Here is a 144179-nt window from a genome sequence, read left to right as displayed (position 1 = left end):
TAGTTCAGATAGCATTAACTTAGTGACTCGACAGATGCATCGAGTCTTCTGTCACCAAAGAACACGTCAAGAGATTTGAAACAACTGCTTATACCAGTCTGATTGAATGTCCTCTTTTTGCAGTGAAGGTCAAATCTCCAATCAAAAGAATAGCCTTCCACTCCATACGACCAATAAGTGAATTGTTTTCCCTTTACACTTAATCATTCAGTGCAAATCAACAGCAGCAGATTTGCCACAAATGTGAATCTGGTCAGGCTGCAATTAAATTGGGGGTTGATCTATACAAGAGTCTTCAGTTCAGGGCTCAGGTGGGGCATTGGAAGAGATGTACATCATTGAAAGAAGGAGAGGAGATTTAAACAGGAAAAAATATGAACTGACACAAAAGTTTTTTTAAAAATTTCAATATAATCTTTCCTTCCTACAGGAAAACATCAAGCATGATTGAATCAATATAGGTGGAGGATGGATATGGTTTCACATATACACTTTGATTACATAAGTTAATTGGAATAACAATACTTGCATTTGATATGTTGAATCGTCTTGAAGCATTTCACAGAATGAGTTGTTTAATTAGTACGTAGGTAAATGTAGTAGCAAAATCTGTACCAGCAATATCCCACAAATAGAGCTAAAGAATGATCTATTTGAGTTTTGCAGAACATTTAAATAAGGAGGAATATTTGTGTGGAGACCTGCTTTTCTTCTAAATGGTGCATTGGGATCTGTATCATCCATTGACAGGCAGACAGTATCTCAATTAAAAGCCTCATCCGAAAGACGGCAGCTCCCACAATGCAGGGCTAACCTCAATTTCGGTACTGCACTGCAGTATTGGCCTGGATTATAAACAACATGAGGAGAGTTTTACCAACTGAGCCAGAAATGATGAGAAGCTAAGTTTAAGGAAGAATTTGCTTCAATTTTTGCATTCCTCCAGCAAAATAATATGAAGATAATTGTACTCAGAGCCAACTATTACCTGGGAAATCTTACCTGTGAATTTATAGATGCAATCGTAAAGAAATAATTTCATGAGGAAACAGTGCAATTTGGAAAATAAATCCATTTCAGAATATATAGTCTTTTTTTGTCATATTATATTCATGCATTTCTTGCAAAATGAGGTGGTAGCAAAGGCCAGATAAATGATTGTGGGAGGCCTGCCATTACTAATGACTCTTCAATGATCCTATTACTGTTCTCCTGCTACTCTAATTTCATTTTATCAGACCTAATCATCCAAAGTGAAAGGTTAACTGTTTGCATGTCCCAGGCCGCTCTTACCCTGTCCACAGCCTGCAATTCTATCCCATAATTACAGTCTGCTTCGGCTATGTGAAAACGCTAATGCTCCGTCCAACCATATTTATTAATCAGATCTGTTTATTGTGAAGAATTAAATGGCAAATGCTGTATATTCTAGCAATTGATAAAATATGCAGCATAGACACTCAACAAGCAGTCTGAGTGAATGAGCTGCTAATCACACGTCACAAATTTTGGACAATTTTGTGGTAAGTGAGTAGACACTGATTACTTGCTTCGCTTTTTAAAAAAAAATATTTTGCAGTGTTTATTATTGGGATTTTTATTTTCTGTTGTGCTACTTGTGAAAGACGCATACTTTACATTTGGCAGAAAGGGCAACTTGCGTGGACTCTTATTGAATTTCATCGAGTAATGTAGTTTGAGTCAGGCTGTGGAATTAAAAGAAATCCTGGGGCTCTTGGTATGCAGTTTAGCTTGAGGTTATTTTCATGCTACAATATAGAAAAGATTAGTAAAACCTAGCTATTGTGCATTTATCTTAAAGCTGCAGTGCTCACAGGTGTTGCAAAAAAAAAATGCCATGGCATCCAGGTAGGAGCTAAAAATTGTTTTTCAAACATTGTTTTCCTCAGGCAATCTGTTATGAGAATATTCATGTGTTTGTGCTAGGGTTACATTTCTGAAGGTCTGGTTTGTGTATTGATGATTCTGACCTTTGCTCTTCACCTTGGGTGCAAACCAATCCTAGTTTCCAGAACCTAAAAAGGCAAAGATCAAATATCAGCAGCAGAAACAGCTCTAACTCTAGCCTGCATTTTAATGTAAGTCGACAAAAGCTATTTAGGATAGGATACGACAAATAAATGTGCTTAATATCCAATCTGAGCTCTAAATACTACTTTGAATTTACAGCAACAAATGCCCAGTTGAACAGATTTATTTATACTGCAATTACCTAGCGTAATATCCATATTTCATGGCAAGGTCTTAGCACTGAAAGAAAGCAGCACTGAGAACAAATGGTTCACAGTGATGCATCTGCGATCAGTCTACAAATTAGTTTTGTATTCCATCTAATTTGTGGAATCACAATTACCTGATGTATAGTATAAACAGAAAATATAGAGTGGAGTTGTGAGATGCGATATATATCTTACCGATTGCATTACGTATTACAGTATTTAGGTCAGCTCACTGACCACAGCTCTTCAACATTTATTCTCTGCTTATTCTACAAAACCAAACCAAGCAGTTTTTTCTGCTTTTCCATTGTTATTTGTAAATATGCCCTCTTTATCTATATGGATTGAAGATTTAGAGAGTGTTTGTTGATCTATTTAAGAAATGGTATAAACTGCATTTTACGTGAGGATAAGATCCATTTGTGGCAAAATTCTAAAGAACTGTATTGAAACAGATTGTTTGTAGATTGAAGCCATTGGATTCTCTGCACTCTGCATTGCAAAACAAATCTAGACAATTGTAAACTCTTCAGTTTTATTGGCATTTATGGTACTATAAACAGCTGCAGTGCCTCTGTAAGGGTCATTTAGCATTATAAACAATTTCCAATATCTAAACAGCTTGCTGGGGTCAAAGCTGAATACTTTTGATAGTGATTAGGGCATGATCGACAAAAAGGTAAAGAACTGAAAAACAAATCCTTTGCTTATTTATGTAATCAACCTTGCAGCTTAGAGTGGGTTACAGTGGAAAATTATGTTCCATATATTCAATGTGCTGATCTTGAAATATTAGAAATGTTGACAGACTCGTAACTATTGTCTAAATGTGGGCGATTTTAAAATAACACATTAGGCCCTAAATTACTCACTGAATATTACTTCTGTAAAGTAAGGTGGCTGTCATCATTTGGCAGAGTTAAAGGAAAAGCAAGTGTTTATTGCACACCCTATATTCCTGTGATGTTTTTGCATCTATTTTTTGGAGATATTGTGAACAACTGCAAGCAACTAAAACGGTTTTAGTTTCTAACTGGTTTAGGGTAAGTTCTTTCCATGTTCTGTTCTGTACACTTAAAAAGAGCAGTTTACTATTTAAGCACTGAAATGTCACAGTTTACCATTTTAGCACTAAACATTATACACAGCTGATTAATTCTGCCCAAACAAGCTTGCAAATAATTCATAGTTTGAAATTAACATCATAATAATAGTAATAATCCTTGCATTTAATATTAGTGCCTTTCAGATTGGGAAGACCTTCCAAAGTGCTTCTCAGGATTTAGTGTAATATGTAGTGACTGTATTTTGCACACAGCAGTGTCCCGCAAACAGCCATGATATTTGAATTTTATCTGGGGGATTATTGGCCATGAATTCAGAACACTGCTGGATTTTTGAGCAGTGCCATAGGATCTTTAACATCCACCAGAATAGGCAGACAAGACATGAGTTTATTTTTTCATCTGAAAGACAGCATCTCCAATATTGCAGCATATTCCAGATTTGCACTGGAGTCCAGCCTTATGTGAGTTCAAAGTCACAGTGAGAGGCATCAAACCCACAACCTTCCGAGGTGAGTCTGAGCCAGACTCACAACCATATTTGTCTTATTGCAATGGAAGCAGGGGTTCCGTAACCTTACAGTTATTCTAAAAGGTTTGGTATTTAGTTTTCAGCTTCTGGTAACCATGGAAACACATTTAGCGATGTGCCAAGCTGTTTAAAGTTTGGAATAGAAAGCATTTAGCAAGGCAGTAGTTCTGTAAACCAACTTTGTTCAAGAGGTTTCATGAAGAATAAACAAGCTACTCAATATTTGACCCTGTGCTTTATCGAATATCGTGCTTGAATATTTGATGCATTATTAACTTGTTCACTTACTTCTATAAATGACTTGTACTGTTGCTTGTGGGGAAGCTGTATTGTGGCCGATTCCTCTCATTTGAGCTGTGTAATTTGTACTCAGGTAACCTTGTTGCATGTGGACGCAACCTTGGCATCATTTTGTTACATGATAGGCAAAATGCATTGCCTTCCACATATTGATTCATTCCCATATACTCAAGTAGTTAGCAACTAAGTGCAATATATTCACGTCTGTATTTTCAATCGAAGAAATAATTGGATTGAAATGTATTGTAGTATATTTGATTGGTATAAGGTTTGTAATTTATTCTTTCTAAGTAAACTGCTGCCCCAGTTAATTGCTGGTTTAATGCAAAATAAATAGGTTTAGCAACTGTTACATTGTGGGATTAAACCCAATGTGGTGGAACCACCTAATATGGATGGGCAGAACAACAATACATTCAATACATTGTTTTTCACAACATGCTATTATGGAATGACAATTGCAGCATTACACTGACACCATAACTATTGAGATTAAAACTATACAACAAACTCAATGATTCACATTCTTGTAGCTTATTGGTTAGCGCACTTGCCTTGCTAGAGAGAAGACTTTGTTTCCCGGGTGAGGCAAAACCTTAGGCAAGTTTCCTTACTCCACACGTCTCTGTTTACTGAGCAGTAAGTAGGAATCCGATTGCTAGTTGATTGGCCGAGGGTAAAAATCCCTTTTAAAAAAATTCATCGAATCTACGACTGTTTGTGGGACACTGCTATACACAATTGGCTGGCATGTTTCACCCACAAAATATACAGTCAATTCACTTTATAGTATACTCTGTGAAGCACTTTGACATATCTCAACGATGTGACAAGGCGTTATATCAAATGAAAGGATTATTATTAGTACACCTACACAACCTTACAGTAAATGTTATGATGTACTTGATTCTTACCACCATTTACAGTCCTCTTTTACCCACCCATCTCCCTCTTTTCTGACTCAACCCCAGACACTATGGTCTTATACAGGAGCTTCTGTTCACCTTATAAAAACTCATGATATAAAGCTTTCTTATCTGAAAACTAGATACACATCATTTTAAATAAAAATAAATTCAAGTCAGATTATTTTTCACTAGCTGGCGATTTTTTTTGGTATTGCAAAAATATAATCAGTATTTGAAAATTCCACTGTAATGAAACAGTAATTGGAAATTTGAAGAGCTTCTCTGGAAATTAAAGACAAGATGTAGCACTGATCTATTGTCATTGTAATTAATTTAATCATTAGTTTTGAAACTTACCTCCAGCATAATCTTCTTTAATAAATCTCCTTCTTCATAAATGCAAATAGAAAATCTTCTGGGACTTAGCTGTGAGAAGAGCAGATAGCCCATTTGCACATTGAAGTGATAATGAAGCATTTTAACAGGTAAACTCCCAACAATAGAGCAATTGTAGATGCACTGACATGAACAAAGCTTTGAAAAAGAAACCACTGCAATGTCTGGGCCAAATGCTCTATTCGAAGAATGCACACTATTTTCTTTGGCAATGTGTGTACTATATAATGGATGATTTTGTGTTGAAATCTGAAGGAACAAGCTGTTGTTGACACTGCTGGTATTGAATCCTGTGGCTTGGAATATGCTCAGAAGTGTAACGGTTGATGTTGTAATGCTGGCAGTACAATGCAATTCATAAGGTTCTGCTTCCTTCGTATCATATTACCTTTCAACACTTTGCCTGCTCACACATGAGAATACTGCAAGTCATGCAGAAAAAAACTATTGGAGTTTAGAAAAAGGAGTGTTCAAGTCTAAGAAAGTTGAATCCATAAACTGATGAGTATCATTAGTTAGTGCCACACAATATATTAATAATGATCATGACAAATCAGTAACACCATAGATAGCTGATTTTTTTTGACATTTTGATAATTGATTCTGGGGTTTGCATGCAACAAAAGTTCAGACAATTTTGCAATTGAATTTGAAGCGCTGTGGAGCAAGAAAGTCTGGCCCTGCAAGAATCAGTGTAAATGATAACCACGAAAGCCAAGTATAATGTGCATCAGGGAGAAAAAAAACAGCTGATTTCTTTCCTCAAGATATAGTGTTAAAGTCAGAACCTAGGTGAAGGATCAGAGCTATAGTGCATTTGAGCCAACCGCTGAGGTTGAAAAGAGTAGCAGAGAAAACAAGATAAGTTGTGGTGAATCTTGGATCTTAAAGGCATATTGCTTCCAGGACTCAGACAAGATGAAGGCGTGTATGGATTTTCCACAGGCACTGGATGGAATTAGATAACAGTGTGGTGGGAATGCAAGAAGGAGAATGTAGGCTATTGCTTTTGGAACACAGGAGGAATTAGGAAAATAAACTTTGGTTGGGTAATCACCACAGAAGTTGTAATAAAATGGAGAAACTTGTGAAAGATTGCAGTATTGGAGAGAGAAGGCAAGTGAGGGCTACATGAGAGCAAAGGGTCAGCTTTAAAATATTGAACTTTTTCTGCTGTTGTGTCCAGAAGTGCAAGAAAGATGCAAAAGAGCTTGCCCAGATACAGAGCAGAATTCAAGCCTTAGCAAGCTTTATTGAGAGTTAATAGTTGTTGTAGGATTGTTAAAAGAAGCAACAAGCTTGTTTTATGAGTGGAGTCATCAAAATTAAGACAAAGCTGTGAGTAAACTGTAAGACATGAAGTAATTGTCTCTGATGAGTTGAAGACAGCAAGATTAATATTGGACTTCTTAGCATTCTTGGTAATGGATTGTCCAGAAACTGAGGAATAAACCCAAGAGAAGAATTGTTCTGATGTCACTCAGGTACTGGACTGAAATTCTAAATCCTGAAGCTAGAATCCAATGTCTGATCAATGAAACCACCAATTCTCTGGACCATGGAAAGAATATCTTGTCAATTCATCCCATTCAGGGAAGCAAGGTTTCTATTTTTTCTTATGGCGAATGTATTGGTTGCTGAATATAGTTCTTTATGTCAAGAAAAGATTAGACTTGTTGCATATTGATTAGAAAAAAATCAACTCGCCTTTTCCTTCATTCCTGATGTCAACTTGGATGTCTGACACATGCAGAAACCTATTACATTAAGAGTATCCAAACCAAATTATTGAGAGTTGGTCTGTTGGTCCCTAATATGCCAACCACCTGTATATTATGGGTCCCTATATAGCTTGGAGATACTGTGCACTCACAGGATAGTAAAAGTGTGGACCACTTCCTACACTGAATGGGCCAATTCCTATGTATAACACACAGATGCAGAAGGCTTCCCTACATGAGCAACTTCTCAGCAACCACTGGAAATGCTCACAAAGGCTGACCAGCTGGCTCTCTGCAGCAGCAGTCTCTGCGATCTGAAGATGCAGACTATTATAATATGGGGTCTTATTTTATAGACCCCCCAAAACACCACTATAACAGGGTCCAACTGTATGTGTAAAGATGTGAGGGTTGGGTACGGTTGCCTTTAAATGTTAACATAGTTAACATATGCGGCAATGGGTAACACCAATTCGTTTTTGAGAGTGCTTAAAATGCAAAGTCACAGGATATTCTATGAATTTATTCATTAAGCAGGTGGCTCCTGGTAAAACATTAAGGGACTTCTTTGAAGAAATTTCATACTGCTGACTTAACCGTTATTTTATCTGCGAATTGCTATTTTTGATTTTCACAGGTGTGAAAATATCAATTCTGCATGTATTGAAATGATAAATTTTGCAGATTCATGCCTCTGCAGAATCTGTAAGGCTAGTGAGCTTAGTATTGTACCATAGACTGAAACACACTAGCAATGTTGGGTAGATAACCACACACTCTGTACAGACAGGAGAAAGATTAGAAATGCATGTGGGCTTCTCTGAGGGCTTAATGAGTTTATCCAGTAAGTAGTTGAGCCATACAGATTGAGACAGTCCCAGGTTACATTCCGACTCTGCACTGAGCTGATTTCTCCCTACAGGACAGAGTGTTGAAGTACAAAGCTGGATGAAGGGACAAAATTCAGTGCAACACAGCATAAAGGCTGAAAAGAGCAGCAGAGAAAATAAGGGAAATCAAGAAGAGGTTAGGTGACACCAAGCTTGAGCTTAAAAACTATTGCTTACAGGAAGAAGGGAAGACTAAAGGGTGTAAGGAGTTCCTTAGCAGTGGAGATACAATTGCCTTCAGTGCCCCTGTGTTAGGGAGGTGAAATTGAGTCGTGATTGCTATCCAGTGAACTCTACTGGGTGCAAGTGCGCAGAGGCAGAATAGCAACTTCCGATCATGTCTAAACTCTAAGAGGACTTAAGAGGTTTTAGACAGGATCGGAAGCTGCTAATTTTCCACCTTTGTGGTGAAATATCCTGCCGATACTCAATGTCAAGGCTCATACATGCCAAATGGTCAGTTGGACAAAGTATGAGAAAGTATCTAATTTGCCCAGAGAACTCTAGTCAAAGGAAAATAGTCAAACATCTTGAGGAGAGAATTATTTGGAAAGAAAAGAATTCTGTCAATCTAGTTGCAACTTGACACACAATCGGGTGGCAATATTGCATCAAATTTATATTTAGCCAAGTAAACTTGAGGAAATCGATTGGTTTTTCTCCCACACTGATCAGAAAGCAGCTGTGCAACTTCTGAATATAGTAATTCAGCTCTACCACAAATCGAGTGAAGACCAGCCTGCTTATCTTAACATGCATCCTGGCGTTACAAATTTAAAAGCAACTTTCAAGTGCTGTAGAAAATGTATCTGATTTTACCCAGCTTCCCTGATCCCAAAGCAAGTGGACCAAAGCACTTTCTTTTCCTCTGCCAAAAGCCAGGAGCTGTGGGGCTCATCTGATGAGGGTTACTTATCAAAGCGTCACAAGCACTCATGTGTCAAGCTTAAATTATACAAAGCATTAATTAACAGGAGATTTAATCTTACAAACACATTGATGGATCTCCTTGGACTGATTTCAAAACAGTCACAAAGGACCAAAGTAAATGCATCCTGAGTTATCTCACTCTCAGCAGCTTTGCAAAGCAGTTCCTCTCTTCGTAGCTAGCAGCAAAGTTAAACGGTTACTTCCCTGCTGCAGTATTAGCTTCTCTCACTCGCAAACTCCCAAAAGATTTAAACTGCCATCTCCCTAAATAGCACCATATCTTCTGCCATTCCCCAGCAACCCAGAAAGGACTGCTATGCTGAAGCCTCCTCAGGATTGCTAAAATACCCAAGAGACATGATCAAAAAAAAACTTGCACATTTTTTGAAGTGATTACTGCTGTTAGTGGCAGCTCCTGATCTTAGCAGTGAACGGAATGGAGTTGGAGCAATACCCAGTGGTTGGGGTCACTTGAAGAAACATTTCCATTACCGATTTGTAAAGATGTCACCAAAAAATGGGCAATATAAGCCATCCCATAAGGCATCCCATAATAGAAGAATGAAAGGAAATGGATTCAACATAAGTGCAGGGAGAACCACTGATAGAATGGCTAAGGTATCATGTGAGAAGAAAATTGGTAGTTTGGTTGTTTGGAAGGAAATCACACATTGCTAAAAACACATTTGATTTTACAGCATAGTTAATGATAATTGATCCTTATCGCTGTATGACTCACAGCAAATTCATATTTCGTGGGAATATGTGGGATGTATCTGGCAAAGCATGACTGTAATAGAGCAGGAATTACTAAAGCCCACTTCAATGCCACTTTTATAAGCCGCCTGTTCAGCATCCTCTCAGACATTGGAGATAGCGATCACTGTATTATTCAGATCACTAATGATTGGTTTAATTGACACTTCAGCCCTGTGCACCAACCATTTTACCAGGATTGAGTTGTATGTGAAAATGTAGCATGTGAAAATGTCTGGGTAATTAATAGAAATGTTCTCAGAAGGACAATAGTAAGAAAGGATTTGTATTATGTCAACGTGCCTCAAAGCGCTTCAAAACCATCAGTCGTGTGTGAGTGCGTGTGTGTTTTAAGCCAAACACAACAGCAATTTTGCGTACAGGAATGTCCCACAAACAAAGGTCCCTCATCAATGACAGAAGCTCCTGTAAAGGTGCCAGAGATCACATCCTTCAGATGAGGCATTAAACCTAAATCCATCTGCTTGTCCTCAGATGGAGATTAAAGATCCCACAACATTTATTCAAAAAGGTAAGAGAGTTTATTCCAATGTCCTGGCCAAACAATCTACCAGATGAATCAGTTATTCACCACATAGCTTTTGTGCAAAATGGGTGCCGTGTTCACCAAAAACAGTCACTACACGTGTGAATAATTACTGCACCATGCTTGCTTGCTTGTTTACTTGCTTTGTTGCTTTCTTTTTGTGCATTCTTTTCTTTATGTTTTTTTCTTTCATTTTCCTTTCTTTATTTCATTCTTTCTTTCTATGATCATCATCAGCATAATATTCAGTTCAACTGTTAAAATAGATCTTTTCTACGCATTATTTCTGAATTATCTGGCAGCAAAAAACAAATGTAGACTATAGACTTTGAGTCCTGGTTTAGGATGGTGTAAACCTTTATTCTGCCTGTAAACTCTATGATTTATTTATTATTCTCTTATTATATTATTTTTTCTTCACTACCCGCCCTGGAGGATACTCTGTACCATCCATTCTTCCCTAGTCAGGGAAGATGCATTAACTGATCTATGGATATCTCTAAGACAGGACAATGCAATCTATGGTCGCCTTGCAGGAAGCCTGGACTCCAGAGCTCCTACGGTGATTTATTTTAGCATTGAATCCATGCAGAGCATAATAAAATACCATTCAAACCATGGGATACAAGTATCATAAGGTCTGAATATTATATATTGTAGCATTAATATAATTTCATTTTATCATATAAAACTGGCAGCTTTATGCACCACACTTCGTTCTAATTATTCACTTCTGAAATGCACCTCTTTACAATGATGACTTCATTTAGAGGTGGTTTATGTTGCACTATAAGATATAACATTTCTAATATTAAAAATAAATGAACCACCGCTGCTGTTTTAATTCACATACACTGATCACAGTCTCGTCGTGTGCTTTATTTTTCTCAATTTGTTTTGTTTTTGGGAGTTTCTCCATTTTTCACTTATGCATCTTTGAAATGGCTGATGCAATGTAACAAATGTACTTTCTATTTGCTGGGAGCAATCTGAATGTAGCTGAGTCATAATACAGTATATTGCTTTCTGAAACATAGATACTTTACTGAAAGGAAGCTACTGTTCTTAGCGGAGAGGGCACATCTTGCAAGGATTTGCAGTGTTTTCCAGCTACTCCTTTGTGAAAAAGTATACCTTTAAAATGATATGTGACATAATCTGTGGGGAGGGGCACTGCATCACAAATCATGTACTGCCACTTGCTAATGTTAGAGAAAAAAATCTCCACATACAATGACTTGTTTTGGAAAATTATTCAAAGGGTTTACGTGTTCAATCCAAACACTTGAATATAGAGACCGGCTGGTTACTTTGTCCGCAATCAACCCTGTTAGACCTTTGCGTATAAGGTAGAAATTACCATGTTTTTTAATTTATTTCAGGGGGGAAGCTTTTAAATGAAAACAGATAAAACTGCAGAAAGATAATTGCTTTGAAGTATAACTCCTAACATTGTGCAGAGAATACGAGTGAAATAAACGTTTTTGCCTAAATGAAATAACTTGAATCATTGTACCTCTTTAACCCTCTAAAATCCGAACGCCAGTTACACTGAATTCTCCTCCACATATCATCTCAGAAGAATTTTAATTCTGATTGCTGTGAAGTCTTTGCAAAATGTTTTCATCTGCAACTTAATCAGACCTCACTGTTCATGTATGTTCTGATTCAGTTGTTAAAAGTCATTAATTAAAACAATTATATCGCAAAAATGACGTAAGGAGAGATATTGGCAAATGCCCTGAATGTAACCTGTTCAAATCTGAACACAAGTTGTGGCATGAACTACAATAACAACATCTTGCATTTATATTATGCCCTTCATGTAAGGATAACATTTCAGAGCACTATACGTTCAGTGCCAGAGTTGGTCACCTAGCTGGGGAGAAGGGGAGGTGACCATAATAAGAATAATAAGACTTGCATTTGATACAGAGCCTTATCTTGTCTTCGACACGTCTCAACCCGCTGCACAGAATATACTGTAAAGTGAATTGTCTGAGTTTTTTGTGGACAAAATTCAGCTGCCAATTGTGCACAGCAATGTCCCACAAACAGGGTTCCTTATTCCACCCAACTACATACATTTTTGCTAGATTAATAGTGATGGAATTATAATATAATTAGAATATAATACAATGCTCATATGCTGCAATAAAACAAATCTGTTTTCAACATTTAAAATTGTCCTTAACTTGTTCAGTTATTTGACTCTCGAGAATCCAATTCCATATCAAATACTCAAATAAAAAACTGGATTTGATTTTCATCCTGACCCATTTTCTTAACAGAGACAGTTAACAGGTAATTACTTAAATGAACAAAACACTGTATCTAATTATATTTATGTAATGATACTTTATCAGCAAGATTTGAGAACACATTTGAAAACTCTACAGCGTGTTCAGATTATGGCGTTTCCAAAATCACAATCTTTGTAATTCCTGTAATTGTTTCAGTCCAGAGTAAAGCAACAATGTTCAGGATTGATAAATAAATTGTTTGCTACTTTGAGTGGTGGTGCCACTATCTTAGATTGTTTACCATTTTAATTTATTTGGTTACAACTCTTGCCCTCGTATATCCTCCACTGTAGTCCTTGAGTAATTCTGCATTGTCAGAGGTTTCGTCCTTTGGAAGGTTCCTTCTGCCTGGTCAGGTAGGCATTCAAGATCCCTTGGCAGAATTCAAAAAGAGAATGGAGTTTCTCCCAGTCTCTTGGCCAACAATCCCCCATTCACTTCATGGTTGATTATAGGACATTGCTGTGGGCAGATTGGCAGCTGTGTTTGTCTACAAAACACAGCCAATACACTTTATAATAAATCCAGTGAAGCTCTTTGAGACATTCTCGACAATGTGATAATACAAAATTACATTTTTATGGCGGCTTTCACATCGGGCGGACGTCCCAAGGCGCTGGACAGTCAGGGATTTGGACCCGAGTGAGCAGGGGTGGGGTGGGTTGAGATAAGGGAGGGTGGATGATAAGGCCCTATATCAAATGCAAGAATTATATTACATTTACAAAATCAGCCATTCTCCTATATTCAGCTTTGTTCACCAATATCACAAGAGAGATTTAGACAAAAAGGCTCTTTGGCCCATTTGTTCTGATCCTTTCAGAAAACCTATACTATTACATTTCTAAATAATAAGTTTCGCTGATGAAAATTCAACTCAACCACCCTGTAATAAATAGCTACTTTAATAAAATCAATCCTGATCATAGGCAAAGCCACTTTTAATTCTTTGCTGTGATTAAATAACAAACTACTTGTGAAAAACATATTTGAGCTTGAAAAGTCCAGGCAATTTCACTTTCATCCATCGGACAGGATAATGCCATACTGAACTATTAGCATTTGAAGCATGAGAGTACATCAGTGTCACAAAGGATTGTGACAAGAAGTGCTCAATAATCATATCCTTTGTTTAACGCCATTTTACGATTTAAAATTATTCCCCAAATTACTCGCTCTTTGAAAATGAAAGGGAAATGTGAAAATAAAGGGAAATGCGAGACGCAAAACTGATATTATATACAATATAAAATGGTTCCTTTGATGCTAAAATAAATCTTAGGCAGAATTTTAGCATCATCAGTATTGTAATATTGGCATGATGCTGATAGAGGCTGATTCTGCCCAAGTTATTTTAGAATAGTTATTTTATTTGACAATACCCTGCAGTAGTTACCATCAACTAGTGAAAGGTGTAAATTCTGATCAAAATTGACTTCTGCCTTTGTTGTGCCATGCACAAAAGAGTAAAAGGTAAAAGGTGTTTCCAGGTTGGTTTCCTCCCTGAAATTGTGGAGGCCTGTAGCTCAGTGGTTAGAGCACTCGCTTTGCAAGCGAGAGACCTGAGTTCAATTCCAGGCAGGGCAAAACCTTGGGCAAGTTTCCTTACTCCACACAGAGCCTAATAATAATCCCTCCAAAACCAAAAACAATAATAAATTGATCATTTTCAATCTACGACTGTTTGTGGGACATTGCTGTGCCCAATTGGCTGCCGCGTTCGCCCACAAATATACAGTCAATTCACTTTACAGTGTGTTCTGTGAAGCGCTTTGGGACGTCCTCCCGATGTGAAAAGCGCTATATCAAATGCAAGGATTATTTTTATTATTATAAATTAATAATATTTCCTAGTATTTGATATAGAGCATTGTCTCATAGTGCTTTATGTGATTTTATTGTTAAGTGTAGTTGCTGTGTACTTGTACACAAAGTGGCAGTCAATTTTGCACACAGCAATGTTCAAAAATAGATTTTTATTATGTTTCATTGTGCCCTGTTATAATTCCATCACTATTAATCTTGCAAAAATATATGTAGTTAGTTGAATAAGGAACCCTGTATGTTTGCATTTTATTCCAAACACAGACACATCCAATTGTCTGGCCATGAAGTAAATGAACATAATTATCTGAGGGAGTGTTGGCCAAGACCGGAAGAAATTCCCTTCTCTTTCGAACATCTTTAACACTTACTTGACAAGACAAACAAAAACAAGACTTTGGATTAACGCCTCATCCAAAGGACTGCATCTCTAACAAAGCAGCATTCCTCCAACATTGCATTGGTGTGCCAGTGGAGACTTACGTTTAAAATCCTGACGTTGGTCTTAAATTATAACCTTCTGTCTCAGAGGCGAGAGTGCTACCACTACCAGTTTATACACTGTAAATACATTCCCCAGAGAATAAAAATCAAAAGAATGACCTTCAACAGTGCTGACCATAGCCTCAATCAAATTTCCATTCCAAATGAAATTAGAATCAGTATAGATATTAGATTGATGTCTTCACTATACTGTGCCATTAAAAATATGATCTTACTAGTACTGGCAGGAGAAGACTTGTGCAACAATGACTTTTTAATAACATTGGGTCAGCTTCACTTGATGTAATGCAGTTTGCTATCGACAGAGACTGGGCAGTAATACACACCGACGCTACACATGTTGCAAACTGCCAACTTTTGGGTCCCCTGTCATGTTGTCACAAAATGTGCTGAGGCAGCACAGCAACAACAAATTAACTAATGCTTGTTGTTTTCGTGCATACTCACAGCTATCTTCCACAAGTGACCTGAATTTCCCCCATCTGTCTGCAGTACCTTCTTCCCCCACATTAACTGTTGATTAAGCTTATCTTCAAGTTCCCCATTGCTTTTTATAGCTTTTCCCACATTTTTTAAAATGAATTAAAGGGCCAAGACCAGTAGTGTAGGAAAGTAAAATAAGAATTGTCTTGGCACATATTTAGATACCTTATTACTCTAACTACTTTGACTGTAGGAGATGTGGAAGATCACATTTATTCTTTGCTGTCAAGATTAAGATGACACAGTTTTCACCCTCCACAATTTGCCCCACGTTTGAGGCAATGGGCTTGGCCTCAATGTTTACATAGGATGTAAAATTCTCATTGCCTGGAACAATCATGACCATCAGATTGTCCCTGCTTGCTCTCAGGCCTGTACCGGACATGGGTGTGTACATGTGATTTTGTTTTAAAAAATCAAAATAGATCTAAAATAATTTGTGACTGTTCTATGTCCCGTTTGGCCCTTTTCCTTGAATCTATTTGCCGACATCATCAAAGAGAGTCCCAGTAAGACTGTGATTAATTATGAGCCATACGTGAAATACTTGCGGGGGGGAAGAGGAAAATTCCCCTGACCCACAGGATCGCACATATAATTAATCAAGTGGCAGCTGCCATTGATCTGAACCTGGCAGTCTGCTGAGATAGATCATTAAAGGATCTGGTATATCCTCCTGTGTTATGGAATGCTTCTCTGTCTTACAATGGGACTAAAGCTGCTCAGAAATTACATCTGTGGCTCAGCATTGCCATTATGCACTCTTGTCAACTGACAGGAAGATTTTTGCAGAAAGCTTCCAATGTCTCAAGTTTATCTGCTATGAGCAAAGATGAATTAATAAATGAATAGCTTACTCCTTGAGGAACAGGAGTTAATAACATGCTTGGATTCTCATTTTTCATTTGGATTCACCTTCACCCCCCACTCCCTCCCCTATCCGAACAGATGTTGTAATATTAGAATCTCTTTTTAAATGCTCATATGAAACAAAATGTCACAAATTGAGAGATTTTTAATTATTTCCAAGTGCTTTAACACCACACTGTCAAGATTCATTGAGGCAATTGGTGGGTGAAAGCTCAGTAACGGAGATTTTGCCTGGTAATGTTTCTTGAGTTCAAAAGTGGGATCAGAGTTTAATTAACGCAAAGGTGCAAGAAGCTTCTTTATCAATCTGCCTCTTAACTCCAGAGACTCAGTGTTCATATCTTTCAAATTACAGTAACCATAGCATTTTAATATACCCAGGAGATTTATTCTGCTTCTGTGGGAAAGATTCATCTTTTCATGGGAGCATTGTCTTCCCTGGACTAACAACAGAAGCTAACAACAATTGCATTTGTACAGCACCCCTCATGCAGGCTGCTTTCCCAGTGGCGGAGCCTAATGTAAACTGGGGGGGGAGGGGAGGTGAACGTGGGCACGGTTGAAGAGGAAGGTCGGAGGGATAGAGGATGTTGAAAGGGAGCAGTTTATCAGGAAAACTAAGGTCACATCAAAGAAAAGTGCAGAACTTCTTCAAGGTAGGCATTCCTGGAAGAGAAAGTGGCAGTGAATTAAACAATAAACAAAGCAGGTCCTTGAAGAAACTCTTCTCTTCGACGTGACTTTCATTTTCCTTATAAACTGCTCCCTTCCAACATCCCCCAGTTCTGACAAAAGGGCATTGTCCTGAAATGTTAACTCACTTTCTTCTCTCCATACATGCTGCCTGACCTGATGAGCGTTCCCAATCACTTCTATTTCTATTTCAGATTACCAGCATCTGCAGTATGTTGCCTTTTGTTTACCCTGGATTGATTTGTTAAAACCGTATGGCTTCAAAGAGAAGTCTGTTGGTAAAAGAATTTTCAGCATGAAAACTCTGTTCTTTAGTTCTTGTAATACAATACAACACAAAATTACATCTGTATAGCACCTTTCACATTGGGAGGACATCCAAGCCTCTGATAATGGTATCTGTTTACAGCAGTGGATACAGGACTCGGTGAATAAATGCTGGGCATTTTCACATTTCATAAGATATACATACTTGAGTGGTGGAAATGGCACCATAAATCCAAGCTGCGTATCTACAGCACCTTCCTTAAGCATGGTTCCAGGGCTGCGCTCCTGGAACAAAAAGATTGAGTCTCTCTACCTGCTTCATCTGCAAAGGACCGAGAAAACATCAATACTTTGGACTGAACACATTTCTTCAATTATCTGCAAATACAAGTATCCAATTGCTAGGGATAACAATTTGTAAACAGTCACGAAAGATTGCAAGCGTGATAGGCTCTGTTGCCATTTGTGCTTATGTTTGATTATTTTCATGTTTGTTTTACAGTCATATTTATACTGGTAGATAAACTGAATTTGTTTTAGCCTGCAAAACTATGGTAATATTTTCTGCTTTTCAAAATAAAGATCAGTGTTGCTGCAGAACTTGATCCAATACACTAGTAGCATCAATCTACACAAAGTGTTAATTGTTCTATCCAGTACCAACGATAATAATAATAATCCTTGCATTTGAAATAGCGCCTTATCATGTTTTTGAGACGTCTCAAAGCACTTCACAGAGTATACTGTAAAGTGAATTGACTGTATATTTTGTGGGCAAAACAAGAATGAGGTATCTGCTGAAAAGGTAAGGTACAATTTCCATTTTGTTGCATAACAGGTACCAAAATAGGAATCATTGTAAGTGAGCTCAAAACTAACAGCATTGTTTAATGATAGTAAAAGCTTTGATATCAAACCTACACACACATATTCTATAAGACATTGAGTGAGCTGCATTACTCATTCATTGCCAGTGCCAAAATGAATACTGTGGCAGTCTATTTGATGGAGAGACATAAATATAAATCTCAATATTTATACTTTTTTATTCTGGGCTCTGTGAAAGCATTGCACCCACAGAACTGATACATATTTGGCCATCCTTTCCCTTTCACTCTCTCTGGTTTTCTCTATTTGCACTGAAAGTATAACATACAGCTCAAACGTGGTTGCAGACTTGTATCCCACAGCGGAGACAAATTCTTACCTACATGGCTGAGACAATACACTACACCAGTGCCAAGGTGATTCTGTAAGTGCTAATAGGCTGAAATGTATCCGAAGGCACATTTCCAGTAGGTAGAAATGCAAGTATCTGATGCAACGCAAGGCAAGTTGTCTAGATTCAGCGCCTTGGGACATCCTCCCGACGTGAAAGGCGCTCAATAAATGGAATCTTGTTGTTGTTGTAGATTCCCCTGACGCATTCAAAATGCTTGAGTATTAATCCTGAGTGTAGTCACCAGATACCACAAGATTATTTGACCAATGGGTCAGATTATGTCACCGATTCTGTGATCCAGTTTATAATTATTATAAACAAAAGAGCCAGGCTGACAGACCCTGAAGACCAGATATCTGTTAGTTTGTTGATAACGCATAATGTCCAGGTTCTATCTCACGTTTCACATTGATAAAGGAGGCAGATTCACCAAGCAACTGATTTGCAACACTGCACCTACTGTAGAAATACACTTGGTGCAAATTGACTAATCCCCAATGCTGCATTAAGCAAGAACTTTTAAGGGATCATTTCAAATGTTAAAAATGTTAGGAAGTAAAAGGGACTCAACACAGGTTATTAGAGCTCTGTGTATATTTAGTTGAGTGTGAACAAATCTCTTCTCAGGCCAGGAACCTTGAAGTATGAATCAGGCTTCCCACTACAAGTCACTTTTCTGCTGGAAGCTATGAAAGAAAACTTAATTTCTGCGCAGAAGAGTTCTTGAGACAGAAACTTGTGATCCGCAGCAGCTCAGCATTCTATAACAATCTACAACAGCTGGACTGCAAACCAGTGGTGAAGCTTCACTCACAGCTGCTTGCCTGTGAAATGCTGTGTGTTTGTCTGTCGCTTGTAGGCAGAAGTTCAAACACAAAGTTAATCATCATTTTAATATCCGCTATCTAATTTTCTGTCTGCACTTAATAATCGTGGGCATATTACTGATAACTATTGCACACAAGCATAATCTCTTCGGCATCTGAAAATCAGCTCATGAGTCTTTTTATTCTTCAAAGGTCACTTGCGGAGCTTTTGTACGTGCACCTGAACCCATGGACTGCAGTATTGCAGAGACGTCATGAAGCTGCTGAGACTAATCAGTTTTAAAATTAAGGATTCAAATAGACATCGATCCCAATTTGAACCTGGAAATTGGAATGCACCTGCCATCCACTAAACTATTGCTAATCTCTTAATTGTCACTTGACAAACAAGAAAATGACAGCAGGGTTCAGGTGTTGGTAATGATCCATAAATGGTGCAACTGGTGTCATCCTTCACATGTGAATTTCTCTTTACAAAGGTGGGTTATATCATATATATTCTTATAGAGGTGGTCAACACCCGAGGAAGAGAAGCATGCAAATCTGGACAGCCTTTCAGGATCAAATACACAGAAGGTAAGGGGTGCTTGGTCATTGAGACAAATGTTGCAATACCTGTTTGATGCACTAACAACAGCAACAATTTACATGTACAACTGCAATGATCTATTTATTTTGTGCTGGTTATGTATAAATTACGTTGAAAGATGTTACTCTCACAGCCTACACTCTCGCTGTATTGAGACTCTTGTTGCCCAGGGTTAGGCACAACCTGGACTTGTATGTTTGACTAGACTTTTAACCATCCAGCTTCTATGAATCCAGCAATTGTAGGTAACAGCTCTTATTAAGAAAACAGGTCACTGGATCTACTTTCTCAGCACGACAGAGCAGTAGTGATAAACAGTCAAGTGTGAGATTTTCCAAATTCCAGGTTTTCCTCTTGTTCAGATAGCTCAAGTTCAAATCCCAGCTTTGAGTAGACATCAAAAGTCAGGGACCTTCAATAGGCAAATTTCACCATTATGTGTCCAGACTTCAAGATGGTTTCTTCCACAGTACTGAAACACTTCATATTACAGGGAAGTAGAACTGGCCTGATTGATGTCCTTCAACAAACAAGCACAGCACTTATCGGCTTATCATGGTATGATTCTGGTAGATAACAGGAAATATTGATCATGTAAAAACATCACTAAAATACATTAGAGTACATTAGAATATACAGCACAGAAACAGGCCATTATAATTTTTTTATTAAAATAACTTGTGGTTTAACTACCTTTCAGCACAGACTACCAGCATTTGGTATATTCAATAAAATGTATAGAAGGGAATGTTCCAATTTGAAAATATTTGGCTCCAAGCTCAACCAGCCGCAGAACAGTATTGTACTCAATTCGCTTTGTGAGCAAACTTTTAGAATTGAGTTAACTGGTAAACTAAATCGCTAGTAACAAGAAACTATTTGTTTTTTGTTACTAGTGAGTTAGCCTTGAGACATCTTCCTGATGTGAAAAGCGCTAAAGAAATTTTCTTTAAAAAACAAATTGAGCTTTGTTAAAGCCTTGTTGTAGTCCATTAAGGATGAATGCAACCAATTATATCCAGGTGAAAAGGCAAATTACTGTTGAGTTATTCACTTCACTTTTTCCCGAGGATGAAAGGGTCACAGGTGATTGGGAACATTTTGCAAAAAGAAATCAAATTAAGATGTTTAATTAACAATAACTGTTCCTGTACAGCACCATCTTGGTCGCTTGGTGTTCTATTTTACTTTTTATCTTTCTTTGCAAGGTCATTTTCATCCTACTTCTACACTTCAAATGTTTCAACTTTCCTGAGTTCCTCCCTTGAAAATTTTTTATTAAAATGAGAACGTTCTGGGAAAATGAACCCAATGATGTACGGAAGCCTCTGGTGATTTCTAAATTAGTTAGATTTGGAAAGGTGGCTGAAAATAGTACATATGTCCATGTGCTTCTCATTTTCAGTGTGTATTGGGACTTGGGATGTGGCTGTTCAAGGCAGACAGCGAATGATGCCTACATTTTGTGTTGCAATCTCACAGACATTATGGGTCACAATGTGAGATATTCTTAATGCATTCCATAACTGTTCAGGTGAAGAACTCCCTTCAGCCCATTTGATCTCATTGCAACCACTGTTCTCATTACATCATCAATACAATAATACATTTATAGCACCTTTTATGTCAGGAGGATGTCCCAAGGCACTTAAGGATAATGGCTCGGCACCCAAGCAGGGTTTGGGGTTGAGAGGAGAAAGATGATCAAAACGATCAAAGAAGCTGTTCTTTGACCTCGAGCTATTGCTTAAATGTGTGAAAGGGGGGATATCAAATGTCCCAGAAATTTTCATTATGATAACCTGTTCCAGTCATTAATTGCCCTCTGTCTAAAGAAACACAGCCTAGAATTGCTCTTTACAACCCTGCACCCTCATGTTCTGCTACCTTGTCGCATCTGAAAGTCTTACTTACAATAATGAATGTGTTGAGGACTACTATTAGTTTGTGCTCCTTAACTAAAGCCTACAAAAATTCACAGTCTCTACACGTTACATTAAGTCCCGTGAAGTTTTCTGAGATGTCCTCCCAATGTGAAAGGCAATATATCAAATGCAAGGATTGCTATGACTACACAAGGCTTCCTCATTGGAAAAAACTGGAAGATTGTAATGGAGCTGTGATATATTTTGCATGAAGACTGAACCACTGACAATCACTCTGATATTCAGCTCCAACTCTACAGACAGCTACATTTCTGGCACATTGATATCCCACTTTTCACTTCCTCTGACTCCCCATCCCCCTCACTTTCACATCAAAGCCTTCAATTACACAGGAATCCCAGAGACACAGGAGATAATGGGGCCTGTTCTTTGACAACTGTTAAAGGACCTACATGTAATGAGTTTCAGCATCCATCAGCGCATTAGTATTTTTACGCCAAAAAGTGAGCACACAATGTAATAAAAAAAACTTTCAATTCACTGAAAATGGAGATGAAAACAATGGAATGTTGCACGGATTAATCTGATAAATCATTCATCTAGCCTGAGTCCATTTACTCCAAAAAAAGTCATACATCATTTAACAATTAAAATGTCTGGGATATTTTCAGCAAATATAACTGTGCCCAGGAATCTCCATCTGGTGTATGATGGTATCATTCCTTCGTAATTTATTATGTGCTCTGGCAATCACACTACCGCCTGTGTTGTATGTTTTAATAAGAGTTTAATTGCATAGATAAGGATATGCACCTGCACATGTATTATTAATTAGATGGCAATGATACATTTTTCAAAATCACCTGTGAAAGTATTGAAATTTGTACAGATAAATTTGTTATTTGTTCTTTTGAGCACAATACTGAATTTTCTGCCATATACGGCTTTTTTAATCTTCCGATATAATCAAGCATGTCGCTAATTAGCATCTGCCCCCAAAATAGACTTTAGAAATATTAGTTTGCACCAGACAGTTGTTGACGCTTAAGCACTTTGAGACATCCCTCTGTGAAAAGCCCTATATAAAGGTAAATTGTTGTTGTTATAATTTGATCCAGCAGTAGTCTAAGCTTTTTGTTCGCAGGACTAACACTGCAGCATCATTTTGAGCCTTTTATGGAGCGCCCCTTATGATCTTTTTATGTGAATTCTTATTTGGGCATTCTTAACACGCAATGTTTCAGACTCCTGTATTTGCTGCAATGGGAATGTCAGTATATTCTTGGATTAAAAGATCTGCAAATATCTCATAAACTAGTGGAACATGCTCAAAGGATTTAATGGCCTCTTCCTATTACTCTACCTCACCTCACCACTAAAGTAAAGTGCTATGTTTATGGAAACTACCCTTTCTATTGTGCCAGTCCCCATTTGCGACAAAAATTTGAGCAAGAGAAAAGACACTCAGTTGACACTGGCTCAAATTCAATGTGGCAGTTCATGACAAGTTAGCTAATTGGCTTGGAAACTTGTACAGCAATAGGAAGCAGAAGGTGATAAGTTAAATGAGCACTGGAGAGAGGAAAAAGAGGACAAAAGTAGGATGTGATGAGTGGAGTTCAGCAAGCATCTGTTCTGGATTCCCTATATTTATAAATGATACGGGAAGAGAAATGGTGGCAGGAAATTTGTGATCAGATAAAGAGCATTTGATAAGACTCACGCGAACTGGGCCGATTTGTGAATGGGATAAAGGAATGGTGAGCAGAATGTAATGGAAATGAATGGACAGCTTTGGTCAGACTGAGATCAGGCACAACTCGCTGGGACTACAATTGTCACCTCGTTCCCTGGGCCTTAGGGGAGAAGTGACACTAAAAGTAATTCACAGGCAGACTGGAAAATAAACTCTTCAAATAACTCAATTTATAATTGTGAGGCTACTATGAACAAAGATGATTATCCTGTCGTGGTCAAATGTTAACAGAATGGTTCTAGTAACAAACTGATTTAACAGCAATCTCCGCACCCCAGGTTCCAAGCTCAACTGGGCTTTTTTTTTTGCTGTTTAAAATATATATTTATTTATAAGTATAATATTTAAGCGCTATATCAAATGCAAGGATTATTATTATTATTATTATTGGTACACCAGAAATCCAAAACAATCATACAGCATCTTCTGCTACAATTTTTCCCTTTCTCCTGATACAAAAGAACATTCTGTTGTTTACGGTACATTCCTTCACCGCACATAGGTTGTGCCATGTGTTTTGGGACGCTCCCTTTAAAACAGTCGGGAATCACCCCCGTGTACACCACATCCACGAGTGCGCCTGCGCACACCCTGATAAAGCGCACTTACCACTTTCAGAAGGCGCCCCAATTTGCACCGTACACGCACATTTTTCCCATACATACCAAGCTCAACTGGGAACTTTTACTTGTTGAGATCAACTTGCAACATATACCAGGGCTTGAACCTATAACACTTATGGACTCTAAAGCTTCGCTCCTTTTACCTCATGATGCATTTTATCTTTTGAGCCCCATTTGTTTTTGACATTCAGGTGTTCCATTGACACCACCTCATACTTGCTGCTATATGAAGCAGGCATTGACTACATGTGGGAAACTGAAATCCAATCATTTCTTCAACAGCACAAACTCTCCGACCCTACTACCTTCAAGAAGGGGAAAATGCAATAGTGGTTGTACATCGATAGTGGTGCAGACACATTGTACAAAGTTACAAATCCACCTAAAAAATATCACCAATAAAGCCCATTGCATTTTCAATATGCTGTTTCTAATGCAAGTTTCCAAATGAAAGTAAAAAAGATTCATGCTGACTCCTGCAGGGAACCTAATGTCATGTTGATTTCTTAATAGCATGCCTGAAATATATTTATCGTATTACAATTTTATTATTCTGCTGTTGTTTCAGGGTTACCTCTATTTTCCACCTGTCTGTTGATTACAGGAACTGATGCTGCCATAAAAATCAGTATTCCTAATGGCAAAACCATGCCTTTAGGCACATCTTACTCATTACAGCTGAGCAACATTTGCAATTTTTTGTTTGCAGTATCCAATATTCTGATTTTTTTTGTTCCAGCGTAATTTACCTGAGAGGTCACAGATTATGATAGGATCTGCTGATTTATGTTCCATTTCTGATGGAAGTAAATAGAAACTGGACTCTTATTGGTACATGTACCATACACATGTGAGCTAGAATTCTGCTTGTCAGAATAACTCACCGAATCAAATGTTCCAGTTGCATTTCTCAGGCTGGCAGGCCTTGTAGTATTTATCAGGAGTGCAATGAATATCGATTTTGCCCAATGTTTGGACAAGCCTGCTCTGTTTTCCTTCAAGAATTGTACTGTTTTTATATAAACTTTGCAACCTGAATGATAGCTTTGTGAAAGACCTTAAACCTGTGTGCAAAAGGCATCAAATAAAAATGTTTTGCATATATTTCTGGGTGATCTTTTTGATAACAGCAAATGCAGGCCAGATTTGAATCGGTACATTTACTTCATGGATGTAAATTAGAATTGTGCTTGTTTTTGTCAAAAGAATTGTCCAGGCTCATTTTTGCTTTCTTGCAGGAGATATGTATCAGCTATTTATACCAGTCTAATGTACATTTCCTGCTTCACAACACCAGTCAAGCCAAAGGGTAATAATGGGAGATTTTCCCTGAATGCCAATCAGTCATTAGCTCCTCATGACATTTGTGTTTGACCATTTGTGATTGTGGTGTGATGTTTCAACAAATATAAAGGTGTAGCAGAAGTTTAAACTGAATACAGTTTCCTGAAGATCAATGAGCATTTTTTTCATTTATACCAACAGGAGGTAAACTAGCTGCTATGTTTGCCCATGAAATACATATTCAATCCACTTTCTAGTTTATCTTGTGAAGTGCTTTGAGACGGCTCAATGCCATTGATAAGGTGCAATATCAAATGCAAGGATTATCATTATTATTATATTAGTGATGCACAGTAATGGATGCAGTATAGGAGATCCTTAACTCCTGTACTCGACTTGTGATTGGTTACAAAAAACTAAAGCACAAAAGAAAATTCCTCTTTCATTTTGCCCCATTTATTGATCAGTATCATTAGAGAGGAGAACTGCTCTTAAGATATTTTAGAGGCCAAGTGAGGAAAATGCTTCAGCACAATGTTGACTGCTGTATTCTGCAAATAATAATAATGCTTACATTTGCTACAGTGCCTTATTACGTCTTCGAGGCATCCCAAAATGCTTCACAGAATATGCTGTAAAGTGAATTGACTGTATATTTTGTGGGAGAAATGCGGCAGTCAATTGTGCACATCAATGTCCCACAAACAGTTGTGGATTGCATGACAATTTTTTTTTATTTTTTGAAGGAATTGTTACCCCTGGAAAAGTGATCCGCCAATTGACTGAAACGGTTCCTACTTACTTGTAGAGTTTCCTTACTCTACAAACAGAGGTGTGTAGAGTAAGGAAACTTGCCCAACATTTTGCCCTGACGGGAATCACTATACTTCACAAACTCTAAAGCATTTTGCCACATTACAAGGTTACAGGCACTACATCTTATGCAAAGCTTATTTAGTGTTATCTGCACATCTAGATCATTTGATGGTAAAATAACGTTATGCTAATGACAATTTCCCAAACCACACCAAGTGTAAAATGAAGGATTACTTGGAAAATTAATTACTTCCAACTTCAATCCTGAAAAACAATGATGTTTATTGTGAATATTACAATTCAATAAAATACAAGAATGAAAGGGTAATACATTGAGCCTCTTTGCTAAATGGAGTGGAGCTTGGTAGTTGAGCTTTTTAATAATTGCTTTTATATTCCAATTCAAAGCACATAGCAAATTTGATGTAAAGTCTGGGCCAGAACTACAATATATGAAGCAATGCCAACAAGTTGGGAACACAGAACTTCTCTTTCAATTTCACAAAATACTATGTGCCAGAAGAGGGGATTGGTGTAATCAAGATCTACATCATGTGGAACAATAGTTTGGTCACGCATAATATGAAATATCAATATCTCAGCAAACATTCATATTGATAGCTAACAAATAGTCACAATTCATAAAAGAAAGTTAATTTCCCGCATGAGAGCTTCTTAAGTTTGCATTTTATAGAGCCCCATTCCATACCCTTACTGAGCCTATCCAGTGGGATATTGCACCATTATTTTTTGTTGGTGCACATTTTACAGAAGATAGCTAAGTTGGTAGACTCCAATTATTAGGTGTCAGCCTGATTCAGTTGGTAATGCTCTTGCCTATGAGTCAGAAGGTTTGGAGTCCAAACCCCATGTTGGAACTTTAAGATCATAGGCCCGACTCTGGCATATCAATGCAATGCTGAGGAAATGCGACATTATCAGAGGTTCTGTCCTTTGAATGAGATGTTAAACCAAGATCCATCTGCAGGTGAACATTAAAGATCCCATAGTGCTATTTAACAACAGCAAATTGCATTTATACAGCACCACTTTTGTTGTGCGGATGCCCAAGGCCCTGGACAGTCCATGGCTTGCACCCAAGCTGGGGGTGGACCCAAGAGAGCTGGCAGGCAAGGGGTGAGGGTAAGAAGACTACCAAAGGTACGGTCAAAGAGGAAGGTCTTGTGATGGACTGTGAAGAATAGAACGGGTGAGGCAAAGGGACTCGAATAGAGTTCTGCGTGGGGCCAGAAAGTCTGAAGGCTCAAATGTCGATGGTGGTGCAGGCAGGGTGGGGGATGTGGAACAGGCTAGTTCCTCCCAAGTGGAGGGAGCAGGCAGGTTGAGAGGGTTTTAGCAGTTCACAGAGATAGGGTGAGACCAGATGATAGAGTGCTTTAAAAGTGAGGGCATGGATCTTGACCTGGATCATCTGGGGGATGGGGGGGGTTAGTGAAGCCGGGCGAGGATAGAGATGATAGGCTTGTGGAGCCTGGTTTTGAAGAGGATACATGCTGCAGATAATCTGCATCTTGTGGAGGGAAAAAGTTGGGACGTCTGGTGAGCAGGGAGTTAGCCTGGATGTGATTAAAAACATAGATCAGGGTTTCAGCAGCCCAAGGGGAGAGGTAGTGGCAGAAGCGGGTAATGTTGCGAAGGTGGGGGAAGTTTGAACTGGTTAAGGCATGGAAGTTTAAAGGACAGTTGAGAATCAAACAACACACTGAGGTTACGAACTGGCTCTGTGAGGTGAAGAGTACATCCATGTATAGTCACACTGTCAGTGTCTGAGAAGTGAGTTTTTCCTGATATCCTGACCAACAATCCCCCAGATGAAATGGAGCCTTGACCTGATTGCTCATGGAGCATTGCTGTGCACAAATTAGCTGCCATGTTTGCTTACAAAATAGTCATTACACTTTACAGTAAAATCCTGTGAACTTTTACTGTGAAGGATTATTATTGGATTATTTTATTCCATAAAACTCAACAGGTCCTGTGTCCCGTTTATCCTTCGGTTTTATTCAATATGCTTGCTGCTTTTGTTGAAATGCTGCATAATACAGGGCTCTGCTCCCTGACCTTTTTGGAGGACCTCAGGCGGGCTCCACTGGCTCCAAGTGATTCCTGGCGTTAGACATACCTATTGGGGATGCTGGTGTTAGTTCTATCTTATTGTATTACAGAATTCAGAATACAGAACATAATTGTGTTGCACTAGGGAATCAGTCGTATATTGTGTGCCCTGAACGTACTGTACATTGGCAGGGAGATGTCAGCTTTGGCAGCAGGCATAAGATCTGAATGCAAACGGATGCCCGACAGGGAATGAATTCTCAATGGAAGTTTATGTTATACGTCAGAGAGATTGGTGTCGTTTTGACTCTCACTATGGAATAAATACACCGCGTCAGCTTGCCAAAGTCTGGAGGAAAGTTTGAAAGAACATTCTTTTAGAGATGGCATTTTTAAGCATAGCAAAGCAGGTCTATGGTCAGTAATTGCTCTACTGTCTCTTCCACCTCTGTGGCCGCTTCTTTGAAACACTAGATGAAGCACATAATGTAATTTTGCTCAGGGTACATTCCTTCTTGCAGAAGAAGACCTTAGATCATTTGCTTTTAAGTACAATATAGAGTGATTTTTCTCTGTGGGCTATCTCCCACATACACTTGAGTGGGTAATTCATTGGTGTAGACTGACTGAAGCAAATAAGATAATACAAATGAAAACTACAGAAAGAATGTGGAATAGTTTAAAAGCACGATGCAAACACTTCTATTTTTGCCTTCCCTGGCATCTCTCCATCTGACAAATAGTATCAATGACTCTTTGGATGACTATTCTCCTTCTATTCTGCATCAAAGAGAGTTGAGGAAGAATTTTGTTTTGCTTATCATTATTTGTCCATTTAATATCGAAAGTCATTTGTCATACAGAAATCTAGACATTGCTGGGCTAAAGTGTGTTAGGATAGACTTACCACTTAAATGTTTTGAAAGTAAGTCATTCATTTATGTCTATTCCCTTTGAAGTTTCATCTGTAATTCTAACTTAAGATCATAAATGCAAGTCTTATTTACTTCCAGATTGTAGTCCCTTATCTTTTTGTGATTCCACTGATCACTCTTTCAGTTCTGTTGACTAAAAAGGTTGATTTTTCACATGGACTTGGCACATAAAGGCACACATTTTCCAAATAATGCAGAGCACAAAATACTTTGAAGATAATAACCAAAGAAAAGACTAAGTTCCAGTTCACACCCTACACTGCAGACCCAATACATTGTTTCATCAACTAGATTTTTCTCTGACACGAAATGAGCACAAAGCATGACATTCACGTAGCTCTCAGTTCAACTATATTTAAAAAAAAGGAATAATCTCACCAGCTTTCAAGATGATACTGAAATTCATTTGTACATTTCAAAGAATTGACTTGGATCCATGAAACCAAAATAAGAAAAAAGTCTCCAGAATCTTTTGTTGAGCTCTGTTGTTTTTCAGCCTATCTCTGGGAAGACCTTCCAGCGTTTTCTGTATGATCTTAAATTTTAACATAAGATGGTCTTAAAGGCTGACTAGGTAGAATTATGAGTACAAGAACATTCTTGCATTCAAACCCAACCTCCTTCAATTCATAAGTATTTTCTCCCCAATTCCTACACCCTCGCACCACAGAAAATAATCTGTTCTTCCTAGCTTTCATCCTTCCCATATGTTTCAATACAAGTAGATATGCACCCATGCATTTTTTTGGCAGAGTTGATCAATGCATCAAACTTGATTTTGTTAGGAATGTGGCTCACATCAACTATTCTATGGGAAGTAACACTTCTTCAAACCATTGGTCTACCTTAACCCTTGGTTCCATATACTGTGTTAGAATAAAGGTTCAAACTACTTTGTTTAGCTTCCATAGCTACCTTAACTGTCTTGCTGAAAGTTTTATGCCTGTGAAGTTATTCACACTGAAACACTCACATTGTCTTGAGATACTATGCATCCAATATCATTCCACTGAACACCTTGGGATGAAATTTGAAAACTTCATAATGTATTTGATGTGCTAATTATTACATTAAACACATTATAAAATGTCATCAATTTCAACCCATTGATCCATGATAATTTTTTCTTAGTCTTTTGAGATTTCTTCCTAATTATTGTTCTCTTCCCAGTAAGCTGCTCTCCTTCTACCACTTAAGTTGTGTTTTTTATTTTAATACTTCAAACTTTACTACCAGGGTGGTAGAGACAGCTTCTTGTCTATTAGCCTTTAGAATGTGAGCACCTCCAGGGAATCTCGAGCTCCTCGAGATAGCAATTTCTTGTGTTTTCAGTTCACAAATCTGGAATGAATCAAATCCTAATACTACAGTGATACAGCCATTCAGGTGTAAGCAGTAATTTTTTTTATTGCAATACTATTATTAAAATGAACTACGGCCCGAATTCTAAATAGCAAATCTTGATGGGGCCAAACACAGTGTTCGTTAATTATTTGCTGGGCACAATTAAATTATAGTTTCATTCATTCTATGGTGTTCCTCAAGGAACGGCAGTAATGAAGGAAGTAAATTTCTTTAACAAGCCAGTGCTTTAAGCTCTGAGACGCCATCTGGGGTGAAGGGCACTATATAAATGCAAGTTGTTGTTGCTTGTCCACTACTTTTGCTCACTAATACACAGTCACTACACCAACAGTAGTTACTCCAAAGACATTTTGACATTGCAGGTGCTTTATCATACAAGGATTATTCACTTACAAAAACTTTTACACTTGACAGTAAATCTTGTGGCACGATTTGACATGATTTACCCAAGTGAAAGGGTGCTATATCAAATGCATGGATGATCATCATTACTTAATACATTTTTTAAATGTTTTAAACTAAATAATTCAGATGATGATAATATTGCGAGTACATTAAAGGCCATTCCAAATGCACAAATTGCTCCAACCTTTGCACCTTGGGTGATGACTCATCTGGGCCAAAACCTCATGTCACCAGCTGCCTTCTGGTACTTCACTCAAGTGGCCTGTTCATTATGGATGAGCCTGAACAGTGAGTGTTGACCAGCTTTCTGATCATGGAGGATACACACTGGTGCACGACACAACCACAACAATCAATTCATTTCCAGCAGCAACACACCGGGGGGGCAAAACTCAGCTGCATATCGCAATTCACACCAGTGCACATTGGAATAGAATTTAACGGGGATTATTCAATATACCGTCACTGAAAACTTCATAATTCCATTGAGATAGAACAATGGCATTTAAAATTACTCTAGCGGGCCAACTGCCACATAACCATCTTTAAAGTGCCCACATCCTAAACCACATTTTCTGCAGGAAATCCCTTTGTACATCAACTAAAGTTGTGAGACCTTGGTTGGGAGATTTGGAATTTTGTAATCAAAAAGCAGAAGCCACAATTACTATGAACACACCTAGTTTGGAAATGTTGCAAATTAGTCCGCATTGTCTGTAGCTTTCAAAATATCTGCAGGAAGCACCACGATTTATAATTTGGAGGCAATTGTTTAAGTTAATACAAAGCCGATCCATTATGTTTCAACTTCCATTTCGAAGGCTCCATCACAGCACTGGGAGTACCACAACAAGTAACGTTCAAGGGATCAAAATAAACACTGTATAAAGATGTCAGAAAATATATTGTGTAGATATGGTTCAGGTGGTTTCTTTCACAATGCTGCTAAATCTCTGTTAAAACTGCAACCATCTCTGCAGTCCACCCGTTCAGGTGCCCACAGATTCATGTCCCAAGGCTGCCTGTCGCTCAAGTCTATCAGCCTCATTTGAGTGAGTTTTGTCAGTTCGGTGGCAGAATACTAGATAGAGCACCGGGTAGAGGTGAGGTGTTTCTTCTCTGGGGAGGGGAAACAAATGTGACTTGCTGAGCTGGAAATCTCTACTCCTGCATGCCAATCACAGAGAAGCATTGATGGAACAACCCATGGGCTTGATGATCCCAACCGTCTTGGTTGAGGAAAGTTACACAGCAGTGATTCGCCTGCGAGTGAGAAAGAAATGAGAGAGAGAAGGGGGGGGGAAAAATCTACCTTCTGAGATGCAAATTCACAGTCTCAGGAATCCGAATAATATGTAGTACAAATTTAGTGATTTAAAAAAATATTACATTTGCACAATTAGCTACTTAAAAAGAAAATGCATTTAGCACTTTTGAACTTCTTTTTAAAAGGATTTGATATCTGGGGCAGCTGAAAGTGTTACTGACCTTTTGCAATGCGTATTACACCGATATTAAATCCATATTTTATTAATGTCCGCAGTTCCAATCTATTAGCAAAGTAGATTAAGCACTGTGAGAATAGACGATTTGTAATCATTTCAAAATTAACCTTTGGATTCTCAAGAGCAGTTCTAATTCAAGAGCCCTCCAGTTCAGACCCATTAATCAACAATTGAAAAAGTGGTGAACTACAGATGAGGTGCATGTTTATTCCTGTGTTGCTTGTATTGTATCATTTCTGTAATGACTAAAATGAGGTAAATGTTATTAAAACTGATTATAGTTAAATTGGGATCACTGATGGCCTGGTCTGGCAAGTTTATGCAGTGAGAAGTTGAATATGTTGTCCAAACTTAAGAAGTTCCAAAAGTCTTTGATTCGCAGGCAGTAGTGATAATAATAATCATCATCATCCTTGCATTTGAGTTAGAACCTTATCACATCTTTGAGATGTCTCAAAGCACTTCACAGAATATACTGTAAAGTAAATTGACTGTATATTTTGTGGGTGAAACACGGCAACCAATTGCACACAGCAGTGTCCCACAAACAATCGTGGATTGAGTGACTAAATTTTGAAAAAATGTTCTAAAGGGATTATTACCCTGGAAAAGCAATCCGCCAATTGACTAACAACCAGGTTCCTACGTCCTGCCAGGTAAACAGAGGCATGTGGAGTAAGGAAACTTGCCTACCGTTTTGCCCTGCCTGGGAATCAAATCCAGTCTTCCCACTTGTGAGGTGACGACAATAACTACCAAGCTTCAGGACTCTGCACTGCTTTTAGGCTGTACTGATGATGTGAGCTAAGCATCCATTCAGCAAGACTTGCTTCTGCAAGGGGAAAATGAGGGAGTGTGTAACTGAGTGGCCTTAAGCTGATGACTGGTGAGGACAGGATCAGGGTCAGCTGTAATGCATTTCATGATCTCAGCTGGGGTAGAAAGCAATGCAGATGGTTGCCATGCACTTGGGTAATCGGTACATATGGAACTGAACCATGGTAGAAGGACAAAAAGATTCTTCAAGAATGGCAGGGATGGAATGAAAGGGAGGAGGGAGAGTGAAAGGGGGAAAAGATAACAGATGCAGTGGTAGGATTTTTGGTCCATATGTTGGCTATTGCATTGGCTCTGAGGGTTTCTTGCCTTTGTTGATGGAAGCCAATTTAAATTGTGTCATCAATGTCCAAAAGAAAATTGTGCACCTCTTTTATGCTGTAATGATGATGTGAGGTAAGCATTCTTTTAGCAAGACTTGCTTCTGGAAAGGGAAATTGAGGGAGTACGTCAGTGAGTGGGCTTCAGCTCTTGTGCTGATGACGGGTGAGGACAGGATTGGGATAAGCTGCAATGCATTTCGTGAGCGAATAGCCTGCTGACAATCACTGCCAAGTCTCAGAAATGAATAAAGAAGATGATAAAGCAGGTAGAGAAGAAACTGTTCAGTACTAGGAAAGGATAAAATAAAGTGAAATTGTTCATTCATAGCACTGGGGAAAAAAAATGTTGTTTATTTAACGGGTGAGTCTAACCATTTGGATGAAGTAGAGGGTGGGGCGGTTCTATGACATAGTATTACACTTTGGCCACTGGGCAGGATGCTAACAATAAAACATAGATATAAAAACTTTTTTTAAAATAATAAAATACATTTCAAGAGGACACCAGGATGGTAATGAGCAGTTGAACTAAGTTACCAGAATTGGTAATGGAGACCAGGACACTGAACTCCAAGAATCAGCTTCCTGCTGGTCTGCTAAGAGTAAATTTGAAAATATCCAAACCTATCTTGTGACTGTGAGTTTAGAGACAGTGGAAGCAGGTTAATATGGATAACTTTGCCTTGATGGCTCATCTCTCCCACACAACCCCTCAACATTATACACAGATAAATATGGTCAAATAAATTATACCTTCAAACCAGATCTGGGTCCCAGGTTCCTTTAACCAGGATCTACCCTCAAACCTGATGTTCTCACATTGATCTGACAACCATCCCAAGCACTGAATTTATCTTTAGAACTTGTAGAATGAACAATTTAATGAGCATTAAAATTGTGTGGAAATATTCCTATTGATTTGTAACATTGAAATAAGAGTGTGGAACTGCAGAGGTGTCTTTCATATGGTTAATGCTCTTTGGATAAATGCAAGAAACTTTTTAAAGTCAGTCTTATGGCTTGACAGTACAAAGATCTTTACCTTGTTCTTTTATGCCAATAACGGAGATTATATGAATTATGAGATCTTTATGGATAGAGTAACATTTGCCAAGAACTAGTGTAGTGTTGCATTCATTTGCAAACTTTTGGATGATTCATCAAAACAAGATACTCACTCCAGCCAAATCTCTCCATTAATTTCAGTTTGCATCTGGTGTCCTGCTGAAATTAAGGTCAGTGGAAATGCTCTTGTGTAACAGTAGCTGGCTAGTACAGGAAGAAAATGTTATAGCCTCACCTTTTCCACTTGGCAGTTCCTCGTGACATATATATATATAATTAAAACTAACAATAGCTTATATGGCAGATGAACAAGCTCATTTCAAGATTTCCAGCTGAATTTAAAATGTACAACTACGTAGTCATAGTAGCTACCAAACAATCATGTTCCAAGCAAATGAATAAACTTTGGCATTGTGCCAAACCACAGCATAATAAATTTATTGCACAACTATTTCATGTACGTATCATGTTCAATCTTTTGTCTCTGCCAGCTTTTTTTTCCCCCCTGTTACATTGGAGTGTTAAAAACTTTTTGGTGAAGAAATGTCTTTCGAGCTATGCAAGAAATCTTGGCATTTTCTGTGAGTGGGTGATGAATGCACCAATAAAAACATGAATCTTTTCTATTTTGTTGAATTACAATACATCGCAGACATTTTCCAAGTAAAAGAATAAATGTAATGGCAGTATTTGTACATGCTTTTACAGAGAGAAGAGTTTTCCAAATTCAGACCCATGTGAAATTTATATTCTACGTTAACAAGGAATTCATAGTGCTCTGAGCTGTTTTATTCAATGAACTCGCATAACAATCAGGAATACCTATTGCAGGTGTTATCTTATTTTGCAAGAAGAATAAAGTATTTATTATGGCAGTCATTTTTTAAAATTTGCTAAGTTTCCTATATCTTACACTCAAATATGGTTTGAGGTATGGTATGGGAAGTGGTTCAAATTGAGCCAAACACTGAAAGAGTTCTGTACATTTGAATCATTCTGTTGACACAGAATTTTACAGAATTTAGATCTACAGGTTCGATGACAGAAGATCGCACATGAGAGTGACAGTTTTTCCTGTGGATTGTTTTATGCCTCAAATTGTTTGCTATATGCTATGTTAATATGTTCCAAAGATATCTAATGTAGTTTAATTCTCCACTGATCTCCAGTCTCTTGGTTTCTTTTAGATCTGTGGTTTTAATCAATAATCTGGTATAACTGACACAGTATAAAGATAAACAAAAACTCTATTTTAAGAATGGGCCAGGCTGGTAACACAGGCATGACATTTAGACAGCACCTTAGATTATATCTCACGGTTTCTCCTCATGTATTCTGTTTATCACACGTCAAGTAATTATAATTAAAAGGCTAAAATGTTAACAAAGAGTGATATAATCTGGTCTTTCCCCAATAAGTTGACAATTGGCAGCTTTCAAAGTTGTTCAGTTTATTAAAATTACTGTAAAATGCAAATGCTCTTAAGATTAATTCACATCTGGTATAGTTCTAACATAGCTTTGTTCTTAAAAATATTCTTAAAGTGTTTACAAGTATTTAATATATAGAAAAATAAATGGTGGAGGGAGTACGATGAACCTATAACGTCAAGGGTTTAGATCAGAAATAAGCAAACGTTTGATCCAGAAGGCTTTGAACACACTTAACGAAAGAAAAAAAGATAATTTGTTTTACTTGTCTCTTTAGTGTTTCTTTTTGTAGAAGTGTCAGGGTGAAAATTGTTACCAGGGTGAAAAATATGATATTTTTAAATAGATTCAATAAGCCGTTTGGTAATGCATTGTCTCTATTAGAACCACCAAATTTTTTATCCTGTATTCTTTTATCAGTGCTGAGTATCATGCATGAATTTCTGTATTACAGGGCAGGACAAAGGCTTCGTTTTGACACCAGACCCACCAGACAAATGGGTTAACTGAAAGGAAGCAAGGGTTTCACTGTGAAGCCATACAATATTTACAGAGGTATAGAATTGCTGCATACAGTACATTGTAATATTATACAAGTGCTGGATAATTTTGTTCAGTTAATTGAACAAGACAAACTTAGACAAGGCTGTGTCAGTAACTCCCCAGTAATTCAGTCTGTTCATCGTGGAACTGAACTATGCAGTTTTGGTGGGACAGGTGTTAATTCCGAGTCTGTGAGCCATTATAGAGTGAGCCCTGCTAGAAAAGGTCTTTATGTGGACATTAGATGAGGGACATATGCAGCAATTGTAACCCTACAGTTGGTCTGTTAGCTGCTGCTAGGCTTACATATAGAGAATGACTACTGTTGGTGAGGTACTTGAGGCTAGAAACATCCCTCAGTATGAGTCACTACAGTGGAGTCCTGTAGCTCAGTGGTTAGAGCACTCGCTTTGCAAGCGAGAGACCCGAGTTCAATTCCAGGCAGAGGGCGAAACCTTGGGCAAGTTTCCTTACTCCACACGCCTTATAATAATCCCTCCAAAAACCAAAAACAATAATAAATTGGTCATTTTCAATCTACGACTGTTTGTGGGACATTGCTGTGCGCAATTGGCTGCCGCGTTCGCCCACAAATATACAGTCAATTCACTTTGCAGTGTGTTCTGTGAAGCGCTTTGGGATGTCCTCCCGACGTGCTGTATCAAATGCAAGGATTATTATTACTAGAGAAACCAAGAAATTTACAGTGTATTTTTTTTAAAAAAGTTATTTAAACTGAGAAACATAGTGCCAAGCTGTGATCTATAGCAGTACAAGACTTGCCATGCTCAATGGTTCATCTTTAGTGCAATCATAGGAGTTGAAAACAGATCTGTTTTTCACACAAAATTATTAATTTTTTTTGCTCTCGCTTAAATCTCATTGTAGCAATATAGCACTATATGGGGCTATTGTGGACACCTATAAAGAAAAACAAGCACCAGCAATAATCACTGACAGAAACCAACTTTGTTTAACATATGGGTGTTGCTTCCGTATACCCATCTAGAACAATCATAAGTGCACGAGAGAATGCAAGTCCTCACTCTTTTTAAACAACTTGATGCATTTGGCTTACTTGACTTGTAAAGATGCAGCAATTTCAGTGTATGAGAAAGGAAGCTGATCAAATTGAAAATGACAGCAGTGCAGTTTCTGTGATATATGCCATCTGTTCAAATGTGCCAATATTGCTGAAGTAAGTATAATGTATTCCTTTTGAGTTACAAATATAGATGCATAATCTGTTAAATAAAGATAATAAATGTTCAGTTGTTTGTGATTGAGTATCCAAACTACAGCAGAAAGCTCCTTGATCATTACTCCACCGATACCAATATTCAAACCATATCTCGGGTGCAGGTTTTTTCATCAAAATGTCTGTTAATATTAAACTGGTTGCTGTGTTTTTATTTACGAGAGTTGTGCCAGATTCTGGGAAGATTCTGGCAGATTACACTTTTACTGACACTGCATGTGTGTGTGCATCTGAGTGTGAGTATAGGTGGGTAAGTTGCTTTCAACTGGATGTACTACATTGTTAATGCCAGTAATTTTATCTTTCTACCACGAGACTTTCTTGCCAGCACAACAACCATGTTATTTATAAACTGCCGCACAAACATATTAAACATTAATATCCTGTTGTCATGCACTGTGCTGCTGTTTATTTTATGCATGGGACTGAGATACAATGTTCTATTAAGGGAATGACTTGCTATGTACTGGTTTATCTCTCGGTTCCTATCTTCTTTTTATTTGTTAGACTATCAGTTTTGTCACGTCCCAAAACATTTTTCTCAGTATTAATTTTTCAACTGTTGATCTGAGAAATGCAGCATATTCCGCTTCCTTCTTAACAACTACAGTACTGTTTGCTACTCAAACTGGGAACTAAGATGCAATGAAACTCCTCTCCGTAATTGCCTATTTTAGGGCAGAGGGTATCATGACGCCTAAATTCAGAATATTGCCTAACCTTTTGTTCATTAACTCATGTCAGTTTATTTCTGTGGAACTTAACAGTTTAATTTCACACTGTTTATACATAATATACTCATGCAAAAATGACATTCACAGTACCTGAACATGCACTGAATTCTCTACTGCTGCACTGTGAGCAACAAAGGTCCCATAAAGGTGATAATGGATCTTTTGTAATTTTACTGACCATGATAAACGACCATAACGTATTCTCTGTGGGATTAAAAATGACTGATTTAGTAATGTGAGTTTCCAGTGGAAAAATCCTATTGTAAGTTTACACAACAAGGTCAGTAAATTTATACGTTCCTTCCTTTTGCTTTCAATTCATGTTCCCAAATATTTAATATTGTATGGCTTGTTTTGAAAGAGTTAAAAAATACAACATCAACAGCTTTTGTTGGGAGTCTTTTCCACATATCCACTCCTCTCTGGGGCAGCACTTCTAATCTCTAGTTCCACTTGAGGCGTGTTAATTATCAATCTGTGTTTTCTACTTCTGCTCACTGTTTAAATCAAATAGTCTACAACATCAATGCCTTTCAGCATTTGTTAGATGTGCATCATGTAGCCCTCAATCTTCTTTTCTCTAATTAAGACAATTTTTACAAATTATGTTAAAGATAGTCCCTACGCTTTTCCTCATCAACATGTCAATGCATGACTAATGAATGAAATATTACAATGCTAGTATGTTACTGGATTTACTTCACTTGTAAAAACACTATTGAATTAATTTGCTTTTGAAATATGAGCCTTTATTACTCGTGAAATGAACACTGTGACTGGTGGAGTATCCTCCTATTTATTCTATGGCTCTTTGTGTTAAATGCACAGCTCCATAGGGTAATAATTTATAGCAGTAAAAATAAACCACTTGACAGTTACCACAATCTTATTTTGACTGCACAAGTCATGTATGAAAATATTTAAAGTGACCCCAATGAAGAATATCGCATGATGTGAGAATAAAATTAATGATTTTTTTATGGGTTCTTAATTGAAAGCCCAAATGTGAAAGTGATATTCACAGTACTGACATTCAGGGATTGGTGCATGACAGACCCAAACATCATGAGAAATATGTTTCCCAGTGATGTTGACTGCTCAGTGGGTACAATACAATCTATGCAGCATCTTGCACATTGGGAGGCCATCTCAAAGTGCATTTCAATACATTTAAACATAAATGCACCACTTAAACCATATAATTCAGGAAGGCAACATGAGATTCCAATTTACAACTCAAGTTGCCTTCAATCAGGTTTCCTGATCCCAATCCAGAGATATGTTCTTCAGAGTGCATGCTGTGGACATTGAGCAAGGAGCAAGGTTCAGTCTGATTCTGAAGCTGCCAATCCTCTCCTCCCCCCCCACCCACCACCCCAGCTAACATACATTCTCTCGATGAAGAACAGCCAATTGGGCAAGTGTCTGGAAAGCTGTTGATCAATGAAGAATCATTCTATAGCATGAGTTGTTGATTTTAAGGAAGAAAGGAAGGGAAAAAGGAGACCATGTATTCTGTTATCCATTCAAGGAAAATAGTAGGTAAACCTATTACTATTCAATACAGTATTTACTGTACTGAGCTAGGATTGTTGGGCACCATATAAATACAATAATCTTTCCATTTTGCAGCAGCTTATTGTATTTGGAGACATCTCCAAGCTGTTCGCAGAATACACTGTAAAATTGTTCGACTGTATTTTGTGAATGAAACGCGGTGGCCAGATGTGCCCACCAATGTCCTACAAACATCCATGGAGTGAGTGACCAATTTTATTTTGGGGGATTTGTGGGCCAGGACATCGGGAAGACCTCCTTCTCCTTTCGAATAGTGTCAAGTCCACCTAAACAGGCAGATGGGACCTGGGTGGGGCTTGAACCAACAACCTCTGTATCAGAGGTGAGAATGCTACCAGTAAGCCAGGCTGACACACATACCATCTTTGTCGTAATGCCACACTTTCAGTTGTCTTTCCCCTTCCTACCTGGTGCCCAGCAGGCAATGTCGAACTTGTCAGATGTCCTCCTGACACGAAAGAACTAGGAATGTAAATTGTATCATATTCTATTGCACTTTTGGGCTTGTGTAAAGAGCTGATTAACCCTATATAGTGATCCTGCTGGAACTCCACTTGAACCATGTGTCTTGAAATTAGCGACTTTTCCAAAGAGTTGGCTAACCTCAAGGTGTTAAGAAATAGCATACACATTAGCAGCATCCTGTGGCAGTACAAGGGAGAAATCAATGGCAATTTGCTTCTGTCAATGTGTTGGCAGATGGTAGACAGAAAGGATGGCACTATAATGAGGTAAATAACCTAGCAGAAAATCAGTTCCACTGCTTGTTTTGGTGTTGTGTGAGGGTTGTGGTGCAAAGCTGGTACAAAATATTGTAGTGTGACTATCTCACTTAAAAAGGTAGTTAAGCAACTCATAGGGCAAATCTTGAGTAATGTCTGTAACATACAAATTAAATTGGGGGTATGCATAAGATAGACATTATTTCAGAATTTGTCCTATCAACGTTCTAATGAAAGAAAAGACTTCGTGGTTAACTCCACACCACTTTCATATGACAAATTACATTATTTCCTATATAGTCATACATTCTTGTAATGTTGCAATTCAGTGACACAGATATAATAATAATCCTTACATTTAATATAGAGCCTTATCACCTCTTTGAGTCATCTCAAAATATGTCAGAGAATATAGTGTAAAATGAATTGACTGTATATTTTAAAATACCAAATCGCCTTCTTCAGTGCTTAAATTTCTAGGATTCTATGATAAATCAACGTGATCCACATCACCGGTAATTGTTTTTCTTAGAGAATTATTTCTGAGCCTAATTTTCTACTTATGTCACAATACGTTCAAATTATTGAATGTTAAGCACACTTATTGCTGTTGTGAGCCGTCATGTGGTGAAGTAGCCACGTCTGGTATGGAGTGATCACTTCATTCATGCGGGCAAATTGGTACAGCTACATTGATTTTGTAGGTAAAAAGGATCAGAAGTTGATGGTAAGAAGCATCCGCAATCTGTTATAAGGAGTAAACGGGGAGTCATGATGTATCGAAATGGGCAGGAGTGTCTTTCATCAGTTATTATGCGTTTGATCTTGAGAGGTGAACCTTCAGTACAGATGTGGGAACAAGCCAATTACTTCAGAAATTACAGAACCTGTTCTGCCTCATTTTCAAAATACTTGAACAAGGACATTGGTAAAAGCCTACTCATGCATTTCACAGTGACAGTGAAAGAAATAATATGGATGAGAGAAATGGACACTGATTTGCCCAATTTTTCACTGCACTCCCAATTATTCTTGTACGAACAAAAACTTCTACTCAAGAGACTTTACCAAATTCTAAGACCCAGCCCTCACAAACTCACCAATGCAATAATATTTTCTCTTCAATAACGTAGAAAGTCAAATTGGTTCAGAAGGCAGGAGACATTTAAAATAAAGGTTGCTGCATCTGGTAATTTAGTTTCCTAGTTTTTCCATGGAATAAGAGCTGTAAGTATTATAATTCCCCAGCAAGCAGAGAGTTCAATAACAGGATGCTGTAAAAAAGCAGCAGAAATATTCCCAGATGTATGTGTCATTCTGTGAGTGCACTGTACCACACCAAGCTCCCCCCCATCCCCGCGCCCCACACGCACACACACACACAGTTCCTCAGATTTCAGCTGTAGAAAATCCAAATAATCTGACTTCACTGAGGGGACGCTATTGAGAGTTATGCTCATTATTATTCAGGGTTTTATTTCTGCATTCCTGGGGAAAATGTATTAACATTATTTTGGAGTATACAGTATGCTGAAATGGATTTAGCTGGAACTTGTGCTATAGGATTTTAGAAGCGTTGTATTTAATGCAGATGCATTGTATTCCCTGGGTCTGTTCCCAAAGTGGACAGGAACAGGAAAGTAATTTATATTCATATCATTACTATTTCCAGCTCTTGTTATTCATATCACTAGAATTACAGACAACTGCTTACTCTATTATTTCTGGGATGGAGAAGTGACTTATGTTGCAAACAACAACTATGGAGCTTGTGGGAATTGAATCTTAAAACCACAATAAAATAATTATAAAGTTCTAGAAAACAGCCACGCGCTGAGGCACAGAATATAGCTTCCTTGCTATTTCTCCATCCCAATGCAACATACCACACTTCTAAACCCTGGGTAAGTGTGCTATATTATGTGGCCACTGCTTATCAGTGAGTGAACAAGGTCAGTCATCATGAAGTGAACTCCATCTAATTCTATTGTAAATCCCTAAATATGCTGATGGGATTGTTGTGCAGTTTGTAAGTGTATTGATCTCCATGTTTATTTGGTAGGGTAGGTTTTCTATTTATATGAATCTATTTTTATCATTAGTTTGACAATATGTACTTTACATATAGAAAACCTATAGATAATTGTAATGTAGTGGAAAGTCTATATAACCCTGTCCTAATTTTGAGATTATAATCCTTCCATTTGATAATCCTTGCATTTGATGTAGTGCCTTATCTCGTCATCAAGGCATCTCAAAATGCTTCACAGGATTTTACTGTGAAATGTAGTGACTATTAGTCGGTGAACCTAGCAGCCAATTTGCACATACCAATGTTTCACAAGCAGGGTTGAGGTGAATGACATATTTTATTTGGGGATTTGCTGGCCAGATCACCAGGAGAAACATTTTTATTTCTTAGGCGAGACCTTGGGTTAACATCTCAATCAAAGAACAGGACTTCCAACAATGCAGTTCCCTCCCCAGGCATTGCATTGCGGTGTCAGCCCAGACTGTGGGTTCAAAGTCCCAATGTGTGGCTTGATCGCACAACCATCTGACTCCAATAGAAGAGTGCTACTAACTGAGATTGGCATTGAAGTGCAGGACTTTCAGAATCTTCCCGTTATAGCAACCTTCAACACTGAATTAAAGACGCATTTCATTCAACAGGTTTCCAGTTCTCAGAGTACTTAGAATTCACCTCCCCCAATACAAAATAAAAATAATTCTTTGAAAATGGTAAAGTTGGAAGCTCTGATGAAATCAGAGACTGATGGAGACATTGCAGGTTTCAAACAAGAGAATATCTCAAGCATAGTGAATCCAAAGAAAATCAGTACCCTATATTAACAATTCGCTGAATATTTACACTTCCACCCATTGTCCCTGAGAACAGGAGTTTTGCACCTTCCAAAAATGTTTCTCTTCTGAGCATGTCAAAGTACCAGAGAAATTCTCTAGTTTGAGAGTGTGTTGAAGTCTTCGTGACCTTTAGATCCTTCGTTCCGCTTAAGGCATCATCAATGAGTTTTTAAAATTCAGAATGCAACTCTATCTGCTGCTTCTATAATGATGATTTAGAATCCACGCTCTCCCCCAAAACCATTTGCTTGCTTTTGATTTTAGTCTTCTGAGAAACAGAAATGGCCTGTTTTTATGTCAGAACTGCTATTCAATCTCCTTAAATGACTGCAAGATGCTACCAAAATTGTACCATTCCAAATAAAGGGGATCCTCTCAAGCTTGGTTCACTTGAATAATACCCACGCCTAACACCAGGAAATTGTATATGTATTTGGGAGTCCCATACACCCTACCCTAAGCTAAATTGTTGCATACATGCTTTTTTGCTCATGACAACTGAGCATTTAAGCTGATTAATTCCATGAAGGTGCAACGTGCTTCCAGTAGCAGGATGTCAGTTTTAGATCTATCAGTTACATGCATAAAGATGCTCAGTGGTCCCAGAAGCAGCAGCGCTTCTTAATAATAATAATAATCCTTGCATTTGATATAGTGCTTTTCACGTCGGGAGGATGTCCCAAAGCGCTTCACAGAACACACTGTAAGGTGAATTGACTGTATATTTGTGGGCGAACGCGGCAGCCAATTGCGCACAGCAATGTCCCACAAACAGTCGTAGATTGAAATTGACCAATTTATTGTTTTTGTTTTTGGAGGGATTATTATTAAGCGTGTGGAGTAGGGAAACTTGCCCAAGGTTTCGCCCTGTCTGGAATTGAACTCAGGTCTCTCGCTTGCAAAGCGAGTGCTCTAACTACTGAGCTACAGGACTCCACTTAAGCTTTTAACAGAGGGAAGTGAATCTACATGCTACACTTCTCCAGTTGCCAGTAAAATTGTAGTCACTGCCAAGTAAGAACATTGTGCACTCTGCTTGTCCACACATTTAAAAATTTAGCCACAGGCATTTCACCCACAGAAAAAAAAACAATGGAGCTCTTTTCAACAGATTAGATGTGATATCAAATCAAGGATTTTTGTTTATAACAGGCAATCTCATATATTCTACCAATGCACATAAATTTACCTTCCACTGCAAATCAATCTCCCATGAGTTTCTTTGATTGCAAGGCAAATACTTTTGGTCTAACCAAGTTTGATGATATTAACAATTTGGATGCTGGAGGACATCACCAGAGGAATTGGTAGTTTATTATCTCATATGGTGTGACTGATGTTTGATAACTTCAGAGCTGTATCTTTTTCTACACTGATTACAAAATTGGAATATATTTCTTACGATTATTTTCACCAGTAGGAATATTTCCACAAAAATATAATGGGGCCTCATTCTGTTTCTGTCAAATTAAACTATGCAATTACTATCAATGCAAACTACTGTATAATTTTTGCTTGTTCCCAAAAAATTGTGTTTGAGTAATGAACCTGCCTTGGTCACAGTGTTCTTACCACTACTTGGCTTGACTCAGATCTTCACTGTTATTAATGCAAGTGGGTAGAACATCAATGCTTTCCTTGCAGAAACATCACATAGAGTTACCATATGAGTGCTCGGCTTATCTGGAAAATATATCTTTTTTTGGAAAAAGCAGGCACATTGAATGCGATTACATGATAACCTTTACGTGGGGTAGCGTGACAGCACCAGTTCAAGTGTTTTGAAATTACTTTTTTTTAAATTTTAAACACAAAGAACGCACAAGTTAATAAAGCCTCATCAAACTCCCAAACCAAAGTGTTTGTTGATAAAATGGCTGCATAAAAGGCTGTCATGCTGGCTCTCGAGAACTGTGAGCAAAACACTCATAAACTTTAACTAGAAATTAGAAACTTTAAACTCGAAATGTGTCCAGTTAACAGCCACAAAAAGTGGCTTGAAAATCAGGCCAATTTTTACGTTTTAATCATTTGATAGAAAGGCAATATTCATTCATCAGATATTCAAAAGTACGGATTGAGCAAAGCTACAAGGTTGCTGTAGTTTAGCTATTTTATTAAAAAAACACTTTTCTTCCAAACAACTCTGAGATTCAATGTTCAGTGTTAGAGTATAGATTATAATGTTCAGTCAATTGTTACTATGAATTACCTGCTAACCATCAATTTGGTGACCCTGTTTTTATCCCTTCACCATTCCCTGAACACGTAAATATTGGTTGTTTGAGAAAGACTATTTTTGAAACAAAGATGATGCGGTAAAGCTCTGTAATAATACACCATAAAGGATCTATATTGAATGATAGTACAGTATTGTATCAAGCTTGAGCACATAATTATATGGTAAATCACAATACTATGGGAATACACGTTACAATAACCTCAATCAAACGATGGACATTTATCGATCGATCATTAACAGGCTGTTTCATGTTCTACTCCACAAAAGGCTTGTATTCAAGGTTATGCCCGGTTTGGTTTTCAGAAAATGTCTTATTGCTGTAACACGGATGTTATTTATTTTTAAAAAAATTCTTCTGCTAAATACAGTCACTATCCTCATTGACATTTATTGTAATGAATTCTTTATTGTCATAAGAAGTGTGGGCTTCATCGAGACAATAAAGATTTAAAACACCGAAGGCACCTTTGTCGGTATGTAATTGGTTTCAATATCTCTGTTCTCTTTTCTATCACGTTTCTCAGATGTCTCACTCCATGTTCCATCAATCTTTATTTTTTCCTGTATGTGTCCACATTAGCTTTCTCACTGTCAGTTCTTCCAATGCTCTGTTGCTCTATATCCTTACACAGTCTCCAGTTCTATTGTCTCTAATTTTGTTGTTCTTCCTGACAGTTTCTTTCTCCTGTAGTCCTGCCTCTGTTATTTTCTCTCTCTTGCTTCTTGAATTTATTTTTTTGAAAAAGCAGAAGAAAAGCTTTTCTCAGGAAAGTTAAGAAATACTCAACAACAACAACTTGGATTTATATAGCGCCCTCCACGCCGGACGGCGTCTCAGAGCGCTTTACAGTAACGGATCCCGGCACCAAGCCAAGGGGAGGGGGAGGAAAGGATCCAGTCCCATTCTGTACAAGATCTTTCTAAGTAGCAAATGGGTCTTTTTCAGGGTCAAACAACATAAGTTTTATAATATTACTATGTAGGCTTTTAGTAGCCCAACCGGTAACCAGAAAGTTTTACCTCTGCAGACAATAGACAGTTTTACCAATTTTATTAAATCGTGAGAAATGTAACCAAGCTCCAATACACAGCAAACAAGCTCAATATGTTTCACTACCACTGTCTTTTGATCACCCAAATCCCAGGAGATTCTGTGCTTGGGAACTGCTCTAACAGCAGCAAAGATGTTTGCCGGAAGAGTCATCAAGCAATGAAATCTCTTCAAAATCCTTAAATTGTATTTAATTGCAAAATATTTGACCTAATGTGCTTCAATTCTTATTCATTTCCAAAGTGTTACTAGATATGCCACAGTAGCTATAAGCATCAAGCTCGGGTAGTAAATGCTTATAAGTAAAATAATTGGAATGGTGTGCTCACAACAAATGGGAGGCTGAAACTAAACAATGCTCAGAAACTGGTTGACGTCAATTTCATTCTCTGTTCAAATAATATCTATCATAAACAGAGACTGAGAAGATTTTGAGTCATGACATGATATCCATGGTTGGCTTCTTATAGACCTGGTGTTTCACAGAATAAACACCTTTCACATCGCACACCATGACCTGAATCAGTAAAGATACTCGGAGTGTATTGTTGGTCCAGACTGTGACTCCTAGGGTATCAGGGAACCCAGTGCCACAGTATTTCTGTCTGTTCACAGCTGTTGCTCAGGGGTCAGAAGGAAGAGAGAGTATTGACCTGACCCAGTCTCTGAAACAATGCTGGGAAATGTACTTCGACATTGAGGGTTGACTGATGCCTTTGGTGGTACCAGCAGGGGGTTGAAAAATGCCTTTGCCATGGAAGGTGAGTGCTGCTGTCACCTTTAATGGCACTATTTATACAGAATTTTTGTCAGCCTGACATTCTGAATCGCCTTTTAACTCCTTGCACAAGTCAAAGAGCATTTGTTTGATGAACATAAAGCCTGAAAGCAATGTTAGTTCACATAACAAATACATATATTAGCCTATAAATCCTGAGGGAATAATCTCTTCTCTGAAGTATTAAGAAGCTTCCAATAAGATAGTCTTCAGTCATTTTAAAGTATGCTATGTTTGGGTCAAGTGTAGGTTTATTTTCTGTGTTTCCGAGATTATTTTTCTATTCCATCCAGTTCATCATGTAGTGTTCCTCTGCATACAGAGAGTGTGAGCTTGTCAAGAAAAGCATGGATTCAAACTGTGTCTGCATTTTTTTTGTGTATTTTGTCTTCAGGAGTATAAAGGAAAAAAAATGGATTTCTAAAAATATGTTTATATTGCTGTTTCTGTCTCTTTGAGCTTTTTTTTCACTCTCTTATTGTCTGCCTCTTTCTCCCTATTTTAATTGTGTTCCCATAAGTTCCTTGCTGCTTTACTGCATGACCCTTTTGGCATGTTTAAGCTTGTACTTTCAAATATAGAGTGTTTAATCAGGAACTGCCTACTGCTGTGCTTTTTTTTACTTCAAATTGTCACTTATAATAATCCTTGCATTTGAAATAGTGCCATATTATGTCAATGAGGTGTCTTCAAGCACTTCACAGAATTTACTGTAAAGTGCAGTGCCTGTGTATTTGTAGACAAATGCAGCAGCCAGCTTGCACACAGCAATATTCCACATACATAGCCTTGAAGTGAATGATGATTTTTATTTGGGAAATTGATAGCAAGTACAACTCCCCTTTTGAATAGTGCCATGGGAACAGGGCAGACAGGACCTCAATTTAACATTTCATCTGAAGGACAACACCTCTGACAATGCAGTGCTCAACCTGCACTGCATTGGAGTCTCAGCCAAATCAAATTGCTAACATGGAGCTTGAATCCACAAACTTCTGTCTCAGAGGCAAGAGTACCTCCAATTGAGTCAAGCTGACACTTGATATTATCACATCTTTATATTATTTCAGCAGCACGTTAGTTGCATCCAGTTTTTTGGGGGGCAGGGGGTGAGATGGGGGAATTAAGGGGGGGTGGGATATGCATTCAAATTCTTGTTATATTATTTGTAGTAGTCTGGTGAGTGCATTTGTGACTGTTTTATGACAGGGAATATGCTTTGATGATTTGTGTAAATCTGCAATTGATTCTTTGATGGTTTTATGTCTGGTGTACATCACCCATCTGTAGGCAATGACTGTCCTGTTACCAGCCTCCCAGCAGGAAACCAAACAAGATGGTTCTGTCAGAGATTAATGCACAGAGCACTGTGCTTGCAGATGCTTTGCGATTTTGTGTAGTCAGTCATTGCACTCCTAACCTCTAAATTGCCAATGATGGCAATATGTTCCAAAAACAGTAAAAATGCAATGAGGTCAGGGATCATATACCGTGTTTATTTTGCTCCTGAAGCCCACAAGGAAAAGGATCTGCTACAAAATAATTAGTAGGAAACTTGAGTGGAAAGTCTTCTGACATTTAGGGCAAGGTCACAGATTCCACTAACCATATTGCAGTGCAGGTTTGGGCCATTGTGGCTTATAGCAAAGGTGCCTGTGTGGATCGGCATTGGGTGGTTTAATGCAAAGAGATTGAGATTGGTTTGGAGTTGGGCCAGGGCGAGATGGAAAACTGACATGGGATATAAAGTACGATGGCAAGAACTGTGCCACTTCAATTTGGGTTGAAGCTCATCTTACCGTCACCATAACAACCTGAAGCAGCCGTTACTCAAGCCTTTCCATATTCAGCATCCAGGCATTTTAAAATGTTAAAGTCCACATTTATGCAAATACTAATCCCTCTTTGTCTCCACAGTCAAAACACTTGTTAAAGACAGATTAGCAATGCAATAACGACAAAATCATTTCTCGAATACTTTACTCAAAATTTTTCTGATCGCTACACATTCAGCTCACCTTCCCATCGTGCTGCGTGAACCCAGAGCTATACATAGTCCTGAAAAATCCAATTACATTTCCTTTGGTGATGTTACAAACCAAATAAGCATCTTTTCATTGTCGGATCACAGAAAGCTTCAAACCTTGCTTTTATTTTACATGCTGATTGACTGACTATGGATCTGCAGCCAGGGTCAACTGGCTGTATGGGAAATCGGGAAATTTCCCAAGGTGGCTCCCATGAATGGCTCCCGATCCTTCCCTCCCACCCCCCCATGCAACCGAGTTCAGAAGTTCTATTCTTCCCAGCCAGTCTATCACTGTACTTCCCATTTTATTTTAGATTCCCAGCCGCCGTAATTTTTTCTCTTTATTTCTTTCTCCCTCATCACTCACGCTTCTGCCGGTAAACCTTCTGTTGAATAGCAAGGTATTGGCTTCAAACCGTGTCTTGCACCATAATTCTCACAAGCTGCTGAAACAGCTGTGGTACCTGGAAGAGAAGAAAAAAAAATTGTATTCATAAACAGAAACCAAGCTATACTCTTTGAAATTATTTGCCATTAGTTTTTTTTAATATTCATTGCAAAAAATAACTGTTTGTGTGTAAGTGAAAATAGCAATAGCAGTGTTGTAAAAAGAAGTAAATTGTACGGTTCAAGCTGTATTTTTCAGGAGGATGTGAATGAATGTGCAGAATGAATGTGTGTGCATTTGAGCTTTAAGATATCCATTGGGATCTATGGGTCAAATTATCCTGCAAACTATCTCTCTGATCTGCATTCTGGGTAACTCAGCATAATATCTTCCATTTGTACCAGTGGCACCACTGCAGCAGCATGTGTCGGAATCCTCCACCTAGGGATGCTGTTCCAATCTTCCTTTGATCTGTTGCATTTTCTCAGTCCTATTTCCCTTTAGAAGTGCACCGGGAGTTCATATTCCAACTGGCTCGTGGAATCCCTTGCATTTGCCTTCCTTCACTTAACTTTTTTTTGCAGTAAATGAATGTTCATGCAAAAATTAAATCCAATTAGCTTAAAGGCCAAAATCGCAGTCCCTGAGCAGGATTATCCAGCCTTCTGCAGGATATCAGATAGTCATTTCCATACATGGGAAACAGGATTGATTCTCTCCATTGCTCTGATTGACTGACTGTGATCATGTGTCTCACATTTACTTAAATAAGAATTTGTAACCAGAGGTAGAGCCCTTAGCTTAGTCCTTTCAAAGTATGTTGTCACTGCCTTAATGCAGCTCTTCAAAGCTTGGCGACTTCTATTTTCAAGAATACTGTTTCATTTTTAAGATAAAGCACAGAACTAAAATGCAGCGAGAGAATGAAAGAGAAAGAGCAAGCAGCCAGCTTCCAAAAGGCATTGCCGCTGGTTACTGCAATTGTCCTTGAAAAGTAAAAAGCTGCAGATATAATAGTCTAAATCCTATTCCTTTTCATTGCATGGATGTACATATGACATTCAGTGCCGAATTTTATGACTTTACAATTGTGAAACAATATATTTTTCCTGTTTCATTCCCTCGGGCAGTACACTTTGCATCAAAACATTTTTTTTCACGTCTATCAATCACATGGATTGCAAATTAGTTTGTGTTGTTTGCAAATTAATCACATGCATCTGTAAACACACCACTTCAAGGCTGAACCCAGATTATGTGATACAATAAAAACAGCGCCTATGCTCTTCCAACTTGAGCCTTCACCCCTTCTGGGTGAAGGCTCAAGTTGGAAGAGCAAAAAGCTAACTAACCTGTCTCACAATAGTAGAGGGAAACGATGACCAAAGGCATGGTTGAAACAATGGGTCTTAAATAGGTTAGTTAACTTCAATTTCTAAATTCTGCAGGGCAACTGTGCGCCATACTCTTCTGTAATTGTAAATTATCATGACCTTTTCCCTAATTTAAAACAAAAAGGCAACAAGCTAATTTCCTAACTAATTGTAAGAGATAATTACATGTTTCTAGTGTAAGTACAGTATTGATAAAGGCCTCTGATCTCTCTTTCCAATTCTGTAATGATTCTTAAACCACAGATTATGTACCTAGTTGTAATCAGTCTTTCCTTTTGTAACAATCACATTTACCCCATCTTGCATCTGTAAGCAGACAGCTCTCCAGGATTGGGTTGTACTTAATAAACTATTGCTCTTTAACATCTGAGACTAATAGACATTCAAAATGACCAACTGGTGAAGTGCTGTCATGCTGACTATGGACTGTCAGATAATAATAATCCTTGCATTTGATGTAGTGCCTTATCACGTCTTCGAGACATCTCAAAGTGCTTCACAGAATATACTGTAAAGTGAATTGACTGTATATTTTGTGGGAGAAACGCGGCAGCCAATTGCGCACAGCAGTGTCCCACACACAGTCATGGATTAAGTGACCAAATTATTTTTATTTATTTTGAGGGAATTATTACCGCCGGAAAAGTGATCCGCCAATCGACTAACAACCAGGTTGCTACTTATTGCTAGATAAATAGAGGTGTGTGGAGTAAGGAAACTTGCCCAACATTTCACCCTGCCAGGAATCAAGCCCAAGTCCTCTCGCTTGTGAGGCGAGTACTCCAACCACTATGCTACAGGACTCCACAGATGGTTGTTCTGGAAAGATAAAATCAGATTGGCTTTCTTCATCCGGTCGTGGAGCTTGTTATTTTATTCCGAATTCCTAGAGTCAGCAGTTTTGAGTTGATAGGACAAAACCCGTTTATATTAACAAATTAAAATACACACTACTCGAAAGAAACAAAAAAATATATTGGTCACCGGCATACAATTTGACATCACCTTAGAGTCATAATACATAAAGGCAGTTATGTTTTGAACTGGGTGGGCAAGATGACAAACTTCTTATAAGAAGTACCTCCAAAGTACAACTGCCCACCTCCTGGCTCAAACACCTAGTTTTATAATTTTCTTCATGTACTCTCACACTCGAACAAAGCCACGTTCTAAATTCGAACCAATCTTGTTGTATTTTTCTCTCCAGTAGCCAAATCCACCTATTCCACCCTGTGCATTCAGCAATTAGTTGGAGCAAATATTAAAGAGCTCCTTAGTAACCTTTGTGCATTGGTTAATCCTTCACTCCGCCAGAGGTTTTGCAGTTCAATATTGCAATGTGTGGAATGGCATTTTACCTGAAGACAGCTGGCTTTCTCCATCTTCACTATAACATTGCCACTGAAGTCTCCTGAGCATATTATCCATATTTACTTGTAGTCTGAAATATGGAGTCTGATGAACAATGCCGGTAATAAAACAAAAAAGCATGGACTTTAACGTAGGTTACGAACATAGCAATGGCGCTATTGTGTACTGTAGAAAAAAAATCTCGTTTCGATCAAGGTCCTTTGTCTGTGCCTAATGCAATATAATACGTCTTATTATTGAGTGTGGAAATGATCCCTGTTAATGGATTGGGTGAATTAACTTGAAAAGATTCCCATATAATCCACTTCTTAACCATTGATCTGTCTGTGTAATCCCCTGGAAGGAACAGCTCTATTCAGAGCTTGCTTACTGTGCAGCTAGGAAACAGCCAACTTTTTTATGGAATTTTATTCAGCAGATGACTTCTCATCAGAAAGGATTTGCTTGCAGATCCTGCATAGAAACCTTGGGATAAAATTTCCAGAGCAACCGAATGGGTTCAAAAGAGGAAAAACTGACCTATTCAACAAGTCAGTCTTATACAGTGCAATAGGAGGATATGGATCGAGGAAGCATCCAACAAGAACTTGTTGTAAACATGCTCAGCCTTTTCCTTCCTGGGCTTCTGCAATAAGATACAATTGCAGTTTTTTTCATATCTAAAAATCTATCTGATAGTTCTGTAGTACTTTGCAAACAAAGCACGAGAGTATTAGAGTAAGTACCATGGAACTGTAACAATTCACACATTGGAGACTGATTTGCTATATATTTTAAGATATTTATTTATAACTGGTCCTCTACAATCAGGTAAAAAAGTAGTTTATTCAGGTAAAAAGGATGCTTATCAACTCATAAACCTCAAGAGTCATAAGAGGAAATGCATAACTTGTATCTTGCAGAACACAGTTGTTCTCAGGATCTGCAATGTGTATTAGAGTAGGTCAGTGACATTCTTATTCACATCAACACACAGCCATCCAACATCAGCTTCTGTGTATATTAAGTGAATATCTCATTAATAAAATAATTTCCTCTTCATTAAATTGTTGCTCAACGTTATCCGTCTAAAAATGAAACTACCTTATTCTTAAGGCAACAGAATCCAATCTTCTTATCTCCACACCCTTTTATATATTTATTCAAGTTGTTATCTAATTTTGTATTTTATGTAATTGGCCATCTTCAATAGCTCCTTGTGGTAATGTATTCCATATCGTAATAAGCCTTCTTGTAGATTTCTTTTTTTATAATCGTCCCCTTTCATTCTTCTGGTAATCATCTTGAGTTCATGCCCAAATGAAAATATGTGGAGGGGAGGTAAGCAGGATTGCCTGGGAGCTAAGCTGGCTCCAAGATGATTTGCTCAACAACAAAATATAGGAATGGAATCAACCCTCTGTGGCGGTCTCAATAGTCCGGTTCCTGAGCCAGGTGGGTCCACAGTACTCCAAGGCACTGCAGATAACAAAACATCCAACTTGGCTCCTTAACAGGGCTTGGAGGTGCAGACAAATTACTGTGAGCAGGAATTCTTCTAATTTGGCTCCTGTTAATCTTACCAAGTCAAAGTCCTAAGGTGTAGAATGGTCCGAGCTGAACAAGCATGGGAAGTTTGGCAAACAGTGCTCTTAATGGCAGCCCATGCAATTTTAGCTGGTTAAACTCCAGCAGCGGCCAACACACTCTGGAATCTCCCAAGCCTTAGCTCTTGCCAAACTGCACCTAATACTGTACTTTATGAAATGAGATAAGCAGGATGTCTCCCTCCTGGAGGGAGAGAGTGTGCATTCCATGCTAAACACAGAGAAATTTCCAGGTGTAGATGGCACACACGTGGAACTCTGTCTTGTTTAGAAACCCTTAAGTATGGTGATGGGTTTCTACACGTCAGACACCTGACTGAGCAAAAATAATGGAAATAAGCATTCATTATTTACCATCTTAAACCCTTTCAAAAGTTTGAAATCTTCCATTAGATCATAGTTTGGGAATATATGAGCAAGTGAGAGTAAACGGATAGCTCTTTCAGGAAGCACGAGCACATTGAGTCAAATGGTCTCCTATGTTGTAATTTACATAGTTCTATAGTTTTCAAGATTCCTTCATAAAAATATAATAATCTTAATAATCCTTTCAAGTTGGCAGAACGTGTCAAAGCACTTCACAGGTAATAGGTAATTACTGTGTATTTTGTGGATGAACTCCGGAGTCTTGGCTAGGATTTCCTTCCAATTACCAGAAATACATCACACAATCCATGAAGCTTTACTCTGACACAATCTAGGCTGGGAGTCAGCATGACGTACTTCCACTTACCTGAAGGAGCTCCTATTTCAAACTAGGAGTCCGTATTGAAGAATCCCATAAGAAATCACTATTTTTGTGAGTGAGCATGTTTTAAGATCTACTATGCCACTAAGTGTGTTTGTGCATAAGACAAAAACGTATGAGAATGTGTGTGTTTGAACAAGCTAGGAAAAGCATACATTAGGGTCCGTGAGGGTGTGCACATCTATCTCAGTATTTGGAAATTTATAAAAGAATATTCTAGCAATTGCATGAAAAAAAATCTTTATATCATATTTTATCTCAAAGAAAACCCCGTCCCACCCAGATAAATTCTATTCAGAAACTGATGGACGTCATGCTGGTAAATTGGTTTAAACATGCTGCTATTTGAAATTAACAAAATGAATGAGATTTATGTTTTTATATGCACTCAAAGTCACAAATTCCTATGAGATTCTAACTATACAACACACATGATCACATCCTTTCAATATTTCATCAGCTACAATTGAATGAGAAGGAAAAAACATTTAACATTTTAAGCATTTGTGTGGTATAAAAAATATCTAATTTTTATAAATTGTTGCTTGATAAAGTTATGATTTATATTTATTTTGTTATTCCGATCCCCAAATTAGATTTTGTTTGCTATTTTTCTCTCTCTCTGCTTGTTTCCTAAGGAATACAAAATATTTCCTCTTGAATACTGAATATGTTTGCATAATATGCGGTGGCCACTGGGATTTCCTGGTAATAAGTGCAAATTATTATTCTATAAACTTGCAGTAATTATATCACAATTATTAATCCTTCATTGTGACCATAATCATACGTCAGCCTCATAGGGCACAGTCAATGACACCACAGAATATAATGTGCCCAAAACTGAAGAGAGGCATCCCATGAGATTAACACCATGAGGTTGGAAAAAGTAAGAGTTCGCAATAGGATTCAACAATAATTGCTAAGAAACTCTAACAGCAACACATCACGCCCAACTCTACAACTACTTGTAGTTTTTTTTTAATGGATTTCACATAGGAAAATGTCTCAAAGTGCTTTACAGAGAGAGGATGGAAGCCCAGGTAGGGTGGGAAATCTTGTGGTAGTCTAGGAGGGAGATGCTAAAAGAGCAATGAAAACAAGGGGTTTTCAGATGGGATTTGAAAATCGGAGGGCGTATGAGTTGGAAGGATTTAAAGAGCGGTTTCCTGAGAATGGGAGCAAAGGTGTCTTGAGGGGCGAGTAGGCAAAGCTGAGTTGGCAGAGTGGAGGGGGTGGGCAGTCAAACTGCAGAATAACAAGGATCTTAAACCTATAGGAAGCCTTCAATTTACTGCTGGTGCTTCAGAATGGGGAGCACGTGCATCGACTGTGATGTACTGCTGGTAACCAGCAAGATTCCTGTCAGCAAATCAGTCATTATTAGTGAATGCTGTTGCAAACCGCCGTGAGGTCTCCCGTATTTATATAGAGATACCATGGAATCACTTCAAGGCTATAATCTATTCTTGCAGATTCAGATGGCAGTTATAAAACATCTATGCTTTGGACTTGTGATTTATGAAATTGTCTGAACATTTGATGTGTTGGTGTACATTGTGCTGATTAAGGTGAGATATGTCAGTGCTGGAAAATAGAACACATTTATTTTAATTTTACATCCTCTGCCTGCAACAACATTTCCCAGCTCAGGTGCAGGCAGCATAACCAGATATAGAACTTGCTCTGCTTCATCAATGCACCTTTACTCCAGTGGAACATGCACTGCATGGGTGGTATGATCTTGGCAAGTAGAATATTAGTTGACTGCTCGCTCACCATGTCGCAGCGTGCAAGGTGCAACTAAACAAGATAAACAATTGTCAAATCAGTTGAGCTAATGTTTGAAGAACTCATGCTTAAGCAACAAAGCTCTGGTCAGGCTGCACCTGGAGTGCTGCATGCAGGCATAAGGGGACTGCCCAGTCCTTGAGGCTGTGCAGAGGAGAGGAAGAAGGATGATCCTCTGGGTTACAAGATAAACTAAGAGCAATTAAATAATCTTCAGTCTTGCAATGTGATACCTTACAGGAGGCAATTTAGATAGTTAATCCCACAGTCTCTCTGCCTCGCTCTGTCCCTTACCTCCTTCAAGATTCGACCCAAGTCCTTCTTCTTCGACTGTGTCTTCGGTCACCCTCTTACCCCTCCTCTCCATCTCTCCTGATCCCAACCACCAGTTCAGGTGCAGATCCCTGATTGTCCAGCACTTTGGGACATCCTCCTGACGTGAAAGGTGCTATACAAATCTAATTTGTTGTTCTTGTTAATGGAATGCAAAAGCAAATTGTGCCAAATACTCCAGGATACCTGGATACAGCAGGATTGTCGCATGCAAATTTAAGATGAACATCAGAAGCATTTCTTTCCAAAGAAAGTGATTAACAGTTGGAACAGATAACCAGAAAGGGTGATAGACGTTAGGATGCTAGATGGCATTTAACAAATGGCTTGATGCTGTAATGCAAAGATGGTAAAACTGTTATTTCAGAATAAGAATTAGTTTAAATGGGTCAAAGGCTTTCTTCATCTTAACCTTTACCATCTTTGTAAAGAAATAGTCCTTGGTGTCTGTCTTAAATTTGCTGCAGTCAACAATCCTGCACCTGTTGTTTTCGACCATCTTCCTTTTCCCCAGTATAATAGTTTCCAATTTCTGGACCAGTAATGCTTGTAGCCTCTCTGACTGAGGTTGCCAGTTCCACGACATTCAAGACAAATTGTAGGCAGTTTTTGTGCTATGGCCCGGTTTCTGATTTGAATTGGGCTGAGACTACCAGGGATTACATAGAATCCTTACTGCCAAAAAAGGAGAGGTCAGGGCAGCAGTTCCTGGTAGGAGCCAGTGGCTGATTGTGTTGAATCGGACTGGAATGTACTTGGGTGAACCATGAAGCAGTTCCAATTTCCTCTCACTTATTACACTGGGTGATGTGCATGAACACTGTCATTTCTTCTAAGATTTTGCTCTGTGCAATGGGCAGGGCTGTGAAGCTGAGTTAGAAATTGCTCACAGAACAAATGACTGATGGGAATGGTGCATGGAATGTAGAATATGATTGGAAAGCACACTGTGACTTTGTGTGGTGGGTAGAGGGAACGACTCTTATTCATTCCCCTGCTCAGAGGTGCAGGGTCTGTGTCCAAACCCAATGCCACACAATGCAGATTAGGTAGGCATTTGTTTGAACCCAAGAAAGGAGAGCTACCTTAAAATGTTTCCTAGTTATCCATTTATCTTCATTTTTAAAAAAAAGTACATTAAGAATGCTCTTTCTCCTGGAACTTTACAACTGCATAAATGCCATCCTGTCGATAAGGGGGGGACATCTTACAGAGACTTTTTACAAAAATTTACGAACCTGCAATGGCATAAAGCAGCAAAAGGTCCATAATAAACTCATAGCTGTGAGGAATACTGCAACTACAGAAGTGCCCATCATTGTGTGGCGGTTTTCTTTTTCGCCAAGAAATATTTTTCATTAATAACAATAATTGCATTGTTTTGCTACTTGAGATTTTATTTACTGTTTACATTTAAAACGAGATTTATACAAGTTCAATAAACAAAAAGGTTTCAAAACTGTGCTACATTTCACAGCGTCACTGAGTTAAACATGTGGTCCACATGTTTCCCTCTGGGTTACCAAATCGCCCTTGTTTTGCGCAGTACACAAACATCTGTATCTCTAAATAATATCTGGTAGGCTGCTTTCACATTAAATAATAGGGCTGAATATTCGAACAGATGATGAGGCTTGAGTGATCAATGTAATTCCTGCATGACTTTCAAATAAGCAATCCTTGTAGGTAGCAAAATAATAATACTTAGATAAAGCAAAAAAAAGTTCCAACATGATCGTACTTTCATATTCCATATCCACAATTTAAACAATGATGAAATCAATAAGTAAACAATGTGTTTCAGCATGATGAGCATCATTTTGAGGTACTGCAGACATTAAAGTTATTAAAATAGTTTTGAACTGAATTTAATAAGCAGTACAGCTGCTTCAGGGATTCTCGTTTCCTATGATATATGTATACAGATAAGCATTTAATGTCAATAGCAAACTGCAGTTATTCACATTTAACAGACTTATTCATTTCTATAACAAAGGAAAATCCAAGCTGTGAAATCGATTTAGCCTTTCAAAATGTTCAGAGCTGAAAATCAGAATGCAGATGAAAATCTTCCAGTGGACCACATCTGCAAAAGACACTTGATACACAAGTGCGTACAGTCTAATAATAATTAAGACGTATTAATTTTGCCTTCTGGGCCACTAAATCCACTGTTCTTATACAAAAATATGAGCCATTTGTTCAAGTGTGTTGAAAACAGTAGCAATCGCAATGATGAATCCAAGAAAGAAATGGTTTTATGTTCCTCCACGCTGTTAAGCAATATTTCCAAATTCAGTAGCACAAGGTCAAAGATACATTTCATTGAGTAGTCTTTTGTTATCCTGGTAAGAAATGCCACACTGGAAATCCATATATTTTCACCTTCTGGCACTCTTTTGGTTTGTTTTCCTCTTAATTTCACTTCAATTAAATGAACAGAACTGCACAATCACTTTTCTCAGAGCAAGTAAAAGTATCCCAGATTAGGAACAGTTGCTTTGTCTGGGGAGCTGGAGCACACAATAAATAAAGGAAAGCATCCAATGCTCCTGCTTCAGTAACTTTAAAAAGCAGCTCAACCTCCATCGTCAACTATCGAGTCACCTACAAAGAGCAAACAGTGAAAACATCAGGCCTGTGGAGCACTAGCTGATCAGCAATATTCAGAACCCTTCAAATTATTTTATAATTTATATCAAATAAAATAGGTGGTTATTTAAGACAGAATTGTAACCATATGAATAAATAAATATCAATGCTAAGTGTTTACCAATAGGCTACCTCCATTAGTGTGAGTACATGAAATACAGTAGTTTGAACTATTTATTGAAGGAAACTATATTTACCCACTTCATGTAGTATATGCATATGATGAAATAAATATGTGGCTGCATGCTTGATCCCTTTCAGTGTTTGATCATGGGGTTTGATATTTCCTTTTTTTTTCTCAAGGTTTAAAGAATATTTGGAAATACTCAACAGGGCTGGGGAGAGGGAGGAACTGTTCTGCTCAATCAATATCCTAAGTCCACTGATCCCCAACGATTCCGGGGAGATATTCTCCATTTAAGACACATCAGAAGGCCCACCATAACACATACTCCAACAGTATATGTATATACTGTAGGGGAGAAATTCCAATTGAGTCTAGGGATCCTGCTGGTGCTATCTCCTCCGCTAGAGAAATGTACACTGCTCACAATTCCCTACAATTTCCCCATATGCTTTTATATTGATTCTTATCCATTTCCCTTTGGAATGTTGTATTGGGAGTTTTGATTGGCTTTGGTTCTGCAATATTAATGTGCCATTATTAGTTGAGTTGCCTTGTAATTTCAGCCTGTAGTGTGCAGTTTGACATCATGTTCTTGTGACAAAGGTGCTAATAATCTCTTCACAGAAATCAATGGCTGCTCCTAGTCTGTTTTGTGTTAGTGTGTTATTGAGTGTCTGCACAAGTGGCAGTGTAACAATAATTTTTTTCTCCCCATTATTTCCCTTCTCTCTTTTCAGTTGATTGCTTGCGACTATTGTGTGCATCTGTGTTCAAGGAAAGTATGTATTTTTTAAAAATATTTCAGCTAAGTAAGAAAATAAATGGAGCTTCAACCTATTTACTTTCAGGAGGCTGGTGACATAATTGTGTCACTCAATTACCAGGTACATACAGTCCTCAAATGTATTATTTTTCTTTTTGGTCAATGTAATGTTAAAATTCATCAAGTGAGACAATTAGGTTGTGCTAATGCATTATGCTCACTGAGAATTTCATTAATAGCTTACGTGTCTTATCCCCAATTCAAATTACAGCAGAAATCTATTTGGTTAACCATTATCTTATGTTATAATTGTTAAAGAAAGCAAAGCAAAGGCTCAGTATTGATTATTTGGCCAATACTTGAATATTATTTCATATATAGAATTAATGCAGACGTGGATGAGTTTTTGACTGATGGAAAATATTCACTGGTGAGTTCTAGGTTGTTTGGGGCACATTTATATTCCACGAACTGCTTCAGAAGACTCCAATGCATTGTGTGACTCAAGTAAAATGGTGGATTTAAATTTGTCCAGCATTCAGCGCAGAAAAGATATGCTGACACTGACAGATGGGTAAAACAAAATAAACAATGGGATAAATGTGTTTTGAAAAAGACTCCAGGCAGAACTTTGATCTGCTTTGTTCCATGTAACATTATTTTTATGAAATAGATGTCAAACTTACAAAAGTGTGGTGGATAGGTAGGTTAATATATTAATATCCACTGCATCATGGAATTGCTATTGTGGGCTTGCTGCCTTGATTCTCCACACTGTGAGTTTCTCATCTTAGATGGGCCAAGTAGCCACAACGGAAAAATGAACGGGATGAGATTTGGCCTTTTAACTTACTGAATCACTTCCCTATTGTAAATGAACCCTGAAGTAATGAGATGGCTCGTCTTCCTATCATATCAAATTGTATTTGCATAAGCCCCAATGTTTTGTGCTCTCTTTACTCGATGCAACTCTTCCCTCTGGTTGGCAAATCCAGATCACAGCGATCGTTTCTTAAAATCCGAGCCGAAAATAGTGGTGGGTGATAAATGCAACATTTCACCCCGGATTTCATGTGACAATCACTTTGAATCCATTATGAATTGCTGCATTTTACCATGCATAATTTCATCTAGTGGCAGAAAATCACGCTGGACATCAGCTGATCTGTTTATAACTACTACAACAACAGCAACTTGGATTTATATAGCGTCCTCCACGCCGGACGGCATCTCAGAGCGCTTTACAGTAACGGATCCCGGGACCGAGCCGGGGGGGAGGGGAGGAAGGTGACCAAAGGTGCGGTCGAAAAGAAAGGTCTTCAGCAGAGACCTGAAAATGGGAAGGGAGGGAGCGAGGCGAAGGGAGTGAGGAAGGCAGTTCCAGAGCCTCGGGGCATAGTGGCTGAAGGCACGGCTGCCGAGGGTGGAGCGAAGGACAAGGAGGAGGCCAGACCCAGAGGAACGGAGGCAACGGGTACTGTTTTGAGGAGAGAGGAGGTCAGAGAGGTACGGGGGTGCCGAGGAATGCAGGGACTTGAACTTGAATATAAGGGTGAGGATCTTGAAATCGATCCTCTCTGGGATAGGCAGCCAGTGCAGTCTGGCAAGGACTGGGGTGATCGGGGAGCGGAGTTTTGTGCGGGTGAGAACAGTGTGTACGTCAGCATTGTATGACCAGAGGGAGAATGTGACTTCAAAATCTGGGCACTGGGTTCAAATGGCAAGCTCATTTGTTTTGTGATTATTGCCTGTTCATTTCTAAGAATAGACTCTAGCTCTGAATTCTGTAGAAGATGAAATGTTAGTAACAACCCAGTGCCTGCTAGGATTATTCCAAGCAGATACAACAGAATGACAAGCTTCCATCTGGGAGCAGAATTCTGTGGAACTGAATAAATCCATTAAAATGAGCTCTCACATTGCAAGTGGATCTGGGGTTGTGCCCTGATAGTAGACCACGCTGTTATTAGTTTTAGATTAAAAGGATTTCGAAAGGATGTAATGTAATGCTTCTTTTTGTAAGAGATGTGTTTTTTTTGCAAAACTATGATGAGTGAAAATGAATTGTAAGACTCAGTTACATCTCAGCTAAAACAACTTGGCAACTTGCAATACAAGTAATATCTTGTCTTCAATTACATAGCCATTGATGGCATTTATTTGAACTGTCATAGTGTATTGATTTTATGTGATATTATGAAAGGAAGGCAACACGGCGAACAAAGTGCAAGTGAAGTTATGACCCTACTTCTGATCAATAATTTAGTTACAATACCAGGAGAAAACATCTTCATTCCTTTAAAAAAAAAACATTTTTTAAACTTATTTTTGGCAGTTGATATCTCCATTGACACTGTTATGAAACACTTTTATGAGTGATATTGGCAGCCAGCATATAGTCCAGTCAGAGAGAGCTTTACCCACACTAAAGATTAAACAGTCAGTTTGAAAGGCTGTTGTAATAAGAGGGGTTTACCAGGGATATGTGTGTATCAAGGATCTGTGTGTATTTGACCCCGTTATCACATTAAAACAATTCTGTATTGCACTGTACATCATATCACTAGACTACTTATTCATTTAGTAATTTATTGTTCTTATACATTTCCTAGTGCAGGTTCAAGCAAGCAAAGTTTGTAACAAAGACAGCAATCATTGGTAACTTTACCCACCAGTGGAGAATCACGCTGAGTGCCAAAATATCGATTTGAGATGCATCAAAATGTCATGTAGGCTCACTATTTCATTTATATAATCTGTAAAAAAAATAAATCAAAGCTCAAAAGGAGTATCATTTTATTACACTTTAAATAGTGACCCCTGCTTGTAGGGAACACAATCATGACTAACAGTGAAATTAGCGCAATCAAGAGACTGATAAAACATGTAAATCTTTTGAAAGTTACCATATGAGTTTCAGGGATTTCTACTAATATCCACAGATCCTGTTCTTTGTGACCTGAGAGGATATATGGTTTAGTTTGTATTCACACTTTCCGTTCCCCATTCCGGCCTCATCATATTTGTCAGTATTAAACTGCATCTGCTGCTTCTCAGCCCAACTCACAATTCATCCAGATTTATCTGTATCTGTCTACTTGTTCCAATTTGGGATCTTCGGCAAACATGGTCAAATGTATTTGTGTCCCACTTCCAGATTTGGGTATGTACTGAATAATCGGTAGTGGGTCTAATAAGACACATTAGTCGTCACTTTCTCTCAATCTGACTGAACAGCCCCTTAATTTCTTTGACACAGCAAATTTGGATCCAATTTCAAAATCCTCCCTGCTATTCTGTGTCTTTCAACCTTGTGACGCAATCTCTTGTGTTGTATTGTAGAGGCCTTGCTGTAATCCAAACACAGTACATAATAACCACCCAGTTCCCTTTATCAACCAAATCTCCTAACTCTTAAAACTTTAATAGATTTATCAGGTACACGTATCCTTCCATTAAGTCATACTCACTTCCTCATTTCATCCCATATCTCATGAGGTAATTCAGTATCACCTCCTTCAGTATCATTCTAACATTTTACCCCACATATGTGACAGAATCACTGTCATGTAGCTCCAGAGTTACCTCTATATCCTTCCTTCAAATAAATATCACATTTCCCATTCTCCAACCATCACGCTGATAGTGGAAATTGTTTCACTCTTCACTCGGAGGAAAAGCTAGTGGTTTCTCAGTTTAAATAACAATATTTGCATTTGATGTAATGTTGAAATGTTAAGTGTTTCACGTAGTGAGTTACTTTTGAAGTGTTGTATTACCAGCACCATGTAAGTAGTTCTACATTGAATTGATAATCTCTGAAACTGCAGAGATGCCCTCGTCGACACATATTAAAGTGTTAGCTACATAGAGTTCTTGTTTATTTAGATGAGTAAAAGTTAAATTACATATAGAAAAGCTTTGGTGTAAAACTGAATACCCTATGCTGAGATTTATATTAAGTGCCTGAGCAGGGAATGCTTTAAAGAGTAAAATTGTACTTTTTGAGAAAATTCTAAGGAGCATTTATTTGGCCGACATACACTGCACTTAGATAGATGTGTGGGAATTCCAGAACATGGACTGATTACTGTTTGGTCAGGAAACTGTTTTTTTAATGACTTACACAAGAAAGAGCTGATTCTGAAGAAAATGTAAGGAAGAGACACTCTGTATTAATTTATTGCCAAATATTTTTAGTTCCTCTGACAGAACTATTTGACTAATGAGTGTTCCTTGCACAGGTTTGCTGTAAGATGTAATTACAGAATACTCTTCATGCAAATTCAAAGGGGCTTTCAGCAGAAAGCTGGCATTGGGCTTTACCTTCTAATAATCCTATCTCTGTGAACCGATGGAGGAAACATCTGTCACTCCTGTTTACAAGTGCTGTTCCGAAAATGCCTTTAAAGACTAATTAAATAGCTACATTAATTATTTAAATCTGCAGTGTCCAATAATTATTTTCAAATCCCAATGGTACGCAAAATAAAAGTCTTTTCTGTGAAAATATTCATTTCCAACCTTGCCTTGTTGCTTTAAAGGGATAATGAGTCCCAGACTCAGTGCTTCAGAAAGCAAAATGCTTATCGCTCGATAAGTCCCAGGCAGTGTTCTTTTTTTGAACAATGTTTGTTTATATTGAGACCCCTGTCAACAGTTCTCCGATTTGAGCAGAGACTCTGTGCAGTGGTTGTAGGTGTTATGAATTAGAGCACATCTGCTTGCCATCATTGTTGTCGGTGAGAAAATGGACAGATCATGAATACCTTTATTTTCCTCTAGAAAAACATAAGGCATCACACAATGGAGACTGAAAGGCAGGGAAAGGTAGCTTATGATTGCTCTGAAACGGATGCTTCACAGTGAATCGAGAGAAAGGGAAGGAGTGCTTTCCATGGAGATCCCATCGGATGATAGCAGCAGTGAGTCGCCTCATTGTTTCTGCTTAGTGAAGTAAAGGCTGTATAAAGCTCCACAAAGAAGCCTGCAAGTGGGAGAATATTCTGAAAATGATTGTTCCCTAAATGTGGGTAGCATCTCGAGGTACGTACTTATTCTGACGGTCACCTCTGTTAAGATATATTATTTGCAGTGGAAACTGAAAGCAGGAAGTGTAAAGTATGTATAATTCTGGATAGTGGCACTCCTACCCGCTACTCCTGTACTTTCACCCCTGAGATCTGTCAATTGTGATCCATGAACCAAGGACAAAGACCATAAAGGTACAAATCTCCTACTTGCTAATAATAATATATAATAATATATCTGCTGGAGAAAGCACAGTGTGTTGGAAAGGTTTTTGTGCAGATCATATTTTCATCTCCTTAGTAATGCATCAAAGAATGTGTAACTATGGGACAACATGACTTTAGCTAGTGCCAAATCTTGAAGCTTGTTCACACTTCCAGGGCACTTCCTGATCTGGCAATAATGGCATTTATTAAGTCTTAATAAGCCATTTGCTCATTCTCTGCTCTGCTCCCCAAAAGTGCACCAACTTCCCTGTTTCAATGGTGGTTCTTACTTAATCAAGATTTTTAAGCTGCCTTGAACTTTTAAAGCAAGATTTTAAAAAAACAGTCCTGACAATGGTACGCTTTTTAGTGCTGGATTTGCTAATATAGGGGTGAGAAATGCAATGCAATAGATTTGATGTGATGATGCAAATGTGACAATACATCTGGGTATGAAACATTGCCGTTTTATCCCAGTGGTGATTGTCCAGTGATGATGCATAAATTTTTTACATTTGTAATAAATTTTGTTGAACAATTTCCCAAAACGCAGGAATATTGCTTGTCTCAATGCCCTTATCTGCCACCTTGAGCCTAAGCCAGAACTAAAAGCAGCAGCAACAGATCATAGGCACCTATGTGCTGTGCTTTGCCACCCACGGACTACTGAGTTGAAACCACACCAACCCCTTTCATTTAGGATCCTTAAGGCTGTCAGAAAGTACAGATTTTCTTCTCATCAGTCTTGACAGGATTCAACGCTATCTCTCAGGAGTAGAAGAGTTTGCTAACTGACTGCATCACTCAGTTCTCTTCCCGACTACTTTTAATCACCATCACCAAGGCACTCTGCTCTCCTATCTGATCCAGAAACTTGCGCAGCCCTGCTTATTCTGACAATCTATTCATACACTATGTCCCAGCAAAGCCTTCATATTTCATCAACATTGATATAAATACAGATGAGTGGAATGTGCTGTGAAACTGTACGGATCTACTCATGCACGTGATCAATATCACAACAATTTCAGATTTGCAGCATGTTTTTTTTCCCCCTTTCCATTATTCTACATGTAATTTAGCTCATTTTCAAAAAAATTATGCAAGTCTTTCTAGAATAATGGATGTGCAGGATTATAGTGCCTTCAATCGGCGATTAAAGTGCCTATCTTCAATTGTACTTGGCTTATGACTGGGCATTCATGATTGCTCGTCAATTATCTTTCAACGAGTGGGGAGAAGAAAACTCAATAGGAAATGTAAAATAAATTCAGTGTCTCACCTCTCTCCGTTGGTGATCTTTATTCCACAGGAGCATAATTTTATTTTAGAACAAGAAAAATGATTGGTACACAGTCTCTGCATACTGGTGTTAAGCAGCAATTGTCGAAGGGCATGTGGCTAATCCTAATCAGTACTGCATAACCCAGTTGGATTTTCAACTGGCCATTAGCAAATGTATAGCTTCCCATGTTACAGTGCTATAGAGAGGGTTGTAATGGAAAGTGGTACCTATCAAATGTTGGGTTTTTTAAGTAAATTATGGACTTAAGCCTACCAATTTTCATGATGGCCATTTCAACACTAGTACCGTAAGGCTATTTAATCAAGACACTCCTGCAAAAATATGTTGAAGATTATGAAAGGATTTATTAGGGTGGAAATTGATGGGCTGTTTCCACTTGTTGGTGAGTTCGAAATGAGGGGTCATGAATATAAGATTGCTGGTAGAAGATCTGAAAGGATTTTTGGAGGAACTTCTTTGTACACAGAGAGTGGTGAGGAAGTGGAACTCCCTGTCAAACTATGGTTGAAGCAAAAAACATCAATGTATTTAAGACGAAACGTGATGCAAACTTGATGGATTGGTGTATAAGAAAGAGTGATGGGAGAAGTCAAAGTTTGTATGAAGTATAAACACTGGCATGGTCTAGTTATGTCAAATGGACTGTTTCAGCCTCATTCTATGTAATTTTATGTAATTCTATGCAAAAACATATTGGCTACAAAGCTAAAAATGAGAACCGCATTTGAATTAGAATTCTTCAATACAATTGATCCCCAAAATTACTTTTAGCCATGTGATTGTGGGAACTTTTCATTATACAGTAACATGGAATTCATTAAAATGGGTTTATAGCATTTTATTAATATTATTACTATATCATATTGTTTCTCAGTATTTTGAAATGTGCAACTCAGAAATATCACCATCATACTGATCTGCTTTTCAAAATTCCAATATTGTTTGGTTTAAAAGGTTAGAGGTCACTGATATACCTTGGTTGTCTTTACTTTATTTCCAGTAGCACAGCTCCACCCTGTAAGATCTGGCAGTACTTTACATTCCTCTCCTTCAAGGCAAGGCTGCATTTGACACCACCATTTCTGTATAACTATTGAGGCTGGTTCAACAAAAAACAGAGCAGAAATTTATTAACTTATTTTCCTTTGAGAGTTAAGAAAACATTTACGCAACAACAACAAATTGCATTTATATAGCACCTTCACAAGGGGTAGCGTCTTGGAGTGCTTAAGCATCAGTACACAAAGTATTAGTGCCACGTTTCGGCAATTATACAATGAAGCTTACTAAAAACCTAGAGCAGCACACAGATGTAGTTATTTGGCTGTTTCCAATACAATTTGACATTGTAATGTTAAACATAAACATCAGAAAGTAAACACATATTTAATTCAAGATTAAAACATTATGGCTCACTAAAAAGAATGCAAACACCAGTGTGTTTCTGAAATATACAATCCAAGGGGTCTTCGGAAGTTGTGTGATACTGTCTTGTAACTATCCTGGTTCAGGGTAAAGTTTCAACTCAAGCAATGGAGCAAATAGGAATTTATCCATATTCAGTCAGTATTCCAATGCAAAACTCAACTTTACTTTAAAACCTCTGTTATTGGAGCAGTATGCACTCCCTCCTCCTACCTTGCTGGGGTTTCCACTTCATGCCTGTAAAGCATGAAGATACCACTGTGTGCGTGGAATTTCTGTAAATAAAACAAAGCTCTGATCTTTTCCAGGCTTTGCCAGCATAAGATTTGTGACTCATTATTTTGCTGAAAATATAACACTTAAAGGTTCTATGGAAAAGCAAATTTATGGAAGAGCAAACTTACCGTCAACACAAGAAGGGGCAGCGTGTGTTGTCCCCGCCACTTGCCCTGGGAAACACGAGCACTTCACCGTCTGGGACCGTTCTTCAATTTTGTTCTTGTTGCAACATCTGTGCAGAGCCACTACTTCACAGGTGCCAGTTTTAACATGATGAGCTGTGCAGCACGACAAACAAGATATTTCTATATACCTCAGAAACATGTGCTACTCCTTCATAAGCAACTTCAGCTGTAACTCTACACTTTGTCTGCTTAAGGGAACAAAAACATTCCTCTCAGTTTCATTGTGTCATTGGGGGCAAACCGGATTCATTGCGTTAATATTGACTTTACTTTCAAATGTAATGAGGCAGCAGAACAAGAGGACATTGGTTTTGAGTTACAAAAGGCTATTTCAGGACAGACACCAGGAAGTTTTCTTTAACCAGAGGGTAATTAATGACTAGAACACATTTATCAGGAAGGATGGCTGAAGCCAGGTCACTGGATAGTTTTTTTTAAAAAAAACATAGCTCAATGCTGAAATGGAAGGATGGTAGGATGGGTAATCTCGAACAATAATAATAATAGTAATCCTGACATTTGATATAGCAACTTATCACTTCGTTGAAACGCTTCACACAATAAGATCAAATGGGCTGAAGGGCCGACCTTTTTTATCCAAACTTGTCTTGGGATTTGTTTTGATTTTCGGTTTGCAAATATAACACTGGATTGTGAAATGTGAAAAATGACTTGAGTCACGAATCCCAAGTTGGTAAAATCCATTAAAAAAAACATTTGTATCGTCTTCTGCCTTGAGATTTGCTGTTTTGCAAATTTAGCTCCAATCTCTCGTTTTAACATTCTCAAACCAGAAGTATTACAATAAATCCAGTTCACGAATATTGTAATTTAATCCAATCTGATCAAGGGTCCCAGTAAAATAGTCCCTCCTGGGTCAATACTATCTGGAGAAAATATACCATAGGACAATATTTAGCAATACAGTACATTGATAAATCTGTTCCATCAGAAAGCATTAGAAACATGCTCACAACGAAGCAATTAGTAAGAGAAAAATGCTATATTCTCCACCTCAGCAAAGCAACCAGAGGATTCTGTTCATGAACAAACAAAATAAATTAATCTTCTTTTTCAAACAGGATGTAGTCTTCCCTATGAAACAAACACAAGCTGGATTATTTAGACCAGTATCAAGCCTCCTCTGAAACTAGTGCACATTGGTATGCACAGCACATGTTGGTTTATTCCTTACTGGCTACCTTTGCTGTGTTGTTGTTACTTAGCTGAAACAAGGTAGGCTTATGATATTGAATGGATTTCCAAATACCCTGCTATTCACATTCCAGTGCTGCTGTGTGAAATAAACGTTAAGTCAAACCATGCGTAAATTAGTTCAGATCTTTAAATTACCTTGGTGTTTATATAATATAAAAAATAATTTAGTTCAGTATCTGGATGACACCTGTCTCTATATATTGATAAAGGCCTCAACATATTTTGGCAGATGTAAACAGCTTAAATTAATTTTCAACATGTTAATGTGAGGGTTTAAAAGAGAAAGTTTGCAAGATAATTGGCAGGAAAAATTTCCCTGAGTTCCAAAGCCTTATATCAGGATTTTGAATTCACTATCTGAACAACTGGGTTGCTAATATATCATAGAATTATTGATATAGGCTGACAGTCCATGGCAGTGCTGGGTGTACGTTGTGTTGTTGTAAGTGTCATCCTTTGGATGAGACACTGAACTGTGGAAGTATCTATCTGTTCAGGTAGATGTTAAAGATCCAATGACACTATTCAAAAAAGAAAAGGGAGTTTCTCCTGGTGTCCTAGCCCCAAATCCCCCAGATAAGATCAATCATTTGTTTCAGAGCTGTCTCTGAGACCTTACTACGTGCAAATTGCCTGCCGTGGTCATCTACAATTAAATAGTCACTACACTTTACAGTAAATCTCCTTTGAGACACCCTCCTGGCATGAAAAGTGCCATATCAAATAAAAGGATTATTCATTATTGCTATTATATATTGTTATTAATATATAAGTTACTTACTCCTGATAACAAATTGAAACTAGAAGTTCATATGAATACAGATCAGCTCACTTGAAAGTGAAATGTTTTGATGACATTTCAAGGTCACTGAAAATGTGCAGTTTTGCTTTTCGGAGACTATGGAAATTATCTAAATCTGGAGGAAGCCACTCAATGGTCAGCTCATCTAAACCCATGGAATTTGGGTGAGTTCAGACTTCAGAATGTTCCACTTATTTTTAGCTGCAACACGAGTCAGCTAATTTCTATCACCATAAATAATAAAATGATTGATACAGAACTTACTGATTTGTTACTGTAATAACCTCTGCTATGAATTTGGGGGTCTGTAGTCTAAATGTAGGCTTGGTTTGGCAAGCTTATGATCAAACCATAATTCTCAGCACATACCCCTGGACGTGACTTTAAACAGTCAAAGAGAAACATAACTAGGTCAAATAACTTTCTACTGCATTTCTATTCTGAGAGCCAACTTTTATCAAAACAATTTGAACCATTTGAAACCCTTGTTAATGGTTAACTACAAAATTGCAGTCATTTAAGTTGTATTCAACAAAAATAATTCCAAAAACAGCAGCTTTGAGATCATATAATGATTCATCGAAAAATCAGTTTGGATGGCAGTGCCTGCCCTGAAATTGCCCTTTAAAATTCTAAATCCATGTCTTGGTTTACTGTCTTGCATTCACAAGTAAATACTTTAAATGAGAAGTTTTTGTGCCAATCACATCTACTTGCTTATTTAGTAGGCTTTTCAGAAGATGCTCTTAAAAAAAGTGGTAAATACAAAGCCAGAGGTGAAGAGGAATGTTATACCGTCAGAATTTAGGTGACATTAATTAACTAGTTTGGATTACTTCTCCTGATTTATGCTGTCAATCACATTCCAGCCTTCAAAATTCCCTTCCAACAATTTGTTATTTGATAATGTTCCAACACTTGTATCACAGTTTCACGTGATGCTTGGTAGAAGCTTTATTTTCCAGTGAGCCCCAATGATCCCACCTCTGTATAGCACTGTGCATTGGATTGTACATAAACTTTGTACCGGTGCTCAATCGTTTTGTCAGCACTTCAGATGCTACCCTGTGATGCATGAAGTCTATGTGTGTCAGCCTGGCACACTCTCGCCTCTGAGTCAGAAGGTTGTGGGTTTGAATCCAATGTCAGGACTTGGAATCACATTGTCTAAACTGACACTCCATTGCAGTGTTGGAGGGGCTGGGGGATGTGCATTATCAGAGGTGCCGTTCTTCGGATGAGATATTAAACCAAGTTCCTGTCTGCCTCTTCAGGTGGACATTAAAGATCCCGTGGGCACTATTCAGAAAGAGAAGGGAGTATCGCCCGGTGTCCTGGCCAACAAATCCCACAAATAATATGATCATTCACTCCATGGCTATTTGTGGGATATTGATGTGTGAAATTGACTGGCATATTTGCCCACGAAATATACAATCAATCCATTTTATAGTATATCCTGTGCAGAGCGTTGAGACATCTTGATGATGTGATAATGTGCTATATCAAATGCAAGGTTATATAACCTCAAGTATTTGTTGTTGCTTGGTTCCCTGCACTAACTACTTTTAAACATGATATTTTTCAAATGACAATGATCATTGGAATTAGCCCAATGTTCAGTGTTTGTATGTTTTGAAATTAATGGTCAATACATTGACAGTCTGTTGATGCCCTGTGAAACCTCACCAATTATCTATTCTTCATGTGTGACCACAGTCAGTGTCAATAGGCTATTCAATTACGGGGAGATCAGAGCTGAGCCTGTTCCAGTCCTCACCCAACATCCATCCATATGTAATTTTGAACAGAGATCACTGGACAGTGATAGAGACCGGAAGGCATATTTGAAGTCTCCACTTTTTAGCTCAATGGCAATAAGGTTGAATATTGCATACAGTTGAGACTAGTTGATATCGCAGACCACGGATTGAATCTGGTAATAATCCTACATATAAATACAGGTTCACTACCACACTGGACAATGCATTTACCTTCTGATTCATTTTAATGATAAATATTAGAAGGTCAAATTAGAATCACGTATCTTAATAATAGTGTTCCTTTACTAAACTGAAAAAGGTGCTTGTTGTGTTCTACTTGTACAGTGTTTTATTGCAGCAACTCAGCAATGCTCAGACTCTTTAACCTAGATTATTTCAGGGGATCAGACCCTGGGAAAAATATATCACAGGCTACATATTGCATAATCCTTAAATTATTAGGTATCATTCCAGGTTTGACCTAATCTTACATCAGATTTGGTCCATAAAAGACAACAGCAAAGAACTGAAAATATAAGATATCATGAAATGTTCAGGAGAAGTGGACCTAGCTTGATAGATACAGTATATAGACGCTGCAGCATTCACTTGTATGAGATAGTAGAATTAATCCAGATATCTCTTCTGATCCAATCCCATGGTACAAGTTACTTCTGGTTTAATTATGTTGTAAACACTTGGGAACCCACCATCTGTCACTGTTTGCCCAATATCCCACTGGCAAAAAGATGAAAATGGAAACTGAATGTGAAAAAAAGAGAAGAAATCATTCAATTTCTATACATTATAAAATAATACACTGAAGCGCCTTCTGAGGCAGTAACCTGTATCATGGTTCAGATGGCATCATTCCAACCCTTCACTTCATTATAGCCTTGGAACAGATTGTAGATTGTGTGCTATTCCAGATTCAATACTCCAGGCTTTGTTTCATCCTATATTATATGGTATGTGAACAAATTATTTTGCCCAATCTGAAACAAAGCTTGAAGCTGAGCCAAATATTGCTTTACTTTTGAGATGGAGAAAATAAGTGCTTCAGCAATTTATCCAGGTCATCATGGATACCATCATGGATATGGCCTGAGAGATGGAAATACAAACAAACTCTTAATAGAGTACACTTGATACAGTATGCCCCTCGAGTACACTTGATACAGTATGCCCCACTGCTACATGTCTGTCTGTCACTCAAACACAGCTGCATATAGAAGTGCTGTGCATGTGTTCTTTTTTAACGTTGAGAAGTGACCCTGTTTAAATGGCATACACTGCAAGAAATCTCTCTGAATTGGTTTTGTGAAAGTGCTCCGAGAATTTCCTTAGATTCAACCATTGTGCAGGAGTGGAGGGAGTTGGGTGTTTTTGGTCAGCCTTTGGTCCACCCCACTTTTTCGTTTGCCTTTATACAGTGATTTACCATACTGACCCAGTGAAATGATCACAATTTGTAGCGCTCAGGGTTATGATGGGTTCTAACGATTATAGATAAACCTTGTCAAAAAAAACACTTCCAAAGAAATAAAGCCAATGAAAAAATTCCAAAGACAGAAAAGAGATGCATAACCCTGGAGTCGGTGATGAATCAAAGACTATCAAGTAAATCGTGTTGAATTGTATGTAATTGTTTGCCATGGGCAATACAGAATCATAGCATTCTAATAGCTAAAATGTATGCAGTTTATAATATCATTACAACAGTTACTGTGCACCTAGATCAACTATCAACTGATCTATTCCTGCATCTGTCACCACTCATTCTTTCATGCTTAGGAATTAATTCAGATACTAGTTCACATTTACTCTTAGAAACGCAAGTCACCGAATATGTACTGGCCTATCCTATCTCCAGTCAATATATAATTTCCATGTTAACTGTAGAAGTACTGGATAGAGGTACAAATCATTCTAGATAAGAAAAAATCTGAAGACATAGCTTTAGAGATGCAAAGGGAAACTTCAGGACAGATACCACAGAGTTTTTCTTTACCAGAGGAAAATTACAAGGTGGAACAGATTGTTAGGAACGGTTGTTGAGACCAGGCACTGGATTTGTTTGTTGTAAAAAAAAATACTTGATGCTATGATTGGAAGATATAGGTGTTCTGGAAGGAAAAGATCAGATGGATTGAAGGACCTTCTTCATACAAACAAATGTTGTGATCTTGTGTTTAGGCTGCAGGTTGGTCAATGATGGTGGCCTCCATATGATACATGTTAGCCTGCATTAAGACTTGTTTGAGGCATGTTAGGTTCTATAAAGTTTGCCCACACCATTCAGAACTCTTTTCCCCATTTCCTCTCCCGCACCAGGCTCCACAAGCTCATCACCCCTATCCTCGTTCGTTCCACTGGCACCCTATTCCCCATTGAATCAAATTAAAGATTCTCGTCCTCACTTTCAACAACTCCACCCTCACCCTACCCTATCTCTTGGTCTTTCTGCAAAAGCACTGCTCTCTTCATTCTGCTTAACATCCTCTGCCCACTCCACCCCACTGAACCTTCATCTACTTTGCCCCACTGTCTGGAACTCTATCCCAGAATCCCTTTACCTTGCCTACTCTCCGCCTGGTCTACAGAAATCCAGTGCATTGCTGATACCTGAATATCCACCCAGACTCATCAGCAGGATTTAAAGGTTAGATCATTCTACCAGTGGGAACATGAAACACCAACAGTATCCACGGTACAGTTTGGAGTCCCCAAATCTTAGCTCTTACCATCTTGCACCTACTACTTCTCAGAGAATAGGTAAACATGTTGTGTGCTTCCAGGGAGAGAATACACACACCTTCCTAAGACAAATTAAAATTTCTAGGAATAGGCGGGATGCATATGTGGGGCTCTCAGTCCAGTTTCGATGCTCTTAAGCATGGTGATAGGTTTTATATGTCAGATGTCTGGCTGACCAATAGGATTTCCTCTCTTTCCTTCCACCTTAAGATTTACTTTTTCTATCCTGTTTTTGGTTTACTTTCTCTATTGTGTGTAGGAATTACTTTCTTTATCTTGTTTAAGCATCTTAGAATTTAATGTAGAGAAATGCAAAGAACAGTAGTGCATTTGGGAGCTAGTAAAAATAAAGATATTGCATACTCACAATAGTAAAAGCCTCTGGGGCAGGTTCCAGAGAACAGCTATCATCCTTGAACTACATCCTAACAAAGAATCTGTACTGACTTAGTGAATCTCAGATGAGGTATGTTGGGGAGCAAAAACTGATCTTAACATCCCTTTAGCGGGGAGAGAGGGAAAAGTAGACTGGATTTCTGCTCCTGATTAGCTATTTATTAAATCTTGCTAGAAAGCAGCTGTCAGGTGAAGCAGAATGGACACAGCTGTAATGGTCCCATGTTTGAATAGCCTGCTGAGACTCACTGCTTGCCTCACATGTGAGGAATAGTCACTTGGGTGCGATATCGGAGGTCTACTGCTCCCTGTGGAACCATACCACAGCGTGAGTTGTCGCCTTCTGGAGAAAATTGAAAAAATGTTATTTATTCTCCAACATGATTCATCCTCTAACTGTAGATGCATTAACCTTTTCCTACCAAAGCAGCCCAAATGACTATGAATTGCCCTTCAAAATAAAATGTTCCTTAAATGCACGTTTCAGGCAATGAATGCACAATGTCACAAAGACCAGACTAAGTCCTGCCTTATCTGTTACTGGATTCCTAAAGCAGACCCACCAGATGTTGCTGATTTTCATTCAAAGATGTGATTTACTTTGATGTCTGTCACTCTTAGAATAAACCCAGCTCCTTATATTTAAGTGGGTTTGAAACGTGTCTTTCCTGCTGATCATGAACTCCACTCTTAACATTTTCCCCAACGCTGACAGCTCTGCTAAAGAAAAAGCTTTTACAAAATAATTTTTAACACTGAGCTGAGGAACTTCTCAGCTAGAGGCCTTCAGAGGAAGAGAAAAAATAAACTATTTTCATCTTGTGCTGAGGGATTTAGGAACACAAATATGCAGTCAATTCACTTTACAGTATATTCTGTGAAGCGCTTTGGGACGTCTAGAAGACTTGAAAAGCGTTATATCAAATGCAAGGATTATTATTATTCTAGGAAAACAGAAACAGGAGTAGGCCATTCAGCCCATTGAGCCCGTTCTGCCAGTTTATTACATTTTGATAGCTCTTTTAATCCCAATGCTCCATTCTTTCGACATATCCCCTTTGCATCTCTACTGCCCAAGTATCTGTCTATCTCTCGTGTTGCTGTCTATCTCTCTTGTTACTCCTTGGCAATGACCACAATGCCTTCCACAGCATCACATCATCACACTCCTCATCCTGGAGTCAGCATCTTGAAATGAATGTTTTTTAAGTAGAATATGATAATTTGCCATATATTACACAAGCTATTTTATAAGACTTTTGTCAGGATTAGCTTTTCATTGAAGTTATTTTTTTCACTGTTAGGAGTCTCTAATTTGTCAAGAATATCATTTTTCTTCAACAGTCTCCCAGCTGATGGTGTAAATAGATTCTCTCAATCTCTACAGATTCCCTACAATCTGGATGGCTGTCGAGTGACGACACTGTACCTTCACAGATGGGTCATGAATCTGACCAAGTCAAACAATAACCCTGGGTTTACTGGAAATGTGTACTCCCTACACACCAGCAAGGCTTTCTGATGACTGATAAGATGGCACAGACCACCAAGTTTGCAATAAAATGCACAATAGTTTTATTTACAGCCAATGCTATCACAAGATAGAATTACTGAATGATTAAACACAATTGAAGTGTACGGGTCAACTTTCAGAGCAATTTCCTGAAAAGGTGCCAAGCTCATAGCACTTTTAACAGAGTCGCTTCTCTGTAGTGTGCTTTCATCCAATCTCTTCTATTTATCTTTATTTCAAAGACTGAACGTTGAGATTTCTCACAGCCAAGCCCTGCTGCGGATGAGAACAACGCCACAGTTCACTTGGCAGTAAAGTGCTGACTTTAATAGTCGATATTAAAATACAACATTTCTGAACATTTATACCACTTTAATACTATGAGTCTGTCAACAATCCAACTGTCACAGCCAACTATGAAAGAGTATCTTACAACCCCCATAACTGAACACTTAGAACTATAGAAATCAACAACATAGAAGGAGACCATTTGACCCATCGTGCCTGTGCTGGCTCTGTGAAAGAGCAATCAATTTAGTCTCATTCTCCTGCCTTTTCCTCAAACATCTGTATATTTCTCCTTTCAGATATTTACCTGATTCTCTCTTGAAAGCTAATATTGATTCTGCTTCAATCACGTTTCTAGGTAGGGTATTCCTCGGTGGAAAAGAAAGTCTGCTAACCTTTCCCTTTGCTCTTTTAGTCATTACAGTACCTCAGATCCAAAACTTTTAGTTACTGACAGTGGAAATAATTTCTCTGTGTTTACCCCTGCAAGATTTTATATTGGCTATCGTTACCAGGAACTAAACAGCTCACAAATGTACACCTAAAAGCTATGTTTTAAATGAACTAATAGTGAATAACTAAAGCCCCATTTACAGTATGTTGCTGGTAGTGATTTGTCGCAGCTGCACTCCAATGGTAGATTGGAATATTGCACGTCAAATATGATTGAGCTCTACAGAGCGGAGCCAATGTGACCAGAGAGCAACTCTGACACTTACATTTGAAAGATTAACTTACTATCACTTAAAAACTGCATTTGAATTGCAATCTTCTCATGGCCTCGTATCATTTTGCAAGTGCTGTTTATTTCAGCTAATAAAACTAGCATATTTATGATCAGCTGCTTTAAGTTGCCATTAAAGCTGATTAGTTGAAGATGGGCCAATCATTCCACAAAGTACTGTACATGTCTCTGTAAAATATTTATGTATGTTACAGAAGTTGCTGCAATATTTTACTCCATCTCAGCTAGATGCAGTAATAATAATAATCCTTGCATTTGATATAGCGCCGTTCATGTCAGTAGAACATCTCAAAGTGCTTCATAGGTAAAGTGTTGACTCTGTTTTGTGGTGAAAAAAATCAATGTATTAAAATCTCAATGGCAAAATTAACAGAGTGCTTACATGACTTAATAATACAGTAAAGATACAACAATAACAGTAATAGATAGATATTTGTTAGGCCAGGATACTACGGTATGCCAGGCAGGGTAATTGGACTTGAGATACTGATCAGCCATGATCTTATAGAATTGCAGAACTGGCTTGAGGGGCTGAATGGCCTACTCTTGTTTCTATGTTTCTAGTATATCCACCACATGTAATTATTATTACACAACACACTAACAACAGACGTGCATTTGTATACTGCCCTTCACACAGGATAGCATTTTGAAGCGTTGTAAATACAGAACAAATACACATAATACAGTAGTATCCCACTATAACGTGCTATGTTATTATCCAGGTTCACTTATAGGGTGTAGACCTGACATTTCCTTAATCAAAAATTCCATTGTGCTTCAAAATACCAGCACAGGAAGCTAAAATAGAAATTTGCAGATCTCAGTTCAGGATTAACTCAACAGCACTTGCCAAGTGCCAGTCGACATTTTGAAGCACCAGTGGAGCCTGCAAGCTTTCTACGTGTATGCACAGTAAAAGCAGAGGCACTGACCAGTGATCACACACTTTTATTAACTCTGACTGTGATTGTATTGTTCCCTACTACCACATTATAACAGGGCTCTACTGTATAATTTCATTGTCTTATCTTGTCATCTCAGCTAATGTTTGTAACACAACATTTTTGGGATGAGCAAACAAAAGATTGTTTTTATTATCTCAGCACATTCCCAAACTTTGATTAGATATTTTTTGCAGATGTAAAATAATGGATACATTTAAAATTGCAATCCCACTGCAGAAACAAGATATCAGTAAAAGCTGAGAGTGCAAATAACGATGGTAGAACTCTAGTTTAGGCAGCTAACAGCCAGACTTCACATTTTGCTAAAAGTATGAACAAGCATCCTCATATTACTTCAATATAAAATGATTCTTACATTTGATTTGGTGTCTTTTATGAGTAATATCTTAAAACAATATTATTGGGTATATTGTAGCGAATGCCTACAAAAACACCTACTGGGAAAATGTAAGGGTTTTTTTTAAACCACATTTTGACTGAAGTAATTCACTGTCTGATTGTGCTGAAAAAGACAACAATGTACTGTAGTATAGCCTTAGCTATGAGGAAAGAGTTGGAAAACACTAACATCTAATCCGACGTTGAGATTTTCCCTTGTAAATACAAATCGCATATTAAATGATGGAAAGGCTAACATAAGTTGAATAGGATTATTTCTCCTTCTTCCTCCCCCAAGTTATTATGTTGAAGCACATTTTCTAATGTGGATTTTACCTTTTCTATATTTTTTTTCTACAAGCACAAACAGTACATGCAGTACGCTTAAAACCAATATTATAGTAACTACAGTATTCAAAACGTAATGTTCCTTTAATCTTATTATTACATGATGTGCTGCAGTCCTCCAAGCTTTTAAAAAAGATTTAATTACAGTTCGGCCTCAGATCTGAGTCCTGTTATTAATGAGGATTAAACACTGAATTAGCAAACCAAACAAAAAAAATCCCTCTGTCTCATGTCTTACCTCATTTCCAACAAAAATAAACAGAGACTCATTCCAAGAGAATCATCCACATGCTGTCTGCCAAATTCCAATTTGTCTTCTTCAACAAACAGTATATCTGCCATGAAACTGAAGCCTTCCTTCACATTTCAGCTCCCTGACATTCTCTGAAATAGAGCTACCATAAATTTGGAAAATTCATTTGTCTACCTATATTGTACAAGTTGATGTTTCCACTCAGGATCCCAGGATCCCTGGAGAGGTCAGTATTACACTTCAGGGACAGATAGAGGCAACAGTATATTGCCCCAATGATCACCAAAAAGTGTAGATTTTCAGGAACAAATTGAACCACATTGTAGGATATAAACAATTGACTTTCTAAACTCAATTTGATATGCACAGTACTTTTTGTGTTAAGTAAATTTGAAAAATTCACACATGATATAGCACCTACAATATTGAGAACATTTCAAAGAACCTCTGAGAATTATCTGTAAAGTACGGTGACTGTATACTTGTAGGTGAAAGCGACAACCAATTTGCAAACAACAATGACCCACAAACACATGAAATGAATCATCAATTTTATTTTGAGGAAAAATTCTTCTCTTTTTGAATAGTGCCATCAGATCTTTTACATCCACCTGAAAAGGCAGACAGGACCTGGATTTAAAGTCTTATCTGACGGATGGTATGACAATAATGTAGCACTGCTTTGGAGTGTGTAATTTGTTCGAAATATCAGTGGAGTAAAACCCTGGCATTGCAAATCTAAGAGAATCAGCCAAATTGCTACTTTCCTCAGAAGATCACCTTATAAGACTCCATCTCCATCATTAGCTACAATAGAACTTTGACTGGCCAGGGGAAGGTTAGAATTTAGAGAAATTGACAACAGCTATCGGTTTGATTCAGCTGAAATTACTCTTGCCTGTGGGTCAGAAAGTTACAAGTTTAAACCCATGTTGTGACTTGAGTTTGTAATCTAGACAGACACCACTCAAGTGAGATATTTTGTGAATGCTGCATTGTCAGAGGATTTATCTTTCAGATGAGATGTTAAATCAAGATCTTGTCTGCCTGTTCAGTTGGACACTGAAGAACCCACAATTCTATTCGAAAACAGTACTGTCCTGGTTAACAACCTTCCTGATTAATTGGTCATTCATTTTGTGGCTATTTTGAGGACTTTGCTGGCACTCAGTGGTCTGCAAAATAGACACTACACTTGACAATAAGTACGTCTGCCTTGAGAAGTTTCAAAGTCGTAAAGTGCTATAAAAAGAAACATCTGCTTTCTTTCTAACAGATTTCCTATGAAGATGCTCCATCTTTATTCAAGCCTGTGAAGTGACCATTAAATAAGTGACTACGGAATCGTTAATAGTAAGGGTGACCATATTTTGCAAACCAAATCCAGGACACATAAAAAATTTAACTCACCACAGTTCCTGATGCTGGCAGTACTGGAGAAGCTTGTTGGATTAATGGCTGTATTTGTCTGATGAGTGTATCTGTTTAAGAACTTTATTGTTCTTGCTCAGTTTGTTGCTGAACTCAAGACAGGGCAAATTTGGCCAGGGTCACAATAACTCATTCAAGGGACTGTCCTCGAAAGAATATATGATCACCTTATAAATAGTCCTTATTAATGCGCCTTGAAATAATAAAAAAAATTAGTCATATGTAATTAGGTTTTATGTTAAGCACACATTGTGTTGTAGAACATGTGTGTTTATCTTCCTGTGCGGTGATGTTTATTGAATTCTGATCACAGTTCCTCCAGAAAGAGTAGAAATTGGACTCCTGTTGAATGTTTACTCTTTTGTGACCAGATCGTGAAGTAATGGGAAATATTTTCTTATGGGATTATCTGTATGACCTAATACTGTGGTATCTCTCTGTGAGATTACAGTTTAAAAGCATGTAGCTGTCCTAGGGCTGTATTTGAATTCCCCGAAAGTATCTTGAGGAGACGATTCAGACACAGTGATGGACAATACAGTGTTTGTGATCTGACATAATGGATTGCTATTTGAATAGTATGAGCTAAGGTTATGTTCATACAGCTGTGTTTCATTCAGATGCATAAATGGTTAAATGGTTATGCATTATGAACAGTAGCTCTCACAAATTTGAAGTTTGAGTTTAAGTAACATCACAAACCAATTGGAAACATGGCTACTTCAGTTTTAAGCTGCCTGAATCAAAGAGAAGTACACCACTCATTGTAATAACCATTGGATATTGTCAAATGCATTGCCACATCCACTAAAAAAAATCTTTCTGTTTTGCTGCTTAAGACATTTCTTGGCTTGACTTCTTAGCAATATATTCAAGAGTTGATTTAACTGGCATAAAAACAAACAATATTTAACCTTGGTTTTATTGTTCTTTGTATTTTATTCTGAGGCTGTGGAAGAAGGGAATAACTCTCCCTTCTCTCTCCACTGCCAAACCCAGAAAATAAATCTCTGCACCAAAAGTACCCCAATTGTGGAGAACAGTATCAAAACCTGAATCAAGTTTCCTTACTCTTCACTCCTCTGTTTGCCTAGCAGTAATTAGGAATGCAATGGTTAGCCGATTGATGGATGGCTTTCTGGGAGTAATATTTTCTCAAATTTTTTTAATTTGGTCACTCAATCCACAACTGTTTGTGAGACATGGCTGTGCAAAATTGGCTGCCAGGTTTCGCACACAAAATATATAGTCAATAACTTTATAATATATTCTGTGAAGCACTTTGAGAAGTCTCAACGACGTGATAAGGAGATATATCAAATGCAAGGATAATTTTTATTACTATCAAAGGAACTGTGCCATCTTGGGAAAACAAACTCCAAAGATAAAGCCCATGTCCCCTCATGGCCTAATGGCTATGTACACCACCCAGTTTGGACTAAATAACACGCTTATTCTGTACTGAGTTTGTTATTTCAAATGGGGGAGCAATTGACATATTGCGATTGACCTCAGCAGCTTCTTGAACAGGAGTGAAACAAAATGCCAGGCTTCTCACTACTGATCACTGACATCCTGCTGGAACTCTGCATCGGTGGATGATGGGTCATGACAGGATTAGACTATGATACCCATCATCGAATTAGCCTGTCAGCAACCGACTGCCAAGTCTCACACATGAAGTGGGGTCATTTGGGCACAAGTACAAGGCATCTGTGAAACTGAAGCCAGGAAAGAGGCAGCGCCTTCAGGGGAGTAGAACAAGAAAAATAACAAAAAAGCAAAACATATGTAATACTCAGTGAAGGACAGCCAACATGTTGATGGTATGATATTCTAATTGTTTAAAAGATGCATTAAGATTTGGGCCTAAAATCATGACTGCATTCAATATCCCAAGATTGGCTCTATGAAGTTTACATCCTGCAAGATACCGTTACATGTCAATACAGGTCCTTTAAATCAACTTTTCTTCAAAATTTGAGCTAATTTCCTCTGAAAATCAATGGCATTTGGATGTGCTACTTAATTGTGAAAGACAGATTGCTTCATGCAATGAAAGCTTACACCAGATACATTGTACAAGGTTTGCAGTGATGGGAAATGGACTAGAAGGATAATGTAATAATAAGGATAAGTCAAGGAAAAGAGCTGCTCGGAACGCTTCTTTATTCGTAATCAATTGAGCAGGATTTTAAAGTTCTGATTGTAGATTACTCATATTTAGGTGGCAGCCTGGCTTAGCTGATAGTATTCTAGCCTCTGAGTCAGAAGATTGTGGGTTGAAGCTCCATCTTGGGACTTTGAACTCACGTGGTCGAGAGACTGACACTCTAATACAGTGCTAAGAGTGTGCTTCATTGTTGGAGGTGCCGTCCTTTGGATGAAATGTTAAACCAAGATCCTGTCTGCATGTCCAGGTGGATGTTAAACATCCATGCCACTATTCAAAAAGAGAATGGAGTTTCTCCCAGTGCCCTGGCCAACAATATTCCAGATTAAATTAGTCCTTCACTTCATAGTTGTTTGTGGGACGTGCTGTATGCCAATTGGCTGCAGTGTTCGCATACAAAATACATACAGTAAACTCAACTGCATGAGTTTGAAACTCAACTCTGGCTTACCTTGTTACTACCACTTAAGTCATCAAGCTGTCAATATCCCGGCTGCATATATTTATGTATTTATACATATGCCTAACACGCCATTCTGCATAATTGGTCAATGAGCTCTTTTTGCCTTGGAGTGACGAGTTATCAAGAGTTTACTGTGGCCACTATGCTTCACAGTAAAACCCTATGGAATGCTTTGAGAGGTCCTCTAATCAATGTTAAATGTACTATATCAAATGCAAGGATTATTTTCTAATCAAACAGACTGCACCCCAGCAGGATTATTCACTGTAGTTTAGGAGTAATTGAGGTACCAATGTGAAATGGTAAGTTTATTAATGCTGCAGGCTTGTTAAAAATCCAACAATAGAATTACCGGCCACATTATTTAAGTCATTATGTTACACAGCTGCCACCAACACCTCCCAATTCCCCTCCCCATTCCAGCTGACATATCTCTCATCCCATGCCTGGGGAAGGCTCAGGCATCAAAGAAATATGCAAAATATTTATTTAAATATTCTTTACAAAGCAGAACCGATTCAACTGTGTACTTACGGTCATACACTAGGTTATTATTGAGGACAGATAATTTGATTGATAGACTCAATCTGCAGCCTCATCCATCCATCAATCAAGCTTCTTCTCCTCAGTTATCCTGCTCTGCACTTTTACATGTACTTTAACGTTGTAAATAGCTAAGAGAGAGTTAGATGACTGCAACAACAACAAGGTTCCATTTATAGAGCGCCTTTCACGTCGGGAGGACGTCCCAAGGCGCTGTACAGTTGGGTCAGGACCCGAGCAGGGGGGAAATGGTCAGGGTGAGGGGAGGGAAGGGAGGGAGCGAGGAGGGGGTAGAGAGTTGAGAGGGGAGCTGAAGGCACGGTCAAAGAGAAAGGTCTTGAGACCGGCCTTGAAGGAGGAAAGGGAGGAGGCAAGGTGAAGGCATTGGGGGATAGAGTTCCAGAGCCTCGGGGTTGAGAGGCTGAAGGCCCGGCCACCGATGGTAGGGCGGTTGGGACGGGGGATGTAGAACAGACTGGAGCCAGAGGAACGGAGGGTACGGGCAGGTAGGTAGGGGGATAGTAGGTCAGAGAGGTAGGAGGGAGCGAGGCCGTGAATGGCCTTGTAGGTGAGGATGAGGATCTTGAATTCGATCCTCTGGGGGATGGGGAGCCAGTGGAGGCGAGCGAGGGTGGGAGTGATGTGGTTGTGAAGCCTGGTGCGGGACAGTACACGAGCTGCAGAGTTCTGAATGACCTGCAGCTTGTGGAGGGATTGTGCAACTCAATCTTTGGACTTCAAATTACATCATGACAGCAAGATGCTGCATATTGCATCATTCAAAATCACTCACTGACTTTTTTTTAAAACAATACATGATTAAGTTAGCCCTTCCTTCAACAGTTTTCTTATTCTTGCAATTGTTTCAACAGGTGCATGTAGTGAAATATGCAAACGTCGAGTTGCCAACTTGCAAAGTACAAGTCTTGTCGCAATACCTCTCAGAAACAAATGCAATGTTTTGTAACACAAGGGTGAGGAATGGAAACGGATTAAATCTACCTAATCAAAGACCATGTTAGAGATTTATAATGCCTGAAATGACTAGGATTAACTGCTCTTTGCTAATTATCACATATGTTCAAAAAAGCGAAATTAGCACGCAATTGTATCTCACTTTTAAATTTGAGAATTAAAATCTTAAAGTTATGCAGATGAAGCAAATAAAATGAAATGAAATATGTGTCATGAAGTTAATTTTGCCATGAATTGAGTTTCAACTCATTCAAACATTAATAAAATGTCAATGAAAAATAGCATGGTGCCATTTATCACCGAGAGATTCCAAAATATAAAGATGGGAGAAATTACAGGTATTAGAAATAGAAACTACAAGATTGATGTTTCTCCCTCATTAATCCAATGTTATCATCACAATTTATTTTACGGGAAAAGCAAAGATCTTAAGAAATGATGAATATAAAGATCTCAGCCGAGCTAGCAAAATAAGAATTGCAGAAAAACAGCTTCCAAATTAAAACTGAGTTTGAAGATTTCTAAATATAAATATATTAAACAGTAAGCTATCTGTTGCAGTGAGACATTTAATGTACTAGTTATAGATCTGTGTGGTTAATAGGGTTAAATGACTAATGCCTTAGGTTCAATTTTTAATCAGTTACATTTTCAAAATGAAACGTATTAATCGTTATTGGAATTAGAGAATAAGTTAAGCAGACATTGTTGTTATTCTTTCTGTAACTTTAGACAACTTGAAACTCATAGGACAAAGAGATGTGGGAAATGGGAAATTTCAACATGACCTTGTAAAGCAGTAGAGCTGTAGGGACTATCTTTGATGCAATCTCCTGCTGGGAATATTGACAGTGTTGGTTACCCACATTTCTATGTAGGTGACAGCAGCTGTCATTATACTGTACGTGCTGATGAATCCAAGGAAGTTGGGAAATTTGATCTTTCCTTTACTTTTGATTTATGTTCTTTTCTACTTTGGGTTCATTTCCAGCCCCTTGGGACGTCCTCCCGAAGTGAAAGGCGCTATACAAATGTAATTTTGTATTATTTTACTTCCTTTTTATATTTTTAAACTTCATTCTGTACTATTTTAGTGCAGTGTTTTGCCTTTTCCATTTGGTGATGAATAACCACAATCCTGGCACCCATTGGAAGGAACATAGGAACATACGAACAGGAGGAGGCCATTCAGCCCTTCGAGCCTCTTCCACCATTTAATTAGTCCTTCCAATTCCAATTTCCGCTTTCTCCCCATATGCCTTGATACCCTGACCTACCAAAAATCTATCAAATCTACCCGTTCATCTCTAAACATGCAGTACAAATGCAACGATCCCTAACTTTCTCAAACTTGACAAAAATAAGCAATCCTGTTCAGCTCCCATCAATGCCCCCTCTCCTCCATCGTAGCTTTAAGATCCTCCCCATTGCTCACTCCAGCTCACAGAGCCCAAAGAACAACATTGTCATTTTGTTTGACATTCAGGTTTCTATTATGTCTTCTTCCAAAGAGGTGGACCAGGTTGAGGCAGAAACCTAATAGAGTTGTCAAAATTGTCAGGGATGTTGGTGGAATACATAGGGAGAAATTATTTCCGCTGGTCGGTGAGTCAGTGACCTGAGGGTATCAATTTGAGACAATTACCAACAGAGAAAAGTGAGAGTTATGAAGATTTTTTTATATACAGAGTGGATGTGGAATGCCCTACCAGGAGCAATGGTCATGGTGGAATCCATATCAGCTTTCAAAAGAGCACCAAATAGTATCTAAAAAGGAAAGTTTGCAGAGTATAGGGGAAAGGCAGGTAAGTGGGACTTAATGGATTGTTGTTTGAAAGAGGCAGCACAGACACAATGGGTCGAATTATGTGCTGTAAAGTTCTAAGGCTGCCTTCCTTTATCTCCTCTGTGCATCACCCAATACAGGTCAAAGCCTCATTCCTCCAGACTTCATTTCTCAAATGCTTTTTTCACCAACTTTCCTATCAATCCTCTATATACAGAAATTCACAGGCCAGATGCTTTCCAGCAACAACAACAACTTGCATTTATAAAACGTCCTTCACGCAGGGTAGCTTCCCGGAGCACTAGGCCCCCACATTAGGCCCCACATCCCACTACCTCCAACTTTGCCAGGCTCCCTGTTCTACAATGGATTTAATATCCTTGTTCTGACTTTCAAATGGCGTCTTGCTCCACTCCATCTCTGTGACGATTTCCAATCCTGCTCCCTACCCCATTCCCTCTACCTCCTACCTGCTGCACATCACCCACCAACCACTATTGCCCAAACTCTCAGCCACTAAATCTGTATATAGATAAAGTTGCATAAACACAACATGGGGGACTATTGAGCATTCTCAGACACCAGAGGTCCATCCCTTAAACTCCAGTAAGTGAAGGGCCACCATAAAATTGATTCCCCATGCAACCAGATCTTGTAGATAAGTTCCAGGTTTCTAGTTAGTCTGTGATTGGAGATAATGGTTGGGTGGGGAATGGGTTTGCAGATATCTCTCCTATCACTGCACAATATTGCAGCTCCGCAGCCCTTGGTTCAATAATCTATTAAGAGTGAGAAATAGGTCTCTATTCTATTTTATTCTCTCTTTGAAGTCTGCCTGTGTTTAAGAGGTCGTGTCCTCTAACTGTTCAGAATGCAGGCTGGTTCTGAAGAGAGAACAATATTATGAAAATCCCTGGGGAATCACATTCAATAAAGACAGGTGAAAAATAAATATATCTGCAATTTCCAAATATAGCTGAAGGACTGGGTTGGTGGACAGTAAAGCTATTACTGGCTTAGTTTAGCATTGAAGATTTGGGTGATCTAGTAACAGCAATGGGTCTATGATTCCTCAAGTGTTGGAAAACTTTCTGAAACCAAGTTTGATCTCAACAGCAAGACCATAGAGTAGTTTGTCAAAAGTCAGATCTGACAGCCACTCGAATGGTGGTTAAGAGATTTGGTTAAGAGATTGTAGAACAGCAGATGTAGAAGAGTGCTATTTGTTAGTTAGTGCCTTTAGGAATGGGAGGAAACATTGCAGAGGAAAGGCAAACAAAAACATTTAACGAACAATTTGAAGAAAAAATGAAATCCTGAAGTGTATGGGATGGTGGAACAGAGAGAAAGTTAAAAGAAATTCTCTTCTATTTAGTTAATTATTTTGCAATGACTGTCATGGAAATTGACTATTCACTCCCCAAAGTACATGATTAGCACAGAACCACAGAAATCGACAACGCAATCAGATGCCATTCGACCCAATTGTGCTTATGTTGTTGTTTACTCCTCGATAAAGCCATCTGTTTTTTGCCTTTTCCCCCTAAATAATAATCCTTGCATTTGATATAGCACCTTATCGTGTTGTTGAGATTTCTCAAAGCACTTCACAGGATGTACCATCCTCTGCATGTGATTATTCAAATTCCAACACACCCTTGATGACATTTAGTTTCTCATACCAATTTTTCACTTGAAGTGGTTCTTCTTTCTGGATTCTGCTTTTGATTAAACAGTGGTTAAGCTTCCTCATGAGAAAAAGGCCTCAGTGGGACATTATTTCCAGAATGCTGCATTGAAAGACATTTCTCCAAATGGAGAGAATAATTAAAGCATCACATTTTTCAATGTGAAATCTATCTGGTTGAGTCTGAATATGGCAGAAAAATTATGCTTCAGTGAAAAATCGATCATTACAAGTAGAATATCTCAAACAAATAAATATGCATTGCGAGGAACACAGCTGGAGATGTTTTATATAACAAATAATAATTCTTAGTTTTGATATAGCGCCTTTCACGTCAGGAGGACATCTCAAAGAGCTTCACAAGATTTTTAATGTAGGTGAACGAAGCATCAGTAAATAAAGTATCTGTATTTTTTAATATAAAAATTGTGATGAATCAGTGAATGTTGCTGATAAGTATCAAAACCATGCTTTCTAGCTTGTTGATGTATATTCTGTAGTTTTATAATACAAAGTACTTTGATTAATTTACCCATATTAAAAAGTCAACACTGTAATGCTGGTTTACTGTGTTTGAAAATTATAACCGAACTTACCAAAAAAGTAGCTGTCATTTAGAAATGTAGATTATTATGAAGTGATTCTAAGGAATTTGCAAAGAATTCCTCAAATTTCGGTGACTAACCAACTATAGTTTGCTGAATGAAGATTATAAATACAGTCAAGATATAGGTACCATGCCTTGTGTTGGGTTACAGACCATTCACAGCTAAAGGTATCAAATGACTATAAAAGTCATCCATCAATTCACAGAACGATCGGTTTGCAATTTAAATACTGCAATGAACTTTTGCAGTTAGAGGAAATCTAGTTGGATTTGTACAAATTTGATTCACGAACATCACTATGATGTTTTACATTTTAGACTCTCAGAAATCTACCGTGTGAAGAGCACTATATTCATTGTCATAATGTATCACAATGTTGTAGAACTTGAACTGACGTAGGAACTGGAGGTGTTTGAAACAATTCCAGGAAATAACACACACTTTAATCGGTTTATAGAATAGTTCACAGTTTTATGTGAACTTTGGGACATGACAGCAGAGATCATTCCCAGTCCTGAACATTCCATGTATTATTTTATGAAGTTATTATTCTATATGACGCACTGTTATTCTATATAGCAAGAAAAACCTCCAGGGCTACATTGTTTTATTCCATGAATCAATGTAATTGTTCAGTGTGATGATTTTTGATGTCTTTTATTTTCAATGGGTGCGAACATTTGACTGATAAGTTTCTAGCGTTCAGTGTAGTGAGAAACCGAGGATGACTAACCAGTTGGATAATGTCAATGTTTGGTGTGAATAGGCAGAATTTTCCATGATTCCACTCTATTGAATGTGGCCTGGGTTCCATTCTTCCTGTGATCTGACCAGTTTGTACTTATTTTAAATAAAGACAGTCCCTTTGAGTATCAGGACTTACGATTATTTTCAAGTTGAATCATGACTTAGGACAGAAATAAGGTTTTAATGAATACAGTAAAAGTTGTGCAAGTCTTATTTGTATCGATCGTATAATCGCCTTTCGTACACCTGCCCAAGTCCCGTTGAATTTCCTATTATTTATACGTTTCAGATTACTCATATTTTGTATAAGTCATATTAAATGTATGGTTCCCAACTGATGCAACTTATGTAAGGTTTACTGTATGAAAACGGTTTAGTAATTCAGGGATATTGGTGTCAAATAACTCAGAACATATGGTTAAAATCCAGCTCCTACAAAATGTAGGCTTACCAAGTAATTGTATTCAGTACTAGGACATTCTGTCTCCATCCTAAAGTGTCCTTTTGTGGCACATGTGATGAGCTGTCAAAGTGGATACATGACTTCTTCAGACAGTGTAAACACAGGGTCATGATAAATGGATTTTGGCCATCTTATCACCCACATAGGATCCCTCAAGGGATCGATCCACACTTGATACCACTCTGTTCCTCAACTTCATCAATGAACTGGTTCATCATGAAATGGGATGTTTTGGCTGGTGATCACTGCAGGCAGACAGTGCAGTGGACAGTGGGTGTACACACTGTGTTATCTTCAGCAGGGAGAAGATAACATCAGTCAAGAATTCTGTCAAACCTTGACTGGTTTGTGGATGACATTATATCAAAGGGTGTTGGCCTGAGGTGTGATTATTTGAAGATACAATCTGAAATAAGTCAATTTAGAATGAGTTTCTTTAACCACTTCTCCCAATTGTGTCTGATTCTTCCATTTCTATCACTTCGCCTTTTTGTTTTATTTTAACGTTTTCCTGTCTGCCATTCTGTTTTCACCTCTGTATTTCCATATTTTGGTTTTTTTCCTTACATTTACTAGTTTTCAGAACAGTTTTGATTTACTTGTTCGTTCTTTAGCCTTGTGGCTTTCTTTTCTCGTGATTTCCTTTTTTAGTTTTATTTCCCTTTTTGTGTCATTGCTTTTGGGTGTTCATTTTCATTCCACTTTTACACTTTTCCACTGTACCCTTTTTTGCTTCATGATTCTTTCACTTTTTTCTTTCAACTTTTTCTTTCTCTTCGATTCTTAGGTCTGCCTCTGTCTCGTTACATTTGAGAAATTTGTAAATTTTCATTCATAATTTTAGAACCACAGAAAGGAAAGAATGTGAGAGGCTTTTTACCGTGTTTTGCATCGTACCTTACAGGCATCTGTACAGGGGATTCCTAACACGATTGGATTTGAATTTCTGTTTTTCACATGTATAGAGCTCATACAGTATTTAAACAGATGGATATGGATAAGGGCAAAAGGCATCCTGACTAGATCTGTCTGTACAGCCAGAGCTTGTGGAATGGATTAGGCAAAGATATTGTTTGATGGCCAGAAGAGTCGGTATATAAATGCAATATGTTGTTGGTGGAGGTGTTGTTGAGTCAATGATGGGAGTCATAGATCAAGTATTATTTATACAATAGGATTAAGTACAGGACTTAGACAGAATACTTCTCCTTACTGGTGTATTTTGTTTCTGTATTCCATAGAATGTCAAAAAATATAGTACGAAAATGTTAACAAATTGGATTGAAAAAAGCATCTTATCTCAGTCAGTCATTTTGCCAGATGTTGCCCAATACTTGCAAGGCATTAGAAACATGTAAATGGAAACCTGCAAATAAAGCGAAACAATTACAAATGTGTTGCATTGTTTTGGCTTTATTTACATGTTCATTTTGTGGATCGCATCATGGCAATCCTTCCATCAAAATGACTTATATATAAATAAGTGATACTTAATAAGGGGGCACATGAAACTTAAGCTATAGGGTTGATGATAAATTGCTACATTTAATCAAAAGTCAACAAGAAAACAGAATTGTAGAAGGGATTCACCAATCAGGACCTCTACCCAACTGATCTGGAGTCATGATTCCCAATTACAAAAAGCACTACAAGCATCAACTCTGGTGTATTACTGACAAAGACGGTCTAAAAATCCCAGGAAGCAAATTTAGAAAGAGGATAAATCAATCGGTTTGACACAAAACCCATTTGATATACAGAGGAACAAAAACGTTGCTTACATTCACCAGGAACATAACATTTTCCATTAGGAAATGGCGAATGTAGATCTGAGCGGAATCTGAAACAAATATTTACTTTTGACAAGCTCAAACATGGTTGCACGTATAAAAGAACTCTTTTCCAATAGCATATTGTGTATAGATTGAAGCGACACTTCACTCATTGACAAAATCATGCCTCATAATGCTTTTATTCTCATTATCAATCAAATGGTCCCTGATGTGGTTCAAACAGTCACATAAATTGTGAAAGATAAATGATACTAACATCTAGATTATTATTTTCTTTCCTGTATTTCATTTCTATATCCCAACATATACTAAACCACAAGTGACTGAGTAGGCAGCTCTCTGGTCAGTAATTCACAAGCGTTAACCTATAAACTATACTTCTACTGCAACATGCATCACCATGGAGCTCCAATGGATAATGTTCTATAGCTAGGAAACCTAACAATGAGAGTTGGGCTGGAATGATAATTTTTCTCATGAGTGACATTGCTTCAGTTGAATATTAGACAATGATTCTTCAAAATAAACCCATGTGCTTCAAATTACAAAAGAATCATTTGGCCCATTACTAATATCTAATAAAATACTATCTCCAGCAAACTGAGGAGCTATTGCCTTCGGTAAATGGCTGAAGAGGGAGGTAAACCTCCCTATGTAATTATTAAAATCAATTAAATAACTCTTGATCAGATTATAATCAAAGCTTTCCCCCAAATTAATGAACAAGATGTAAAGAAATCCTTTGATACTTAACACTTCAAGACTGTAAGCAAATAAAAGGTGATCCTAACCTTTTAAATGCTTTGTTGTATTATAGAAGTTAGACTAATACAAGAATAAAAAAGAATTGCTAACATCTGTAATGGGCAAATGCTTGAGAATCTACTATGGGTTGCTTTCAGTATTCATCTGATGAATACAGAGGCTATAAGGAGCAGTCAACATGAATTTATAAGCCATAGCTCATGCTTCAAGAATCTGCTGAAATTCATTGCAGAAACTAAATTGCCAGTTGAGGATTATTCAGTAGATCTGATTTACTTGGATTTTCAGAAGGTACTCAATAAAACTTTATGTGCAAGACTTCTTAAAGAATGCGACGGTTGATGGAATTAATGGAAAATTAGTTTATTGAATTGAAAATTGCCTTAAGAAGAAAGAGCTGAATGTGAGGATAATGAAAATAGCTTTACCTGAACTTAGTAACGAGAATGGTACAAGGATACGTTTTAAGTCTCCCTGCATTCCCACTATTCATAAATTTACTTAGAGGAAAGTAATTTCAATATTATAATGTTTTCAGCTCTGCTATGTGGTAAATTAATATAAATAATAGTTAGAATCAATTAAGCAGATAATTCAAGCAATGTCAGATGGATTTTAATATAGATAAATGCACAGATAATATCTTTTTTAGTCAGCTGGATGTGAGGGAATGCAGAAACCCATCACCATGCTTAAGAGTGTCCAAACGAAGCTAAGATTTCCACGCATCCCACCTATACTAGGAAATTCCAGACATAAATTGTTGGAATGGAATGCACACTCTCTCCCTGGAGAGCGTGCACATTCCATTCCAATTCCGCTTACCCAATTCTGGAAAGTATTTGCCCCAGGTTGGCAAGAGCCAATACTTGGGATCTCAAGGGTTGGCGTAAAGCTGGAGTCCAACCAGCTAAAACTGCATAGCTTGTTTTGATAGCACTGTGTGGTCAGCTTTCTGCTGCTTGTCCAGTTGGGGCTTTGGTTTGCAGGGTTAACAAAAACTGAATGGGATGATTCCCTGCCCCCAAGCGACTGGTCTGCCCTTCCAAGTCCTGCTGATGAGCCAAGCTGCCTGTGCAGTACTGGATAGATGAATCATATCAGAATAAGTAGTAAACATGCACAAATGATGAGGGATTTTTAATCCCTCACTGAAAATCAGGCTAACAAAACAAATCAAATTCTAGCAGTTTGGACTGCCGAAATTTTTAACACATTCAATCTTCCGAGAGGATTCAGAGAACAAGATCATATTTGGAGCTCTAAAATATGAAGAACATCTCCAGAGCTGAACTTGTTCTCAATGCTTCTAAGGTCGGTATGGGAACTTAGTCCAGATACAACAACAACAACAAAATTACATTTATAGAGCGCCCTTCATGTCGGGAGGACGTCCCAAAGTGCTGAACAGTCAGGGATCAGGACCCAAGCATGGGGGAGGGGTGGTGTAGGGTGAGGGAAGGCAGAGAGGTGGGAGGGCGACCAAAGGCACGATTGAAGAGAAGGGTCTTGAGACCGGCCTTGAAGGAGGCAAGGGAGGAAGCGAGGTGAAGGGACTGTGGGATGGAGTTCCAGAGTGTGGGGGCAGAGAGGCTGAAAGCCCGGCCACCGATGTTGGGGCGGGTCGGGCAGGAGACATGGAGCAGACTGAAGCCCGCTGAATGGAGGGAGGGGGCAGGTTGGTAGGGAGTCAGCAGGTCAGAGAGGTTGGAGGGGGCAAGGCCATGGATGATAATAATAATAATAATAGTAATCCTTGAATTTGATAGAGCGCTTTTCATGGATGGCCTTGAAAGTGAGAATGAGGATCTTGAACTCGATCCTCTGAGGGATAGGCGAGCCAGTGGAATCAGGCGAGGGTGGGAGTGATGGGTTCACGGAGCCTGGTGCACGAGAGTACACGAGCTGCGGAGTTTTAGATGATCTGCAGCTTGTGAAGGGAAGAGTTGGGAATGCTGATGAGGAGGAAGTTTCAGTAATTGAGCCTTGATGTGACAAATGCAAGCATAAGGGTTTTTAAATCTTTTAAATGAGAGCCATAGATTCTCCAGATACAAACAAACTTTAATTTAGATGATAACATAATAAGAGATATAGATTTGGATAAAACTACGGTGACACTTGTGATTCTAGAGATTAGAGTTCCCCTCCCCGCCCAAAAGTCTTCCTATTAATATAATGGATATGATGAACAGACAGACCCCCAATAAAAGTAGTTGACGTTGTGTTGATTAATGTCTTATTGGGGGAATAGTTTTAGATAATGTACAAATAGGTTTGGACTTAGATGAACAAATACTCCATGGGGAACAATGATCTACCTTTGTAGAAACTGGAGGGGTGGTGGGGGGGGGTGGGGGAGAGAAAATAAGACCTGGTTTGAATAATGCAGTTGTGTGGGCGGATACATTTTTTTTCTTATAATTGGAGTTCAGAAAGTATTTATGCAAAACTTGGGTGGGTTTTGTACGGTCTACAGAAAAAAACAACTTGATGGTCTGAACGGTCTTCCCTCTATCAATGCTTTCTTCTCATTGCTGGAGTTTGTTTGTTAAACAACAAAAAGTTGCATTTATATAGTTCCCTTGATACTGGACGACGTCTCGCAACGTTGGATATAAACGTTGCTTCTGTAAACACTGTGACTTTAGAATAGTAGTCGCCAAGGTGACATGATTCACGTAAGATGGAAGAGGCAGCAGTTTCAATGAAACCAAAAAGATGACTCCAATATTTCATCAATAGGTGTATGCCCTTGAACCCCACAACCACAGCGACACCAAAGCAAGGTGTCGCTCACAGGCAGTTTCAAACAGAATATTTTTTCAAGGAATGATTCATCTTTTGTGACAATGACTGACACATAAAGAATGGAAGTGCATGTTATCTTCTTCCTGCACTTCAGTGAATCCAGCACAGCACATCAGTCCTGTGTTTTCAGATAGATGGGGCAGTGGCCGATGCCCTTATAATATCCTTGCAAGAGGTGATGACATCTTGAAATGATATTGAGCATTCTTCGGCTGTCATTAAGGTACAATGGAAGTGACAAGAACACTACGCAATCCCGTTGCTTCATTCCTTACAGCTGCTAATTAGGACATGGTTTTCCCTGGAAAATGTGACAAGACTTTCTGTAGGTTAACAATCTGCTTACACTTTGGTTTATTTCAACGTGATCATGTTCAGACCAGTAATTCCGAACTTGAAACTTTCGCCACCCCAGAGATAAAAGCAGATGATTTCTTTCTGTACTAACCAATGACTGAAAAATCCATTCTGTACAATGAATTCGGTCACTTAGTACAATTATTAATCCTCTTGTGGGAATGTAATAATAATAATCCTTCCATTTGATATAGCGCCTTATTACGTCTTCGAGATGGCTCAAAGTGTTTCACAGAATATACTGTAAAGTGAATTGACTGTATATTTGTGGGAGAACGCGGCAGCCAATTGCGCACAGCAGTGTCCCAAAACAGTCGTGGATTGAAGTGACCAATTTCTTCTTTTTTTTTTGAAGGAATTATTACCCCTGGAAAAGCGATCCGCCAATCAACTAACAGCTGGGTTCCTACTTACTGCTAGATAAACAGAAATGTGTGGAGTAAGGAAACTTACCCAACATTTCGCCGTGCCGGGAATCAAACCTAGTTGTCTCACTTGCAAGGCAAGCGTTCTAAGCACTAAGCTACAGGACTCTGCAATATTCACGCAATAAAGACATGGACTGAACTGCTAGCTGGGACAAAAACTAATCAAGTAAAGTTCCTGACCGAAGACTCATTGCAGAGCTAATAAACAAATAACAGCTACCATTGAGTCATTTCAAGACAGTAATCAAGCCTCAAGCTTCATTCAAGATTTATGATGTTTCTGAAGTCTTTCAGAAGATTAGTGCCTGCAGTAATCAATCCCTGGTCTCTGGCATTTTCTGTGCAATGTTGGTTGTGGATATGTCTGTAACTATTGCAGGACCATAAACTTTGGTTAGCCGGGTGTTGGACTCATGAGGAAACCCATCACTGTACTTAAGCGTTTCCAGACCAAACTACAAAGAGTTCCATATATGTACGTTTTTCGTGACTCTGCACTGTCTCACTGGAGGAACGCACCCTGCTTATTTAATCCTGGAGGATTTAGCAGCAGGTTGGAAAGAGCCAAGGCTTGGGGACTCCAGAGTCTGCATTGGGATACGGCTGGAGTATAGTTAGCTATAATCACACAGCTATCCACTGCTTGTCCAGAATTCCTAACGGTTAGGACTTTGGCTACTTTTATCCTATCAGGAGCCAAGTGCTAAAAGGGTTTAAATGGATTCAGTTTTTGTCTTTGTAGAGTTATTTGGGGAGAGGATTCAAATTTGTTTAAAATTGCATAATGGTTGCATATTGACTGCTTGCATTGTTCAAACTCATTCATTATTCAGCAAGGGGCATTCAAATTTTGTTACACAATGTAAGATTAATATTCACGATATAACAGTGCACATAGATAGCACTATTATTTATTTGATTTTTTGTAAAATGAGCACTGCCCACTGAATAACTGATCCAGCAATTGTTTTGTCACTGAAAGAGACTTTTGGTTTGGCTTAATCACTGACTTCTTCAGCAGAAAAACTAGTTTTACTTTTTTAAAAAAGACATAATTACTGGAATTGAAGTGGCTGCCACACACAATTTCACTTCATGACACCTGCCTAGACAATACCTAGCATGTGTCCAGCAGACGGTGGATAAAGTTCCTCGCTGGCTCTAAAACTGTGAAGAGAACAGAATGTGGCCTATTTTTTCCTTCATAATCAAAAACGTTGATGGATCAAACTGTGTAATAGATACGTCAAGCAACATCTGCCGTTTCTGTGTCATTTCATACTGATATGTAGCATTTTCACCTGTCCCTCCTCCCCACCCCTCTTAAATAAACAACAAACAAACAAATTACATTTGTATAGCACCTTTCACGTCGGGAGGATGTTCCAAGTTGCTGGACAGTCAGGGATTTGGACCTGAGCTGGGGGTTTGGGATCAGGAGGGGTGGAGGGCAAGGAGGGCCGAATGCACGGTCAAGGAGGATGGTCTTGAGACGTGCTTTGAAGGAGACAAGGGCGGGAGCAAGACGAAGGGACTGTGGAACGGAGTTCCAAAGAGTGGGGTCAGAGAAGCTGAAGACCCAACCGCCGATGGTGGGGCGGACCAGGCGGGGAACATGGAGCAGGCTGGAGCCTGCTGAGCGGAGGGAGTGGATAGTTTGATATGGGGTTTGCAGGTTGCGGAAAAGTTAACAGACAGGTCTACAAACTAATTTCTGGATTATTTGTCAGTGTTGAAATATTTGTGAAACTTTTTTTTGGGTGCCTTTATTTATAAGGAAGATTTGATAATAAGTTTAGGGTTTCAAGCTTTGTTCCCATTATCCGCATACGATTTGTGAACGAATTATGTTCTCATGCTGAATAAAACTAAAGACATCCTTTGTAGGAGCTCCTATCAGACAACAAGCATGTTAACCCGATTGGAATTGTCCTTTGTCTCATGTGTTCGTCAAAGTTCTAGTAAAGTATTTCACTGACTTGAGCTGCATTTATATCACTAAACTAATTCCTGTTTTAGAACAAATAATTATTGACCATTTAAACCACGTTTCGGTGTTATCCCAAATCACAACTGTTTCACATCTCCTCAGGAGCTGGGAAAGGTTAATAGCAGTCTGTATGGGGAAGGAATTAACACAAAAGCAAGCACTTTGGATTTATGTTGCCCTCAGAGATGGGACCATCACTGGGGAAAGGCAACCATGTGAACTTGAATGTTGTGTTAATGAATTATCTATTTAATTATTTTATATTTTTTATTTTTAAATTGGCCTAAGTAGGGATCAACTTTGTAGATACTACAATAAATACAAAAAGCAAAAAAATGTTTCTGGATCAATAAGGTAGACAGAGAGCATGTTGTGCAAAACATATACATGTGTGAATGTTAAGTTGAAGAAGTCAGCTTCTTCCAACTTGCTTAATGTATTGCTACTTCACCTACTTAAGATAAGTAAATAAATAAATACTTATGATAAGTGGTGACCTCCTACCCTTTTCCAAGGCTATCCTGTTATTCCTTAAGAAACAGAGAAAACCAGATGTGTCCTATCCCATGACTGTCAACATTTAACATAAAATCATACATTTTATACATATTCGTATAACATAATCCTGAATAATATTCCATTAGAAATTCCTTAAATTGTTATATTGCATGGAGTCCTGTAGCTCAGTGGTTAGAGCACTCGCCTTGTAAGCAAGAGACCTGGGTTTGATTCCCGGCAGGGTGAAACCTTCGGCAAGTTTCCTCACTCCACACACTTAATAATAATCCCTCAAGAAAAAAAAGAAAAAAATTGGTCACTTCAATCCACGACTGTTTGTGGGACACTGGAGTGCACAATTGGCTGCCGCGTTTCACCCACAAATATACAGTCAATTCAGTTTACAGTATATTCTGTGAAGCGCTTTGAGACGTCTAGAAGACGTGAAAAGCGCTATATCAAATGCAAGGATTATTATTATACGTTTAGATGGAACAGTCTGGGGTCCCAAGCCTTGACTCTTGCCAACCTGCGCTTAATATTTTCCGGAATTAGGTAAGCAGGCTGCATCCCTTCAAAGAGAGTGCACATTCAACAATCCAACAATCTATCTCTGGGATTTCCACGTGTAGGTGGGATGCGTGGAAATCTCAGCTTGGGTTGGATACTCTTAAGCATGGTGACGAGTTTCCACATGTGTCAGACACCCGGCTGACGAAAAAAAAAATAGATGGAACCCCTAATAACACAATGAACTCTTTAAAAAGTGTTTTGTTCATCTAACCAGTTGCTTTCCTCTTCTCATTGACATTGGATGATCTTTCATCGCTAAGGTAATTATCTTATGACTGCAAAAAATGGAAGAGGCTCATCTATAGATGTTCTCTTGTCGTGTGTGGCAAGATGGCAGCAAGACCACCATTCAGCTGCTTTTGTTACGGTAAGTGTCATATATATTTGATTGAATATGCTAAGTACGTACCTCATAGTACCTCACTTATTCCTTTGTACAAAATGCAAAATACTGAAGATGCTGGAAATCTGAAACAAAAACAGAAGTCACTGGGAACACTCAGCAGGTCAGGCAGCTTCCATGGAGAAAGGAAAGTGAATCAATGTTTCGGGTCCACGACCATTCTGACGAAGTTCTGACGAAGGGTTGTGGACCCGAAACATTGACTCACTTTCCTTTCTCCATAGATGCTGCCTGACCTGCTGAGTGTTCCCAGCGACTTCTGTTTTTGTTTCTTATTGCTTTGTAGCTTCCTGTTTCATCATTCATAATAATAAAGGTTGCAAACATATTATCATTAAAGTAGTTATCATTAAAGTAATTGATAGCAGAACATTTATTATCAACCTCGATTAAGAGAGCAAAATCTTAAACGTTTTATTTATTTATTTTTGTGTTCCCTCCGTCCTGCCCCGTGGTTCAGTTACTCTTTCCCTACCCCAGCTCACAGCAGATATTATGGGAATGCAAATTATTTTGATTTAGATAGATTCACTCAGGTCAAAACAGTTGCACTTTTATTGGGCTTTAATGCAGATCATTAATTTTTGACAAACTACAGCCTTATTAAAATAAATTGAGCTTTTTACTTTGCTTACTGCTGTGCAAGATATCTATTTTGGCCTGACATTATTATGAATGCAGAGTCATAATTAGGCTATTGAAAACCACAAGCACAAGAAGAGTGTTCTGAAAAAGTTCAGAGTCATCAATAGAAAGATTTCATACCTTTATGGTGGTTTGCAGCTGATATCAATTTTCCCCAAAGGGTTATCACACATATAATAAGCAGCAATGTCCCTTTAACCATCCTTTAAAAAAAGAGAAGAGAGGTTGTCAATGTTTGCCATATCTTGGACTTTTCATGGGTCATAACGTAACTCTTATCACAGCATTCTACTTTCATTCATTCAAGCAATCAACACTAAATAAAATAGAATTTATCAGAAGCAAGAGAAGTCAAGCCAAAAACTTAGCAACGAGGAGATAAAGAATATCAGTACATGAGGAGACCATTCAGGGTATCATGTCTATACCTACTCCTGCCAGTTTTTCTAAGGTGCCTTTATTCAGATCCTGTTTTCCAGCTATTTCCCTATATCCCTTAATGTTCCTTCAACCAGCATTGCCAGCCGTATAGTGCATTCAGGCTAATGTTTAGCATAGATTGTGCCGAGTTCAGCAGGATTTGGAATGCATTGCAAAGAAAAAAAACTTTGCTAAATAAAACTGATCGACTATGGACTTCATCAATCTGTGCTTTAAGATTTATAGCTTCAGGTTTCTGCATCATTGAAGGGTTCGCTCCAGATGGTAAATTGTCCAATTTCATTTCAGCACAAAATAATGCTTTTATCCTGATGAATAAAAGTGACAGTAATGCCATGTATTTGCACCATTTGAACGCTACTCTAAAATTCATTTGATATCCATTTATGTGTGCACAAAGATGCTCAAAATATGGACCGTACTCCAGGGAAATGTAATACAATTAGCAGAACAAATAGCACTAATGCAAATGATTTTCATAAATTTTAATTTTTTGTATGGAACCCAATGTGGCTCAATCTGCACTTCACAGGAAACCTTTGGGTATAGGCTGTGCAGTCACTTTCCAAAAGAACACAAACATGGATTCTGTCCAAAGTTCTTGGCTTCTTGGACAAAATCCAGCACGCATTAAAGTCACCAGTGGCTACAGGGAGAGCTCTGTGAGGAGTGAGGGCGAAATTTTATTACTGCCATGTTTGCCTATGTCAATATTGATTCCTAGCCCCACGATTGAGAAAAAAAATTATTTGATTCACTGGTGCGAAGCAAAATGTATGCACCATAAAATGAATGTTCAGATTTTTATTCTGCTGCCACTTTTATTACTCCATTATGGCTGATTATGCTGCTGAGATTTAACAAGTCACTCCCCTCACTCACAAGGTAATCCCTGTATATCATATAGAGCCTTTTTGTGGTGATAGTCTATATGATATACAACATGTACATTTATCATGTTGTATATCATACAGAGTCGTATCATGGTGTAACAGTTTATTCAAAAATAAAGTTCAGTTCCAAAAATCTTTCTACCCTATTTCCATTTATCAAAAACAGTTACCGAACAGAAATAAACTAAGTACTGTATTACAAAATATATTTATTGTATCTGGTTGTAAAGCACATGCATATTTGTGGTTTCGTGATCATTGCTGTAGAACCATTAACAAGCTGAAATTTAGTTACCTTGACTATTCACTTAATGCTTTTGGGCTTAATAAGCAGTTATTAGAAGTTTTGTTAACTTCTTCCTTATTAAGGATGGCATGTGGTGTAAATCCCACTGCTGTCTTTGTTCCTGGGTGGTGCCAGCATTACAGATGTGGGCTGCTGTGACATCCCAATGAAAGTCTGTAGAGAAAGAGTTGTTAACGTTCCTGTGCAAAATAATTGCAAGTGTTTGCAGAATAAGATCAGTGGTAGGTAAAGAATGCACTGAGGTAGATGAGCACAGGAGGAGATGAGCCTCTTGTACATTATGATCTGCCAATGTGTTCTATTCATAATGCGGTTTTGTTATGTATGTGCAGAGGTTCGCTACCTCTTTCAATTATGTATGGCTGTCAGTGCTTCACTCTACCTGCACAAGCCAAGCATGATGGCATCATGCAATGCTCAAGGCTTTTTTCTGCCCTCTTCTGTCCTGACAATTAAACTGATTGGCAAAGGAAATCTATTGCTACTTTGTGATCATTTATTTCTGTAAACGCAGAGAACCAAAATCAAATCCATATTTAATTTTATTGCACACAACTGCGAAGTTAGTTGGCAATAGTCAAACGTTTAAGATGCATTAATTTTCCTCAGATTCATAGTATTTTGGCCTAAAAAGTCATTAGGAATTCCACAGTGGCCACTGTGCAAGATATTGCAGGTTGTTTCAGCTTTTACAAAGAATGTACAGCACAGAAACAGGCCTCTCTCAACTATCCGGTGCTTGTTACTCCGCACTAATCTTCGCCCATTCCATACTCGCTTCTATTCCCATCTTCCTCATGTGAAGGCTCAGCTTCCTCTTAAATGCTTAAATGCATCTACACTATCTGATTCAACCATCACTTTAGGCAGTGAGTTCCACAAGCTCACTACCCTCTGCATGAAAAAGTACCTCCTAACTTCTCTTTAGATCCCCTCCTCACTATCTTGTATCTGTGTCCCCTGGTTATGGACTCCCCAGCCAGTGGAACCAGCCTGTTACCTTTGGCTGCCACTATTGTGCTTTCCTTATAATGACTCTGTGATGTCACCATAAGCAGAAAGTTTTGTTTCCAAAGCAGACAGTAATTCTAGTTGCGAGGAGTTTGTCCATTTCCTCAGTGGTCTGCTTTATTAAGTTATACAGGAAAACATTCTATAGTATGAGATGGCTATTCCCAGTGCAGGAGACAGCTGAAGTCACAAAGCTGTTGTGCCAGTTATGTAACCAGGACTTAACAACGAGGCACATTAATGGTAACGCATTATAAGAAAGACCTTTCTTTTCGACCGGGCCTTTGGTCACTTTCCCACCCCTCCCCCGGCTCGGTCCCAGGATCCTAAACTGTAAAGCGCTCCGAAACGCCGTCCGGCGTGGAGGGCGCTATATAAATCCAAGTTGTTGTTGTAACCTGGGCAAGCTAAGTGCAGTTTCTGCTACTCAGCCAAATAAAAACAGTCCTAATAGAAAGGGAACTTTCTTCACGCAGTTCGAATCCAGCCCTAATAACTGAGCTAAATTTATACTACAGCAACTGGGCTGCAAACCAGGGGAATATGTCCTATTTATACGGTTGTTAATGCAATCTGTTAATAATGACACTATTGTCCAGATAGCCATATCATCTTACATCCAGCTGCAAAATAATTTTCTCTCCTTTTGAATCCTCTCCCAGTAATAGAACAGTAGCCCAAAGGTATGAATCAGTGTAATTTAGGCATTGCTTTTAAATGTCACCACCATTTTCTTTTTATTGAGATCATAATACATTAAAGATTATTATGGAATGTGGAAACATCAAATATTATTAAGGGCTGTAATTCTATCTTGAGCTTCAGATGATGCACATTAAACTATTGTGATTCATACTTATGATCTTTGTGGTCATCTGAAGGAACGTTTTGCCTTCATTAAAGGCTATTAATTCCACTGAATCCATATTTTGACATTTTCCATCTTATGTACTTTAAATTATCTATATTAAAATTCTTTCTCATAACAAATAATTATTTGATGTGATATTACTGCAGTTTTTCTCCAAGTCTCATAAAGCAGTTTAAATACACAACACAATTTAAATACACAGCCTTGGAAAATCTGTAAGCCATTTGAACAAACAATGCCTAGACTCCAGATATCTAAATTGGTGGCATTTACCCACAATTTTCAATCTTTTTAGTATAAATTAACTCCATAATTATTATTGACTAAAAGAGTACCACAATTGCAGTTTTTTCCATTTTTTTTATTACAGTGTTTAGCTTCTATCAGGAAGATGCTAAAAGCAAACACATTTTCAACTAAGAGCTATGCAATAGAAATCCAAATAGAAGTGTTTAAAATTATGAAAGGGTTGACAAGTTTAATATAAATAAGCTGTTTCCACTGATTTGGGAGACCATAATCAGGGACACAAATATAAGATAGCAACTAGAGGATCTAAAAGATAGTTTAGGAGGAACTACTTCACGCAGCTGTGGTTGAATCGGATAGCATAGATGCATTCATGAGAAAGTTACAACAACAACTTGCACTTGTTTAGTGCCCTACATGCAGGGTATCGTTTCAGAGCCCTTAACAGTGGTGGAGCCTGACTCTAAGGAGGGGGGAGGTGGCCGTAAGCACGGTCGAAGAGGAAAGTTTTCAGGCGGGACTTGAAAGAAGGGAGAAAAGGGGCAAGGCGGAGGGATTGAGGGAGAGTGTTCCAGAGTTTTGGGGCATAGTGGCTGAAAGCGTGACCTCTGGTGGTGGGCGGAGGGTGCGAGGGACGAGCAGGAGGACGGTCCCTCAAGCTAGACAACAACAACTTGTATTTATATAGCGCCCCTCACGAAGGGTAGCATCCCAGAGCGCTAAACCTTCACATGAGGGAGAGGGGAATAGTAGAGTGTGGGAGATAGTAAAGAATGGTTCAGGACTCATGCGGAGTATAAACACCGACACAGACTGATTGGGCAGCGTGGCCTATTTCCACGCTGTACATTCCTTGACTTTGACTGGTTGAAATCTATATGCTGTTGATTCAGGGTTAAAAAGAAACATAGGGACATCGGAAACCAGGTCCCAGAGAAGGCTATTCAGCCCATCAAGCCTGTTCCATCCTTTTATTAGATCTCAAGAGATTTTCTAATACCAATACCCCATCCTTTGTGTGAAGAAATGGTTCCTGACCACATATTTTACTGTATTTCGCTCAGATTTTAAGGCTACGTTCCCAACCCTAATTTGGTTCATTAAAAATAGGCTTGAGTATATAAATTTTAAATATGGTATAATTATAAGAGACAATGAAAAACCACACAATTCCAACATTACTCTGTGAGTGTGATCCTTAAAAGTTTTTTGGAATTATAAAGTTTTCCTCTTTCCTCAGAATGTATCCGTTCTTTCTCCACAGTACCTTTTAACACCAATTACTGAGGGGAAAGAAAATTGATAATAACCTGGAATCTTCTGGCCTGTATTGTCTAGTTCTATGATATTAAGGTTGGCTTAACCTCCAAAAGTAGTTTGCTGTTATCTTATATTTGATGGATCCCGAATAACCAGATCAAAGCTTTCATTTCATGTGAAAAGGGCTTTCTGAGTTATGAGTTATTACTCCTGGCAAACCATTGCTGAAGTGCAACAGTGCTGGACTTCTGACGACAGGCACTTTATCACAATCCACTCGATTTATGTTTTCACTGGATGACATATAATTCATAACTGGTACAGAGTCAATGGCCGGAATGCTTCCAATGATTATATTGTTCAGTGAAGTTCTGATCTTCTGTTCAAGCTCATATTCAGAGCTGAATGAGGCTGGTCTAGGATGACTTGCCTGCTACTTTCTTCCTCTTTTCCTTCAGGGTAGTTCTTGGCTTTTGTCATTAGCTCTTCCACTTGAAGGCATTGCCAAGGTCAGCAACTTTCCTGTGGGAAATTTGGGGCAGGAAGCCATCAGCTCTATCCTGTGGCAAAGTGCAAAGTACTAAGCATTCTCTACCATCACATTATCATCCATTACTGGCAGCTCAATGCTTCTGTCCTCAGCAGCTTCTGGTCCTCTGAGAAGTTTTCCATACAATTCTAGGTTATTCTAATTTTGCCATCCTTTAAAAATTCTTTTTCAAATGGACTTAATTATTTTTCGGAACCTGTGCCAAAAAAGACAGTCTTGTACGCATGGATTCAATCCACAAGCCTTGTATGTACACCCCTGAGCTCTGTCAGATCACCTTTACCATGTAGCTTGGCATCAGTGTGCACAGTGCAGCATGGTAATGCAAGTAGGTAGCTGATATCTTGTTTCCCCCAGAATAACCTATTCAGTATTCAAGATGTACAGTAATAATAAAAAAAGCTACCAGTGAATTTAAGGTCGTATTTCAATGTCTGAGTTCTGTTGACATTCATAAATGATTTGAGCATCATTCACATAATTAAGGGACATCATTGAGTCCCCTCATTAGCCTTTTAAACTTTACAGTCACCTCCCTATTGTCGAAGCTCTCGTTAGATTTCACAATAATACTACAGCTTTGTCACAACATGAAAAAAATGTTTTAATTTAATTATATTAAGACAGTAATTTTTTAAAAAATCATCTGAACAATACTTTTAGCCAATAATCAATAGAATAGACTTTGATATGAAACCTCTTGCTAAGCTCTCAATGCTTAAGGATTACAGTGTCCATTTAAACTAAAATGTCATCAAATTACAACGGAAACCTCATTTAACCACACTCCCACCACTAATTGTCCCTCCACATCGGTCTACAGAACGTCCGCTCACTAACCAACAAGTCCCACATAATCCATGACCTCACCTTCGACTAAAATATCGACATCCTCGCCCTCACCGAAACCTGGGTCACCCCAGGTGACACCTTCCCACTAGTTGAGGCCACACCTCCAGGTTACATCTTTCACCAAACTCCACGGTCTAATCGCCGTGGCGGTGGTGTGGCTCTCATCTCCCGGTCCCCCCTCGGCCTTTCCCCTTACTTCTCCGGAAACTTCCCCTCCTTTGAACACCTTACCCTCTACCACCTCTCCAGACTTTCCCTCAAACTCCTCCTTGTTTACCGTCCCCCTAAGCCTTCCCCCATCTTCCTCTCGGACATCTCCATCCTCCTATCTTCCCTCTCCCTCTGCTCTGAACGCCTCCTAATCTTAGGCGACTTCAATCTCCACTTCACCCCCTCCTGTTCTGTCTCTGCCAACTTCTCCTCCTTCCTCCCTTTCCTTAACCTTTCCCTCCTCATCCACTCCCCCACCCACGACCGTGGCCACCCGCTTGACCTGGTGATCAGCGGGGCCTCACTGTCTCGGACATCACCATCATCGATAAAGCCATCTCGGACCACCACTTCATCTCCCTCAGCCCCTCTGTATCCCTTCCCCTTTCTCAACCCTCTACCATCACATACCATCCATGGAAAAAAATTTCCTCCCTCTCCACTGCCCTGGAGTCATCTGAACTCCTACACCTCTGGCCCTCACTAATCGATCTCCTCTCCTCACTCTCTTTTCTCCACATTCCGCATTCTGGATTCCCTTGCCCCCCTCACCTCCCGAACTGCCTCATATTCCCGTAAATCCCCCTGGTACACCAGTCATCTCCGTTCCCTCAAGCCACAAATGCGAGCTGCTGAACGAGTCTGGACCAATTCCAGACTAACGGTCCATCGGCAGATCTGGCTTCACCAAACCAAGATCTACCGCTGCGCTCTTGCCTCTGCCAAATCCTCCTTCTCCTCCAAGGTTATCCTGGAGGCAAAGGACAACTCCAGGTTTCTCGTTTCCATCACAAACCGTCTCCTCCGTCCACGTTCCCATGCCTCGCCCATCCTCTCCTCAAACTCCAACTGTGAGGACATGCTGGACTTACTCAAATCCAAAATCAAGGGGATATGTTCAGTCACATCTGCCCCATCCACAGCCCTCCCCACATCATCTCTCTCTCATGACCCACCCCCCATCCACCCCACCCCCATACTCCTTTGACCCCATCTCTCCCTCCTCCCTCACCACGACTGTCCGCAAACTCAAACCCACCTCTCTCGATCCCATCTCCCAGCTCCACCTTCTGACCTCTCTCCTGTCCGACATCATCAACCTCTCCTTGTCCACCGGTTCAGTTCCCACCCCCCTAAAAACAGCCGTTATCACCCCCATCTTGAAAAAAATTCCCTTCTCTCCAGCTGCCGCCCCATCTCTAACCTCCCATTCCTCTCCAAGGTCCTAGAACGAGTCGTTGCGTCCCAGCTCCTCTCCTTTCTTTCTCGCCATTCCCTCTTTGAACCCCTCCAATCCAGCTTCCGAGCTGCCCACAGCACGGAAACGGCCCTGGTCAAAGTCATTAATGATATTCTGAACATCTGTGATCAGGGCTCTCTCTGCCTCGACCTCTCTGCCGCCTTTGACATTGTCTTCCAATCCATCCTCATACACCGTCTCTCCTTACTTAATCTTCGCGGACCTGCCCTTGCCTTGTTCGATTCCTATCTCTCTCACCGTCTCCACTTTGTTGCCTTTAACGATTTCTCTTCCAGCCCCCGCACTGTCACGTCTGGTGTCCCCCAGGGCTCTGTCCTTGGTCCTCTTTAATATCTGTATGCTCCCCCTTAATGACATCACCGCAGACACGGGGTCAACTTCCATATGTATGTGGATGACACCCAACTCTAGCTTTCTGCCTCCACCCTCAACTCCAGGACCACTGCTGTCCTGATAGACTGCCTGTCGGACATCAAGTCCTGGATGAGGGCAAATTTCCTAGAGTTGAATGTGAACAAGACTGAGATCCACCTGATTGGCTCGCGCCAGCGCCTCTGCACCTCAGGCTCTGGCAGCATCAACCTCTATGGTTGCACACTTCAACTCACCAGCCAGTCAGGAACCTGGGTGTCTTGTTCGACTCTCAACTATCTTTTCTCCCCCACATTCAAGCCATGACCCGCTCTGCCTTCCCTCACCTCCGTAACATCACCCGACTCCGCCACTATCTCATCCCTCAGGCCACTGAAACTCTTGTTCATTCCTTCATCATCTCCAGGCTCAACTATTCAAACCCCCTGCTTGTCGGCCTTCCCAACTCCTCCCTTCACAGGCTGCAGATAATCCAGAACTCTGAAGCCCGTGTCCTCTCCCGCACCAAACTCCGTGACTCCATTTCCCCCATTCTCACCCGACTCCATTGGCTCCCAATCCTTCAGAGGATCCAGTTCAAGATTCTTGTCCTCACCTACAAAGCCCTCCATGGCCTCGCCCCACCCTAACCCTGCGACCTCCTAACTCCCTACCAACACGCCCGCTCCCTCCGCTCAGCCGGCTCCAGCCTGCTCCACGTCCCCCTACCCACCCACCCCACCATTGGCGGGAGAGCCTTCAGCCACTCTGCCCCCAACCTCTGGAATTCCATCCCCCAATCACTCCACCTCGCCCCCTCCTTAGCCTCCTTCAATTCCCGCCTCAAGACCCTCCTCTTCGACCATGCCATCGTCCACCCCCCTTCCCCTCCCCTCACTTCTCCCCCCGTGACCCTAGCTCGGGTCTGAAATGCTGTACACTGTCCAGCGCCTTGGGACGTCCTCTCGCCGTGAAAGTCGCTATACAAATGTAATCTTGTTGTTGTTAATGTCTTTCTATGCTGGACAAAGCAAAGGGAAATCTTACTGGGTACGTGACAGGTGAATTACACGAGAGGGTAGATTAGCATCACCATCCCAAAGTCTTGGCTGATGTGTCAGATTTAATGGAAATACCATTCCACAAGTACACTCTGTTGGAATGGCACATTTGTGAATTGGCATGATATATAGAGAAAGAAATAAAATCCCCTTTGCTTATCTTAGATTACTTAGATTACTTAGATTACTTATTATATAATCCCTTTAAGAAATATTGCAAATTACACCACTTGTCCTGTTTTAGATTTCCAGACATTTGAGCTTTGGAGAAGAAGTATTCATTGTATGTGCATGAAGTTCTGAAGTATAGAATTTCTAGCCATGAAAAATCTTTTCATGAATCCCAGCAACTGCACTCCAGAAGTAGATTGTGTGGGCACGAAGTTCTTTGTGCGTTACCATGTTGTTCTTCTAGTTAATACAAAGAATCTTCCATTCAGCAAATGATTCCTTAAAAACGTAGAAATACATGATTATATTGTCTATATTACATGTATATTACCCCTACACCATCCCTCCCCCATGCCCCAACCCTGACTGTTCAGGGTTTTGGGACATCCTCCCGACATGAAAGGTACTCTACAAATGTCATTTTGTTGTTGTTTGCTGTTTTGTCGTATGGCAACACTTCATGTTGTAATGCAACATGGCTTTCATTGTAACTCCAGTTACACAATAACACCATTATTGCTCTTTCACTCATATTATTTTAATAATAATAACCCTTGCATTTGATATAGTGCCTTATCACATCATCAAGAAGTCTCAAAGTGCTTCACAGAACATACTGCAAAGTGAAATAACTACAATTTGTGAGCACCCCCCCCCACCAGCAGCTTGAGACACCAATAAGCAACTCATGAAACAGCAATCTGTACCTAAGCAGTTAGAAACATCAAATAGTATGCTCAAAAAAGAGCAAGAAGGATTTCCAGAATTGAATAGAGCAGTATGTCATTCCTAATGCAGTTGTTCAATGTCAGAATCCCTTGATCGATTAACGTTTGATCCCTATTATCACATATATACTTTATAATCCCCTATGATGAGATTTAGACTTTGCATATTTTAATAAGTATAGACATGCAGTTATAGCATTATCCAAAAATATAAAACAAAATCTATTTTATTTTTGTACATAGTCGCTTTTACACTTACCTAAGAATTAAATTCCTCTTGTCAAACATTGATTTTTAAAACACGGATGAGATTGAATGAAGCACCTCTGAAGGTTTTCACCTTCAGTAACTCTTTTCAGTTAGTTGTTATTTAATTTTATAGCAGCTTACCTGCGTACCTTTGAATCAATATAAGAGCTGCAAATGTAATCTCTCTGCATGTGCACTGTTTACTTGGAATACTATTGTGCACATATTCAAGGTCTTCTCTGCTGTTGTGTGACCGACCGGTAGTCTGAGCTCAAACTCTGTTTGAGGATAGAGAGGCAGAGTCACCTCTGCCTCCTCGTCCTCTGCCACGCCACCCTCCTCCACTGCGACTCCTCCCTCATCCACCTTGGTGGGACCACAATTGCATGGTTCGAGTCCCACTTATCCAACTGCTTCCATTTCGTCTCGGCAAATGGTTTCGCCTCTTGCCCCCGCCCGGTCACCTGTGGGGTACCCCAGAGCTCCATCCTTGGTCCTCTTCTTTTCCTTATCTATATGCTCCCTCTGGGCGATGTCATCTGCAGACATGGAGTAAACTTCCACATGTATGCGGATGACACCCAAATCTACTTTGCCTCCTCCAGTACTGACTCCATGTCCGCTGATGTTCTATTAGCTTGTCCGGCAGACATCAGGACCTGGGTGAGGGCAAACGTCCTGCGGCTGAATGTGGACAAGACAGAAGCCATACTCCATGGCTCCCATCAACGTCTTCACTCCTGAGGATCTGAACTCCTCAACCTTCCTTGGCTCTTCCTCAGACTCACCGAACCAGTGCGCAATCTAGGCATCCAGTTCAACCCCCAGCTGTCCTTCCTCCCCCTATCCAGTCCCTGACCAGAACCGCCTTCTTCCACCTCCACCTCATTGTCCGCCTCTGACCGTACCTTACCCCAAATCTAGCCGAAACCCTCGCGCATGCGTTTGTCACCTCCCACCTGGATTACTCAAATGCACTCCTCGCCGTTCTCCTCAACACCACTATTCAAAAGATGCAGCTCATTCAGAACTTTGCTGCCCACATACTAACCTGGACCAAACTCCGTACCCATATCTCACCAGTTCTGGCCAGACTCCACTGGCTCCCCATTATCAAACAGATCAGCTGCAAGATCCTCAAACTAGTGTTCAAATCGTTTCACTCTCTGGCACCTCCCTACCTCTCCAACCTCCTACTCCCCAATCCACCACCCGGTGCCTCCACTCAACCGGCAAGGGGCTCCTGCTTGCCCCTTGCACCCTCTGCTCCACCATCAGAGGTCACGCTTTCAGCCACTACGCCCTGAAACTCTGGAACACACTCCCTCAATTCCTCCGCCTTGCCCCCTCTCTCCCCTTTTTCAAGTTCCGCCTGAAATCTTCCTCATCGACCGTGCTTACAGCCACCTCCCCCGCCCCAGCTCGGAGTCAGGCTCCGCCACTGTTAAGTGCTTTGAGATGCTACCCTGCATGGAGGGCCCTATATAAGTGCAAGTTGTTTTTTCAGCTTAGATTGAGACTACATGAGACCCAAGTCCTGACATGGGGCAAGACCCAATAAGCAACTCCTGAAACTTGTAGCTAAGCAGTTAAAAACATTCAATATATAGTATATTTAAAAATGATTTCCATAATTCAATCTAGTAGTTTGCTATTCATAATGTATGAAGAAACTGTGATTTAACGTCTCACCCAAAGGAGCGAAACTCAGCAATGTAGTATACCTCACATATTGCCCATTTTCGGAGTGTCAGCCTAGACTCTTAGTTTACCCACCTGTCACCAAATAATGGCAATATATTTGCCCACTGGTGGCAGAATTACTGATCCACATCTGATTTTTTTTGTTAACACATATCAGTGTACACAATTAGCTTGATTTTCCTGTGAATCTATGAACCCCTCCATTGGCTAATTTACGCCCTAATTATTTTTCGTTTGGGGTTACTCTGACACGTATCAACTGCAACACAAATAGGAGAAGGGTGGCTTATTCCCATGGCTCTTAACGCTACACAGATCCACTTTAAGCAATAACAAGAACAGCTTAATGAAGGCTCTGCCTTTAAGTTTCTCTCGCTTGTTTCTCTCTTGCTTGTTCCCAGCCTCTGCTTAGCATGATGGATTGATAGCTCACATCACACCACTCCATGACACAGCCCAGTGGTGATAAATCCTACTCTGTCCCCATGGATCTTTACGTATTTATTATTGTCTTCCGATAAGGATTACTTTCAAGCATGCATTTGCTTTGATTCTTCCCAGTCCTCCAAGCCATTCTGGAACACTCTCCCTCAATCCCTCCACCTTACCCCCTCTCTCCCCTCTTTCAAGTCTTGCCTGAAAACTTTCCTCTTCAACCATGCTTACAGCGACCTCCCCCTTCGCACCAGCTCAGAGTCAGGCTCTGCCACTGTTAAGCACTCTGAGATGCTACCCTGCATGGAGGGCACTATATAAGTGCAAGTTGTTGTTGTACACACTGTTAATATTTTATTATTTGTTAGAACTGGGCGGCCTGCAATTTTACCTTTCTTATGTCAAGCAGCAAGAACAGAGTATGTGATATGTGATATATTTATATGTGCAACAAAGCTACCTAATTGCCAGCAGTAACAATACCTACAATTCCTAACTTAAATTGGCACTTAGCACTTAATCCTTACAAAATCCAGTCGATTAGCACACCATAGCCAAGTCGTAACGCGAGAATTATTTTTGTTTATAAATGTTTTATGTCACCTCTAAAATCATGTTAATATATTATATATGGTTGGAGCTTATTTCAAAATGTGTTGGTATAAAAATGTAGGAAGTATTCTTGAAACATGCAATTCCTGGCTCCAGGACATGAAATAATTGCTCTTTTGGACTTTTATCATTATACCACATGTTAACTACTACAGAATGTACATGATCTGCAGTTAAGTAGCATTTTTCTGAGCAATTAAATATTTTATCATATTTATGTGAGTTGGAAGCTGAATTGTGCATATTTCCACAGTCGAGGTAGTGCCGCTTGTTGCTCAAGATTCCTCCTTTTTAAACGGAACAAGATTCTTACAAGCACTAATTATTGCAGCTCTAAAAACTAAACTAAAATATTCAGCACATTCCCACCAAATCTGGAGGTATTATTTCTGCACTAAAATTGTTGTGACCCACAGCCTGTGATTGTCTCTTGTGAATTACCCAATAAAAATCAGAAGAATAAATAATAATCCTTGCATTTTAGCTAATTTCATGTTGAGGGGGTGTCTCAAAGAACTTAAGAGCATGAAAGTGTGTAGCGACTATGTATTTTGTAATTGGCAACCAATTTGCACACAGAGGGTTTGTTGTGTGGGACAGTTTGTCTCGTCTTTTCACAGAACATGAGGTTTTGCCCTGTCCGATAATCAAACACACGTCCTCTTACTTACGAGACAAGTGCTCTAACCAATATCTTACAGGGCTCCATCCACCACTTCCTGGTGTTGGCATGTCAAGTTATATCCCACGTAAATTGGTAGAATTAATTGATTGAATAATATCTCTAAGCATCTCCATGTGGCTGAGTTTACAGCTGAGAATAAGAGAATATTTCAATTTTTTTTTAAAAAAGAACTGCTCTCAAACAGGCTATGATTGAACTTCAGTGCTGTCAGCTGTGCAGTGATAGAGGCTTTAATGGCATAATCGTTCTGCTGCATATCATGAGATGGTGACACATTGAGATGTGCGTGATACCTTATGGGCATAAAGCGGTTTGGAGTTGCTGACTAGCAGCTACTCTGTGGCTAATAAATGCTCTTACTGCTGCAAGACCATCACTTGAAGGTAGGCTCAGTTGTAAAATGCTCCATTGAGTCTGTGGTGGTGCCAGAAAGGCTCTACATTTTTAGAAATGGCTTTACAAAAGCGTCAGCTTAGCAATGTTCCCAGAAGTATAGAGCAGCAGAATTAATAAACTCCGCGATGCAGAATCTTAGACCTAATAGATGAGTAGATTTTCTCCAAGCTGTTACCCTTTGGTGCAGAATATTAAAGGTGCTTCATGTGATTTCTCCTTAATGAGGAAACCATGAATATGGCAAGCCGTGGTGGCAACCGTTATGCTCGTGAGAGGTTAATCCACAATAAAATAATGAATGTGTGTATTTCTGCAGCCAGAAATGATCTTGTAATATCTATCTGTCACTCACCATTGTAATATCTATCTGTCATTTTCACCATAAATTGGTCACTCAATCCACAACTGTTTGTGAGACACTGCTGTGCGTAATTGGTTGCCACGTTTCGCCCACAAAATTTACACTCAATTCACTTTACAGTATATTCTGTGAAGCACTTTGAGACTCGAACACGTGGTAAGGCGTTATATCAAACAGAAGGATTATTATTATCTGCCAATTATATAATCAAGAAAGATGAATTTCATAACACTATTACTAACACTGATATACATAGTTTCACATACTGCTAATAATAATTAATTTACCAATGTTGCAAACCATATCTGACCAGAACAGATCTCTGTGGAATCTGACTATTCACGGCATGCCTCCAAACAGAGCAGATTTACATCTATTGTCACTTGCTTTCTGTTGCTTATCCACTTTTCTATCCAGCCACCTAAAACCATTTATTCTACAAACCAGCACTGTGGTTAAAAGCCTCACGGAAGGAATGCCCGACTGCCTGTAAATCCCTGCTGACCACTCCCTCTTAGGCACTTGCAGTGAACTTTGACAGCATCCCATACAACTCTTTGGAGCATTTATTCTGTCTTGTTCCTTTTTCTATCAATCCTGAGGTTGTTAAATTGCTACCGTGTATTCCTCGGATATAGTTCTTGTGGGTCTTACAATAATTAACCAGTCTTTTTCTCTTTCTTCTCATTTCCTTAAAGATTCTAAAATCTCACAATCATCAAGTTCTAAACTTCAGCTAATCTTCCAGCATTAAAAGGCAGTAATTGTTTGTTCCTAAGTGAAATATATTAACAGCAACAGCTTGCATTCATGTAGCATCCTCTAATGTAGGGTAACATCTCAGCCCCTTTCAAGAATGAGGTTGGAAGCTGAGCAATGGGAGAAGAGTTGTGAGATAATAGTCAGAGTATTTGAAAAGGTAGGATTTGAGGTGGGGCTTTTTCAAGACAGAACGGAGATGAGATGGAGTGGTAATGGGAAGGAATTCCAGAGATTAGGAACGGAAAGCCCGGCCACCGATGGTAGCTTGAAGAGGACGTGGGATGTGCAAAACTGTTTGTTAAGAAAATTGTTTGAATGCTCGCTCAACTTTTTTAAATGATGCTGGTGAGATATTAGGCAAAAAATGTGAAGATGGCAGGATTATACACATTTCTGTCCAATGAACATCTCATGAGACGCCATGTCTACATCTCAATGTCCAAAGATAAAATGACGAAGGGTCGTGGACCCGAAACGTTGACTCACTTTCCTTTCTCCATAGATGCTGCCTGACCTGCTGAGTGTTCCCAGCGACTTCTGTTTTTGTTTCAGATTTCAGCATCTGCAGTATTTTGCATTTTGTTCAGAGATAAAATGTCCAGAGATTAAAATTGGTGCAAAACATGAGGGAACATAGGCATGCACCTTCCACAGCTAAACCAATGATTTTATGAGAGGATGCCATAGTTTATTTGGCAGAGAAACCTAGGAAGGAGTGAAAGAACACTAGAGTGGTGGATACAGATTATTACAGTAGGAATCAGGGTAATCTGAAGTGCAATTCGAAGCGCTTTGGGACGTCCACCCGACGTGAAAAGCGTTATATCAAATGCAAGGATTATTATTATTATATTATTAATTTATAGACCAGTGGGAACTTTGCTTTGAATGTAGATTGTGCTGCAGTAGAGTTCCCATATGTCTGCATTGTGTGTTTCCCATTACAGAAAGAATTGTGACTTGATGTACTTATTAAGAAATCTTATTTTGAAATCACCCTTAATATCGCACAAGAATGTATCCGTACATACCGCAGAAACCACGTACCACGGTGCAAGCAATCCCAAGCCTTAACTTGTGTCAGACCAATATAGTAGCTCAATGCAGAACAGAATGGATATGTGTGTACCTAAGACGAGCAGAGAAGAGATGAACCCTGTGCGAGATATTTATTGCTGAGGAAATCCAGATTGAGGAATTAAACAATGGAGAGGAGCCAGTTAGTGCAAGGCAGAAATCCAACAGGCTGCGTGCCCAAACTGTGTTGGATTGATTGCACATCTGAGAATGTCTGCGTTTGATCAGATGCAGGTAGTGGAATAAAGCCATGTTGTGGGGGTGTTTACCTCTATTGGGAGGATATTAAAAGGTAGTTTGGTAGTGTAGACCATTCAATGCAAAGCCACCTCCCACAAGACGACTGAATGGAGTACAGGTTCTCTAAACTCTAATGTGTCGTTGAGGATGAGGTACTACTAACAGCCTCTGGAGTGAAGAAAAAAAACTTAAAAGTTAAATCCAAACATAGCAGAAGCATCTATCATGAAGACTTTCACTACATGTATGATGGCAGTGGGGTTAAATGCCCATGAGGCATTTACCACTGATGTAACTCTCTTAAAGAAGAATTATAGATAACCATGACGGACAGGCTCAAATTTCAGAAATACCTATCCTTCTCAGATCACACAGACCAGTGGGCACCTTGAGGAGATGGACACATCAATAGCGGATGTGGAGTGCCACAGGTCAGCAGGTTGGTATTTCTGTCAGCAGCAATCTGTCACAGAAATGGACAGCAAGCATTCTGCTTATCTCTTTTTGCCCACAGTTGGCTGCGCAGTGACCCACCAGTACTGTTCAATCAATTATGGAAGCAGTTGTGAGCCATTCAGACAATAGAGAAATTCAAAATGCAAAAGGGCTAAAGCAAACATCATTAAATATGGATGCTAATAGTAATAATTATTAATCCTTGATTTGATATAGTCCCTTTTACATCTTTGGGACGTCTCAAAGCGCTTCACACAATATACTGTAAAGTTAATTGACTGTATATTTTGTGGGCGAAACGCAGCAGCCAATTGCGCACAATAGTGTCCCACAAACAGTCATGGATTGAGTGACCAAATTATTTTTTGAAAGACTATTACCCCCAGAAAGCAAACCACCAATTGTCGAACAACCAGACTAGGTTACTGCTAGGTTATCAGAGGCATGTGGAGTAAGGAAAGTTGCCTAAGATTTCACCCTGCCCGGGAATCAAACCCAGGTCCTCTCGCTTGCGAGGCAAGTGCTCTAACCATCAAGCTACAGGATATATGTTCCCTTTGCATTCAGCCTTCTCCTCTTAATTGCAAATTGCTCAGCAATATGGCCACTACATCCTTCCCCCTATGCAACAAACCTGTCTGTATTATTCACTTCTAACATTACTGTGGTGGTACTTTCAAATTTGTTGAGTTAAGCTCAGCAACTGCTGAGCTCTGGCCTGGAGTTAAATACTCCCTTTTGATGTGATTTCTCAGCTGTACAATACTTTACTGCAAGAGTTCCTTTTTTAATGATCTTTAACAAGCTAAATTAGCCTCCTCCCTCTTTCTTTTTGTTCAACGTTGTGCTTATACTGCTGGGAGAAAATCTGCTTTGCTCCCAGCAGTATAGTGTTGTGGAATGAGAAGCCTGGAATATACTTTCCACTTCACAGTGGGGTCATAAAAGAGTTAACCTTCTGATTTGCTCTTTCATGCCTGCGTTACTTATTCTATTGATCCCTGAGCAATTTCAGGGGAGCAAGTCCAGTATGATTCACCCTTGTGTGTTGTATTGAACAGATGTAAATCACACTATTCCTGAATACCTACTTGTGATGTGAGGAATAGGACTTGTGTTAAATGTATGCTGTCTCAAGCCTCCCGCTGCAATATAAAAGCAACATCAAATTTTAACTCTGGTTTCTGAGAGCCTGAAATGCTTACCCATGGATTGTTTATAGCTGAATATTCCACATCATTTACATATATGATCCGGGTCTAAATTGAAATAATTCATAAGAGANTTTTTTAATAAAGTGTTCAAGTTGCAAATGATAACAGAATGTCTCCTAGTCAGCACAATGTACTTCAGATACCAGAAAGAATCCATTTTAGGTATTCAGAGTCCATATTAAGGATTCCAATTGCAAACCACCACAATTTAGATCCGAATCTCATTAGCAAACACAGAAATGTCTGGCCCTTAAATCTTTGAGATTCATTACATCAAATGTTTTGGTGGCTTCCAGATCTAAAGTTTATCCACTCTAATCTGATATATAGGCAGTAGAACAAGCGGGCATAGGTTCGGGATTGTTAAAGGTAATTTCAGGATAGACACCAAAAAGTATTTCTTTAGATAAAGGATAATTAATAACAGGAAAAATTACCAAGAAGGGCGCATGAGGCCAGGGTGCTGGACTAATTTGAGATAAATTGATGCTGAAATGGATGGATGGCATGGTGAGCATTTTGGACAGGTGAAATGAAATGGCCAAAATGTCTGAACCAATCTTATGATTGTGTGAAAATTGCTAATATGATTCTTTTTGGAAGAAGTTATGTTGCAATTCATTTCTAAATGTGCCAGAAACTTGTGAATTTATGCTAATACAAAAAAGCAGAATTCCACACAGCTATCTTCATGTTTTCCGATGTGTTGATGCTAAGTTTCTGATGTCTACCTATGGAATACTAAATCATTGGAATATCTGGACCTCTGTCCATTTACTGACTGCATCACACCTAAATCTAAATGAAACAGCATTACATAAAATAGGAATTTTATTAAAAAGCAAGTTCAGTGTACAGACAAGAAGAGTATTGTCATGTACAAGACTTATGATATCTAATATGCTGCTGTAAAAAAGAATACATTTCTAATTTCTGAATTGGAAACATAAAATGCAGAATAGATGGAATCTGCCATCGTTGAAGGGCAAGTTAGTATAAGAAGAACAGTAACCCCTTTCCATTGGATTACATTCTTAAAATATGCTTTCATTGTCGCTTTGTTTTAGACATGGAAGATTACCCAACACCAGTTAGAAGAGGAGCGAGTTCTCCCAATGTACTGGGGATTAGTGCTTTCCCTTCTAAATTCATCCGTAAAATAAGGTCAATCCTCTCATTGCTGTTTGTGGGTTCCTACTCGTGCAGATTAGCTGCTACATTTGCCACAAAGTACAGTTACTACATGTCAAACAAACTGTGCAAGATGCTTTGAGTTGTTTCAAAAAGGAGGGTATTATTATCAATTTGACCAGTCTTATCATTGTTCTTAAGAGCACTTTCAAAAGTCCAGTTTCCCATAGGAAGGACTTAGCATATGAAGAGAGGGGCTTGAAGGGGTATGGGTATGAGGGCTGATGGAATTGAAGCAATATCCTTGTTTGATGGACCAAATTACCTCCGTCTGTGCTATCAATTTATAAGTTTCTATGGTTCTAAGTAGAAACGTGAACCTGGAGGGAGACTGTGAGATCTAAATTGCAACATGGACAAACCAGATGTATTACCCTTTGCATTTCACACATCAAGTATATTATCAAAATGTTTCAAAATGCCTTATAATAACTACTATGAAGTGTAACTGGTATGTATTTTTGGCAAAGGCAGCAGCCAATCTGTGCACAGCAATGTCCCAAAATAGCCAGGAAGTGAATGCTCAATTTACCTGGACGTTTATTGTCCAGAACACTGGGAGAAACTTCTATTTTCAAATCAATCTTTAATTTTCATCTGACACAGAGAGAGAGAGAGAGACGTCCGGGAGCTCAGTTCAATGTCTCATCTGAAGAACGTCACCTCCAAAAATGCAGAGCTCCGCTGGCATTGCTTTAGACTGTCAGCCTCGACTGTGAGTTCAAAATCCTGGCTTGTTTTTCGAACCCACAATCTTCTGACTCAGAAGAGAGAATTCTATGAAAGCTACACTGGGAATTTTTAATGCCCTCCCTGCTACAGACCAATGGGACCTCGGTTTCATATTTTATTCGAGGGATGACTACATTGATAATTTCTTAATGTTAATTCTACCTTCCAGTTTACGAATAGCAGATTGCAATATTCTCAGAGAGATTTCTGTACAACCAGAAAATCTGTAAAAAACATCAGCAAGCAAAATATTTTTTTGCTGATTTGAGATTAGTTGTTCTGGGAATCTCACAATCACATATTTATGAACTGGGAGTTTGGGAGTATTTCATTTTAGGTGCTGTACATTGAATTAAAATAGCCACAAATGCTTAAAATCTAAAACATATTAAACAGAAAAGCTGGGAATTCAAACAGGGCCTTCAGCATCCGAAAAAGAATATAAATAGACATGATGTGTAGCTCTTCATCAGAACTGAAAAGCTGGAAGAGCCCTTGAATAAGATAGAGGAGAGCAAGAAAGCACAAAGAAAATTGTTAACATTGATTCCATCAGGAAACTCAGTCATTAGCAGGCTTTAGAAAGCCTGTTAATAGGAGGCAGAGGAAATGGGCAATAGAGCTGGAGGCAATGGAAGGAAGTGAAATATCAGTGAGGATCAGAGGGATAAAAAAGAGACAGAGGAAAAACAAACACTGGGGAATCGGTCCCTGTTTGTTGTTCATCCAGGGAAAATGTTTATCTTTAGGGAATCTATCCTCCTTCACAGCCTGATTGACAGGCATTCTACCATTTACTGGGTTTCATACAATAGTTTTAATTGGGAGGTTTACACTCTGTTGTTCAGTTTTCAGAGGTATTCCCAAGCAGCTCATTCCGTCTTTAGGGAAGCGGATACAAGCGGATACATATCTAGGCAGCAATTAATTAAGAAGGGATTACCTCCCTTTTGCTTCAATTGACTTTATAAATCTGCTTGCTTCCCATTCCCGCTCTTAAGGTTTCATCAAATTCAGATTTTGGATAGAAAATGTGGAATATAATCAATTATATTCGAAGCTGACTGAAGGTGCAGTTAATGAGAGAGGGTTTCCAGAGCAGAGAGGGAGGATTCAAGATGAATGGATTAAGAGAGTGTTTCAGAGAGCGGGAGTAAAATGGTTGAAAGATCACATGCCAATGGTGGATAAGAGTTGAAACGGGACATGAATCAGGCCAAAATAGCATAGCGAGGGGAGTGAGCAAGGATTAGGATCACAGGAGATCACAGAAATAGGGTCATCTTGATTCAATTAGTAGCACTTTCCATATGTGGGTTCAAATTCAATATCAGCACTTTGAGCTTGTAGCCTAGGCTTATACTCTGCTGTATTGCTGGGGTGTACTGCATAGTCGGAGGTCACATGAGATGTCCTCCTTCACATCAGATGTTAAATTGAGGTCCCATCTGCCTGCTCAGGTGGTCATTAAAGATCCCATGGTACTACTGGAATGAGAAGGGAGCTTCTCCAGGTAATCCTGGCTGACAATCACCAAGTTAAAATTGATCATTCACTTCATAGCTGTCTGTGGGATATTGCTATGTGCAAATTGTCTGCAGGGTTCATCTACAAATACAAAGTCACTAGTGAAGCCCGTGAAGTGCTGCTGCCTTGCTCCCATCCATCTCTTCATTCTTCTCTACTTTTTTATCGTTTAGTTTGCAGAATACTACTGTAAGTCTCTTATGATACACAGCAAGCTTTAATTTCCTTAGAATTCTGCTTTTGAACTGAAAACCAATTCCCTTATTTGACCCTTCCGTGTGTCCAAGTCATTTCTCAGCGACGGAATCATTATGCTCCTCCCAACATGAAAGATGCTATATAAATGTAAATTGTATTGTTTTGTCTCCCAGCCAGATCTCAGCTTTCCCTTTAATGGTCATTTGTGCTTTTTTTCCGTTCAGTCAATAGTATTCTAAAAATGTATTTGCAATTTAATTTTGGAATCAAATGCTGTGCTCTATATTTATATTCCCCGCGGAAACACTTTTAATCATTCAAATTGCACTTGCCTATTGCCTTTGCGCTTTATTATCCCCAGCTTTTTAAGGACCTTAATCTAAAACAAACTAGTTTGCTGTAATTCAAGTTCGATGGAGCTATTACACTAAACGACAGTTCTTTGCAACATCAGGTCCAAGAAAAGCTTTCATTCTGTTATATACATGTGAGGAACATTATGCACATGCTTAAAATGTAATGCTCTTATGTGTCTCCAGGGGTGCCTACAACAACTCTACAAATTTCTGTACTTTTCAAGACCACATTTTATCACTGTCAAGATAAGCTTCTTTACTTCAATACGTTACCTTTAGGTACACACAGGAGTTTACAGTGCACATTTCACACATGACAACAGATATGACAACCGCACACAATTAGCTTCGTCAGCGTGTCCACGATTGATGACCCACTCATGCAGTCAACAACACTTTCATTCAGGAATATCTGCATGCAGATGGGACTGGGTTTTTGAAATGCATGGACAATCATTTTTCATTGTAATTACTCATTCCAGATATTAATAATTACTTTAGCCTTGACCTTATTCTGAAAACTGCTCTTTCTCTTTTTTTTAAAAAAGGTAAATTCTAATTTGAATTTGTTGATTGGGAGTTGAATCTCTCATTTCTGGTTTACGCAAGAATTTATTTTGTGATTGGTTAGATTAAAAATGAAAAATAATAATCCAAATCATTGCTTTTCATTTGATATAACGTTTTTTGTGTCTCAAAGCTCTTCACAAAATTCTTAGTATGAAGTGTAGTGACTCTGTATTTTGTAAGCGAATCTATTGCTGTATAAAGGAAATGCTGGGCAGCTGGTATGACACTTGTATGATAGGATGAATGGTTTCCTTCTGTGTTGGGATTTCTTTTTCCAAACTCTCACCTAATTGTTCTAGCAAATGAATCTGTGAACAGTTTCAATATGCATTGTCATCTGGAATGTCTGCACAGAGAAAATTATATTTCTACACAGGGCATATTTGCCACTGACAATGCTTAAATATGCTTTGTAGTTTGTCAGGGGAGGGAATCTTGCCAGCAGAACATCTTTTAAAATAAACAGCTCCCGGCTGAGAAAAACTAATGCAATACATATTGAGAGTTGAACTTGGCAATATTTAGGTCTGCATAGTCCAGTTGCATTCCAGGCAGCAGCTTTAATATTAATCTTTGCATCTGATGTAGCACCATATTGTGTCGTCGAAACATCTCAAAGAGCTTCACACGATTTATTGTAGGGAGCACTGACCGTGCATTCTCTAGGCAAACACACTAGCTAATTTGTGCACAGCAATGTCCTACAATAAGCCATGAAGTCAATAACCAATTTTATTGGAGGATCGTTTTCCAGGACACCAGGAGAAACTCCCTTCTCTTTCCAAATAGTGCCATGGGATATTTAAAGTTCACTTAAATAGGCAGACAGGATCTTGGCTTAATGTCTCATCTGAAGGATGGTCACCTCTGACCATACAACACACCCCAGCACTGCACTAGACTGTCAGCTTTACCAACTGAGCCGTTTTAGTTGTTCTGTTTTACTATGGGTTTCATACACATTTTATCATACTTCACTATTGCATGTACAACACAACTAATGCTATACTTCACAGTTGCTTCCACAGAGCATTTAAAACATATATTTGCTGATATGGGTAGCAATCCATGATGGGTATTAGAAATAGTTGGGATAATATGCTTTACATTCCACTGGTCTGTCTCAATTAGTCAGCTTGATTCATTTAATATCTTAACCTCGAAGCTACTTGGCTTTTAAGTGTTGTAGCCCCAGTATGATTCAAACATCAGCCATCGTTCTTTAACTACAGGTAAATTGGTGCAGCATTAAAGAAAAAAAATCACTGTCATGAATAACGATATATTTAATCAGGAGCAACAACACTGAAATGTTCTTCAAATAAGGGCTTAAAGAGCATAATTTAAAAGGCATTTTGTTAAAGTATAATTGGCTGTTCTTTCAAATATGATGGCAAATTAAAAGCACAATTCACGCTGTAATGGTAGGAGTGCCACCAAGGAGCAACCAGCCTCTCCAACAATACATGCAGCAGAATGCATTAATGCTCTGTGGGACGCATGATTATTAGGCCTGCCTGGTGATTGGGATTTAAATTATTCATAAATTCTAATTCCTTTTACAGGCAAATTGCTCAGTGCACAGAGGCAACTGAAAAGAAACTGGTTAATTCAGAATATTAACGGGGACTCCACTCTCATTAGCTGTTACCTGTCATTCTGTCTGTCCGTTCATAATACTCTGTCACCGAGATACACGTTTTGAATTGTATGAACCCAATATAATAGCAGGTGAAGGCAGAATATTAATACAAGTATAAAATGCATCAGGTATTGCTGATTGAAACCCACTGTACAATATTCAATAGGACCGCCACGACAATGAGGAAATAGTGCTGCAAACTAATTTCTCTACAGTGTTACTCTGTGAAATATCCTTGATTTTCCCATTTGAAGATTTCTAAATGAACAGAGCTCAATTTATTTATCCTGCTGTATTGGCATCAAAGAGAATTTAACAAAGAAAAAGGGGAGTCTTCATGGATTGGCATAATGCAGGATTCTGATCATTTTACTTCCTAGCACTCTTAAAGGACGATCAGAATTATAACATTTTCACAAGAGTGGTCAGAGAAACTTTCATTTTTTTCCGTTTGGTTCTGAGACCAAATATCATCTCTTCCTCAGTTGACAATATATTCAAACTTTCCAAAGGCCCCCTTATTGGCTAAATGACAGTGTACTGAAATTTATTGAAGGTATCTGCAGGAATATCTTTAGACTGCAGTGTAGACACTACAAAAAAAAATCCATCAGCCATTACATTTTCTTAATTTGATATGACCCTTATTCCCCATGCGTCCTTACCAGAGTTCTTTTCACCTTAAAATAAACTGGTGCTAAAATAAAACGGAATTAAGCAAACTTCATCATCTGTATTTGTTACAAAGTGCTGAAAGTGCTGCGTTCAGCAATTGCCTACGTCCTTGTACTAAGATAAGTAATGTGCAGTTGTAATACATTTCTTTAGTAGCTATAAAATGGAATGCAATAATATAGGACTGTACCTCTCCTTTAGATTTCAGTAGGATTCTTATGTTCATTAGCCACTCTCCATAGAATTCTCTCTCAGATAGGAGAATGAAGCACCTCGGTGCATCTGCAGATAAAGAAAAATTAATTTAGACCCCTCTAAATGTCAGCATGCTTCTCTTTGGCCAGGTATCGTCGCACAGGAAATACAAGCGAATGAGACCTGCTCTTTCTGTGATTTGCTCACTCATTTCCACCTCCTAATTTGTTTAGATAAATTTCATAGAAGTGAAGGAACGCCTAATGTCTTCTTACTTGTGCTGAAAATACCTGCCTTGATTTGAATTGTACTGTTTCATCTCCACAACTCATGGATCTTATGTGCAACATAATCTGGTATTGCATTCATGTAATAATGCCTGAAACGTTTGTTATCTGATTGTTTCAAAATGAGACTAGAGAATGCTGCTAGTGTTTTTTTTTACCTGGCATTTTAATCAGTTTCTTCACGAATGTAAAAGCTGTCAAACAGTATCTCTCTTTCAATTGTCTCGGTGTCAACTTTTCATCAATTTCGTACATTCAAAATCATCCAACCAGGAATTTCCGTGCACATAGGCTGATTTAAGAGAATTGCTGGTAAACAGATTGCTGCAGCAAAGGTAAGCATTTTACAAGCAAGATAATCTGGGTTATTTACAGGATAAAGCCAGAAGTTCAAACAATGCAGTGTTACAATTTATAGAGTTTGGACCCAGTTGAGAGAAATGAATACAGCAACTTGCATTCATTCACGTTTTCTAATCCAGTGACTCGATGTCTTTCATGACTTTCATTGTGTGTGAACAGCTACTGCCAGTAAATGTAGATAGTCAACATATTTAGCCAATAGCCAACACGCAGAATTAGAGAAACTAATTATAATATAGTGAGTGAGGACCAAACTACTTTGCTACCCATTGTGTAGCAACAAACTTCACACTTCCAAAGGCAAAAATAGATGACTGATGAACAATAGGTGCAGTTGTTCAGCTACAAATTAGCCAGTCACTATATTTTACAGTCAAAATCCTGTAAAACATGTCAAGGAGTGCTAAGGAGCTATACCCAATGCAGGGAATAGTTTTGTTAAAATTCACATTACATACAGGAAAGTGACCTACTTAACTCAGAATTGGCTCATGAGTTGTACCATTCTCATTCGTACACTTTTAGTCTTAGTTCAGTACATTTCAACTTCTAAGTTCAATCTTCTCCGTTGTCAAAGATCGCCTGTTGTTCTATCCCAATTTGGATTTTTTTTCAAAACATCATGAGAAACGCTTAGATGAAGATGATCCTTTGACCTATTTGATTTCACCTTTCAAATAGCAACCCTACTGCCTTCCTTTTGCAAAGTTTAGCTGGTTCTTAAATGAATGTAATATTCTGCCTTCAACCATGCATCTGTGAAAACTATCCCAGCTGTGGATTAACTGCAGTGTTAAGTGTATGCTCTTGGGATATGTGGAACAAAACAGGGAAATGGGACTAGAGAAAATGGTACCAGTTGGGTGGTCAGTGCCAACACAGAAAGCACTCTATGGTATATGTCCTAAATTTCTCTTTCATAACTGAACTTGGGCTCACTTGACCTTCTGCCTTGGCGCATCTGAAAATATTGTTCTGGGTTTACTTTCTCAATCCCATTTAGCATCTTGTATAGCTCTACAAAGTCCCTTTGGGATATCTCTTTTCAAGGCTAAAGAGCCCTAGCTTATCTAGTCATTCCTCATAGCTCATCCCTCCAAACCCCAAGGATTAGGCTTGTTGCTCTTATCACTACTGTCTTTGGGGCCTAGGTGGCCTCTTGGCACCTAAAACTCTATGTAGTACTCGAAATGCTGCCTGACTAGAGCATTTTACAGTTTGAGAGATCAGAATTCAGCAGATTTTGCATTATAGCCCAGCACCCAGTTTGTGTTGTTTATGGCTGCCTCACACTGTCCAGACATGGTGAGCAACAAGTCAATTTACATCCCATAACCTTGCTGGAAGTTCAAAAAAGTCTGCTTACAAAACACTCCCTTCAGACATTTTATGTTCATTATTGGTCAGGATATAAATGGCAATTATATGTTAAGTAAAATCCAAATTCACCATATCACACAAATACGATCTGAGGCCGAACAAAGTCCACAGAGTGCAAATGTATGCTTCAGGTTTATTGTATTTTTATCTACATCAATATTAAAATTATATCATTATCAATACTATAATATTCTATCAAATTATTATACTCGGTGCATAATGTTGAAAGAGTTTCTTGGTGTACTGTGGACTACACATTTAGTTTAAACACAAATTTAATTTATGTTTCATGACCGACTGCGCACGGGGCTGCAAAGAAATGTAAACAGACAAAAATATAGATGCAGAGTGAAGGCGGGCATTAGGTACCAGGATAGAAAGAGAGCCAGTAGAATGAAAATTAATATGGCATCTGTAATTTGGAAACCATTCTGTTGATAGAAAGTTTTTTTGTATCAATCAGACTATTCAGGTTAGATTGTGACTTTAGTTCTCTCCCAAAAATTAGCAATAGTGGACTCTTGACATCTTGACAAATCCAGGGTCATACCTGTACCAATTGAACAAGTGAGAGTGTACCAATCGCACAACCTGCTCGCATAGCACTGGAAATTGAGCTGGCAACACTCTGCACATACATGCTCAAGCATATGCATGGAGTATGATCTTCCAGCCTCCTGTACTGCCTATGTGTTTTCCTACTGATTGAAAAGAGCTGACTGGTTGAAAATAACTGACTGCTGGAAAAGAGCTGAGCAGTTCAAAATAGAAAGCCAGTCACCTGTATTGCTGAAGAGATTTTTTTATACAAAAAATGAAAAGCAGACTTCACACTGTATATACAGCTATACAGTGGGCAGTGAGACGCAAGCCTGCTGTGAGATGGCCTGTTGGAGGCAGTCGCCACATATGCTAATACGTAATGATCAGGCCAACACCAATTGGCGCAACCAAATTCCCATCATGGGGCCAATGCTGAACGCACAGTGCATTGACAGGATTAATTGCTGTCTACAAGCGCATACTGTGTTTTGCAGCTGAACTGTGAAGCTGTTTTGGCTTTTTAATTTTGGGAGCTACTCAACAACCTTTTCAGCTTTGCTCAATCAAATCTGTCAATAGGGTTCCCTCTACCTGCAATTGTTTCTCTCACTGCAGACTTGTTTTTTCCTGCCTCTCCTCTCCTGAAGATTTTTGAATATGTTTTCCTCTTTTTTTTTAACTCGTACACCAATCACCCTCTGATATTATGTCAAAGTTGTGATTATGTGTGTAATAGGAAACATAGGAAAACAGGAAGAGGAGGAGACCCATTCAACCATCAAACTTGTTCCATTAGTTTATTAGATTTTGGCTGATGATTTGATCCCAATGCCCCATTCATTCACCATAACCCAAAATACCACTACTGCCCAAGCATCCGTCTAAATTTCTTTTAAACGTCCCTATTAATTCCACCTCTACAGATTTCTGGGGCAGAGCACAACCCTTTGTGTGAGGAAATGTTTTCTGACCTCAGTTATAACTGTCTTAGTTCTGATTTTAAGGCTATGCCCCTTGTAATGGAGCTCTCTACCAAAGGGAAGAGTCGTGCACTATTTAATCTGCCAATTATTTTCAGAATATAACCCCAGTCTACTCAGTTTCTTATAGCAATCTGGAGCAGGAACCCTGGCTGATTTTCTTTCCAACCCCCAACCCAGGGGCTCTGAGTTCAATTGTGTTTCCCAAACTGTTGTGCTGGCTGAGATCAGGTTACTAGTGAACTGGGAATTCAATGTCTATAATGGCCTAGTTTGCTCTAGCAGTAGTGCTCTAGGCCATTGGAAGGGTGCTTATTCCTTATACTTGTATTGCATTCTGAAACTATTGCTGTTTTACTGTTTTGCAGTGTAGACAGTCCAGAAAGAAAACACAGAAGTAACTGACTTGAATGCTTGCGTGGCAGAGATAGAAATATAGGGATTACATTAGCGCCATTTCATCACGCGTTCAGCGTGATACATTGAAGCGCTTTGAGAGTTGGCTGGCACATTTCGCCCACAAAATACACAGTCGATTTGCTTTACAGTTTATTCTGTGAAGCGCTTTGAGACGTCTGAACAACGTGATAAGGTGATCTATCAAATGCAAAGATTATTATTTTCCTCTCAACATGAAAGGAGTAATATAAATGTAAATTGTTGTTGTGATAAAAGGCCAGTCATTCCATCTCAGACATAGTGTAAGGATAGACTGATAGTGACAACCAGTTTAGAGAGTTTATGATTCAGATATGGACAGGCAGACACACTAATGGTTAGATAAAGAACTAGAAATGGAATGACCAATTCCCCAGCTATAACAATTATCATTGATAATATCAAAGAATTAACAATCCTGTCAACTTTTTAAAAAATATTTAAACGTAAAGATAATAGGTGGGACTTTTTTTAAACTTCAGAAATAAGCTTTTATTTTGCAGTTATAATGTAACCCATGTGAATCCTAAGTAATATGAAACTACAGTTAAGTATCAATAGCTGGTCGCTCCAAGGGAAAGACCACAGTGAACAGTTATCAGGAGTTGGGCAAAGGTCCTTCTGGTCTATTGGACGGTTGCTCCATGAGCTCCCATCCTATCCTGTTGCAGAGGGCTGGGCTGTGGTCTCCCATCCTTTCCTGTCACAGGATAGGGAGAGAGGCCTCTGCAATGCAAGATGCCTTCTTATAAGAGGAGTTATCTGAAATAAGTACTTATAATAATTTCTAGAATCTAACTACAGTAGTTACTTGTGGGTGACAAGTAAAGCGGGGTCCCTTAAAAACAATTTTCATGGGAATTGGCCGGGTTATTAACAACACAGCTATTTAAGTGGTAGTGACAAGTTAAGCCAGGGTTTTGATATAATGACACAACATCCATGGTGGATATCATTTAAGAACAACATTCAAGTCCTTTAAATTACTAGAGACTAGAAATTGCCTTAGGAGTTAACAACACATATTGCGAAATACCTATTCTTTTGCATGAAATACAATGTTTTGGGAACATCTTGTCCCAAAGATTTTGTACCTCTTGAAATTTTGTTCCAGATGAATAAAAGAGAACCAAGGTTACATTTTGTAGTTCCACACTTAATATTGAAAGGTTCATGATTCATTTTGGTCACTGCCTTATACTTTGCCCACTCTTTATACCAGAAACCACACACTCCCTAACACTGCCTCCTTTTCCCACCTCTTTTAACTCCAGAAACCAATTACTTGTTTCCAAAATAAATGCACACAATTATGTTATTGGTTTTTTAAAATCTTTAAATTAAATCTGGTTTTAGTTTAAATTGCTTCCACAGAGATCTCCCTTTCATAAACTAGTTAATTTGGTAAATATAAAATGAATGAGTTGGTAGTCATGTCCAGCCTTGTATGTAAAAATCCTTTGGTGGCATCTCAACAACAACAACAACAACAAGATTCCATTTATAGAGCGCCTTTCACGTCGGGAGGATGTCCCAAGGCGCTGTACAGTTGGGTCAGGACCCGAGGAAGGGGGAAATGGTCAGGGTGAGGGGAGGGAAGGAGCGAGGAGGGGGTAGAGAGTCGAGAGGGGAGCTGAAGGCACGGTCAAAGAGAAAGGTCTTGAGACCGGCCTTGAAGGAGGAAAGGGAGGAGGCAAGGCGAAGGCACTGGGGGATAGAGTTCCAGAGCCAGCTATTGAGTTGGACCATGTTTTTCCTGTGTTAATTTTTATCAGAAAATAAGATAAATGTTTCAACACCCACATATTGTGACACTGCAACCAACTTCAGTCACTTGAGCTTTTATTCACTTCAACAGTCTGAGAGAAAAACGATGCAACACTTTTGAAGATATCTACATTACTATTTTATTTGATCCCTGTGGCAGCTTCACTCAGTAAAAAAAGTGAAGCTTTTCACCCACACTGAACATCCATTAGCATTCAACAAGCTGTATTTATTTGCATCGGGGCAATAACCTGGGGCTTGCTTGGTTGTTGCCATGATAAATTCATTCCACTAGCAGAATATTGGCACACCACACATAGCTCACAGATGAGTACACAGCCTCTAACTACAGTACTGCTCTGGTGTGATGCTGACTGAAACTATAACCCTCCCTTAAATCATGACTCTTTACATCCGCATATCCTATGCTAAGTGACAATACTACAAAAGGATAGTCCTGTTTTGACTCTCGGAACTCCATTTAATCCAACCATATTTTTCCAATTTGTTAAATCTCTGGACAGTAGACTTGGCACATTTCACACTTCCTAGAAATCATCAACACTGAATTCAAAAGTGCAATGGAATTCCTGGGAATCTTATTTGATGTCTTTTCTTTTCTGTCAATATCGTACATTGCTATGCAAGTTGAGTCCGACTAATGGGAGGATCCATAAGAAGGATGCTCCAGTAAGGTGACTGAGATCACAAAGGCATGAACAGTGCAAAAGTGTAATGTATTTATAGCGTACCTTACAAATGGTGTGATTAGTTTTCTAATCACTTTGATGTGTTCAACCATTACTTTGGGTATGGAACCATGGTTCTTAGCAGTCAGATCAAAGAGACCATTGAGCATGAAAGCCAATCAGTAAAGAAGATTGAAAAGAGCAATCTAGGAATTTATTGACTAGTTTTTAAATTGATACCAATTTAACCATTCTTAGGAGTCACTCAGCTATATCCAGCTAGTCAAATCATTGTTAAACTCTAGCTAGAAATCTAATCCCTTGTCTGGGAACAGAGGGATTACTCTTTATCCATAACCACTGGCACGTAGACCAGAGAATGGAATGAGTTATGAGATAATGTGAGTCAATTCAACTGGTCGTAGAACAAACAGATGGGTTATTGCCAATTGTTCGCATCACTGATAGCTTTGTGTCATATACATCTGGGATTTTAGATACAGTTGATAATTTCCACTTGAATCTAGTTTTACTCTATTTTGGAGCAACCAAAGTTTAGCAAATTCTTAAATAGAGCCTTAGGTTTGAAGTCTCTTCTATGTAAGTTCTTTTAAGAACTACAGGAAACTGGCTGTAAAGTGAAGACAGAATTCAACAATTTTCCAAATGCTGGACAATTTGAATTGCTATATAAATAGAGTGAATCTAAACTCAAGTGGAATTTCTCCATAGTAGCAATTAATACCCTTTGAGATGTTACGAAGAGTGCTATATAAAAACAAGTTGTTGATGTCATTTTTGTTGTTAATACTTTGGGGTGATCTTCCTCCCATTGGTAACATTTACACATGACGAGCAACAGAAGAAAAAATGAAGTTTAAGTGGTACAGACATTTTGAACAGAAATCTGATTCAATGGGAGACAATAACCTGATCAGCCCACTTTAAAACTGGAGTTGCAAAGCTCTGTCTCAGTGGCAAAATGTAGTTATTGAAAATACAACACAAACATAGCAAATTTCACATAGGGTAATGTGATGTCTCAAAGTGCTTCAGTGATGATGCTGAATACCAAACAGGGAAGCTGGGTTTGGGTGGGGCAAGCCAAGGCACAGCCAAAGAGGCAGGATTCCAGGAGGCTTTAAAATTCAGATAGAGAAGGTATAAGGTGGTGGGATTTAGAGAGAAAGTTCTATAGGATAGGGATAGGGTTGCTGAAGGCTCGGCCACCAATGGTAGGGCCTGAGGGGGAAAGGAAGATTGAGGCTCGAACTTGCCAAGCACAGAAGTGAACAGGGTGCAGGGAGGGCAAGGGTTTATAAGGATTTGTAAGTGAGAGCTGAGGGTCTTGAAGTCAATTGTTTCTCTGGGAGACAGGGAGCAGTGAGGTCTGGCGAGGACAGGATTGCTGGGCATGCAAACTTTACAATTGAAAACAGCACGTAATAGTTGCTGAAAGTTGATTCTGCCTGAGAAATCTACATTTTGTTCTGCCCCTCGGGCTCAATGAACATGGAGTATTTAACCACTGTTTGAATACAGTAGATGAGGTATCAACAGAGTGTATTGAAGGGTATAAGAAATTCCACTGATTGAATTGTAGTTGTAATATTATCTATGGAGAAACGGACCACAAGTGAAGTTCTTTGCACATAAGGCAGTGCTGTGGAAGAAAGTCCCCAGACTGTCCTATTTGAGCCTTATAGATCCTGGATTACGGTGATTTTATGGATTAAATGACAAAAATATTGATTCCAGATCCCAATGTCACCACATCACAACAATGGGAGGTAAGCGCAGTGACCAATGCCAAAATATACCTTGGAGGATGTTACTCCATGTGCAGCAAATCTAATTACTTTGACAGCATGCTCTTATAATAGGGAAATCCCAGTCATTGTACAAATGACCAATTTGCCTCTAAATGCACTGGTGGACAGAGCATCAGCAATGACTGATTAATTTGAGGTTTGAAAACAAAATTCAGAATATTCTATACATACAGTATATCTCAGTTTTAGCTCCAGTGTTTTAATTTGTATTTTTCTTCAATAATAATAGAAAACGTAATGATCTGATCAACAAAATTTTATTACAATGTCATGCAATGTTAGCTTCAGCTTTTAAATACACACCATGAGAATGCATGAAAATAGCAATTTTAAGCAAACTGGGTTATCAAGAGAGATTTTTTTTATTTATTTGGTGTTTATTTTTCTGCACTTTAAACTCTCCCTCGGGCACCATTCTGTGACCAGAAGGTAAACAGGCAAATTACTTAAATTTTTCACTATTCAGTTGAAGGTTCTTTCTAAATATAAAGTGTCAGTATTCATCAAGTACTTTCTGAGTGTAAATCAAAGATTGCGTTTGTCTGTGACAGTTGTTGAATGGACCACGATCATAATGCACGAAGCACTTACCAACCTTGACACCATTGATCATAAAGATGCACAGTGCAAGGTCACTTCTTACTTTCCCCTCTGAACTAGCAATGACAAGCTGCACTCAGTTTACCAGACGATCAAGGGATCTATGTGCAAGGCTTTACCCCAAAGCCGCATTCTGTCCTCCCATTCCATTTCTAGAGATTGCACAGGGGCTGCACCGCTATGAGCTTTCTGCCACCTTCTTCATCAGAACAAGGAGCATTAGGCCACAGCCCCACCTACTTCTGCTCTGAACTACCAATGTTCATAGTCCAGTACGCAACAGTTACAAAACTGCATTCTCCTCTGCCAAAAGACCGCAACAAATTGGAACTTTTTTTATTGCCAATGAAGCATCATTCCCCTTATTATATTACAAATAGAAGAATGGGATGATGCCAAATATAAAATGACTTAGCAGAATGATTATTGAAATGATAACATATATTTGTTTCTTTGGTTGTATTTGCACATAGGAGTCATTCACTCATTAGGTTTCATGTTTGCTGTTCTATCCTCGAATAATTTAGTAATACAGTATTGTACATTGATGGGTTCAGATCAAAAGTAAGTTAGGGCTTTTTATTTTACCTTCAGTTACAGAAGTGCGATTTTACTGAGTGAAATTATGTTACTGCCAGTTTCCAAAGCCATTACATGTTACAAGTTATGATTATGACTTGAGAATAATATCAAAATGATTTTAAAGGGTAACAACCTAAAAAAGTTACAAAAGCTCTTTTGTTATTCTGATTATAAAGTAGAAATCCATCTTTGTTTTAAATGCAGAAATGATCTTATTTTTCATTCTGACAGCTGCTGTTTCATCCTGGAGCAACCATTTTGTGAGTAATTAGTGTATGATTTCATTAATAACTGCACTGAGCTAGGTCAAACAAATCTCTTTCTCTCTCCATCTTTCATACATACAATGGCATTTCAGAAAACTATTTTTGGTCTGTCTTCCTCTCATTCAAACACAATAAAAAAGGGAAGACCAGTCATTCATCAAATGAATCTGTTTGAGAATGCGGCAACTTACTCCCAAAAAAATCTGCCTTTGGTATATTTTTGCATTTGCATTTTTTTTTGCATCACAATTGCAATGCATTAAGACATTTCAATGCATTAAGACATGACTTTCGTGAAATAGCCCACATTCACCTTTAAATGTTACTTTTCTTAAAGAATTGATCCCTTACAGTTCCCATTGATAAAACATATATCTAATTGACACGCAGGAGCTCAAGACGCCTACCTGATAAGTAATTTATTCTTCATGCCATCCATTGTAAAGATATACAAACAATTGAATGAATGATTTTATGTACTCACAACATTGATCTCTGTGTTTTAAGTTTGGTTTGCCTGCCAGTCAAAGACATAACTTAGAATCTAGAGAAACCCAGGGGTACAACAAGCACATAGGTTTCTGAAAAACAGAATTCCTCTGTGTATCATATTACTGTGAAAAGACGTGCCTGTTCTTCCCAGTTTACTGGAAACTTGTGACAATTGTAGGCCTTGATAATTTAACTGGAGACATTATTGTAAGAAAAAAGAAATCGTAAAACCAACAAATTGTCATTTCAATCATAAAGGTAATTTAGCCATATCATCTCATTAATTATACACTGTAGATTCATGTGGATAGAAATTTCTATGTCTCTCTCACCACTGATCCAAATATTCCCACCATGCTACCATAGATCCAATTGGTATTACTGTGTTTGACTATGTTACTACCACTTATTGCATTATCATCTCTTACAACCATGACTCAGACAACCTCTAGTCTTTACAAGAAACATACCTGCTCCTTTTAAATACTTTTTTTTAAAATCACCTAACAAACTTGCATTTGAAAAGTCATGCAACATTATCAAATTTATCAGAATTCTCCACTCTGTAAATTAAATAATAAACCAGAAATACTAGTTCCAAACAAATCAGACATTTATGAAGTTTACATGATGCAGATGAATAAAAGTTAATACGTGTTACTAGGTTACGTCATGTGTGAAGCAACTTGGGAAATAGAATTGTTTAAAGTTTTCAATTCCAATCGAGACGAAAGGAATGGTCAGATCCCCAATGTATTGCAATAATCCAAGTCTCCAATCTCTTGCAAAACACCATTCACATGTATAGAACCTGATGAAAAACATTGCCCAGTTTGATTGTGAGTAGCTTCAGATGCAATGTAACTGCAACATCTCTTTCATCCAAGTAATTTACCAATGCAGCTCATGAAATGTGAATTCCAGGACTAAAGTCACACAGATCATTTTGCTTTGAAACATTGAATAAAAAAAATTAATATCCAATGACGATAGTCTTGGGATATTCGCTGTGCATAGATACTGTTTCCTCATTTATTAATGGAACAACATTTACAGAACAAGAAGGAAACCATTCGGTCCATTGTACCTGTACTGGTGCAAGTTGCCTCCAATATGGAACTGAAATGTCTCAAGTGTATGTGGTTCAAAAGGGCAGGTCTGTCACGGATTGACCTGGGAAAATTTCAGTGTAAAGAGCATAAACAGAATAGCACATATAATAGCACAGAGGAGGAAGTAATAAAGTATTAATGAATGGAACTGCAATATTTCTTGCAGGCCATCAGAAAGCAAGACTATTTTAATAGGCTAACAACCCAACTCGAACTGAAATTTCAAGTGTGTTTTTTTTAGAATATGAATTTAGAATCAGAAAATACTACAATGGTATTTTTGATCAGGCACAGCTTTGCTGCACACACTGCAATGCACAAAATTAAACCAGATTATCTGTAGGTTAATTTCAAATTCTTAAAAATTAAAAATTACCCTTAGAATTGATTTTAGATAATATATTGGAGACAACGCCCCCAAAATCACTGTAACAAATACTATAAACCACAGAAGCACACGTAGGTGATCTATAGATAAGTGTTAACTATATCTGTTAGTTCACAACAACTCGCTGGTTTTATCACTGTAACACATTACCGCATTAAGGATACAAATACTCCCTCAGCCCAGTAGTTCCAAAAACTTTATTTTAAAAAGAAAAGTTGCTATGAATGTAAAACTACTCAAATCACAGTCGGTACATTTGCATCAGAACAGCGTTGGAATCGGATCACACAGAGCACGAAAAATGTGTTCACTGATGTCACTTTCCCTGCAATAGTGGTGAAGTCAAATTGTTCACACAGGGAATTGGGAAGTTACAGGACGAGTTTGGCTATTTTGTTGAATGGATTTGGGAGTGAGGGGGTGGGGGGGGGTTCTTTATGATAAACTCCAGCACATACAGTACTGTTGTGTGCATTGCCCCTCCAACATAACGCCCTGTTACCAAATCTTCTTCCCACGATTTGGGAATATCGTTTAACATGATTATTATAGTGCAAACTATAATTCAATCCCTTGTACTAAAGTACGAGTAACAAAGAGAGAGAGAGAGAGAAATCTCTGGGAGGGAGGGGGGGAAAAAAATATCCACCATAACGTTGTGCAGAGAAGTTTTCATTCAAGCACCGAAGGCTCCAACCAGGGGAACCAGTGATGAGGACCTATGGATCCACAATAAGTACAGGTGTATTACTGCGTCTGTCCATTGTATGGCAAACGATGCTTTCGAGAGATGTGCAGCGAATGATTGCGAGCGCAGATCGACAGCTTTCTCGCTGTTTCAAATTCATCAGCGTGACACCAAAAAGAGCAGTGAGTGCTGAGGTTTCTGTCTGAGACACAGAGCGAAACTGGCAACTCGCCCGCAATCGTTTCGTTTCGTGCAAACCTTATCCTCCAGTGCTTCAGAAATAACACTTCTTAAAAGCACACAGCACAGGCCAAGCACATATACTGTCCCAGGGGCAGTGCAGTCAGACGCTAATGGGTGCATTTTGCAAGAGAAAAAAAGTTTTTCACGTCTAGGAAATGTTAAGGTGAGGTCGGTACTGTCTGTGTATTACTTACGTTCAAAACGACTGCATATGAAACGTTGGGATAGAAACACAGCGGCTCAGGTTTTGCTTCTCTTACTTGAAATAGTTTTTTTTTCTCATCTCGGGTTCTGTTGTACAGACCATCAGCTTTCCGTCCTGGTCACTTATGGAATTCCTTTTACACTCAGATAGTTTCAACGCTTCTGATGTACGCAAAATGCAGCTCAACAAAACAAGCAAATAAACCTCAGCAGTGGCTCTCGCTCAGTGAATCATACAAAACGAAGGCAGTCACCATCCACCCACATTTTGTCAAATGAATTGGCTCTTTCCCATCACTGTCTTAGAAGAAAGAGAGAGTTTGCCTTTCCATTTTTCTTTCTCCCACATGGTGTTGAACAGATAGTCTATCAATTATAATGCACAAGTTTGCACAACCATCCCTGAGCTGAAATACCTTTAAACCGCTCTCCTCTGAAGGACAAAAAAAAACAGAATCAATTCAGCGTAATGCAGGTCTGGCGATGGATTTTGCCCCCAATTTCACATCTATTTGATTTGATTTTTTTTTTGTCCCCCCCCCCCCCCCACTGACTTTTTAGGTTCGATTTGAGAATTGCAACCCGTTCATTTTCGACACTTGCTGACTCTTATTCAACTCAGATTACTGCGCTATATTGGGAGGGTTGTAAACGTGGAGCTAAACCCCCAAACCCTTGAATGAAGTACAGCAATTGACGAAAATAATCTGGTTGTTGAGACGAAAATAGATAACCATTATCTCCCAGTCGATAGTCATTTTCCAGCCACAGGCACTGAGCTCTGCAGCCATCAGGGCTACTTTGGGCGAATATCTCACTCCCTTGCTTTGGCTGCAGTTCATGTCGCCTCACTGTTTGGCTCGAAACATGTCAAGCAATTTCTATGTATGATCTATACATATTCTATACATATACAGGGTGGCCAAATAGTCGTGATAACTACCCTGTTGCCCCCCCAAAAATCATAATTTCTCTAAAGATTTATTAGATATTGTAATGGTTTCACGACTTTTTGGTCACCCTGTATATATACATATGTATATATAACACATATATATATATAACATTAAATAGTGGTAATGGAGAGGTAAAGTGTTTCTTTGAAATGAAAATGAATGAGCATGATTTGCCTCTGAGCTGCCTTTCCTACATGAAATCGAAAGGCTCCTCTGTTCTAAGTCTGTTGGTGGTGAGTGGTGTCTGTGAAAGAATAAGTCGGACAGGAGAGGGCAAAGGGAGAGAGGGAATCGACCTGACAAGGAGAAGGAATGTAACAGTAAACAAAATGACCAACTAATGGCTGGGAAAAATTGGGCGAGGCAGTCCACAGAGATGACGATTGAATTGGGCTCCAATTTGCCCATTTAAAAATTGTTCCCATGGTTTTTACTGAGGCCACAGTAACTTTACAATAGATTTGTACGTCCACTTCTTTTGTTCAAGCTATTAAAAAAAAGATCTGCCGATAAGGTAGCTGTATGTTTCGCATTGCTGTCTGACCCCCTGTATTGCTGCAGCCCTCCAAACACACACATACACACACACACACACACACATACACACACACCCCTTTCACCCCCACCTCCTCCACCTTCACTGTTTGGTACATATTTTCTAAGAAATTTCTATACACTGCATAGAGACACAACACAGACAAGGACGAGACAGACCGACTGTGGAAAGAACGTGTGAAATCCAGGCTGGGTGAAAAGGGATCAATCAATGAGTAAATAGCAGTTTTATAGTAACTAGTGGGAGAGTTATTTCAGAAGGTGGGCTCTTTGCTCCCTCTTTCTAAGTGCCCTGTGTGTTTCTGGTGCATCATTAGGAACTGCACAGGGACCTGTGGGGGTTTGACTGTTTATTAATACTGAATGAGTCGAGCATCCTTGTACAAGATCAGATATCTGGACCTTCCCAAGCATTTGCTTCCCAACTGTTCACCCGACTGCAATGATTATATTCCAGAAAGACTCACGAAGCCTGAGACACTACCTTGCATGCTCATATTTTCTCCCAGAAAAAGTGGCTGCACCTCGCACAGTTAGGAGAAACACTCAATGTGCATACACACACACACATATATACACAAATCAAACCCACACAAGACTTTGATCGACGACCGATAATAAAAAAAATGCAACCAACCAGAAATACCCCCAATAAAGCGTGAAAAACAATATTAATCTGGTTGAGGATTGAAATCAGGAGAGAGAGAGAGAGAAAAAAACCACAAACGTCTGAGAAAAATGTCAAATCATAAATGATCTGCACGTTGTTGGCTTTCGTGTCCACCAGAAAAGTTAATTCTACATCAATTTCCATCCTGTTTTTTTTTTGAAACATTTACAGCATCAATCCGAGAAGAAAAAAAAACAGCCTTTCGTGTGATTGCAATTTCTTTAAATGTTTTCCAATTTGCTGATGTGGATACGTTACACGTTCCCTTTCAATATTACTGGTGACGAGTGAGTGAAGTGCATTGTAAAAAAAAATAATGACACAACGATGCCTCTAATGTAACATCTATCACTTTTATCACCTACCTGCTGCCCCTCCTTTCTTCCTTCCTTCCTTCCTTCCTTCCTTCCTTGAGAGATACCTATCACCCACCTTGACTTTAAGGAAGACGACTCTGATCTTCTTGCTGGGTTGTGTGAAAAAAAAAGGAAACAAAACCTTGTGGGGTCGCAATTTTTTTTTTGGTGCGGCTGAGGAGGGGGTGGGAAAGTGCAAAAAGCTTTGCAAACGCTCCACATCTAAGGCTGCATCTTTCGCCTTATTCCACCACCAATTTTTTTTTTCTTTTCCTTTGCCTCTCTCTCTCTCTCTCTCTCTCTCACTCACTCTTCCTCTCTAATCCACCCTCTCTGTTTGCTCCTGCACAAGCTCTGGCATAAACTGATCTGAGCCAACAAGAACAACAACAACAACAGCAACAAAAAGAGAACCACAAAGCCTGGCAGCACCCACACACACCCCCACACCTCCACCCCCCACCCCACCCCCCAGAAGCCAAATCTTACTGAGATCGCAGCGATGGAGTGGGTGGGTTGAGGGTGTAGCACTACTATAGCACTGATGAAAAGCGTCTCCTGTAGCAATTACCTAATCTTATTCCATCTCTGATCTGTTTGCTTTTTTTCCTGTAGGTCCCCACTCTCTCTCTCTTGGGAAAGCCGATTGGACGGATCGATTCACCTCCAGGAAATCTGTATCCATGTAAATTTCAAATGCAAAAAAAAAAGGGGGGACTCCACCCGCAGTTTTGGCCGAATAACACGTCCCTGGTGTTGGGGTTTTTTTTTTTGGTGGGGGGAGGGGGGTTGTCCTGTGTAAAAAAAAATGCAACGTTGAAATCTTCGCAAAGTGTTGTACGATGACTTCAGGTGATGTGCGGTCAGTTCTTCCCTCCTCTCCCTCTCTCTCTCCCTCTCTCTCTCTCTCCTCGTGTGTCTGTTGAACGAAGGCAGAGAGTGAGCAGCAAAACCTTCCTCTTTACACACTGTTTATCGCGACTGATCGGCTTCTGGCAGATCTCCGCTCGTTATCTAAAGCAGAACCCATTAATTGGTAATGTGTCCCGTTCTGCTGGGAAACTCGCAGAGGGTGATTCACCCCTCACTCCCACCCCCCCACCCACACCCCCACCCACATCCCCACACCCACACCTTCCCCACCCACTCACCCACAAACACACACACACA

The 144179-nt window shown here is 38.9% G+C and overlaps 1 protein-coding gene and 1 non-coding gene across 6 annotated transcripts; one reads left to right on the top strand and one right to left on the bottom strand.

The window, feature by feature from the left end:
• Positions 1-58972: 58972 nt before the first annotated feature.
• tafa2 (TAFA chemokine like family member 2) lies at positions 58973-143752 on the bottom strand. Of its 5 annotated transcripts, none has more exons than XM_042335568.1 (7): positions 143581-143752; positions 127614-127705; positions 102246-102328; positions 69498-69650; positions 68643-68767; positions 63794-63881; positions 58973-60190 (listed from the first exon to the last, which is right to left on the bottom strand). In XM_042335568.1, the coding sequence occupies exons 3-6, from the start codon at positions 102325-102327 to the stop codon at positions 63873-63875; spliced, it is 369 nt and encodes a 122-aa protein (XP_042191502.1). In that variant the 5' UTR covers position 102328; positions 127614-127705; positions 143581-143752; the 3' UTR covers positions 58973-60190; positions 63794-63872. The 5 variants fall into 5 exon arrangements, with proteins under 5 accessions (XP_042191502.1, XP_007893447.1, XP_042191500.1 ...); XM_007895256.2 differs by having other exon boundaries at positions 63798-63881; XM_042335566.1 differs by lacking the exons at positions 58973-60190; positions 63794-63881 and having other exon boundaries at positions 68631-68767.
• On the top strand, positions 100679-100750 carry trnat-ugu. Its single transcript has one exon. It is a non-coding gene; the product is annotated as a tRNA-Thr (tRNA).
• Positions 143753-144179: the final 427 nt, after the last annotated feature.

Source organism: Callorhinchus milii, unplaced genomic scaffold, assembly GCF_018977255.1.
Source record: "Callorhinchus milii isolate IMCB2004 unplaced genomic scaffold, IMCB_Cmil_1.0 Scaffold5, whole genome shotgun sequence".
In the NCBI taxonomy this organism is placed as follows: domain Eukaryota; kingdom Metazoa; phylum Chordata; class Chondrichthyes; order Chimaeriformes; family Callorhinchidae; genus Callorhinchus; species Callorhinchus milii.
The sequence above is the reverse complement of the archived record's forward strand: the minus strand, read 5'-3'. Positions and strand labels throughout refer to the sequence as shown.

Excerpts from the sequence above, each read along its gene's own strand:
- tafa2 (XM_042335566.1), bottom strand. The coding sequence starts at position 102,327 with ATGGTTAAAGGGACATTGCTGCTTATTATATGTGTGATAACCCTTTGG. Across the intron at positions 69,651-102,245 it reads AGCTGCAAACCACCATAAAG|CTCATCATGTTAAAACTGGC; the intron begins GTATGAAATCTT and ends CGTGCTGCACAG. Across the intron at positions 68,768-69,497 it reads TGCCCCTTCTTGTGTTGACG|CCTCAATAGTTATACAGAAA; the intron begins GTAAGTTTGCTC and ends TTGTTGAACCAG.